Genomic DNA, 125,735 nt, shown 5'->3' on the forward strand with positions numbered 1-125,735 from the left:
CTTGGTGGCCACCTCACCCAGCAGGCCACTTCTGCTGCCCGGAGCCTGCAGTCCAGCTGACTCAGGCCCTGGGGCTGACGCAGGCAGGCAGGCGCCCGTCCCCTCACGCCAGGGCACAGCCACGCTGGGAGCATCTGTGCTCTGTCCTCACTGAGAGACACTGGGCCCATGTGGCCCAATATTAATGGCAGCGATTGGCCCAGTTGGTGCGGCTGGGTGAGAGAGATCTTTGGGCTATATTGTGGCTTTTTGCCTATTTTAACGTTCTTGAAAACAAGCTATCAGAATGGGGCAGGATGGACGCAGGGCCAAGAGCCCACAGGTGGGCTCCGGGCCCTGAAGGCACCAGCGCCCACAGGCCTGGAGGTCTCCCTGGTGTCTGTGTCCCCATGACCTCCTCGGAAATAAGGGGTATTTCCAGTTCCCTCTGTGGACACCTGTTTCCTGTGCTGTCTGGTCCAGGTGCCTGTGGGCCCAGGGCTGAGGGCAAGTCTGGCTGAACTGGGGAGGCTGGTGGGCGGCTCACAAGCAGGAGCTGGGCCGTCAGGCAGGCTGGGTTCGAATTCTCCATTCACAAGGGGCTCTGACCGCCCTTGCACAATGGGCCGGGATAGCAAGGCACTGCCTCTCTGACCTGGGGGACCCCCCCCAGTGGTGGGGCTGAGGCCCGTGTGCACCCATGGGTGGCCCTTTGGCCCCTCCGAGTGGACCCTTCTGATCTCATTTCCCCAGCTGTCAGAGGGGCTCCAGTGTCTGCCAGACACACTGCCACCTGCCTTCCAGATACGGAAACATGGGGAACAACGATTCAAGATCTAAACACAAAACTTCTTCACCAAAGAGCCTGGGGACAGGAATTAATCAAATGAGCCTGAAGTCTGGAAACTTGTGAGCAGAACAGAGGACCTGCTCTACCACTGGAGCTTTGGGTGCCTGTCTCCATGGCCTCTGTCCCCTTGGGTGCCTGTCCCTGTGGGCACCTGTCCCCACGGGTGCCTGTCTCCATGGGCGTCTGTCCTTATGGAGATGCCTGTCCCCGCGCCCATGGGTGCCTATCCCTGTGGGTGTCTGTCCCCATGGCCTCTGTCCCCTTGGGTGCCCGTTCCCACAGGTGCCTGTCCCCGTGGATGCCTGTCCCTGTCCCCATGGACACCTGTCCCCTCAGGCACCTGTCCATGTGGATGCCTGTCCCTGCCCCCCATGGGTGCCTATCCCTGTGGGTGCCTGTCCCCATGGCCTCTGTCCCCTTGGGTGTCTGTTCCCGTGGATGCCTGTCCCTGTCTCGTGGGCACCTGTCCCCTCAGGCACCTGTCCCTGTGGATGCCTGTCCCCGTCCCCCATGGGTGCCTGTCTCAGTGGGCACGGGGGCTGCCAGAGCGCAAACCCTTCCCTAGTGATGGGGGCTGCTGTCTCAAGCCCGTGGCCTCTGACCCCAGGTCTCCAGGTGCCGCTCCAGCCAGGATGCCATCTACACGAGGACCCACACCTGCAGCGGATGTGCCGAATCGGGAGCAGTCACTTCAGAAGTGGGAACCACTGAGTCACATGTGTTAGGGCTCACGAGCAGGTAGAATATCGCCAGCAGCTGGGAAGGGCGTGTGCGTGTACAGCGCTGAGCGCACCGTGCAGACCCCCGCTTGTACAGCTTCCAGGGGCGCTCGAGGGGCCCGGGGGGCACAACCCTGGCTGGGCACCAGGTCCTCTTGCTCTGCACCCACCAGCACACGTGGCGACAAGTCTCTAAGGCCGTGTGCGTGTTTCCTTTACAATAAACACGAAATCACAGATGCGTTCACCTCGTCACTTGTCACGGTTCTGTTTCTGTCAGTGCTTGTGTTTCTCTACAGCAGGACAGTGAGGTGGAGACAGTCCAGTGCTTCCTGTGACTGTTTATGTTTTATAATCCACCAGTAAGCAGACCCATTTCCTGATTCTCCAGGATGGATTCCTCCTAACGGAGACCAAGGAGCCCTCTTGGGGCCCGGCCGTGGCCCTGGCCTGGGACAGCACCCACCTACTTCTGCGGGGCCTGGGCTCCTGCAGGAGTGGGCTGGTCCACGCCCCCACCCCCCAGCTGGGGCCACCCTGTGTCTGGCTCTTCCCGCTGAAAAGCACCAGCAGCAGCAAAGGTTAGTTGTTATTCAGGAAGGCCTCCTTGTGAGCCGCCCACTGGAGGCCTTCGTGCAGACCTGAGAAGCGAGGGAGTGAGCCTGGGGGCTCCGGGGGCCACCGGCCTGCTCAGAGGTGGCCTTCCGTGGAAACAGCGCTGCCGCCGCGGGGCCGGCCCCAGCCTAGCCGCCAAAGCGCCGTGTTAAACACAAAATACCAACTGCTCTTTTATTCACACCAGATGCTCCTTGGAAAGGACCGTGTCCAAGGTTATTTTTAACCAGAGCGTGCTCTCTTATCCAAGACTCACAGACAGAGACGGCCCCGAGCCCTCAGCAGCAAGTCTGGGGGGCTCCCCTGCCCCCGGGACTTGGCTCAGACCACACAGAAGATGCGGGTGTCACACAAGAGCCCTTTATTTCCTGGTTTTCTGTCACTTGTTGCAGAAGGGTTTGGTTTTAAAGATCTAGTGTGATTAAAAACCGTTGGCCGTGAGGCGAAGTGCCGTGCTCTCTCTCGCTGCTTCACAAGACCCGGTGCCGGCGGCCCTGCCCTCGAGGCGGTGGCCGGGTCACGCGTCCGAGCACAGCTGTCGTGGTTAGTTGTGTGGGCGTGAGTGAGCGAGCAGCGTTAGTTTTGCACAGAGTGAAGCACGCTGATTGTCCCGGAGACTGTTTGTGCCACTGTGTGTGGAGGCTTGTGGATAGCAGACCCCGCAAGAGGCTCTGGGTCTGGGTTAGGGAAGGACAAACATTCTCAAAGGACAAACAGGGCATTTCATTCGGCAGTTAGGGCTCTGAAATCAGGAGGAAAGAGTTAAGAGTGTGATTATGGCTGATCAGGCGTGTCGCACGCTCAGGAGGGCCGTGGCCAGCACGTGGACCCCGGGGCGCCCAGAGCTGGACGCGGCTCCCTGAAGGGACGTGGTGGGAGAGCTTTACTTCTCCTGAGTGGACAGGCGGTAAAGGGCTTCGCCCAGGCGTGCCAGCTCCTCCTTGTGCTCCAGGTCCTGGTACAGGCCCGTGGGAACCGCGTCCAGGCCGTGCAGCAGCCCGAACAGGCAGCCCGCGATAGTCCCTGTGGCCCCGCTCTCGCCTGGAACGGAAACACAGGTCCTCAGGGGCCCCGGGACCTTGTGCTGCCGGAGCCTGTGGGTCTTTCCTGCGCACTGTCACCCCCAGACCCTCTTGCCAGGGGCCCGTCTCAGGGACCTCTCTGGGCAGCTCCCTCCCTCCTCGCACAGCCGGATGCACGTGAGCGTGTGCCGATGCCCGTGCTGTCCTGGGGCCTGGGCGCTCAGGGACCTCGTCTGTGGGGTGGTGCTGGCGTCTCTACCGCCTCAGCACCAGGAACTGAGGGGCTCCGATGTCCACGGATACTCCGTGCCCAGCACGGGGTGACGTCTGCCTGGGGTCCCCTTATTTTACATCTGCGGGGGACAGTGGGCACCAGGAGGGAGCAATCCTGCCCAGCCCTGGGACAGTCCTGGCTACCACCTGAGGGCTCGAACCTGGGGCCAGCGATCCAAAGTGCTGCAGAGCTCTCTTTGGCTACAGAGTCCGTGGGACTGTGCACGGCCCGTACCAGCAGGACCCAGTGGCCTTGAAGGAGAGGGGGCCCACACCCTGCTCCTCGGATGCCATTTCTCTCAAGCTCAGACTGGCACAGCCACCAGAGGCAGCACCACGCCCAGAGAAGGACCCACATCCTGGGGGGTCAGAATCCGGACATCCTGGGCAGGTGCTTCGGGGTGGGAAGGGGGTGCTGGTCGCACATCAAAGAAAGCAATCTCACCTCCATGACACATGGCCCGCTGGCAGAGCTCTGTCCAGTTGTCCCCAGCTCCTAAGAGAGCGTCGTAGGCAATCATGGGGGCATCATGGCCCCGCCGGCCCCCTCGGCCTTCAGAGCTCCATTTCCGGTAAGCCTAGAACAAAGAGCCAGGGGTCAGGGCATATGTGGTCACAGGAAAACCAGTGCTGCTTTGCACTGGAGCCCGTGCTCCCGGAGTTCACCTGTGTTGTAGGCACTGCCCCAGGGCTGGGGTGATGGTGCGCAGGAAAGACCCACTTCTTGAGGCTCCTATGGATGCAGACACTCCACAGAGAAAACCCGAGCCCATGTTAGGGTAGCCAAAAAGTCTGTGGGAGAGTCAGCACCCAGCAAGGGACGGAGAGCCAGTGCTGAGACTGTTAGGACACACGCCCCTGGTCTGTGCAGGGCACAGGGCGAGTGGGCGCCAAGGCTGGCTGGCGGTGCAGAATGACACCCTGCAGGTGCGCCACGAGCAGAAAGCCTGTGAGGTGGACGCTGGAAGGTCACCCCCCTGTGCCTTAGCAGCAGACTCAGAGTTGGTTTGGGGACAGCGGCACCTCCCTGTTAAGGATCACACGCCTGGGCCTTCCAGCACCAAGGGGAGGCGAGGGAGATACGTGGAGGTACACAGAGGGGCTGTGGGAAGCACCTGAGGAGGAAGGGTGGGCCCCTGCTCTCCCCCTGCACCTTCCCGACACCTGGAATGCAGACGTGCTGGCTGGAGCCAGAGCAGCCAGCGTGGATTACAAGCTGTGCACTCAGAATGGCAGAGCGGCCACACAGACGTGTCCTCAGCTCTCACTGCAAGCGACTTCCAGCTCAGCTCTGGGCTCCGGGGACATAAGCAAATAAGTTTCTATCAATGGCTAAGCCACAGCGACTCGGGGTTTTCTCTTGTGCTACCAAACCCGATGCCGACAACGTCAGTCAGCTCTCCCAACATGAGCAATGAGAGTGGTGTGCACGTGTGCACGACCTTACTCATCGGATACAACTTCATGCCCCGGTGCCTAGGAAACAACGAAGTGAAACCGAGTGTCTTCTAGCAATGCCGTACTTATAATGAGGTAATGAAAACATGAAGTACTCTGTTTCACACATGCTTCCTCCAGGAAGTATTCCAGGCCCCCTGCCGCTGCCGGGAGAGCCCCCAGCCCAGGCTCTAGAGGTGGCAGAAACAGCCCAGCTGCAGCGGCTTCTCAGTGGGGATCCCGGGCAGCAGGACCCTGCCATCTGCTGTCCCCACCACTTGGGCACAGCAAGACTTACCTTTTCTCTCTCCTCCGCGTCGTAGCGGTCAGGGAAGGTGGCTTTACTTCCTGTATCTTCGCTGATTTTTCTCTCCTCCAAGTAAAACTGCCATTTTGCCTCAAAGTAAAACCAGTGCTCCTGGTATTCTAAACACAAACAACAGGGTGGGCTGCACACGAGGGCCACCAGCCGGGGCGCAGGGACGGCGGGGCAGGGGCAGAGGCAGGAGACGGGGGCCAAGCCTGGTGAGGGGGCAGAGGATGGAGGCCGCTTTGGAACAAGAGTGAGGAAGCTGTGAGTGGGGGACAAAGCAACCGAGAAACTTGCTTCGCTGACTTAACAGGGACTATGGTCCTTAGAAGAGCATATTGTCTTGAAAGCTCTGACCCTGTATCTTCTCACCGAAGCGACACAGCCTGCAAAGGGGGGCGGAGGGCGTCTCCTTCTCGCTGCCTGTCACCTGGCGTGCCAGCCCCAGAGGAAGGACTTGCCCATGTCACGTGGGGTCTGAGCTGCAGCTCCTCGGACACAGATGTAGGAACGTGCTCTGCCCTCCAAGAACCCGGGAGGCACCAGCGCCTGCTCGGCCCTCCCGCCGTGGCGGCCTCCTTGCCAGCCTGGTCCTGAGGGGTGCCCAGTGTGCCCGTGGGAAAGCCCCGGTTCAGGAGGTCTGCTCGTGGGCAGGAGCAGAGGACAGAGCTCCAGGGGACCAGCCGGTGGCTGCAGGCAGGCCCCAGACAGGCCCTGGGACAAGGCTCCCGGTCCTGAGGGAACCACAGGCCCTTGGAAATGCTGGCCCGACTCTGCTTCACAAAACTAAAAGCAGAGCCTACCTAAGGTTGAGGCAAGATGACAGAAAGTGAGGGAAGCAGCGGGCAGGGACAGGGCTCTGCCAGTGCACTGTGGCCTGTCTCCCAAGCAGGTGGGCCACCAACATTGGAACGAGACGTCCAAGGGTGAAAACAGGGAACTAATTTGCCAGTTGTCCTTACTGACGATGGACATTGTCACCACTAAGCAGAAGGCCCTGCAGGAATAGAACACTGTTTTCTCGGGACGATTTGGGTTTCTGTTAAAAAGGGCATGTGTGCCTGGGTGGCTCAGTCGGTTAAGCATCCGACTTCAGCTCAGGTCACGATCTCGCGGTCCGTGAGTTCGAGCCCCGTGTCAGGCTCTGGGCTGATGGCTCAGAGCCTGGAGCCTGCTTTCGATTCTGTGTCTCCCTCTCTCTCTGTCCCTCCCCCGTTCATGCTCTGTCTCTCTGTGTCTCAAAAATAAATAAACGTTAAAAAAAAAATTAAAAAAAAAAAAGGGCATGTGTCTGGGGAAGCTGGGTGGCTCAGTCGGTTGAGCGTCTGACTCTTGATTTCAGCTCAGGTCATGATCTCGGGGTTTGTGAGTTCGAGCCCCATGTCAGGCTCTGCACTGACAGTGTGGATCCTGCTTGGGATTCTCTTTCTGTCTCTCTTTGCCCCTCCCCTGCTCTGCCTCTTTCAAAATAAATAAACTTTAAAAGAATCGGCATGTGTCATAGGTCATAAAACTCCAGGTTAAACACATTTAAAGTTAAACAGAAAAAATAAAGTCTCCAGTTTTCTGACCAATGCCTGTCCTCCCTGTCCTGTCCGAGGAGCATCCCCGACTCCGCGTAAGCACAATCACTGCATGGCCCACAGCAGCCACGCGTCCCCATCTCTCCCGCGGGAGGAGGTGACCCTCACAACCCAGTGACCGCAGGCAGCCCCAACCCCTCCAGAGCCCTGAGGCAGGAGTGACTTAAACCAGTCGAAAATACGGCCAGTGTGGCGCTATGTTCTATAATTAGTTTATAGAGGGACGTGTAAGCTCACTGTGGGCACAAGGCTCTCCGCTTCTCATGGGAGCCGGGCCCTGTGGATAAGAGTTTCCCAGCGCTATCTCCTTCTAAAGTTGTTCTAGAAGCTTCTTGAGAGGCACTTAGAATGAGTCCCTGCTTGTCAGATGGTGACAGGAAAGTGATTCACTGATTGGTTCCCCGTCTCAAGACTGCAGCCTCGGGCTGCCCAGAAAGCCCACGGCCCCATTACCTCACTCACACTCGTCTCCCTCTGCCTGTGACAAACGGCTTTACTCCAGACATGCCCCTGGGCTGTCCCTCCTAGGGGTGAAAGAACCTTCTGGAGCGTAGCTGCCTGAGGAGGAAGCCACGGGTCTCCCAGTCCCCCACCTGCCTCTCGCATTTGTCTGCTCCGGGCCGTGTGGGGGAGGAGCCTGCTGAGAAGCCACTGCTCACCTGGCCACCAGCAACATCGAGGTCCCCTAGGACCTCTGCCGGACCAGCTGATGGACACCTCGCCGGTGGCCAAAGAGGGTGCGAGCCGCTTGATGGGTTTGGGATAACCAGGAACAGACAGACGTTCCTGGACGCAGATGTCCCCAGGGGGCACAGACCCCTGTGTGGCCTTCATGGCAGCTGGCCACAGTGGGGAGCAGTGCAGACCCCGTGTGTCTGGGGAATGGATGACCAAGGACCACCCGGAACAGCGACCCGGCTGCCGTCAGAAAGTGGGAGGGTGGGGTCCCTGCAGAGGCCAGGGCGGGGGAGCAGCACTGGCATTGCGCCGGGTCTCCTGGCCAGGAGGCCCTCTGCCGGGGACGCCTTGGGCCTGCTTTGTGGGTCAGCCTGCTCACATGGGGATGCTCTAGGTTTCACCACGGGACCAACAGACCTCCAGCTCTCTGGGAATCGGGTCTAAGTGAATGACACCAGCCTTTCTGCTGTCAGCTCGGGCGTGATGGGAAGAGAGGTCGGGCTCACCTGCCAGGTGCCGGATGGTCTTCTTACAATACTCCTCTGCCAGCGGGACCGTCTGCATCATGTCTCTGCCCCACTGCTCCAGTGGCTTTCCTTGCGCGGCGTAAGATGCAAACAGAGCCGTGCACAGGGACCCGAGGAAGCCTGGAGGGCACAACAAGGGCATGTGTGTGCCAGATGCACCCTTGGCAGGTGCAGGGTCCTGGGCTGGCGCTTCCCGGGCTCTGCCTTCTGTTTCCTGCACACAGGCACATCACACCCCCCTAGCAAGGCTTGTTGTGGGGACAGACGGCTCTTTTTTTTTTTTTTTTTTTTTTTTTTTTTTTTAAGCAGGCTTCATGCCCAGTGCAGAGCCCAGCACGGGGCTTGAACTCACGACCCTGGGATCATGACCTGAGCTGACATCAAGAGCCGGACATGCAGCCAACTGAGCCCCCCAGGCGCCCCGGGGACAGATGGTTCTAAGCACAGGGGAGCGACCACCAGGCCAGCCTGAGGCACACAACCACACAAAGACCACGTCCACCCAGGAAGAGGCACGGCCATCTCGAGAGATGCTCTCAGTGGCTTCTGGCCACTGTAAGGCACCACTACAGGCGGAGTGAGTGTCCAGTTCTCAAACCCAGTGTCAAACGAGGGTGTCCCCGGGGGGGGGGTGGCACGGCATGGCCCTTGCAACCTCAGGGCCACGCCAGTAACAGTGGACACTGAAAGTGGCCTTGAAAGAGGGGAGCAGCTGTGAGAGAGCAGCTGGCAGCCTCTGGACTTGGGCTGGGGAGGGCGTGCGCCTGCCTTCCACCTATGGGAGTAAGACGTTCAAGCGATTCTTCTTATTTAAAATTAGAAGCTGACTGCCCTTCTAAGTCATGACTCTGAGTCAGGTGCTGGGGCCCCCGCCTGCCCTCCCTGTGTGAGGGACATACGGACACTCTCTCCTCACGCACCGCCATCCTGTTACGGGGGGGTGGGGGGGGGAGAGAGGCATGACGATTAGGTGTTCCAGCTCACACAGTCTGGCTCAGGCCCCCGCCGGGCACGGCACTGGGCGGCAAGCAGTGCCCAACACGTGTGATAGAAATTCGGGTTCCCATGGCTTTGCTCGGAGAGCTGGTGCTTTGCCTTTATTCTGACATGCCTGGCACCGAAACCAGGGAGAGTCTGTCCAAGCTCATCCCCAATCCTGCTTTTAGGGCAAAAACAGCATTTAAGCAGAACCGAAGACTGAAAAGCCCAAGTCCGCCCAACAAGTAAGGCAACAGAACAGCGGGTAGGATTTCCGCACAACCGCTGGGCGCGGGCGCCGCTGGCACAGCCTCACCTGTGGGGTGGTTGTGCGTCATCCTGCCGCACTCGATGCTCACTTCCACAAGGGTCTCCAGGCGCTCCGGCTTCCAGTACCGCATGCCGATGCACATGGCTTTGGTGGCAGCTCCAAACCCTGAGCCTGCAGGGAGCAGAGAACAGCGATCTAATGTTCACAAATGTCCTGAAAATGTACACAATGTCGTGCAGTCCCACGTTTATCGCAGCATCATTTAAATGAGTGAAAAACGAGCAGGCGACCCAGATGCCTGAAAAAGGAAAACAGATCAAACAAACTGCAAAGCACCCGCACTGGAAAGTTAGTTAGGCACTAACACAGAATTCTCGACGGCCGTGTGCTGCTGCTGGGAAAGCAGACGAGGTGTCTGTAATCGCACGTGCTCTCTTTTTAGAAACCGTTTCGTGGAGTTATAAGGGACACGTGATCAACTGCACACATCCAGGCGCGCAAGGCGGTGAGCGTGAACACATGGTGCGTGCACGAAGCCCTGAGCAGAGATGGTGAGCGTATCCAGCAGTCACTCCGAACGTCTTCTTGTGCCTCCCGGCCTCCCAGCGGCCACTGGCCTGACTCTGCAGGCCAGTTTGCATTTCCCAGGGTTTTATGTAAGTGGAATCATGCAGAATAGACTCGTTTTTACCTGGCTGCCTTCACTCAGAGTAACCCTCTTGACACTCCTCCGTGTTGGTGCAGCAAGACTGCTGTGTGGAGGGGCCACCGCCGGTCTGGCCACTGACCCGCTGCTGCACACCTGGGTTGTTTCCGGCCAGAGGCTATCACAGACGACTCCATGGACACTCATGACCAAGTCCTTGTTTGGACATATGCTTTCTTGGGCAGACACCTCAGAGTGGATCACTTCGCTCACGTTTAAGGAGCTGCCGAACTGGCTTTCAAAGTGGTCATCACGTTCTACGTCCCACTGGCGGCCCCTCTGTGTCCCGGGTGGCACTTCACGGTCCGCCTTTCAAATTCAGCCCATGCAGCGCTGTGTCTCCTTGGGGCTTCATTTTCCCAGTGACGGATGGTGTTGAGCAGGTGGCCACAGGCATCTTCCTTGGGGGATTGTTTGTTTAAATAGTTCTCTCGTGTTTGTACTGGTTGTTAGCTTTCTTTTAAGAGTTCTTTACACATTCGGGGTACTTATCAGATGTGTACTTTGCAAATATTTTCTCCCACTCTGTAATTCACCGCTTTATTCTTCTTAACTGCCTCCTGGAGAGCAGAGCGGGTTTGGGGAGTGTGTGTTCGCTTGGCTCCCTGGAGAGCTGTGTACACTCGGCATGTCTCTTCTTCAAAGGTGTGGTAGGGTCCCCAGGGAGGCCATCTGAACCTGGGCTTTCCTTTGTGTCTTGCTGTTTAGATGCTCTCCTTCCTCTGGAGCGACCTTTGGTAGTTTCCGTCCTGCAAGGAATTTGTCCATTTTATCTAAGTTGTGATATCTATTAGAACAAAATTTTTAATATATTCCCTTATTTTCTGTAGAGTCTGCGGGAGGTTGCCCGTCCGCTGCTGGTGCTGGTACTTTCCGCTCCTTTGTCCTGATCAGTCTGGCTTCAGCTTCATCAATTTCTTTATCTTCTCAAAGAATCAGCTCTTGGTTTTGTTAATTTTCTCTACTGTTTTCCTGTTTTCTGTGGGATTGACTTCCACTCTGACCTTCATTACTTCCTGTCTTTTGTTTCCCTTGGGCTTAATTTGCCCTTTGTTTTCTAGTTTCCTTAAAAAACATTTTTTTTAATGTTTACTTATATTTGAGAGAGAGACACAGAGTGTGAGCAGGGGAGGGGTAGAGAGAGAGGGAGACACAGAGTGTGAGCAGGGGAGAGGCAGAGAGAGAGGGAGACACAAAATCCGAAGCAGGCTACAGGCTCTGAGCTGTCAGCACAGAGCCTGACGTGGGGCTCGAACTCACGGGGTGTGAGATCATGACCTGAGCTGAAGTCAGATGCTTAACCGACTGAGCCACCCAGGCGCCCCCGGTTTTCTAGTTTTTTTTTTTTTAATTTATTTTTTTTAATGTTTTTATTTATTTTTGAGACAGAGAGAGACAGAGCATGAGCAGGGGAGGGGCAGAGAGAGAGGGAGACACAGAATCTGAAGCTGGCTCCAGGCTTTGAGCTGTTAGCACAGAGCCCGACACGGGGCTTGAACTCACGGAGTGTGAGATCATGACCCCTGAGCTGAAGTTGGATGCTTAACTGACTGAGTCACCCAGGCGCCCCTAGTTTTCTAGTTTTTTAATGTGAATATTGAGACCTTAATATGGAAATCTCTGCCCACAACTCTGGGTTTGTCAATTTCTCTTGCTGTTCTACTAGTTTTAGCTTCACATATTGTGAAGTCTTGTTGTCAGTACAGGAATGTTTGGGTTTGGTACGTCTTCCTGATGAATGGATGCATGTGTCATGATGAAATTGCCTTCTTTTCCCCTGGCAACATTCTTTGCTCCAAAACATACTTTTTGTGATGTTAATGGAGCCACGCTGGCTTTCTTCTGACTGGGGTTGGCATGGTGCACCTCTTCTCTCCCTAACCTACCTGTGCCTTCATATGTAAAGTGCACGTCCTGTGAACAACCTAGAGTTGGGACTCGTTTTTTTATCCCATTGGAGTCCCTGCCATCTATTTGGAGTCTTTAGACCATTTACATTTGATGTGATCAGGGTCAAGTCTTTTGTCCTGTTATTTGTCCCCTTTTCTGCCCATTTTGGGTTCAAGGTTATCCAACAGTGAGGGCAGCTGCCCATCCCATGTGAAGATTTCCACTGTGTGGAAGTTGGAAGGTGGAGGATGGCACCCACCACCACGAGAAGGAGCCCTCAGACCCTCAGACCTCGGCAGCTGCAACTTCTCCCGTCTGGAATTGCCCGGCGGGAGGTGGGGTGGGGGGGCACATAACACAGGGACGCAACACGGGGTAGCACTTCCTTCCAGGAAACAAAGCCTCGCAGGGAGACCTGCGTTGGTAGCTTGCTCTGGTCTCCCATGGCAGTGGCCCCTCCTGCAGCCGAGGTGGGGCAGGGATGCTGCACACACCCCCTCGTGCTGCAGGGGAGACGAGAGCCTGCAGCTCTCCTTGTAGGGTGGCTCCCCCTGAGGGGTTGGCTAGGGTCGTGTGGTGCTCATGCTTAAGCACTACAGGGAAGGTCACTGCATGCCTAGAAGACAGGGACGGTTTCTCCTGATGAGGGGGAAGAATCCAAGGCCAAGGGACAGCCTCGCACCTGGTCTCCCCCCGACGGGATGACGCAGCCTGGGGCATTGCTTCCCCAGCAAATATTTCTAAATGATTCCACTTCTCTTTTCTTCGCTTATTAGTTATAACTGTTTTGTTGTATTAGTGGTTGCTCTGGGGTTTTGAGTGTCTGCCTGGGACTTACACTTACCACAGCCCACCTCACACCGCCACCCTTCCCAACCGGCCTCCATAAGGTAGTGTCAGACACCTGCTCATAGCATTTTATAAACCCGCAGTACCTCATCATTTTCAAGTCAATTATCTTTCAAAGAGATTTCAATAGGAAGTTAAAAATTCTTCTGTATTTACCCACATAGTTAGGATTTCCATCCAAGTTCTTTGCACAGACCCGGATTTTTGTTCCATGTTGGTTTCTTGCTGCCTGAGGGACTGACTTCCGTTAGCCCTTCTCCATGTGGCTCTCCGGGTGACAAATCCTTTAGCTTTTGTTTGCCTGGAAAGGCTATTTGGTCACTGTTTCTCTAAGAAACTTTTTTGGAGGCAGCACTCCAGGGCGAAGTAGTTTTTCTTCTGTGCCTCAGTGACACTGCCCACGAGCTCTCCGTGCGTCACTTCTGACAAGAGCACCCTCCTCACTTTGGCAGTCAGCAACAGAACACACGTCTCTCTCCTGATTGTTAGTTTTGAGCAATCTGACTGCCAGCTGCCATACTGTAGTTTTCTCCGCGTTTCTTGTGCTTGGAAGTTCCTGACTTTCTTGGATCTGTGGGTTTACAGTTTCATCACATTTGGAGAGATGTGGGCCACTATTTCTTCAAATCTTTTTTTGTTCCCCTGCACGCTGTCAGGGAGCCTGTTACGGGCATGTTAGGATGCAGTAGTCGTCCATGGCTCTTTTCATGATTTTGGATTCTTTTTTCTACATGTGTCCCATTCTGGATTGTTCCTATTGTCGTGCCTTCAAACCCATTAAATTTTTCTTCTGAAATGTGCAATGTGCTGTTAATCTCAGCCAACACATTGAGAAACTCAGGGATCTATCCTCGGTATAAACTCAGGTTGGGGTGTGTCCATCCTCCTTATAAACCCTGGGGGGGGTGTCAATCCTCAGTATAAACCCAGGCAGGGGGTCCAGGACCCCAGGAGCAGGTGCCCTGGAGGCAGACTCTGGCTACGTAAATACATCAGCACATCAAAGCATCCTGGAGATAGACATTTATGCTAGTTGTGTAAGTTTTCCTGATTATTTGGCAGAAAATAGCCACTTAGAGGGAAAGCGGTTGAAAATATTCCTTAAAATGAACCCCAGATTGGTGTCACACCATCAGGGAGGCCGGCGTCCTCTATGTGGAAGCCCCGGCAAGTCCCTCTGTGTCACGCAGACCTGCAGGTTAGTGGGGTGACACGTGGGTTAGTGTCCAGGCCACGCTCCAGCATGCACTTTACAGGGAAAAGACAGCACCCCTGACCCTTCTCGTTGAAAGGCGTGTGCCAGGCGAGGAGATAGTTATCCGGCTTCAGCTGTGAGCAGCCTTCCAGGGTAGCTGGGTCAGCCCAATGTTCTGGAAGCTTCTCAAGGACTTCCACGTAGCGCCTCACCATCTCTCGGTAAAGGTCATCCAGGCACCAGTAGTCTGGGGAGGAAAAGGCAGGGTTAGACTGAGAAGGCAGGAGGGCTACTTGGTCAGCCCCCAACCCAGCAGGGACAACAGAGATGCAGGCGGTGGAGGAGAGGGGGCTCACAATCCCCCACAGTCTCATGGAGTCCCCCACAGGCTCCCACAGTTTCCCAGAGTCCCCCACATTATCCCACAGGGTCCCACAGGCCCCCATAGTCCCCCACAGTCTCCCAGAGTCCCCCACTGTCTCTCAGAGTCTCCCACAGGCTCTCACAGTCCCCCACAGGCTCCCACAGCCCCTCACAGTCCCCCACAGTCTCCCAGAGTCCCCCACATTCTCCCAGAGTCTCCCAGAGTTCTCCACAGGCTCCCACAGCCCCTCACAGGCTCTCGGAGTCCTCCACAATCTCCCAGAGTCTCCCACAGTCTCTCAGAGTCCCCCACAGGTTCCCACAGCCCCCCCACAGTCCCCCACATTATCCCACAGGCTCCCATAGTCCCCCACAGGCTCCCAGAGTCCCCCACCATCTCCCAGAGTCCCACACAGGCTCCTACAGTCCCCCACAGGCTGCCACAGTCCCCCACAGGCTCCTACAGTTCCCCATAGGCTCCCACAGTCCCCCACAGGCTCCCAGAGTCTCCCACAGTCCCCCACAGGCTCCCAAAGTCCCCCACATTATCCCAGAGTCTCTCACAGTCTCCCAGAGTCCCCCACAGGCTGCCACAGTCCCCCATAGTCTCCCACAGGCTCCCACAGTCCCCTACAGTCTCCTACAGGCTCCCATAGTCCCCTACAATCTCACAGAGTCCCCCACAGTCTGCCACAGTCTCCCACAGCCCCCCAAAGTCTCCCATAGTCTCCCAGAGTCCCCTATAGGCTCCCAGAGTTCCCCACAGGCTCCCACAGTCCCCCACAGTCCGCCACAGGCTCTCACAGTCCCCCACAGTCTCCCAGGTCCCCCACAGTCTTACAGAGTCCCCCAAAGTCCCCACATTCCCCCACAGTCTCCCACGGTCCCCCCATTGTCTCACAGAGTCCCCCACAGTCTCCCAGGTCCCCCACAGCCCCCCCACAATCCTGGCTCCTAGACCAGTGCAGAGTGCATACAATTCACTCTAGATTTTATTCAGAAGTCAGACATTAATTAGAGTTGGTGTATGTGCCTCATACTCTGGTTGCACAGGACAATCTAGAAAAACCCACAACCCTCATTCCCTGCTAAAGGTTCTGTCCATGTGACGACAAGCTGGCCTGAAATCTGCCTGGTCCTCGGGCTACTGGAGACCCACGCCTCCACGCGGCTGAGCCCCTCCCATTTCCACCCCCTCTCTCGCTCCTGGAAACCCCTTGCGCTGCCCCACCAGGCACTGATTGGTCCAAACCACACTGTGTGTGACAGCGTTTGGGGACAAGCATGTCTCAAGCCCCTTGAGGATCATAGGCATGGAGGGCAGAGGAGCTGACTCACTGGCCACCTGCAGTCTGGGGTGCCGCCCCCCGATACCGTCAGGCTCTTATCTGTCACGGTGGGTTTTACAGGGAAGGCTCCGGGGGTTAGGTTACGCAACTTGCCCAAGGCCGGAGATGGTAAACAGAGTCCGATGGCAGGCCTGAGCATTTCTATCATTAAAGTAATGCACAGCAAGAGCTAGAGGACACCTAACTCCAAATTTGGGGTCCAATCTGCCTCGTTCCATCAGAGAGCAGGGCTGGTGGCGACAGGGTCACTGTGCCAGGCTAGCTGGGCAGATACTGGGCGTTTCCAGTGTGCCTTTTTTGTTTTAGTGAGAGCACATGAGCAGGGCAGACAGAGAGGAAGACACAGATCTGAAACAGGCTCCATGATCAGCGCAGAGCCCAACACAGGGCTCAAAACCAAGACCCTGAGATCATGACCTGAGCTGAAATCAGTCTACCAACTGAACCACCCAGGCGCCCCACGATGTGACTCTTAACAGCCACCAACAGACTAATTCTGTACCCAATCTGCATTTCAGGCCTCAGGAGCTGGGACTGCCCCTGACTGCTCGGGGCACATACCCCAACTCTGGGGACTCTGGAGGAGGGGAGGAGGCCGGGAGGGGGCAGGGAGACCCCCTCTCAGGCCGCCGGAGCTATGAGCAGGCAGTAGAGGGGTCTTCTCATTAGGCGCCCAGGGTCGGGGTCCCACTGTGGAGGTGAGGGAGGTGCATTTGCCAAGTCTCTGCATCATCTGGGACGAAGGCCTCCGTCCCTGCAGCCGTTAGGGCAGGTGGGCCCTCATGCCCTGGAGGGTGGACTTGGTCCTCAGTCCTTCCGTCCCTGCTTCTATGCCCCGCATGGTTGGGTTCTGAGCAGAGGCAGAGAGTGCGCGGCCAGACCCGAGCGCAGGAGGCATGGGCTCTGCGAGCTGCGGGGCCCATGAGCCACTGGGATCCACTTAGCCCTGGGGCACCAGCAGCACCCGTTACAAAACCTTCTTGACTCAGTCCACGGTTAGTGAGCCTGGCCTTTCCAGACCCTCTCAAATAATTCATTTTATTCTGGAATCACATCCTTCTAAAGGGGGAAAAAACTCCTTAAAAACAAAATGTCAACATTCTTCTGTGGGTGTCCAGTTCGAATTCAAACGAGAAGCAGACTTTGCAAAGCTGCAGGGGCCAAGGAGCCTCTTGCCAAGGTTTTTCTGGTTGAAGACACGGCTCGTCAGCTCATTCTTCTCTGCCCTCACCACCCAGTCTCCTAAGAGACAGATCTGCTCACAAAAACCCTGTGTGTCTCCCAACCAATGTCACCATAAAGAAACGGCAGCATAGCAAGATCGAGTAGCTTTGTAGTAAAAAGTCAACTTTCCAAAATGCTGTTACCGCCAGCGAGCCAGTGATGGAGGAAGAGGGAGAGGTGAGTCTGGACAGGCCTGGTCTGCTCACGCGTGGGCTGGGCCCTGCACTCCCCTGTGGGTTATGGACCATGGCATCTGCCACCGCCCCGATGGGCTAATGCCCCCCTCCCTCCAGTGCTGCCGTAGAGACAGGGTACCCTGCCTGGTCCTCGGAGCAGGACATTTAGAAAGACAGACATTAACTATCGTGCCATGAGCCACCTTCCCTTAATAATTTATTAAGTGCAGGGGTGCCTGGGGCAGGGAGGCTCAGTCAATCTTAGCTCCTGATCTCAGCTCAGGTCCCGATCTCACAGTTTGTGGGTTCAAGCCCCGCGTCTGGCTCTGCGTCGACAGTGTGGAACTTGCTTGGGATTCTCTCTCTCCCTCTACCCCTCCCCCACTCGCACTCGCTCTGTCTCTCTCTCAAAATGAATCAAGAAACTTAAAAAAATAATTTACTAAGTGCCCATGCCGCCCCACTTGATCTCACTTAACCCTATGATGAAGGCGTCATCATCCTTAAGTACAGTGCAGGAGGGAAAGCAAGGTCAGCCGTTTTCAGGCCAGTGAGCCGTGGAGAACCAGGACTGCCAGGCTCTGGGGCCCCTGTGGCTGAGCCCCCTTCTCATCCTCGGGTGACGGGCACAGGGCCACACATGCAAGGGAGCCTCTGGTAGGTGTGCCCAGCGAGCTCATTGGGCAAGCTGCACAAACTGGATTGTCCCCCGCCCTGTGTGGTATTGGACACTGCTTCCTAAGCCAGTATCTGATCTCATTCCCAAAAGTAGGACATCCCACAGGCTGTCCCTGTCCTCGTATCACACACTAGCACAACTGCATAGCCACACGGTTGGTCGGCCTACGGCACCCAATAATGGGACTTCCTTGGAAATGCCACGCCACAGTTTCACTTTGAGAAAGTCTACCTGTCCTTGGAAAGCGTGTTGGAGAACCACCGTCCACTGGGACCCCCAAAATAGTTGTGTGGCCAGCGACTGCGGGTGGCTGGGGCAGGGCTTAAGAACTTACATGTTGGAACCCAGCTATCTGGGTTCCAGTCCCTGCTCAGAGTCTCGCTTGGCTATGTGGCATTGGACAAGTTACTTAACCTCTCTGTGTGTCTGTTCCTTTGTCTGTAAAACTGTAATAATGGTGTCAGCCGTCAGGGTATGCAAGGGCCAGGGGATGGTATACGTAGATTCAGAACAGCGCCTGGCCCCTGAATGGCACCACATCAGGGCTGTAGCCATTACCATTAATGCAGCTCAGAGGCCCCTTCTCTAGGCTACAATTTGCTATTTAGAGAAAAAAACTGGGCTGTTTGACAGCTAAATTTAAATAAAATTTCAACTTGTATTTTTAGTGACTTGAAAAACTATGCCTGCTTGTGCTTCTGGAGGCTAAAGTTAGGGACATCTTCATGAACGTCCCCTTGTGGATTGCGGACCAGAGGGTGCTGTGGTCCCCAGCACCCCACTTCCCACAGCCAGAGGCGCAGGGTCCCCTCCTTGGAAACAATGCCCCAAACACTCTCCGTGCTCCCATGTGAGGTACTCCCACAGGCAGTCCCCCCCACATGCACATTTCGCACTGGGGTAGATGATGTCCTATGTCTGTCAGGAGGGCTCAATCTAATCTCAGAGAGCATGACACGGTCAGGATTGCGTGACCCTGCTGGCGTCTGTCCTGGGCGCCTACACAGGCAGACACAGGCCGTGGATCCTGCCATTCACAAAAGAGACGAGGGCAAGGAGAGGACACGTGGATGGCATCAGACACACGTGGAAGGAGCGGTTGTGAGAGTGAAGGCCCGCTGCGTGCAGCTTCGGGAAGCCAGCAGGTTCTGCGTCCAGAGACAGGCCCTCGTGGGGGCGGCATCGCTGCTCTGGCTGCCAGGATGCGATTTCACACTGCTGGGTCTGCCTGGGAGCCCGGGAAACTGGGGATATTTGGACTCAAAGACACTTCGCCGCCTCATGCGCTGGGCGCTATCTTATCTGTGTCCTCACCCTCGCCAGAGCTATTTTGGAACGGGCTGCGGCGAGGACGGCATTCCTGCGGAATGAGCACAGAGCTAAGCTGAGAGAGCCCACGGCCGACTCGGACGGGCACAAGGGCCCAGACACGAGGCCTCGTCTACCCAGCCGTGGCCCCAGACTTTCATTTGGCAACGGCACACTAAAAACACCTACAGGTTTTCAGAGAGCGTGTACCTTGTAGGAAAGCTGTGCTACACGTATGTACACCCACGGCTTCTCTGAGAATCAGCTGGCATGTGAAGGATGGTCCTAGAAGCCCCCCGCCCCCACCCAGCCAATGCCACAGCATCGTCTCAAGACACATTCGTGTGTACACACACATCTGAATCCTACTTTGGTAGGTGGCATTCTGCCTGAGCTCATTGGGATTTAGAAGTAATCCTCAAACAATATTATCTTAATGGATCCAAATTTCAAAGGGCTTATTATTTTATGTTCTTTTGAAATAAAATCAGACGTCTTAATATCTGCAGTGAAAAGTTGAACCCTCACCCCAAACCACCAAGAGCAGATTTAACTGGTTTTAACCTTAGAGACACCAGGCTCAGCCTAGCAGACGTTTTACAAACACAAATGAAGAGTCACTATTCAGAGTAAAATAACCCAGACAGACCGTGAGAAGCGCCGTCTGACCAGGGAGGGGACGCTGGTGGGTGTGAAACCCCCTTCCTGCGGTGGCATGGGGGACAGGGCTGGGGGCTCACCCGCTGTGCGGGGCTCTGGGGACCGGGAGGGGGGTAAGAGGGGCAGGGTGGCCGGCTTACCTGTGGTCAGGGCCGCGGCCGTCGTCAGGTGCATGATGGTGTTGTCACTCACCGGCCACCTCTCCCGGGACGGCACCAGCTGGTCCTGGCCCCCGCTCGCCCGCGGCTCCTCCTGGACCTTCCTTCCGGAAGCGCTGCTGTCCTTGCGGGCGTTTCTGTGCCCGAGAGCGTCCCCCACCGCCCCCAGCAGCATGGCAGCCTTGAACTTCTCCATCTCGGGGTAGCGCCCAGCCCCTGGGCCCCGCGGAGCCGCCCTCCGTGCGCCCCGCGGACTCCGCGCCGACCCTGGCTGCTGGCAGGAGCTCCCCGAGCCGGGCGCGCCCGTGTCTCCGCAGGCGGCGCCCTCCCCTCCGCCCCCCTGTGCCCCGCCAGGAGCCACGTGGACGGCGACACCGGCTCCTCACCCGGGGAGCCCGCGGCCTGAGTCAGCGTCCGCAACAGCTGCGGACGCCTCCCCGCGGGGCGGCGACCTCTAAGCCTGAGCCCTTGGCTGTTCTGGAAGGCGCGCGCCTTTCTACCGCTCCTGCGCGGGTTCCAAGGCGCTCCGCCTGGCGGGGAGGGGGCGGGGAACCCTCGCTTCAGAAGAGCGCACAGCACGGTGGTCCCGCGGTCCCCTAGTCTCGTCTGCCGTGCCCCCACCCACACCCAGGACGCGCTCCTGCATCCTCTGCCCCAACAGCTCTTTTTCTCGTTTCAAGTCGACAGAATCGTAGCCTGTGACGCCTTCCCATATGGCTTCCCTCACTCAGCATAGCGTGCAGTTTCACCCATTACGTGCACGGTTTTAGTTTTTGGGAAACTTTTTGATGCCTGAACGTGTTTGGTAGAGAACTCAGAAAATGCACGGTGCACGGGAGAGAAGCCCCTCTAGCCTCAAGGAGGCGTGTCACCGACCCCTCTCACCTTGCTGTGCTCTCCCGTGGCCGGGCTCCAGATGGCAGCGGTATTCAGACCCCCCCCCCCCCCCCGCCTCGTTTCCGCATTTGGATCCGGATCCCGGAGAGGACGCTGAGGGGTAGGAGGAGGCTAGGGTGCGTGTGAATGTGCAAACTGGGCTCTGGGTTTGGAATCGGGAGTTAGGAAACTATCCCCCTCGTGGGCCTCGCTCCCCCCTTGGCCCCTGGGACCTAGTCACTCACCAGACCAGAGTGGGCCCCATCACACCTGGACTTAAAAAGCACATGTGACAAAAATAACATTTCTTTCAGTAATAACAAGATACTGAGCTGCCCTTAAGCACACAGAGCCAGCACAGAGGCCTGAGGGGCGAGGCACACCGGCTCCTTGTCCACACTGCAGCCCTCTATCCAGACAACTGCCCTTCATGGGTGGAAGAGTGTCCTTTGGCAGAAACAGCTACTGTTGAGGGCAGAGGAGGTTCCCGGCTCATTTCTCTTGCTGACCCTGAGGCCATGGAAACCTTTCCTGAGGTGGCCAGCCGCTCCCCCACACCGTCCCTGCCTTGTCCAGCAGCACTTACTGAGCCTGGGCCGAGCTCCTCCAACCACGGTGTGCCTCCCCCCATGTGGCCTGGACATGCACGAAGTTCAAGTGAAGCAGTGACGTGAATACATCCCCAAGATGGAGACGGGGTCATGTCTACTCCGGGAGACACAGGTAACACGTCTTTATTCAGCCTGTTCTATTTGGGGGACTCGTGTATTCTCTGTATATTCCTGGTTTGCATGTCCATGTGTCCTCCCACAGGATTCCCAGCAGCTCAGGGAGATTCTGCCGGTTACAAGAGAGCTACAACTCTTCACACACAACCATACTTATTTAATGCACTATGCGGTCACGGAAAGGAAACTAAATGGCCAAGCTTTGTGTATTGGGGTGCGGCCATCTACGTGAGCAGGCAGGCTGAACATGGGTGGGGTGTCCCCAGAGGGGCCGTTTTCCCGCTGGTCCCGTGGCATCCAGCAGCATCTGAGCAATCGAGAATAGAGTTACAAGTGTACCACCACTGCCACACCAGAGAACATATTTTATTTCAACGTTTCCAAAGCTCTTAGCACTTTTCATGGCACGCGTGCTTTAAATAAATAGAATAGAAGAAACCGCAATCTTGAAGAGCCTTTGTCCGGCCACTAATGTTCCGTTATTTACTGATGACCAAGTGCACAGAAGCCCCCCCGACTCCCACAACTTCGAATCTTAAGAACAAGGTGTCGCAGACCTACAGCCTCCTCCGTGAACACTTACACGGCAAGAATCTGTGAAGCCTCGAAGGATGCTTTAAAGCTGTTGAGGTTTTTATTACATAAAGTGCATGCTCTCTTAGAACCACAGGCTGGCAGGCAGAGACGGGCCTGTCGACCCTGTGGCATACGGGGAAGTACAGGCCCAGGAGACACCGCGGGACTCAGTCGTGCATCTGTGTAGGGGCCAACCCAGCCCAGACTCTGGCCTGCAGGCCTCAAGCCCCCTTTCCCACCCGGACAGCCTGTGGCCTCTCTGAACGACTCCTCTTTGGAAGTATAAACAGTTCACACATGGCAAGCACACGAACACCTCCCATGGGCACAGAAGCTTCCTGAAATGCTGAATCCCAATTTTGAAAGTCACATCAAACTACACATTTTAAGCACACTGCCCATTCACGGAAAGTCCACTGTGAACTTCCTCTCCTGTGAAGTGACCCCAGTTTATCTGTCTCATAAATGGGACTGCAGACAGGGTAGTAGGCACACTTGGGACGTGAAGATCTTTTCAAATATAATGCAGGGTCTGCACAGTGATTTTTAGAACACACAGGAGCTTTCCCAACAGGAGGAACAGGTAACATCACAGGCTCCACCATCAGACAACACGGCAGAGTCCATGCCTCGCCGGACGGCCTCTTCTCACAGACGGTAATACGACGGTCACACCCGTCTGGGCGTCTCGGGTAACGGTGTGCACTGTAGCTTCCGAATGTGCGCAACCATGCAGAGGGCCGGAGGGAACAAACTCACTCCATTTCTGAATCTATAATCCGTTGCTCATAAAAGAAATACTTTTCAGGGAAAAATGTCTTTTTAAACGTAATAAAATACTTTTTTTTTTTTCTAAAGCATACTTTACAGAACTTTTTCGGAAGTTCATTCAAATGACACTGGACAGGACAGACCAGCTGACTTGTAAATAGTACATGATAAAATGTTCCTGGAATCCCATGGTGACGGGTGCTGTCACCATGCAGACTGCAGCATGTCAGGAACCGTGAAAGCACGTTCACATGAACATCTACGGGAAATTAAAATAAAAACAGACCCAATAAATCCAGATGCTTGATAATTCAGAAAACAGAAGTCTTGATTTCCCGGCAGCAAGTTTAAAAAGTGTTAGGATCTGTGTCCAGATCCTACTAGCTTTGGCCTGCAGAGAAATACAGCGTCCCACCAAGGGCGCAGACCCTGTTTCACAGGTAGGATTACAACGTGGCTCAGCAGGATCTGTGCGAGCCGTGTGTTCATGCGCCTTCACAGGAGCCGCCGATTCAACCGCACACTCTGCAGATCTGCAAACAGGCTCTGGGTGACTTTTTCACAAATATGATAAAAATCATGCAGAAATTTCCTAAAGCAGCAGCCACAGGACCATCCCCAGACATCCTGAAGCAGCGTCTTCTGAGGAGCTCCTTACATGTCCACTCAGCCCTTTCTGTGTGCAGGGGGAGGTCATGCGGGCGCCAGGGCTCCTGGGAGGAGGCACTTGCTCTCGGTGTCCGTGCAGCTTCACTCTCTGCCTAGAAAGGGCGGCGCTTACCGCCCGTCACGACTGGCCGTGCATATTCTACAAAATCATCTATCAGAACAGGCCACGCTCCTACAGGAAAGCAAACACAGATCTTTAAAAACTCACCAGTCTAGAGCAGTATTTTTATATCCAGAGCATTCTTTCTGCAGTCAATATTTGTGTTTCAGGAGCTCAAGTGAGTCGTCTCACAGCCCATCTCTCTGGAGGGATTGCCAGTGAGATCCATTCCTCTTGCTGTAGCCAGACCCCAGGCCAGCACTGGTGCTCCCGTGCGGACGTGGCCTCTAGCGACCAGGCACTCGGGGCCGGCCGGCTGCAAGGCCCGGGCCCCTGTTCCAGGCAGTCGGGACCAGGCACAGGGCCTTCCACCTGCCCTGCAAAACACTGCACCCTTTTTTCCCTGGGCCGGTTCCCTCTCCAGGCCCAGCCTCCCCACTACCCCCAGGTAGCCCGGACCACCCCAACCCCGCTGGCCAGGAACACACTCACTGTAAGCTGCCGGCCCCTCCTCTGCAGACCAGCCACGTCTCGCCACCGCAGCCACACTCCCTGGGCTTCTGTCTATGGTCAACTATACACGTTTATTAAGTGCCCGCTCTGTGCTGAGTGCTGGGGACGCACACAGACATGCAACACCACAGGTGCCCCAGAGCGGTCGCCTCCAAGCTGGGCGCTGAGGGAGCATGCAGTGGGCAGGCTGAGACTGTGTCCTTCCCTAAAGCGGCACAGTGCCCATGGTGGCGGGCACATACATGCTCCCTGACCGGCTGTCCTCAAACATCTCAGGGTGGGGACCATGAATATGTGATCATGTTATACCAGCTGGAATCTTCACATGGTAGAATGCCTAGCCTGAGGCGCCACCCAGGATTACGTACCCGGAAGAGCGGCTTCCAAACCCGTTTGGTCCCACGGCTCTGCCGCAGGGCTCTCTGCACATCCACTTTTGAAATGCTTTAGTTTATTTAGGGGGTTGTCCTCCTAAATTAAACTAAATACGAAGCCCTATTTTTCTCGTGTGGTTGACAAGACATAAAAAGAGGGTAATACTGTCATCACCACCACCCCCACTGCACTGAGGGGCGGGGCCCAGAGGCAGCTGGAGCCGGTCACCACCGTCCTGCCCCCAGCAGTCTGCACATCAGCATTTCTGGACATCATCTGAAGCACTACAACTTCCCGTACCTTCTTCGTCATAGTTAGACATATCATCTGCAATCATATTTCCAAAATCTAGCAGAAGGTTCCAAGTGTCCCTTGGGATTGATCTTTTGTGATGTTCCTAATACATGAGAGAAAAAAACCCACCAGACTTAAGAAACAGACGTGACCCTTGGGCATCCCAGCGGCCTCGTTACTTCAGCACACACCGCGATGGGGAAGCGGCATCATCACACGTGGTCAGAAGTAATGACAGTGTTCTGGGTATGGTAGGAGCTACGTGATGCCAATGTGCAAATACACAAAAGCAGACTTGTTTAAAAGCAGAATAAACATTTAAAATAGAGATTATAATCTGTTTCACTCCAATATAAGGGCAGTGCTTTAAAGCGCCACCTAACGCCCAGCCGATTGGCATATGGTGCGGGACAGCCGGCCTGTGGCACCCAGATACATGTACTTTTCTGCACGCCAGGTGGGTCCTGCAGTGGGATGGGCCATTTTTCAGATTTCAGGTACGCCACCCGCGTGGACAACACGCATCTGTGCTGTGACTCTCAGCAGGCAGAGGGGCGCTGGCTCCGCCCCCTCCCCCCACCCCACCCCTCCCCTTTGGGCATAGAGCTCCACACCCACGCCCGCCCCTGCACGTGTGTGGCAGAGGCGAGTATATTCACAGATGACCCAGAAGCCACCCAACCACATGTGGACTTCTGCGGCCTTCCTTGCGTACCCCGCCTGTCATCCTGGCCTCAATTAACCTGTTTCCACTGTGCTCTGGGAGCCTTTGTCCACACTGACAGTCTTGGGCTTTTGTCCACTCTCAGGCCTAGGGCTCTGTGCTCGTCCCCAACGTGCTGCTGTCCCCACCGTGCTGCTGTCCCCACGGTGCCGTCTCTGGGCACGTGCGCAGGGTCCCTGGGGAATGCCTGCACTCGAGGGCACTGACCACAAAACTAGTGAGTGGTGGAAGCGGACTAAACGTGACATAGGCTGTGAACCTGCACATCGGCTTCCCCGTGCTGCTTTGAGGAGGACCCCACGCACGGCCCCCAGTGGGAAGACGGTCCTCAGCCAGGCCTCACACATTCGCAGAGGAGTCCATGCGGGAGATGTGGGCACATTGCCATCACGTGACTGTCTGCTCTGGAGGGGACCCTGGTGCTCCACACGCTTCAAACAGTGATGCCTGTCTCCCTTCCCCCAGGCCGGGGGCTGCCCCACCAAGGAGGCCCCTCCAGCTCGGAGACTCTCCTGAGGGAAGCCCAGCGAAACCCTCCTTTTTCCTGCTCAGTTAGCATCGTAAACCACATCTTAAAGTGTATCAGACTGTGGACAAGCTGGACAACGGGATATAACCTGCAGTCTGGAGCCCGTATGAGCTCACAGGACGTGTGTCGCTGCTGCTTCGGGAAGCCTAGAGCCAGGTAATTGGAGTTCTGCAGACAAGGGGAGGCCTGCGGGTCATCTGAAACCCCAGCCTGAGAGTTCCGCGGGGCTGCCGGGAGCCCTTCTGAATCTGGCCTTGGGTAGCCCTGCCCGTTCCTTGCAGTGGTGAAGCCCGCGGCTGCTCGCCAACTGCCTGGCAGCCACGGTACAGAACCCCCCAGTCAGATAACACGGGCGGCCACACAATGTGCTGACCCTTCACACTGGGCACACACAGCAAGAAGCAGAAGGACACTTACCAATAAAAAGCTGTTCCAAAGATCTAAAAATTTAAACCTTCCAGATAACACCAAATTCCAGTACGCAACAGCCATTTCTAAATCTGGCAAAAAGAGAGAAAGAGCAGTTAATAAATCCCAATTTCTTTTTCCACTGCACAAAATATGACCACTTCTTAGCGCACTGGTAATCACTTAGTAAAACTCAGCACTCTTACTGAAGAGTAAGACGAGGCCCACCCCTTACAGAACGTTCCTGATACTGTGAATGATCTAATCTTCTAACTTGGGGGAAATCTCTTTAAGCGGTCTGTGCCTTGTTATTCAGACACGTACACAAACTGTCCCTTAATTAACATCAGTCTGTAAGACACCCATTTCTGTATACACCAGGCTTTCTTCAAACCTCACTGATGCAACCTGGATACTGTTCTTGCACATCAGGTAGTGTCAGAACATGCTGAACTGCAAGTTAAACAACCAGTCTTGATGGAAGGGAGGCAGTGTTTTCCCAGTGGGCGGGAAGAGTCCAGCTCGGAGGGAAGCCACACGAGACGGCCGGGACCCCTCCAAATTTCTCAGGGTGCAGTCAGGACACAGCAGCCCAGGGAGGGTGCTTCCATTGACACGCAGACATTCCCCGCCTAGGCCGGCTGCTGATCACAGCCCGTGTCCTCCATTTTCCGGGCCCGGAAGGCAGCGGTTGTGTAGTCGTGTCCCGAAGCTTCTACACAGACCTACGTACTCTGCGGGGCTCGGGTGCAGGATGAGGTCTTACAGAACAGCACCACGGAGCTGTAGGACTGCATGAGAATACCATCCTAAGCCAGAATTTCTGAAATGAGGATTCATTCTTTGCTTGGTCTAAGTTTACTATCTATTTCTCCTTGCATGCTGGATCCAGCAAGTAAACTAAGAGGCTGAGCTGAGTTTCCTTGTTAAAATTGACAGCTTTTAATGGTGTACTTTAATCCCAAGTGCTCACCACTCAGAAAATAAAAGAACAGTTAGAATAGAACGATTTCCTAATTACACGTTTATATATGTATGTCAGGATAAACTCATGTGAAAGGCAGGCAAATAAATATTTAAGGTCACAGATTCTTTTAAATGTAAGATGCCCAAACAACCACTTTTCAGAAAATTTTCATCTAAATCTTAGTTGGTCCTACTTGGACAAAAGTGATTAAGGTAGAGCTGTAGGGGAGCCTGTCTGGCTCAGTCAGCAGAGCCTACGACTTCTGATCTCAAGGTCGTGAGATCTTAAATTACTTCAATGATTACGTAAATAAACAAAACTTTTTAAAAAGTAGTGCTGTGACTTGAGATTTCTAGGAAAGAGCATTACTAAAACTGGATAAGCAAAGCAAGGTACAAGTAGCACCAAATATAAATAAAACGCCTACATTCCCTGTGTTAACAGGCCGTTACAGACTTTCAGTCCTAAATACCCTGGAGTCTTACTCAGAGAGAGCCGGGCAGGAAGCTTCGAGGACTACCCACGTGGACGGCTCGCTAACCCTCGCAGCGCCTGCGCTCTAACACTGACACGAGCGGCCTGTCTCACTAAGTCTACATCCTTGTGACTTAGGAAGAGCGTTAACTGAGATCTGCCCTCAACTCAGCTCAAGGGTGAGACAAGTCCCACACTGAGAAATGGGGGTGAACCTGGGGAGGAAAGAGAAGTAACGTCGTATGGCAGACATTTAACTTGGGTCCTATCTTAGTCTGGTCCTGGAAACCTTTCTTAAAAGTTCCTGATGCGCACATTCGTGACCAAAAGTGAAGGAACACATATTCATATTCAGTGTTATGTATGTAAAAATGTTTACTGTCACCCTAATCGGATCCACTTGCAAAATAACAACACTAGAAAACCTCAAAATGACAGAACGTAGAGCTGGAAGCAAGGACAAGAGTGACCCCAGCAGCCATGAGAAGATTACAACAGCTACTGCTTCCCACTAACCTCTGAGAAGTCTTCTTTCCTGAGCAAGAAAATGTTTAGAGGAAATGGTTACTCTTTAAAATTTGTTTCTGATTTAGATTTACATAATGAAAATGTCCCTTCTGTCAAAGAAGGCTTTGGGTGCAGATATAAAAATTAGCTAATTATCGTGAAACTTTACTTCCTCAAAAATCAAGATTTCTCAAAGCCAACTGATTCCAGACTCTATCCTAAGCTTCTTACATGAAAACAAAAAGTCAAATAACTTTAATTACCTTCTTTATTAGAGTGACCATCAGGTAAGGACAGGCTAACAGAACATAAAACAACCCACACAATTCTAACACATACACATAAATAGACACACAAACTCGAAGAAAACGAAGAATAAATCTCTCTTTTCTTGATCAACCTTTTTGACTGGTATCCACACTTTTTCTCGAACTATAGAGCACCTCTATCAACCTCTTTGATTTATATTTAATCCTTCCGAAGACACAACACGTAAGACACTCTGGAAACTGCAACATCAATTGTTCCGCTTTGAGTACATAGGCATAAAATTATTCATCTGGCTTTATTATTTTTTAAGCCCTCAAAACCCTGGTAAAATGAGGGGACTGCACTGAATGGCCTGCACAGGCTCATGTCCTCATGAGGCTGTCACTGGGCCCTGCAGCAAACCTCCAGGAAGGACGGACACACACACACACACACACACACACACACACACACACACACACACGGGCTTCCTACTGCAAACAGCCTCCAAAACATGAATCTCTGGAATATTCATGGAGAAAGAAAGACCTTTTTAAACTTTAATCGGGGACTTAGACTCTAATTGACAACATCCTGGAAACCACTTGGAATTACAAGTGCACTTGGGTGTGGACTTCGGCGGAAGGAAGTGGGCTGGAGGAGAGCAGTGCCCCACCCCTGCCCCACCCCCATAGCACCCCTGCCCCACACTACGGCCAGGTACCCCCCAACCCAACGCAGGCAGCACCCCACCACCTCTGCGCCCCCACCCAGCTCCACTCCTGCGAAGGCAGGAAACAGGTCAAGCTGGAACAAAAGAGGGGCTGGCTGAGCCCTGCCTAAATCCCGGACACCAAGGATCATGAAGAATATACAATGACTGTTGCCCGAAGCCACTGAGTTTTAAGGTACTTTGCTATAAAGTGGGTCTGGGGAACAATCTGAGAATCCGCAGTCCTGACAAGCTCCCAAGTGACACCAAGTTGCTGGTCTGCAGACCGTGCATTGCAAGGACTTGAGGTCAAACCTAACTCAGTGCTAGAGGTGGACAGGGAAGGCAGCTCTTAGATCAAGAGGAGAATCACCTGGGACCTAAGTCCCCTTGGGCGGAGGAAGGGGGATCACAGGACGGGGCAGAGGCCATAGACGCTGATGAGCTCTTTCCCCCAAGACAGACTTGATTTGGGGAGAGCATGCCTGGAGCACTGGTCCCAGAGGCCAGCGCCCAGGCATCGCCAGTAACAATCACTGGGCTGTAGAGAAAGGAAAGGAATCTGGAGGGTGTCCGAGGCAGGACGATCCTCAGACATTGATTCAACAATTTGAGGCCAGAAGAAAGCGGGAGGGCACAGTTAAGACCTTCTGCCCAGAAGACCTGCTCACTCCAGCACACAGGGTGGGACCTCCCTGTGGACCCACGGGGAGGGAGGCCACCCTGCTTCCCATCCAGCGGCACCCAGTAGAGTGTTGGGCACACACGCAGGCTGCTGTTCCCACACAGCACAGAACCTTCCCAGAAATTCCCAGGACTCTTACTGCTGCCACAAGAGAGGAAACACCATTGTCTTCCAGAACACTGAAGATCTGTAGTCTGGAATTTGAGAGCCACTAGCATGAAGCTGTGTTTCTGAACAATCTAGAAACAGTGGCTGAATCGGTATGAATGAGCACTGCTACTGACTGGATCATGGTCCTGAAACGGCTTTCTCCAGGACCAGAAACCAGGGCTCCCTGGACGAGTGTCGGGTCCCAGGTCTGGGGCTGGTAACATGCGGCTTCCGGCAGCCTGTCCTGGCAGACAGGCAGGCAACAGCCAAACACTCCTGGGTCACATCAAAGGGATGTGGGTGCCGACACATCAAAGGGATGTGGGGTCCTGGCCACAGGCAGGACGATTATCACTGAGCTTCAAAAAGGGTCAGAACTGCAGTCCACTGGACCCTTCACATGTGATTCAACCCATGAGTTCACAATGATATGAAAGAAATAAACGCTAATGGGCCCTTTTCAAAGGATGGTAGGGGGACGGCGCGCTGTCCTGACATCTGATAAAGGCACAGAAACAAGTGTTCACCCCACCGGAGCTGGACCACACCGCTGGGTGCTGAGGCACCACCTCCTAGGATTATTCCACATAACACGTGGAACGAAATGATGGAGTTGGAGCGACACCCCACATCGCCGTCAGGTTGATGGAGGTGGGCAGTGAGCTGCAGGGACCGCAGCTGGCGTCCCAAACAGAGGACAGCCAGAGGCGCCGTCTGATCCAAGACAGCCCTCAACAGTGACGGTCTCCCTGAAGGCCGGGACCTTCACGTCACCATGTGCGGTCCAGCGGCTCTGTGTGCCGTGACGCACCTGACCTGCCACCTTACGGGGTGTCACGGAGCTAATGATGTTTTACACATTTTTCTTAGTTGTCTTAACAGAATTAAAGTAATAACACCACTTATACTGTGAAGTAAACGAGAGGCTGGCACCCTTGCCCTCCCACAGGCTTGTCCCCGAGGGTCACTGCACGCCTCAGAAGCCGCCCTTCTGCGCCACGCTGCCTCCCCTGGCAGCCACTAACCCCGCCGCAGGGGAAACCGCAGTTAGGGTGGCATTCCTCCAGGTATTTGTTATTCCTGAAACAAAAACGTCTGTGCGCTGCAATAGATCAGACAAAAATAGAGCCGAGGTTGAAAGTGTGGTCAGGTGCTAGGCCCACAGAGGGTGCGAGGCAGGGGGTGAGGAGGTGAACTCATCTACTGTGTCACAGAGAGAGCAAAATCCAAGGGCTGATGTCATCAAGACGGCACCACACACAAGGCAAGACGATGCTCTGATCCACCACCCGTTACAGTGACCTTTACCAAAGTCAGACCATGTCCCACCTAAGGTGACACTCAAGCCTGAGTCTGGTGGGCCTGACCACCAGGTCCCATATCTCCAGGGCACGCCATGGCAGCCTCCTGAGAGCAAGAGAGCTTTTCCTGTCCACGCACAGGAGCCACTGATGGGGCACGTCACTTGACATATGGCACCAACCAGATGAAGCAATCCTATGTGAGGAATCACCATGATTTTGGTCAACATTTGGTACTTTTAAAAAAGTGAGGTGAAGGGGGGCACCTGGGTGGCTCAGTCAGTTAAGCGTCTCTTTTTTTTTTTTTTTAATATATGAAATTTATTGTCAAATTGGTTTCCATACAACACCCAGTGCTCATCCCAAAAGGTGCCCTCCTCAATACCCATCACCCACCCTCCCCTCCCTCCCACCCCCCATCAACCCTCAGTTTGTTCTCAGTTTTTAACAGTCTCTTATGCTTTGGCTCTCTCCCACTCTAACCTCTTTTTTTTTTTTTCCTTCCCCTCCCCCATAGGTTTCTGTTAAGTTTCTCAGGATCCACATAAGAGTGAAACCATATGGTATCTGTCTTTCTCTGTATGGCTTATTTCACTTAGCATCACACTCTCCAGTTCCATCCACATTGCTACAAAGGGCCATATTTCATTTTTTCTCATTGCCACGTAGTATTCCATTGTGTATATAAACCACAATTTCTTTATCCATTCATCAGTTGATGGACATTTAGGCTCTTTCCATAATTTGGCTATTGTTGAGAGTGCTGCTATGAACATTGGGGTACAAGTGCCCCTATGCATCAGTACTCCTATATCCCTTGGATAAATTCCTAGCAGTGCTATTGCTGGGTCATAGGGTAGGTCTATTTTTAATTTTCTGAGGAACCTCCACACTGCTTTCCAGAGCGGCTGCGCCAATTTGCATTCCCACCAATAGTGCAAGAGGGTTCCCGTTTCTCCACATCCTCTCCAGCATCTATAGTCTCCTGATTTGTTCATTTTGGCCGCTCTGACTGGCGTGAGGTGATATCTGAGTGTGGTTTTGATTTGTATTTCCCTGATAAGGAAGCGTCTGACTCTTGACTTCAGCTCAGGTTATATATGATCTCATGGTTCGTGAGATCAAGCCCTATGTTGGGCGCTGAGCTGACAGTGTGGACCCTGCTTGGGATTCTGTCTCTCTCTGCCCCTCCCCTGCTCATGCTCGCTCTATCAAAATAAATAAACATAAAAATAAATAAATAAAACTGACACTGTAGTTCACAAATCTGAAAATAAATAAAAAATAAAAAACGAGGGGCGCCTGGGTGGCTCAGTTGGTTCAGCATCCAACTTCGGCTCAGGTCATGATCTCACAGTTAGTGAGTTTGAGCCCTGCATTGGGCTCTGTGCTGACAGCTCAGAGCCTGTAGCTTGCTTCCGATTCTGTGTCTCCCTCTCTCTCTGCCCCAACCCCACTTGCGCTCTCTCTCTCTCTCTCTCTCTCTCTCAAAAATGAATAAACATTAAAAAAAATTTTTTTAATTAAAAAAAACGAGGTGAGGGGTGCCTGGGTGGCGCAGTCGGTTAAGCGTCCGACTTCAGCCAGGTCACGATCTCGCGGTCCGGGAGTTCGAGCCCCGCGTCGGGCTCTGGGCTGATGGCTCAGAGCCTGGAGCCTGTTTCCGATTCTGTGTCTCCCTCTCTCTCTGCCCCTCCCCCGTTCATGCTCTGTCTCTCTCTGTCCCAAAAATAAATAAACGTTAAAAAAAAAAAAATTAAAAAAAAACGAGGTGAAAGCATTTGTGCAAAAACAGAACTGAATATTTTAGGAGTTTGCAAATTGTGATAGATTTTGCTCACAGAGCAAAATCTTGTTCATACAGTATGAAACAAGAATATTGAGACTGAACGACACAAACTTCATGATGTGGGTCCACTGGGGAGCTCCTGGGCCCAGGGCCCATGTGAAGGTGGGTCCCAAGTGTCCTGAGAGCATGCAGGTCACAGAACAGGGCAGGGCAGAGGCAAGCACGGCAACCAGGAGGGGACAGTGGAGCCAAGACGGACTTGATCCTTCGAGGCTTGTCCAACCTTCACCACTCGGGTCCCTGGGAGTGATCTCCACCCATGTCAGGCAGCCCGCCAGGATGTGTGAACGCAGGGCACAGGAGAGGAGGGGATCTAAACCTGCCATCGTGGCCTGTCTGCACACCTCTGACATGCACTCCATCCCTCAGCCTGTTTCCCTGTTTACAAAACGTGGGCAAGACTACACGTGGGCAGATGAAAGCACCTGTCTGCCACACGACAGGTGCTTAATAAACGCTAGTTTTCACCTTTCTTTCTGGTCATGAGATAAAACGTAAGAGCAGCCGCCTACGGCAGAAGCCACACTGGGTGAGGAGGCCGGGCTTGCACCTAGATGTCTGGATAGGGGGCAATGGGGGAGCAGGGGGAGGCACTGGAGTGTCCATGACCAGCTGTCCCAGCACTGCACTCTACCCCTCACCAGTCAGCAATGCTGTAAGCACTCTGATTTTCCCAGGAACAAAACACCACAAGCGCAGCTCTCCACTCTGCACCAACATGACCAGAATCACCCTAAATTCTAATGCAGCTGGGGTCCCACTGCCAGTATCTCAATCTCACCTCCTGGCACCCCTGTGGGGACACCTGGGAAGCTTGTCTCCAGGAGAGGCAGCACCCGGCCGGCAATCACAGCCTGATGTGCTCAAAATGCCCCCAACGCCCAGGGAGGTTCAGGTGGTAGTGGAGGCCACCCGGCTCCTCCTTCCCTCAGTCGGTTCACCAAGCACGGGCTGGTCCCTTCAAGGGGGTGAGGACAGACACAACCCAGCAGGCCTGGCGTCCACTCGCTCTTCTACTGCCCACGCTCCACTGTCCCTAACCAGCTCCTGCTTAGGCGGCAGGATCCCTCACCAATGGCAGGCCATCTTTCTTCCCATGGCCCCGGCTCTCCGACGCACGACAAGGTGGGGACCGCGCAAAGCCTCCACTGCCAGAGGTGGCTCGTTGCTGCCCCTTTACCCAACGGCAGGCCTGTCTGCTCATCCATTTCCCGGAACAGGAGAAAATACATCCTTAATTTTCCTGGTGGCTCTCCCACTGCCACCTTCCCAAAGTTTTGGCAGAACTGTTCAAGTGAGCTCCTGAACGGGGCTCACACGGAGGCCCTTTCTCAGCTCCCAGGGTGGCAGGAGCATGATCCTCGAGGTGGCACACAGGGTGAGAAAGCTGTTCACAAGGCCAACTAGCCTGGAGACAGAGGGAATCTGATGAGAGACTCATCACAGTGCAAGGTACCAAGAGTAAAAGTGAACAACCACAGCACTAGAGAAAAACAAGTAAAAAGAAGAAAACCATCTCTGCCATGGGAACAAGCATAGTGCTTATGAAAGATGGCCCCCACCCCCTGCTCTGAGATAGGAGGGCCCAGTCCCTGACATCCCCCCATGGGAGAACCCAGCCCCTGTACCCCCCTCCCATGGGAGGGGCCCAGCCCCCACACCCCCTCTGCTCTGGGACAGGAGGGCCCAGCCCCTGCACCCCCCATGGGAGAGCCCAGCCCCCGCAACCCCCTCTTCCAGGACAGAAAGGCCCAGCCCCCGCACCTCCCCTATGGGAGAGCCCAGTCCCTGCACCTCCCCTCCATGGGAGAGCCCAGCCCCCGCACCCCCCCCTCTCTGGGACAGGAGGGCCCAGCCCCAGACACCCTCCATGGTAGAGCCCAGCCTCCACACACCCCCCATGGGAAGGCCCAGCCCCTGACACCCCCTATGGGAGAGCCCGGTCCCTGCACCTCCCCCCACCATGGGAGAGACCAGCCCCTGCACCCTCCCCTCCTCGGGGACAGGAGGGCCCAGCCCCTGACACCCCCTATGGGAGAGCCCAGTCCCTGCACCTCTCCCCACCATGGGAGAGACCAGCCCCCACACACCCCTCTTCTGGGTCAGGAGGGCCCAGCCCCCACCCGCCCCCACCCCCACCCCCTGCCATGGGAGAGCCCAGCCCCTGAACCATCCCACCAGCGATGGGAGAGTCCAGCGCCTCAATCCACGCCTGCATTTGACCTGCCAACAGGAGTAAGAGACAGAGGGGAGAAGAATGTTCAGTGCTCACACACCTACAGACATGCACAGGTGAAATCAGGCCCCGAAATCAATTGTTTGCAGTGGATTTTTCTATCTGTGGATTTTCAAGCCCGTTTTGGTTTCCTTCCTAAAATTGGTTATTTTATAATATTGCTTTTTATGTGTAGGAACTCTTCTTCGAAACATATTATTGTTTAATCCCTAAAGACCATGTCAGTCCCCCTCTAAACTTGTAAAACATTTTACTGAACTAAACATGTCTGTTACATTAAACAAATAAATTATATAGCATTTAGGGGGAAAAAGAAATGAAAATAAGCAGAATAAAACCCTCAGAGAAACCAAACTCACACTAAAAAGTTAAGAATTTTCCAAACAAATTTATATTATAGCAAAACTATATAACTCTGAAATAAACACTAAGATGTAACCCAAGGCACGTCAGAATTGTTTTCAAGTAAGGTAACTTTAAATCTCCAGACCAGGACAGGATTAATGTCCCCTGGCCGGTCCCCACAATACCATCTGCTGGACCACACACCTGGCTGATACAAACATTCTGACTGTCGGTATCAATTGCTGACTTCTCTAACCCATTAGTTAACTGTTAATAGTATGACAGAATGCGGAGCATTTGCAAGTTACTTTACGTTTTGGAGTTTAAATATTTAAGGCCGGAAGTGGCGACTGACTAGGGGCTGAGCACAAGTGCAGGTGGTACCAGGTGGCTCGCGTGGCCGTGGCACGCCCAGTGGTCAGAAGGCACCAAGGCAGGAACAGGGACCCTGTCGCAGCAGGACTGTCACCTGGCAGGTCCTGCCCACTTTTAGTCTCACGAAGATGTGGCTTCTTACGAATCTGGATTTTATACTCACCTAAACCCTTCTGCCCGGGGTTCTTAGCAAAGGTGAAGGTAAACTGATAAAAATCCTTAAACTTCGCCGTGTCCTTCAGTTCCTGCTCCAGCCTTGGCAGAAGGGCCCTCAGCTTCTCCGTGCTGTCACACCTGCCGAGAGACAGTGCTGTTGTGGCGGGACAAGCGCCTGCCCAGCCTGGCCGCTCCCTGTGGCCTGCGGGCTCCCTTCTCTAGCTAAAAGGATTCCGGTGCTCCAGAACAGATGGTGGTGGTGGCCGCATGGTGCCGTGAAGACGCCAAAACCAGACTTGTGGACTTTGAGTGGGCGAATTCTGGCCCTGGGGTCACCTCCTTACAGCCAGGCTCGTCCACATAGGACAAAACATAACTCCACTGCTCGAGAGTCGGGCTTTCCGGGCGCGGGGTGGGGGTGGGGGGGAAGGGGCAAGTGGGTGAAGGGATGGCACACACTTACTGTGATGAGCACGGAGGAACGCACAGAACTGCTAAGTCTGTGCACTTAGCATAGCGCTACTACTGTGCACCTGACACTAGCATAGCGCTACATTAATTACGCTGGAATTTAAAACATACATTTGCTGAAAATGAATTAAAACATTGATCTTCCTCCAAAAAGTCAACCTCCTTTAAGAATATTAAAAAGCCTTAAAAGCAGAAATCTAGAATAGCAAAACATAAAATTTGTCTTTTTTATTTTGACAACCCAGCAAGAAGATCGTAACAGCCCTTGCTTCCCCAATGCCGCAGCAGAGCCCTAGGGCTTGGGACAAGCAGGGGAAGCCCTGCCTCAGTGGCCACCTGTGCGGTGACACAGAGGTGAGGCGTACAGCTCCAGGGACCCACACCAAGGCTGGCGTGCTCCCCACCTCAGGCTTCTTCTCTATGGGGCCACTCCGTGCCCTCCTGTGTGCCTGCAAAACTCCAAGCAAGCACTCCCTGATGGTCAGTTGCCCCATTTTTGAACTTTGTAAATGGGAGTGCATGTCTGGCTTTTGTGTCTGGCTTTCTGTGTTGACGCTGTGTCTGCAGGTTCACTTGTGCTGGCGTGTAGCTCACATTGAGTCATTTTCATTACCATGTAGCGTTCCACTGTATTCATACTTTATGATTTATATGTTCTGCCAATGAGAAATCCTCTGGCTATCTCTAGTTTTCTGGTAACAAAGGTTGTTAAGAACATTTCTATACATGTATCCAGGCACACAAGTAAATGTGTTAGGTTAGGCACAAGACCAAGTGGGCCAGCTGGGTCACTGAATCTCCAGTGTTGTGATATCAAATTGTTTCCTAAAGAGACTGCCCCATGTCAACCCCCTGCCAGCAGTATACGAGAGTTCCTGTTCCTCCCGTTTTCAGTGATACACACAACTGTGTCTTATTTTAGCCATTCCACAGATTAAGTTCATCGTAATTTAACCTGTACTTCCTCAGTGAACAACATTGCACACCTTGTATTTTGACTGGCTATTTGGAGATGCTTTTTTGTGAAGTGCCAGTTCAAGTCTCCTGCCCGTTTTCAATTAGGTATCTTTTTCTTATTGTTTTGCAGGCTTTCTTTATATATGAACGACATAAGCTTTGGTCAGCTAAGCAGTCTACCCCAGTGTGGACTGCATTTTCCCTTCTTGATGATCGGAATTCTTATTTTTAGTATAATACACTGCCAGTCTTCTTCATGGTGTTTTTTATAAAATTTTTTAAATGTTTATTTTTGAGAGAGAGAGAGAGACAGAGAGAGCATGTGAGTGGGGGAGGAGAGAGAGAGAGAGAGAGAGTGCGCACAAGCAGGGGAGGGGCAAAGAGAGAGAGGGAGACACAGAATCTGAAGCAGGCTCCAGGCTCCAAGCTGTCAGCACAGAGCCCAATGCAGGGCTCGAACTCAGGAACCATGAGATCATAACCTAAGCCAAAGTCAGAGGCCTAACTGACTGTCACCCAGGTGCCACAGGTTTGTGGTTTTTTGTTTTTTTTTTTAATGTGTTCAAACTTCCCCCACTGCATGGTCATAAAGATATTCTCCTACATGATTTTTCTACAGGCTTCTGGCTTTTGCCTTTAGCCTTTCACACTGACATCTACGATCCACTTGGAACTGATTCTTTATGTACGTTGTGAGGTAAGGATCAAGGTAAGTTCTTCTCCATGTACCAATTCTCCCAGAACCATTTACTGAAAAGATGTCCTTTCTTCACGTCTCTGAAGGCTGCCTTTGCCATAAATCAAATGTACCTTAACACATGGGTTTGTTTCTTGGCTCCCATTCTGTTCCACTGGTCTACTGATCTCAGTAGTAGTGCCAAGTAGTCTTAATTACTGTAGCTTGAAAAGTCCTAATTATCTGAGAGAACAGATCTTCCCCTTTTGTTTTTTAAGAACTTTTGCCTGTTCTTGACTGTGCATTTTCATATAAATTTTAAATCCATTTGTCAAACTACACATATATAAAAACTACTACTTACTGTGGTTTTGATTGAGATCACATTAAATATGTAAATTTAGGGACAAAATACTGACTGTTCCAACCTATAATGAGGTTTATGTCTCTACTCAGGCTTCTTGCCTCTTCTTAAGTTATTTTCTCTGTGGAGGTAGCACACATCTTTAATTAGATTTATCCTAGGTGTTTTTTATTACTGATACTATTGAAAATGACATATATTTTAAAAATTCACTTTGTTTTATTGAATTGTTGCATTCAGTATTCTAAAATAAGATTGATTTTTGTTTGTTGATCTTGGGTCCTACAATCTGGCTAAACTCACTTATTGACTCTAATATTTCACCTGTGGATCAGACTAGCTACCACCACCTGTTCAATGCTTAATAAAAGTAGGCATTCATGTTCCAGTTAAGTATAAGATTTCCTCTAGGATTTGGCAGAACGGGGGTGGAGGGGTCAGATTAAGTACTGTCCCTTCTATTCTTGGTTTGCTGTAAGTTCTTTTTCAAAACATTATGAACAGAATTGAATTTTTTTTAACGTTTACTTTTGAGAGAGAGAGACACAGACAGACAGAATCTGAAGCAGGTTCCAGGCTCTGAGCTGTCAGCACAGAGCCCTATGTGGGGCTTGAACTCATGAATTGTGAGATCATGACCTGAGCTGAAGTTGGATGCTTAACTGAGCCTCCCAAGCCACCCAGAATTGATTTTTTTTTTTAAATGCTTATTTATTTACTTTGAGAGAGAGTGTGAGCCAGAGAGAGAGCGCAAGCAGGGCAGAGTGAGAGGGAGACAGAGAATCCCAGGCAGGCTCCACACTATCAGCACAGCGCCTGACACAGGGGTCGAACTCACAAACTGTGAGATTGGGACATGAGCCTAAATCAAGAGTCGGACACTTAACCAACTGAGCCATCCAGGCGCCCCTGAATGAAATTGAATTTTATCAAACCCATTCTTTAAAATTATTTTTTAAAATGCTTATTCATTTATTTTGAAAGAAAGTGCATGCACAAGCTGGAAAGGGGCAGAGAGGGAGAGGGAATCCCAAGCAGGTTCTATGCTCAGTATGGAGCCTGACGTGGGGCTCAATCTCCCAACTGTGAGATCATTACCTGGGCTGAAATCAAGAGTTGGACATTTACAGACTGAGCCACATAGGTGCTCCTTATCAAAGTTATTTTATGCACTGAGATAATCCCCCCTTTTCTGTTGTTGTGATAAATTACATTGGCTTTGTAATGTTAAACAAATCTCACAATCCCAGACTATAACAAACTGTCATGATAAATAATCCTGGTTTTTTGGTTGATTTGTTTTGGGGGCTGGATTTAGTTTGCTAATAATTTGTCTAAGATTTTTGCGTGTTATGCATCTTTTGATTCCTATGACTGAGAGTGGACAATAATTTTTCATTCTCAAAATATCCTTTTGTGTTTGCTTCAGCAGCACTAAAATATCCTTTGCTATCCAGGTTGTGCTGGCCTCAAAACAAATTGGAAAGAGTTTCTTCCTGTACAATTCTCTAAAGAGGCTGTGTAGAGTTGGCACTGTTCTCTTTATTAAATGTTTTGTAAGATGTGCGCCAATCGAGGCCAAGAGTTTTTTCTCTTTGAGAAGATTTAAAATTATGAGTTCACATTCTTTAAAAGAGTTATGGAACTATTTATATGTCCATTTCAGTAAGTCACATTTTTAAGAGAATTTTTCTTTGGGATCCAGGTTTTCACGTTTACTAGCATAGAGTTGTTCATAATACACTCTTCACCTTTAACATCTGTAGGGTCTATAGTGATGTCTCTCTTTTCATGCCATATTGTTTATTTGTTCCTCACTACTTTTATAAGTCTTTTCAAACAGCAAGCTTCTGGCTTGTTTTCTGGCTTGATTCTTTCTATTGACAACTTCTTTTCTATTTCCTGAAATCACTGCCTGTTTAAAAAAGTAATTCCTTCTCTCTACATTCTTTGAGTTTAGTTTCCTGCTTTTCCTGCTTTTTGAGATACTTTGCTTACTGATTTTTAACTCTTCTTTCCAAAATATGCATTTAAGAAGCTGAATCCTGCAAGTTTTCATATGTAGTGTTGTCATCATTCAAAATACTTTCTAATTTCCATGGTAACTTCTTTCTAACCCAAAAGCTATATCCACATGTATTTCAACTGACTGAGTTATCCTTTTGTTATATTTCTACCTTAATTGTGTTATGGCCTAAAAATACACTCTATCACTTCAATCCTTTGAAATTTGTTGCAACTTCTTTTATGCCTCAGTTTGTGGTCAACACTTACAAATGGTCTACTTGTCTTCTAAAAAGAGTACATATTCTTCAACATCAAAGGGTATATTCTAAATATGTCCATCAGGTCACTTGTTGTGTTGCCCAAATGTCCTATTCCTTACTGATTTTTCATCTGCTCTTTTCATCTGGTAAGATGTGTGTGAGAATTCCCCATTGTGATTGTAGATTGATAGATTTCTCTTTTTAGTGTTTATTTTTGCTTTAAATAATCTATTGCCTTCCATGTGAAATAAACCCTTCCTCATTATGAAATGTCCTTCATTATCTCTAGAATTATTCTTTGCCTTAAAGCTTATTTTAACATTAACATACCCACACCAACTTGTTTTGGTTAATGTTTGCAAATTACATCAACCTCCACCCCTCAAATTGTTCTGTGCCCTTATGTTTTAATCATACCTATTGTAAACAGTGTACACAGTGGTTGAATTGATGTTCTACAACCCACCCAATACTTAGTTCACTTACACTAAATTAATTATGGAAATGCCGACACATTTTGCTTTCAATCCTCCATTTTATCACGCACTCGCTATTTGTCCTACATTAAGTAATTTTCCTTGTGTTCTTTTTTCCCCACATTCTTTTGGATTGAATTTATTACTTTCTTCTTGCTCCATTATTTAGGAATCACACATAAGTCACGTCCTCTACCATTTTTATCACGACTGTAACATACACAAAGAAAGTAAGTATTTCTCCCACTGTTTTGTCTTTTTAACACTTTCATTAAGCAGAGCTCTTACCTGTGACGAAGTCCAATTTATCAGTTTTTTTGCTTTGATGGCTAGTGCTTTTCACATCTTCTGTAAGACAATGTCCCTTAATCTGGGTCTTAACAAAGAGCTTCTTCCGTGATTTGTCTAGAATTCACAATTCTAAGTTTCCTGCATGGGCATGTAAGCCCCCGTCCACCTCAAGACACGGCCTGTGGCCTGATGTGGGCCCCAGGGAGACGTGGTCTCAGGCTGACCTGGCTATTTCAGCATCAGTCATGGAACACTCTTCTTTCCCTGCTGATGTAATAAAAATTGACCAACAATCTTGAGGCAGATGAAAAATAAGAAGACTTCACTAGTTCCTTTCAAGACTTACCTAATGCCACAATAATGAACACTATGTGCTTCAAGGTTAAGGATAAACAGACCCACAAAATATGACAGCGAGTCCAGAAATAGATCCACAGTATGGCCAATTTCTTGTTTTGACAAAGATGTCAAGGGATTTCATGACGTTCACAAAGCTCATTTACCAAGCCTCCAGCCCCCGATGAAAGGCTGTAGGGTTAACAGCTAGAGGCCAAGTGTTCCAGCCACCGGGAGAGTTAATAGCCAGGAAAAAGTGTGAAAAACAGTAATAGAGTGGATCAAAAACCCAAACCCAAAGTGCTTTTTAAAGCTTAGTGCTGCTCAGACTACAATAGCCTTTTACATCCCTAAAAGCACTGAGGTTATCTCTGCAGTACAGGTGGCTGTCACATCACTAATACTTCCATCTCGTAGACAGCACTTGAATGCTGAGTACTTTCCCTTGTAACCACTCTGTGAGATGTGACGAGTGGCGCCATCGGCCAGCACTGACTTATAACCTCAAGTCACCTGTATCCACCGCATAAGGAGGCATGAACTCATCTAACACTTTGGGAAGATTCACACTCAAAATCTTTAAAATAGGTTCTTTAAGATATAGCACGTATTAGGATAACAAACAGGAATTTTAAAAGTTCATCTAACACATTTCTAGATAATGCCTAAGAAATGCTAGCAAGTGTTTCTGTAAGAAGCACTTATTTCCAAAGTATCCTATTTGGGGGAGGTTTTAGCAGATGGATGAGTGTAGTACAGCGGCAAGAGAATGCTTCTTTAGTGTGGCTTTTCCATTTTCTTGAGTGCACAGAACATGGAGTGATATGCTGTCACAACTACTGTCCCAGTGATATCTTCTGCTGGCTTTTACACAACCGCCAGCAATAGGGTAAGTCCTGTAGAGTTTATCATCGAAACAGACCAGGCCGATAAATGTAACAGATTCGTCAGCTTAGTGGAAAACACAAATGTTCCATTTTCCCTGGGGCCCCGGGGTTAGCTGTAAGTATGCACCTTATGAACAAATGCTCTGTTTTTCCCCAGGGATGTGGGAAGTATGCACCTTCTGAACATATTCACCTTGGGCTGTCAAGCTCCTTCAGCAACTAAAAATAAGCCAGCTTAAGTTGTCAACACTACAATGTCACAGTATCAGCACGTCAAGCGAGTTAGCCTTCATACCAACCCATGAAATAGCTCAATAAGCCTAACGATTAAACGATATTTACGTTATGTGCTTTCATTTAATTGTCTGACTTATCTGATAAGTGAGAACCATCTTAAGTTATTAATGAATCCTTTATCCTAACCCTGGAGGTAGAACAGAGAAGTGTTATAAGCAAAAAACAAAATAATAATTTATTGATATTTACTATAGAAACACAAAATAAATTATACAATTAGTATACAATATTATGAAATAAATTCAATGGCTGAAAACAAACAAACAAAAACACCCTGATAGTTACTGTCAATTCAAAACTGGTAGGATAAAAATTAAAAAGAAAAAAGTAAGTTACAAAAGGGATTAATCTGAACAAAAATATTAAGTGAAACTTTATTTGAATTTAAAGGAAACTAAAGGCTTAATAGAGTACAGGTACAAGAAATATGTAAGATACACACAGAACGTAAATGAATTTGAAACTAATATTTACAAGCTGTTGAAAAATAACTAATGTTGAAGGCAGCTTCCTTTTTGCAAAAATTTAAACTGAGACCAACTTACTTACCCGAGCTCTGTCATGCCATCTACAAATTCCTTTTTGGTAAATTCACATTGCGTCGCTGCCCTGAATTTCCACGCAATGACCAAAACGCTGACGCTGGCAGGATCCAGGCTTAAGTCATCACAAAACTGTTGAATCCCGTCAATTCCAATTTTATTTTCATCTTGTGGGTCTACAGTTAAAATCAAGAGAGAGAGAGAGAAGTTATGCTATTTTGAAAAATAACAAAAATGGGTGGTAAGCATCATAGCTCTATGAGATGGCTCTACCAAGCATGTTTCAAATACATCAATCAATAGACCACAATTTTCTACTGTATACGAAATAGCAACAAATGGTAATTTATCCAGAAAAAAAAAATCCCTATTTAAAAAAATCTAGGTACTGGAGTTTAGGAGAAGAAAAGAAAGACCATTGCAACCTCTTTGAGAAGATGTCATCGTTAAGAAAAAATTTAATTTCCATAAAGAAAACAAAAACTCAAAGTTTACACAATTCTAGTTTGCCCAAAGACAAACTGCTACACAGAAATACTGCATTGTGGGTCGCCTGGCTGGCTGGCTCAGTAGGGGGAAGCATGTGACTCTCTGATCTCAGGGTCGTGAGTTTCACCTCCATGTTGGGTATGGAGATTACTTAAAAAAAAAAAAAAAATCTTGGGGCTCCTGGATGGCTCAGTTGGTTGAGAGTCTGACTTTGGCTTGGGTCATGATTTCATGGTTTGTGAGTTCAGGCCCCGCACCCATTGGGCTTGCTGCTGTCAGCACAGAGCCTGCTTCAGATCCTCTCTCCCTCTCCCACTCTCTCTCTGTGACCCTTCCCCGCTCTCTCTCCCAAAAATAAATAAACATTAAAAATAGATAAATATTCTTTAATTAAAAAAATACTGCATTGGCAAAGTGTTTACAATATTATGAGTTTTGGGGGAGCCTGGGTGGCTCAGTCAGTTGAGTATCTGACTCTTGATTTCAGTTCAGGTCATGGTCCTGTGGTAGGGTCCCCTCCCTAAGAAATGTGGTGAGAAAAAAGCCCTCAAGATAAGGGAAGGCAACCTGGCCATGTGCATACGTGACATCCCTAACGAACCTGTAATATGAGAGCACCCAATCAGACTGTATGTCTATACGTTACCCGTATTTGGGAGACAAGGAAGTAGAAAATGCATAAAAGGCTACATGGGTACAAGCCCAACTGAGCGGTCCCGGCAGGAATAAAGTTGCTTCCTGGAAAGAAAAGCCTTGGTGTCATGACTCTGTGAGACCCCTGCTACAATCCCAGGGTCATGGGATCGAGCCTCACATCTGGCTCTGCACTGAGCATGGGGCCTGCTTAAGATTCTCTCTCTCTTTCTCTCTCTCTTTCTCTCTCTCTCTCTTCCCCTGTCCCTCTCCCCTGTTCGTGCTCTCTCTCTAAAAAAAAATTTTTTTTAAATATTACATATTTTTATCTCAATCCTGCCAAAGCAATAGAGAAACTCATGTTTTTTTTAAGGTGATTTTGTTTGCTATAATTTTAATGCTACTATACAGTATTTAGTTTTCAAAATCGTTTAGTTCATGCATCCACATTTAACAGCTTAGAAATTCAGGCTTCCCTCTGTCCCTATTTCTGGTTTAGAAATGAAATTAAGGAACTTAGCATTTCTTCATCAGGAAATCTAATAAAATCTACTAGAAAAATCTCAGTAAGACCTCACCAAACCAGGTCTAGTAATTTCCAACAAAGTGCGTGTATACTAAGATGCCATCACAACGTGTGTGTTAATTCTGTTGGTTTAGGAGGCACAACTAGAAAATTTGTAGCCTCTTTGCTCCAATGAAGATTAAGCGTGATAAAATTCTTCCATGACACAAAATCCAACTTTGGTCACTTCAGTACTATATACTATATTTTCATAGACATCTTGTTATTGAATCGAAATGAAAATTTAAAAAAAAGAAAAGAAAACAAGTACATAAAATAAAACGAATGCCGTAATCAAACAAGCGGAGGCCCAGGCTTCCTCCCGGCCTGCTCTCCCATATTAATGAGGGAGCAGCTGTCCCGAGGGCTCCTGGTTCTCACCCCCCTCCTGTCAACGCTCCCAGTGCTATACAGATCCCCAGGGTGAGAGCACAGTGGGCCTGCACTTCCCTCACCTACAGGAACACTGACTATTTTAAAGTCACTCTGCAAGGACTCACTCATATGTATACATTAGTCCTAACAAGGTTGTGTCTGTCAGGGCCTTGGAACAGCACGTCTCTGCAGAGCCCACAGGGATCCCACAACGTGTCTACTTGAAAGGCCCAGAACTGCACGAGTAAAGGACGTGAGGGTTAGGTCTCCACTACAGAACGACCCTCACAGGGAGGAACTCTCTCACAGGTGGCTGGACATGTCTGAACACCTCCAGCCACCTGCACAGTGTGTGACCTCCGAGACAGGCCCCATGACAACCTCAGCCAGAGTAACTTGGAGCGCATTACAGCTTATTCAAAATGATGACTTTTCACTTTCAAAACCACTGTTTGTTTTCCAAATACAAACCTGGTTTTTCTACTACAGAGTATGTTTCTGTGCCATGATTAAAAAAAAAATGCAGTTTTAAATCTGTTTTCAGATCTAAATAGATTAAAATACACATACAGTATTTTCAAAAGTGAAACATGAAAATAATACGTCAACAAGAATTTAAAGCCAAGCGAGTTATTCTGTTTAGGTTAATACTTGGTTAAATGAGTGCTTTGTGTATTTTTTTTTTTTTTTAGGTTTTGGAAATACAAGATTAGCCTTAGAAACTGCTAGAAAGGAAAAGTAAGTCAACTCTTGACTAGTGGCTGCCTCTGTGATGACAGCACAGACCTGACACCCGATATGAAATCTGAAAGGCTGTTGAAATCTGAGCCGTCTGGATGTGTACAGACTTGTCACCAGACTTGGGCAGCGTGACCGAATCTGCACAGGGAGAGTGCCGCTCTAAGCGCTGGTGTTCCTAACAAACCACCATTCCCAACCTGTAACACGAAAGTCTCTTCGCCAGGAGCGGCCCCTGAAGCCGCCCCAACGGCCAGGTGGCTCCGGGGCCACCGCACAGCCACGCTGTGTGAGCACAAGAGGACGTGTACCCACAGATCCGACTTTCTTCTAGGAGCTGGTCCTGTTCTTCAACAGCCCTCTCGCCACCAGGGTGCCAGCTTACCCGGCAGCGCTGGGGGGAAACCGGGGTCACAGCCCGGCCCGCCACCCCCCACCCCGGCCCGGGTTGGCTACCGGGTGAGGTTCCCCGGAAGCGCAGGGGCCTCTGCGGCTCAGCATCAGCAGCTCAGGAGGCAGAAGGGTCCCGGGCGCCCCAGAGACAGAGGCGGGCTGCCCGTGGCCGCTCTTACCTCTATGCTTGTCGCTCTTACCTCTGTACCTGTCGTACAGCTGCTCCAGCTTCCTCCTGTCCACTGCGCTTCTCATGGGGCCCGTGGCAGGAGCGACGGCACGCGGGGAGTCGGCGTGGTCACCTCTGGCGTCTACCTGGCCTGTGCTCCGCAGCACATGGCACCACTCCGGCCAGCCTGACAAAATGCCACAGGCTCAGGACCTTGTCCCTCGGAGACGGCTTACGTGTACGCTCTGGGACGTGAGAGCACGAGGAAGGCCAGGCGGCTGGGACGCAGCTCCGCTTCAGTTTCCCACCGCCACTGCCGGTATTTGCACCGGACCTCGTGCTTCCTCGCTGGCTCCCCTTCTTCGTGGGGCCCCGGGCCACAGCATCACATGGCTCCGTAGTCAGGAAGACCGCCCCGTCCTCTGAAAACCGGGATGACGGCATCTATCTGGTGATAAACATGCCAACGACTGTGAGAATCAAGCTTTTACACAAAATACGCTGTAATCTCTAATCACTTCAATTTGCATAAAACCCTTTATTCCCTGTCCCCTTCCCCCCCCCCCCCCCCCCCCGGCCCTAGTCTCAGGAAAATCCCTCTTTTACACACTGTAGCTCTCTGATGCAGTGAGGCTGGGTGTCTGACCCCAGGCATGACCACATCACCACGGCCTGTGGCAGGGGAGGGGGGGGTCCTCTTTAGCCCCAGTTAAGTTCAGGATCTAATGAGGGCTGTACAGTTTGGAAACATCATTTAGATTTTTCCCAGTTTAAAATCAGCAGAGTCACACTGATGAAAACATATACAGGTAACTAAGAATAGTGTTAAGCATAACTTACTAAAGTTCCAAAAGCAGCCACAAAAAGCCCGTTATGACTAAATGAATCACAAACAGATCTGTGTACCTGAGCCAGAAATTAAAAATGGGAACACAGGGCAGAGGCTGGGGCAGGCAGAAAATAGCAAACCGGCCAGTAACCACGCTATATATAGTATGTAAGGAAACAAAATAGCATTCTAGCGCTTCCAGGCAGGGGTCGGCTAAATTTCTACTTATCTAAGGTAACTTGATGAAGAGGGCACCAGAAATGAAAGTGAATCACCACCTTCAGTGAATCACCACTTTCTGTAAATCAACACAGACTCTACAATCTACTGGATGCTAATGCTTTACACAAATGCTTTACAAAATAACAGAAGGGGAAGTTTCACGTAAAAGGAGGGATTCTTGATCTTGTGCTAAAAAGGATGAGACAGCTTATAAAAACACACAGAATAAGTTCTACCTTCCGGAACCCTGTAGTGGAATACAACATGGAGCCAGGGAAACTGAGGAGGAAAAAAGGAGAGTCAGGGACGAGATTCAGACATGCGCACCAGACACAAGAGCTGGAAGCGGGCTGAAATTCGGCTCAGCCTCCCGGCCGCCAAACCACAAAAGAAAACAGGATTAGTTAGGAAATCTGTTTTCGTAAGATTTAAAAACCTACCAGTGGCCCAGCAGTGGCCTGGCTCCTCCTGGCACGGAACCGCGAAAGAGCAGCCTCTGTGCGGCTCACAAAAGGGTAACTGCAGCGTGTGTCTCTGTCCCAGACCGACTCCTCCCCCCAACGCCAAGGGTAAACAGCACTGTGGCCAGAGCTGCTTAGCTTCCTCCGGCCTCCCTCACAGCGTGCTGAAGCCAAAACAGCAGAGTGCAGTTCAGCAGAATGACGGATCAAACACACGGCTCTCCAGGTACAGTCTGGGCACCCCAGGCTCCCGAGACTGCACAAGGGTTCCACCAAGGACAAAACTATCTTCGCAACAACCCCAAGTCATTATCTGCTTCTCTCACTCTCACTGGGGTGAAGCAGAGGCCACATGACTTGCTGATGTGGGTTTCAAACTCATGAACCATCATGACCTGGGCCAAAGTCGGACGCTCAACCGACTGAACCACCCAGGCGCCCCAATTTTTTAAAGCGCATAGGGGACTAGAACTAATTAAGTCTGAGAACTGCTGATCTAGTGTAACATGGGGCACTGGCTTTTTGGCTACTTAGAACAATGACTGTTGATGATTTGGGGTCTTGGGTCCCTTCTGGAATCTGGTGAAAATCACAGATCGTCTCTCCAGTAAAGCATGTGGTTTTGCATAAAATTTGGGGGTTTTCACACATCATTGGAGCCCATTAGTTCCTCAGACGGTAAGGGAAGGTGAAACTCAGGTTACAAGGCCCAGGGAGCTACATCAGGGGTCACTGGTCTCTGTTGCAGCTACTCAGCTCTACAGTGTGGATGATGGACATGCTCTGCACCAATAAAACTTTACTGACACACAGGCAATGTGCCTGTGGGCTGTGGCTTCCAGTCCTAATCTAGACTCTAGGGGGAATATACAGAATGTATACCCTGTATGCTATTTCCTGAAATTGAGCCACTTAAAAAACTAGACAAAGAGCCTGGGGTTATATCTTCTGGTTAAGATAAAATTTAGCTAAATTAGGGCAGCCCCCATATGCTTTGACAGTGAGCTGACAAAAGGTAAAACATCTTTTTTGAAGGTGATGGGCTCCCCAGGGGAGGGTGGACAAAGCCAAGGGCTCCCTCAGAAACTAAACTGGAGACAGATGTCTGTCCCCCACCTGGCGCATCACTAGAAATGCTCGTGACATCTGTATCATGTAAATTGCCACCAGTGCAACATTTTAAAATTCTGTCATGGTTGTAAAATAAAATAAAATAACATACAACGAACTCTTGACCATGCTACGACAGGGATGAACCTCGGAAACATCACAACAAGTAAAATAAGTCAGACATGAAAGGCCACATGTTGTATGTTGTGTGATTTCACTTATATGAAATATCCAGATGGGCAAATCCATAGAAAGCAGACAGGTGGTTCCCAGGGACTGGGGTGAGTGGGGACTGACTATTCAATGGCACAGGGTTTTTCTTTGAGGGTGATGATGCGTTTTGGAACTAGATGCAGGTAGAGACAGCACAACACTGATTCTACTCAATGCCACTGAATTGTACATTTGAAAATAGCTAATCTTATGTGGATTTTACTTCAAAACAAAATTTGAACATAGTACTCTTAGAACCTCCAAGATTATTCAACACAGTAACGTACTGTAAGGTAACTGAATTAGTTAACTAGCATTATATGTTGACAGATCCGTGCCAAGTAAATGTTGTCAGACGTCTGGAAGATGTGCTGTCTGGTCTTGAGGTATTTTGATAATCACGTCTTAAAGCTTCTCCTAACATGTGACAAAAGAGTTATATCAACAGCGTAAAGGAAAATACTCTCTGAAAACTCTAGAAAAAGAGGTACAGGAGTATATGGACCCAAGCCAGGCAAAGTGACTCGAATTGTTCCTATGTCAGTTACCAAACGGGGAGACCAGCAGATAGAGAAACAAACAGATCCCTCCTCAATCTACTCCAGGTGCCTTAAAGGTCAGATCCCACAATGCTGAGTCTCAGAGTGGTACTAAGGTGTTGGCTTTTTTTTTTTTAATGTTTATTTATTATTGAGAAACAGAGGGCATGAGCATGGGAAGGAGAGACAGAGAGAGAGGGAGACACAGAATCTGAAGCAGGCTCCAGGTTCCGAGATATCAGTACAGAGCCCGACATGGGGCTCAAACTCACGAACCACAAGATCATGACCTGAGCCGAAGTCAGACGCTCAACCAACTAAGCCACCCAGGCGCCCCATAGCGTGTTGGTTTTGAATGAGCAACAGCAGCCTCAGGTCTAAGCTTAACCCCTAAGTCTGTGGCCGGAAGGAAACGGAAGAGGACCGTCAGCAAATATGCAACAATTTGATGTGACCCCTTACATAAAAACTATGCATGCTTCATGTCAAAAAAGAACGAAGAGACTTAAGTTGGAATCTGTAGAAAAAGGAATAAAGCTTTCTAGAAAAAAAAAGCCTCATAAACTGAAAAATTACAGGGGAAAGAAGCAAACTCTGGATCCATTAAAACAGACTAAATCCATGTAAAATTAATAAAGGCCTATAAATTGGCAGGGCCTGTCCTTCACGCTCTGGTGGCCCTCACTGAGGCTTTACTACAGCAAAGAAATTAAGTGTGTGTGGTGGGGGGGAGGTGTAAGTTCAATTGTCATACTTTGTTAAAATACACAAACTTCTTTTTTTAAGTTTATTTATTTTGAGAGAGTGCACACACGTGTGCAAGTGTGGGAGGGGCAAAGAGAGGGCGAGACAGAATTCCAAGTAGGCTCTGCGCTGTCTGTGCAGAGCCCAACGTGGGGCTTGAACTCATGAACCATGAGATCATGACCTGAGCTGAGATCAAGAGTCAGATGCTTAACCGATTGAGCCCCCAGGTGCCCCAAAACACACAAAATTCTTGAAATCAAAGTATGGACAATCCAGTAGAAAATCAAATAAAGTCTCGGGGCGCCTGGGTGGCGCAGTCGGTTAAGCGTCCGACTTCAGCCAGGTCACGATCTCGCGGTCCGGGAGTTCGAGCCCCGCTTCGGGCTCTGTGCTGACTGCTCAGAGCCTGGAGCCTGTTTCCGATTCTGTGTCTCTCTCTCTCTCTGCCCCTCCCCCGTTCATGCTCTGTCTCTCTCTGTCCCAAAAATAAATAAATGTTGAAAAAAAAAATTAAAAAAAAAAAAAAAGAAAATCAAATAAAGTCTCTAAACTACAGATAAAGTCTAAAACATTTTAACTGTGACCTTGAAAAAAAATCACTTACATAATTTGGGCACCAAGACTGCCCATATACAAAATGAAAAAAAGTTCTTGCAATGCCTTCGGTAGAGACTTAACACGACAGAATCCTCAGTTAGGGCCAAATTCCAAGGGGCGGTCAGCACAACCACATGGGTCAAATACATAAACTTGCTCCAGTTTTCCTCTTTGGTATCCAGCAGGCCGGGGGTGAGGTTAAAATCCACTCTCGGACCTCCCCCCTGTGCACTAACCACGAGGTCCTCTTCCGCTGGTTAATAACCCTTCCCTCCCCTCCTGTGGTGGGTGCATCCTGCCTGGGCAGCACGCTGAGCCACCAGGGTCATCCAGAAACTTCCGGCCGCACTGCCCACTGAGCTCCCTCTTGGGTTTCCGAGCCAACTCTCTCAGTCTTCTTGTCTCTCTGGGCAGCCCTTCTCGGTCTCCGTCTTTGCTGCTTTTACCCCCCCCCCCCGAGTTCTGCCCTCAAGCCTCTGCTCTTTGCCCTACACACTCCCCCCAAACCATCTCTCTCCTGTTGGAAACCTGCTCACCAGCCTCCCACTACCATGAGGACAAAAGCGAGCATGTTCTTCCTGAGCCCCAGAAGACCCTGCACAACCTGACTCCAGTTCCCTCAGCAGCCTCCCACGGGCCACGTTCCCCTGACTCTGCACTTTCCGTAGGCAGACGCATCTGCCATTTCTGGGGACTTATCACCGAGCTTGTTCCTGCTGCCCAGAGGACCGCAGCTGTCTGGCTGCCCTCCCCACCTCACTCGGTCTGGAGAATTCAGCCCACACAGCATCAGTTCCCGTTACTGTGGCTTTGCCATCACTGCCCCAGCATCCGGCGCCACTCACCCACCCCATACGTTCCCAGAACCTGTGCCTCTCCCCAGCCCTTATCCCAACTGTAATAAAACGGTCGTGCTTGTCTCACTGCTAGGACATCGGCTCCGTGAACACCAAACCCACACGTGTCTGCTCACCATCAACCCCCAGCACCGTGTACACTACCTTCATTGCACAGAGAAACCTCTGAATTTATTGAATAAACGATGAAACCCACCGGCTACCATGGTTTCCACTACATTTCAAAACAGGCGTGTGCTTCCCGAAGCCCCTCTTCTGAGCTGCGGATCCATATGTCCGACCAGCCAGGAGATTCCTCTCTCCTCTCATCCCTACTGCTTGTTTTCCCACGTGAACCTGCTCTTCCTTCTACAGTTCCTAATTTGGTCAATGATACCACCACCTGCTCAGGTACCCGAGCCGCGTCTGAATAGTTCAGTGAAGGTCCTCCCTCTGCCTCCTCTCATCCTTCTCATTCCGACAGAAAATCTTTGATGCAAGTCTTCACCTCTTCCCACCTAGATTATTACAACAGCTTTCTAATTGGTCTCCCCTGCAGCCCTGACCGCTCTGATCCAAATCCTCCTCTCCTCTTGACAAAACACAAACGTGGTCACATCACACACACACCTCGCCTTCTCAAAAACTTTTTATGGCTCCCATCAGCTCCTGGATAAACCCTACAGTCCTCAGCACGGAATACAAAGCTGCTTGTGCAGTGTTCCCTTCCTTGACTCTCAATTCCACCTGCTAGCCACAACGGATTCGTGCTCATGCTCAAAAGCGCTACCTTCCCCGCTTCATCGACAAGTTGCTAGTTTGCCCAAAACGTCCTTCGCTCCTCGTTCACTGGCTGCTCGCGTTTCCGCGGAGGCACGGTTCACTCCACTGTTCGCTCAGTGCCTCCATTTCGTCAGACACCCGTCAGGTTCCCACCTGCGTGCCTCCCTGCAGGGCCCCCAGGGCCGGAGGCCCGGCGGAGCCCCCGCCGCCCGCGTGACCTTTGCGCCCAGCGCCCCCCTACCCCCGCCTCCCAGCGCCCCCCGGCCCCCAGGTACGCAGAAGGGACTCGGCGGCAGGCGACACCGCAGGCCACCTACCATTCTCCCCGGCGCTCCCCAGCTTCTCGCCGACTCCGGTCGTCTGCGCAGGGGCCCCGGCTCGGCCGCGCTGTCCTCGTCCTCGGCGTTCGCTCCCGGGACACCTGCCGGGGAAGGGCCGCAGGGGCAGAGAGGCAGGTCCCGCCAGGGAAACTCCATCACCCGGCGTGCACAGGGCCACCCAGAGGCCCACGACACCCCTCAGGCCCCGCCCCTCTCCAGCGAGCACCGCGTCGCCCGGGGGCCCATGGGACCCCACCTCCCTCGCTCCCTCCTCACTGCTGCGTGCACAGCGCCGCCCGGCGACAATGTGACTCGCGGGCATCGCTCCCGCCTCCGACCCGGCACTGCGCTGCCCGGGGTCCGACGGCACCCAGGCCGGCCCCGTCCTACAAATCCCGACGCGCACTGCGCCGCCAGGGGGCCGACGGAACCGGGGTCTGCCCCGTCCTACAAATCCCGATGCGCACTGCGCCACCGGGGGCCGACGGGACCTAGGCTCCGCCCCTTTCAGGGGGACGCGTTTCGGTGTGGGCAGCGTCCGCCGCGGCGGCCCTCCTGAGAGGGCGACGGACAGCCAAGACCCTCCCCGCGCCCGACCGCGTCCTCGTCCTCGTCCCCTCCCGGTCCCCGCCCTGGGGGCGGGCCTGCCGCCTGGAGAGGGATGCGGGTAAGGTGCGTCCCGGTCCGCTCCTTGGCTCGCAGCGCCGGAGAACCAGACGCATCGCTGTCGGGCCTCGTCCAGGTGAGCGCTGCTCGAGGTTCGGGCGAAAGGCGCCGGGCCTCGAGGCTCCCTCCGGGGGGTCTCCCCTTCCGGGGGTCCCCTTTCCTGGTCTCCTCCTCGGTCTCTGTCCCCGGGGTCTTCCTCCCCTGATCTCGCACCCGGGGTACCCACCCGCCCCCGGCCTCCCCTTCCCGGGTCTCCCTCCTCGGTCTCCGTCGCCGGGGTCTCCCACCCGGGTGCTCCCTCCCCGGTCCCTTTCTCCTCCCTTCCCGAGGGTATCCCCTCTCCCGGACTTCCTCACCCGTTTCTCCTCTCTCGTGGCGGGGGCTGCCCTCGGAGTCTCCCTTCCTTCCCTTCCGAGGCCTCACGCAGACCGAGCCTCTCGGTTCGAGTCCCGCTCTCCATTTCTACTCCTGCGTGGAGCGTGGAGGAAGACTGCTTCTAAAGACAGGGGTCCTGGCAGTGGTTCTGGAGGGCTGTGAGCGGGACAGCGGTGGGGTGTCCGGCCTCTTGCACCGCCACGACTTAAAGTTTATGGGTAAAACTGGGGAAGCTGCCAAACTAAACGGTTGGCATGTCGGTTCATAGGTTCCCCAAGCAGAGGCTCTACAGTTCGCACCGGTGTGGTGGCTACTCTAGTTAACGGGAGGCACACGGAAGATCCAACGCGGCCTGCCACCGCTGTGCCTCCCCGCCAGGCCTCCACCTCCTGGAAGAGGGAGGGGAGACCCGCTGAGGGCTGGATTTCAGAGGCCAGCTCACCTTCCCAGCAGCATAAGCTGGGAGGTGCCATCCCCAGTGGTGTGAGGGTGCCAGCCAGTGGTCTCCTTCACTGGTCCCCTTTTAGCCTGGGCCTGCCTTCGTGGTTCCAGAGAAAGAGGGAGCGCAGGTAGCTGATCTCTGACCTTCTTTTCAGGCTCTGCCTCTGGGTCCTTTTTGGATCTTGCTTGGTAGCACCTGAGTAAACATAAGTAATGGTTGAACACTTTTTGGGAACGCGGTTAGGCTTTGATCACATTTGTTAGTTTACATAATTACCTAGGTATAAGGTAGTTCTGCTTTTTCCTGTTTAAACGTTTTTCTGATCATTCTTTGGATCAGAGTGTCTTACTGGTTCGTTTTTTTCTTTTAATACCAACTTTTTAAAACGTAGTACATCAGTGGTTGGATTACTTAATGGAATAATGGTTTTGTAGTTCAGTTAACATCAAGTACTTTAAAGCTTCTTAATATCTGTAAAATTTTTTCTTTCTCTTTCCTTCCTCTCTCCCTTTTGTAACTTATTCTCTAATTCTTTTTCTAATTAGATATGAATCTGGAAGTTGTATTTATAAGATTATAAGTATTTTATCTTTTAAGAATTATGCTTTTATCATTCAATTTGTTCACATTTAAAATACGGTTTTTGTGGTCCCTGTCAAAATAACTCCAGCATTCTTCACAGAGCTAAAACAAACAATCCTAAAATTTGTATGGAACCGGAAAAGACCCCGAAGGGCCAAAGCAATCTTGAAAAAGAAAACCAAAGCAGGAGGCATCACAATCCCAGACTTCAAGCTATACTACAAAGCTCTAATCATCAAGACAGTATGGTACTGGCACAAGAACAGACACTCAGATCAATGGAACAGAATAGAGAACCCAGAAATGGACCCACAAACAATGGTCAACTGATCTTTGACAAAGCAGGAAAGAATATCCAATAGATTAAAGACAGTCTCTTCACCAAGTGGTGCTGGGAAAAGTGGACAGCGACATGCAGAAGAATGAACCTGGACCACTTTCTTACACCAGACACAAAAATAAACTCAAAATGGATGAAAGACCTCAATGTAAGACAGGAAGCCATCAAAATCCTCGAGGAGAAAGCAGGCAAAAACCTGTTTAATCTTGGCTGCAGCAACTTCTTATTCAACACATCTCTCTACAAGCAAGAGAAACAGAAGCAAAAACGAACTATTGAGACCTCATCAAAATAAAAAGCTTCTGCACAGTGAAGGAAACAATCAGCAAAACTAAAAGGCAACCGACAGAATGGGAGAAGATATTTGCAAATGAAAAAGCAGATAAAGGGTTAGTTCCAAAATTTATAAAGAACTTACCAAACTCAACACCCCCCCGAAAAATATAAATAATCCAATGAAGAAATGGGCAAAAGACATGAATAAACACTTTTCCAAAGAAGACATCCTGTTGGCCAACTGACACATGAGAAGATGCTCAACATCACTCATCATCAGAGAAATACAAATCAAAACCACCATGAGATACCACCTCACACCTGTCAGAATGGCTAACAGTAACAACTCAGGCAACAACAGATGTTGGCAAGAATGTGGAGAAAGAGGATCTCTTTTGCATTGTTGGTGGCAATGTAAGCTGGTGCAGGCACTCTGGAAAACAGTATGGAGGTTCCTCAAAAAAGTAAAAATAGAACTACCCTATGACCCAGCAATTGCACTACTAGGAATGTACCCAGGGGATACAGGAGTGCTGTTTCGAAGGGGCATATGCACTCCAATGTCTATAGCAGCGCTATTAACAAGAGAGTATGGAAAGAGCCCAAATGTCCATCGATGGATGAATGGATATAGAAGATGTGGTATCCATATACAATGGAGTATTACTTGGCAATCAAAAAGAATGAAATCTTGCCATTTGCAAGGATGTGGATAGAACTAGAGAGTATTATGTTAAGCGAAATGAGTCAGAGAAAGACAAATATTATATGACTTCACTCATACGAGGGCCTTAAGATACAAAAAAGTTGAAGGGGTGCCTAGGTGGCTCAGTTGGTCGGGCGTCCGACTTCGGCTCAGGTCACGATCTCACTATTTGTGGGTTCGAGCCCCACGTCGTGCTCTGTGCTGACAATGTGGAGCCTGCTTGGGATTCTCTGTCCCTCCATATCTCTGCCCTTCCCTCTCTCTCTGTCTCTCTCTTTCTCAACAATAAACATTAAAAATATTTTTAAATAAAAAAGTAAATGGGGTGCCTGGGTGGCTCACTAGGTTAAGCATCCAACTTCAGCTCAGGTCATGATCTCACGGTTCATGAGTTCGAGCCCCACTTCAGGCTCTGTGCTGTCAGTTCAGAGCCTGGAGCCTGCTTCAGATTCTGTGTCTCCCTCTCTCTCTGCCCCTCCCCCATTCACGCTCTGTCTCTATCAAAAAATGAATAAACATTAAAAAAAATTTTTTTTAAAGATACAAAAAAGATGAACATAAGGGAAGGGAAGGAAAAATAATATGAAAACGGGGACAAAACATAAGAGACTCTTAAATATAGAGAACAAACAGAGGGTTGCTGGAGGGATTGTGGGAGGGGGTATGAGCTAAATGGGTAAGGGGCATTAAGGAATCTACTCCTGAAATCATTATTGCACTGTATGCTAACAACTTCGATGTAAATTAAAAAATTAAGATGTTATTTAAAAAATAAAATACAAGTTTTAAGTTAAATTCTTCACAAATTAGATTGAAGTAGGTTATTTCCATTGGGGAGTTTGCTTCCTAAGACCTTTCCACGAGCACCACTTTTGTTTCCTGTTCATTTCCTGTGTTGTATTGAATCTGGAAGTGTTGCTGGTATCACAAAGAAATTCTAACTTGATGCCATTTCCTACAACTCACCCGTATATTTTTCTTTTTCAGAACAAGGTAAATAACCAGTTTGGGCTGGTTAACGTTGCTCCTGCCACACCCCTGCTGCTTGCTCGGAATCTTCCGCACACAGCGCCAGGCACTGCATTGGGTACCAGGTCAGTACCGCATATGGAGGGCCCCGGTTCACTGAGTGCATGGGGGCGGGGGTCCTTCCAAAGAGCTGGGTTGGAGCCTGGCTGGGCTGGCCTCTGCCCCACAGACAGTGGCTGCTGTCCTGGTGGGTTGAATAAACTTGATTCTTTCTCAGCAGTTTGATTGAGAAAATTGGAGACACTGGGTCTGGAAGGTCCAGAGGAAGAGAGGGCATGGGGGACCCATGCTGCATGTGAGGAGAAGGCTGTGAGGCAGAGCCAGGAGATTTTCAAATTGTGGCCATTGTAGAAAATTGGGCAAAGTAGAGGAGTCGCCCCTCCCTCTGCTTTTCCTCCTCTCCGCTGAGCTCCCTGCAGGGACTTCAGCGACCCCAGTGCTCTAGGGTTCTGTGGGTCCTAATAGCAGATGTCTAAGGAGACAGTCCCTTTGCATACCCTGCGGTGCTCATAGCACTCAGAGATAGAGGCCTGTGGGAGAGAGCTTTACTTGGGTGCCTTAGCTCTGAGAAAGGCCAGTCTTAGACTGTGTTATTGTGCTTTGCTCGTGAGTTTTTATCCACTAAATGACATGTGACACTTATGAATTACTAAGCACTTTTAATAGAGTAAAAGTATGTGATTTCTATATAATATGACGAGTTAAAAGCATTGGAAATTTTTTGGGGCGCCTGGGTGGCTCAGTTGATTAAGCTTCCGACTCTTGATTTTGGCTCAGTTCATGAATTGAGCCCTTGTGTTGGGCACTGGGCATGAAACCTGCTTAAGATTCTCTCTCCCTCTGTGGTCCCTGTTCACGTTCTCTCTAAAAAAAAAAAAAAAAAGAAAGAAAAAGAAAAAAATTGGGCAAAGCTGTGGAGATATATTTTATTTTTTTGTGTAAGTGTTCATTGTTGCAGGGGCAGAGGGGCAGAGAGAGAAGGAGACAGAGGACCTGAAGCAGGCTCTGGGCTGTCAGCACAAAGCCTGATATGGGGCTCACACTCACGAACCCGGAGATCATGGCCTGAGCCAAAGTCGGACATTTAACCGACTGAGCCACCCAAGTGCCCCATGACATATTTTAAGTAATGTTGAAATATGTGTAAGTAGAAACTTTGGGGACTAGTTGTATTCCAAGTACTGATTTTGTCGTTGCTCTAAATGAAAAGTGACATTGGGTTTTCATGTAGCAGAGACATCTTGAAGACCTTCGGCTCTGGTTGAGGGCATTTCCTAGTTTAAATAGAAGAAGTGTCAGGTTAGTGGAAAACAGTAAGCATTTGTGTTGAATTTTTAAAACTGTATTTTGAGATGCTTATAGATTCATATACCGTTATAAGAAATAATACAGAGAAATCCTATAGATCCTTCACCCAGATTTCCCCAGTGGTAGCTCCTGATTAAAAATAGAGTCTAAGCAGAAGATTGCATCTATTTGACCCACTCACCTTACTCACATGGCATGTTTTACGATCTGCCATTTCTGTCACGTGTTGATTCGTGTGGCCACCAGCGCCATCAAGACACAGACCATTTCTATCCCACGGGGTCCCTCCTCCCTCTTCCCTGACAGCCACTCCATCTCTACAGTTAGTCCCTGAACAGTGCTGTACGTGGAATTGTAGGGTGTGTGGGATCAGCCCTCCTTGCAGCCTTGGGGTCCACCCAGGTTGTATCAGTGACTCAAGGTATAGAAAGTCTAGGAATTTGTTGTAAAAATATAATAAATCAAAAGTGTCATTTTTATAATTAAAAACAATAATAACAAAATAGCACTAGAGCTAAAAAAGTTTATTATTTACTCAAGAAAAAACATGCTATAATTTAGTAGTTTACAGGATTTGGTAGCCAAGTTTAAAGGTAAGATGAAATGAATTTATGAAAAAGTGATTGATGTTTTCAGAGTCTGTAAATAATTTCAGTGTCATGTCTACATGTCCATGACTTGAGCTTATTCGAGTGGAAATATTAGTATGACCACAATTAAAGTTCTCAATAATTTCTCATAAAAATTAATAGTCCTTTATGTGTCATAGGGTAGAGTTATAACTATTTAATTTCAAGAATTTGTTTGAGGAAGGAACCAGAAATGAATGAAGGGGTGTTTGTTGTTCACACACAGACTGTGTGGCAGGTTATTTGTCTGAAGTTTGAAATCCATAAAAGAATCATTTTTTGAGATCTTTTAGGGAAAATGGGAAACATTAGCAAAGCATCAGAAATGTCTGTCTTGGTTCTGAAAATACTAGAAAAGCATGTATTTATCAACATTGAATTCTTTCTCTCTCCTGGAACAATAGAAGTTCAGCAGTGAAATGAGTTATTAAAATAACAGATTAACTATCTTGCTAGGCACTACTGAGATTGGGTAATCATTTATTTATTTTTAAGGTGGTAACGCTTACTTAAGTTGTATTAAAGCTGTAACAAAGGGGCACTTGGGCGGAGCATCCATCAGACTCTTGATTTCGACTCAGGTCATGACCTTGAGATTTGTGGTATCAAGTCCCCGCCTCTGCACTGGCCTCTGCACTGACCAGGAGTACCCTGCTTGGGATTGTCTCCCTCCCTCTCTCTCTGCCCCTCCCCCCCCACCTCATGCGCATGCGCGCGTGCACTCTCACGCTCTAAATAAACATTAAAAAAAATTCTAATATAAAGTTGGGTAATTTAGATAGCACATTGTCACTTATCCTAACAAGTTAGGGGAAAAAGTGAAACATTGTAGGTAAATAAATTCTCTGTGATGTTACAAACTGATGTATTGAAAAATGTATTGAAATTGAACAGTTTCCTGACTTTATAACCAGAATATTGAGGTAGAATATAGTTTTTTCTTGGTGACTTTTGATGGGTAGGTTTCCCTGCTGTCCTCCAATAGTGGTATTTTTGGTGTCTACGGAAAGGTGTAGTTCAGTCCTCACCAGACTCCCTGGGCTGCTAGTCTTTGCAAGGTTCTTGTGCTGGTTTTTCAGAAGCTCTGTTTTATCTTCACTTTCTATTGGCTGTCATTTTTGGTTTGGAATTTTCTGCCTAGATAAGCCACACTCTCATTTTTTCTGCATCTGATCTGCTTTGCCTGGGAAACCAGAATAAACTTGTTACAATTGGGATTACTAGTAAAACTGAGGTATAGATACTTGTTTTAGTAAACACTTTAATGATTAGTTTATATTAATATTTTGTTTTCTTTAATTTTTTTAATGTTTATGTCTGAGAGAAAGAGAGAGAGCACAAGCAGGGAAGGGGCAGAAGGAGAGGGAGACACAGAATCCAAAGCAGGCCCCAGGCTCTGAGCTGTCAGCAAAGAGCCCGACACGGGATTTGAACCCACAAACTGAGATCGTGACCTGAGCCCAAGTTGGACGCTCAACTGACTGAGCCACCCAGGCACCCCTGATATTTTGTTTTCTTTAAACTGTAAGTCTTGTGTAAATGGTAGGTTTGGTTTTTTTCTTTTTTTTTTTTTTTCTTAAATGTTTATTTTGGAGAAAGCACACAGGAGAGCATGTGGGGGAGGGGTGGAGAGAATCCCAAGCAGGCTCAGCACTGTCAGCGCAGAGCCCAGCTCAGGGGCTCAAACGCATGGACCGGGAGATAATGGCCTGAGCTGAAATCAAGTGTCAGATGCTTAACTGACTGAGCCACCCCGTGTTTTTTTCTTTTTTGACGTAACTACTGGTGCCCAGAGATCTAGTTGCCAGGTTCAGTGGTGTTTTTAGGGTGTGTCTCTCTTGCCTGTCTTGTGTTTTATTACCTCTTCCTTCTTTGCTCTGTATTTCCTACCTTTGGAGTCATTGCTTCGTTGTGACCTTGCTAACACCTGTAGCAGCTTGTACCTGCTCCTTGATGACTCTGTCCACTGGAAGATGCAGTCCTGTCCTTCGAGTGTGATCTGGGCACCGCAGCCGCAGCACCCCCTGCTGCCTGCACCAAAGCCTTCACCTCATCACGGCCAGGGTCCTGTGTGTGCTTCACTTGCTGGGGTAGTCATACAGGTGCTTGGGCTCTTCCTGAAGAGAGGAAGAGAAGGAGGCTGGAATTGGGAGAAAGAAAGTGTTTGAACATTTAGTAAAACCCTAGTGATCCAGACATGGTTGTGTTTTGTGATTTTCTTTTTCTGTGTTTGACATCTTGTTAGCATTAAACTGTGACTTTGGAAATTTGGTAGAATTCCAAATGATTTTGGAAAGAAAACAGTACAGTAAGCTAGTAGCAGCTCAGACAGTTTTATTTCAGAAATGACGTGGAGCGTGTTTCCTCTAGGCAGTTCACTGAACTGTGATAGGGGAGTTGATGGTGTTTTCTGGCCTTAAATACTTGGATCCTCTTTTTTTTTTTTTTTTTTTTTTTTTTTTTTTTTTTTTTTTTTTTTTTTTTTTTTTGTTAAGAGAGAGAGCATGAGCAGGGGAGAGGAGCAGAGAGAGAGAGTCTTAAGCAGGCTCCACACTCAGCATGGAGCCCATTGCAGGGCTCGATCTCTTGACTCTGGGATCATAACCTGAGCCAAATTCAAGAGTTGGTTGCTTAACCGACTAGCCACCCAGGTGCCCCAATACATGGATCTCCTTAAGTAGAATTGGTTTTTGTTTTTGGCACATGGTAGATTTAATAGATAAACGAAGCTGATTTTTCTTTAAAAAAATTGCCTTTAATTTCAATGTAACCTTTAGTCTCAAGTCTTTACCAGGCCTTATACTTTAACATTTAGTATTCGATTTTAATCCAGGTGTGATGAATAGTTCAGGTATTAATATTTATCTAGGAAAAATAACATCTTTAAAAAAGTGATAGTTTTTTGGATGTAATTATTTAATACTTTAACTCTGATCTCAATAGTAACGAATCATTGTTCAACTATATGTAGCAATAAATCTCTTTTTCAGCTGAAGATGTGTGTCTAAAATGCAAGCTCAGCTGAGCAGGAACCTTAGGACGGCCTTGCCCTGCCCTCTAAAACTGGATCATGAAGGTGCTGGGAAGAAATTACTTCTGGGTGTTGCTTCCACTGCTTCGCTTGATGGCAGATGCTGCGGAACATGAAGAGGTGGCAAAACATGCCATCAAATTGCACCGAGGGAAAGGGGCGGCCATCACTCAGAGGAAGCAGTGGGTCCTCGATGGTTGCAGGAAGCTCTCCGGGCTTCTTCGCCAAAAGACTGTGGTTCTTAACAAACTGAAAAGTGCAATCAGAGCAGTAGAAAAAGACGTTAGCCTGTCAGATGAAGAGAAGCTGTTTCAGGTGCATACGTTTGAAATTTTCCAAAAAGAGCTGAATGAAAGTGAAAATTCAGTGTTCCAGGCCATCTATGGACTGCAGAGAGCCCTGCAAGGAGATTACAGAGATGTTGTGAACATGAAGGAGAGCAGCAGGCAGCGCCTGGAGGCACTGAGAGAGGCTGCGATTAAGGTCAGTCCTGTCCCACCCTGAGCCAAGGAGCAGGTCAAGTAGAGGTCAAGGGAGAAGGCAGCTGGTGCTGATGCTTCAGCAGGTGTAGTCTGGCAGGGGCATCCATTCTCAGCAGTGCACACGTGGATTTCCCCTCCTTGTGCACCGTATCTTAGCACAGTTGCATTTCACCACTTCTGGGAGTGCCAGTGCTTTTCTGTGTTGAGATCACAAGGTAATTATACTACTCAAGTTATCCCAATAAGCTGATGTGTATGAAGTATGTGGTAAATATACTTGTAACTGCAGTCAACATTTTGAGTTTCTGACAAGAATGCCTTTTGGTGTGAAGGTTGGCTGTCTTTAATGCCCATCTACTGAAAACAAAAATACTAAAATTAGTTTTAATATATGCTTTTGAAATAAGGATCGTGATGAAATACACTTTTAAAATGAGATAAAACTATTACTATACCAGATGTGATATTATTTATATATATATTTTTTAATGTTTATTTTTAGAGACAGAGACAGAACACAAGCAGGGGAGGGCAGAGAGAGAGGGAGACAGAATCTGAAGCAGGCTCCAGGCTCCGAGCTGTCAGCACAGAGCCCGACACGGGGCTCTAACTCACGAACCATGAGATCATGACCTGAGCCAAAGTCGGATGCTTAACCGACTGAGCCACCCAGGCGTCCCTAAACACCTTTGTTTTAAAGAATAGTGGTATTGATTTGAGGTAGTTTTACGATAAAATAGAGAACTAACATGCATTGAGTGATGTTGATCCAAATATGTATGCTTTCTACATGCAGTTTCTGCCTCACATCTCAGGCTAGGTTCTGGGAGGTCACAGCTACGAGAGAGGGGTTGGGTGGTGTTGCCTAGAGAGAGGTCTGTCAAACAGCTACACTTCTCCTTGGGACTGCCTTGCTGCTTCTCTGTTCTAGCTATGCCCCACCCCTTTAAAGTATGAACATATACTTTAATAGTAAGGATGTTGATTTGATTGATAGCTTGAGTTTAAATATGATGGTATAAAACGCAGTGGTATTATTGACACCATCCATCAGTTTTCCAACTAATGCTGTCAGATTCTTCTGGAACAGTTTTTCCTCTGTAACTTGGAATTTGTGTGTATCCTACTTAGAAATTTTTAGCTCAAGAATCAAGTATCACAGGTGTTTTTAGAGTACAGCTGGACCTCCATACACAGTAGGCATGATGTCTGGAATAAAATCTGTTCAGTGAGGATTGTGTATGAATAGTTGACCTTCAGAATTTATCAACAGTAGTAGATTACGTTTGATGACACGTGCGTACAAATAGGCTTCCCTAAACATTTTGCTAAGCTCCATCATGTTTGGGTGATACAGGACACCTGACCTTCTCTCCTTGACTGGAGCTAGCATTACACGTTTATAAATGTATTTGACAGTGAGAGCATGTTGGCTTGCATGGTTCGGCCAGGCCAGGCACCTGAATGAAGTCCTGGTGTGGCCTATTTCTTAGTAAACCCCACACTTCATTTCTCACCAATAAACAGGAAGAGACAGAATATGTAGAACTTCTGGCAGCAGAAAAACACCAAGTTGAAGCCCTCAAAAATATGCAACATCAAAACAAAAGTTTATCCATGCTCGATGAAATTCTTGAAGATGTGAGAAAGGCAGCCGATCGCCTAGAGGAAGAGATGGAAGAACATGCTTTTGATGACAATAAATCAGTAAGTAGCATTCCAGAACAATCTCCTCTTTGCTCGGGCTGCTTGCCGAGAGAAAGTATGGTGGAATTTATCGGCTGTTTTCCGTGTGGGCTGACGAGGGAGATAAAACCAAACACTTTCGTATCCCAGAGAACGATTTGGTTCGGTTACACAGAAGTACACTATACACCTGTCGTTTTGCCTTATGTTTTTGTCAGTGCCCCCCAGGGGCTCATGTCTGTGCCCTGCTTCCGTGTTCAGGTGGATTGAGACTCTGGGCTCCAGAAAGCGTGCCCTGGGATAGTCAGGTGTTGGTGCTGTTCTGCCTGGGGAGCCATATGCTCCTGAGAGGAATCGTGTCTGAGGCAGGCATTTGGACTCCCCACTTGCTGTGACGTGTTTAGATTCTCTGGGAAGGACGAGATGAGTGCCGAAAACGGACTGTGAGTCCTGAGGACTCAGAAAAGGATGTGGCAATTAGAGCAAAGGCGAGTGCAGTTCGGGGCGGATGAGCACTGAGCGAGGCTGTCCTGAGCGTGTCCGTGGTGCCAGGGGAGGACACGGGGCTGTCTTTTGAAGGTGGTGCTCTTTCTTCACTGCTCACCGAGTGCTCATGCGTCAGGGCGTCAGGCTGTCGCCGCCGCAGCTTTTCCAGTGCAGCTCCACCGCTGTTGGCTCAGGGTCCCCGCGGGTCCCAGGGCGAGGGCTTGGCCCAGCACTGCACCCTCCGCTCCAGGCACTGATAATGGGCTCTGGGTTTTCACCTCGGAGGGTCCCACGACCCCTCCTCAGGCTCTCAGAACCCAGGAAGACCATCTGTTCGCCAGGTTACCAGGTCGCTGCAAAGGGTACAGTCAGAAACAGCCGGGTAGAAGAGGTGAAAGTATGTGCGCAGGGCACTGCGTCCTGTCCGGGCCCGCTGCCCTCCTGGCGGGGCGCGTCCGTGTGTCGGGCACCCGGAAGCTCCCCGAACCCCGTGCTCCAAGTATGTCCTGGAGCTGCCTTGTGCAGGCTCGCGATTCGCTTCACCTCCGGCCCCTCCCCGCCCCGAGGTCACGTGGCTGCTGTTCCTGGTGGCCAGCCTCATCCTGCAGTCATCTAGTGGCTTTCTGAACGTCACCTTGCTGGCACAAACTCAGGAGAGGCCGCGAAGGGCTTGTCGGGTGTACCCGTTGCTCCTTATGCTTGGGGAGGCCACGCTGGTTGTGGGGCTGCGGGCCAGGAAGGGGGGTGAAGACCAAACGTATGTTTCTTGTTACAGATCGTACCCTAAATCGTTAAAGTGGGTGTCTGGATGTAATAGAAATCCTAAACGCCTTCATTCTCAGATGGCCCTTGTAACTGAAGCAGCTTTCCTGATTTGTGCTAATGAACATCTGTGGACCTTTCGTCATACCTGACAGAGTGCTAGAAATACTTCTATCGCTCTTCTGTACAGAATTTACGCTCTAAAAATTGAACTTGAAAACATTTCATGGGTTTAATTACATGATGTTGGTTATTTTTACAGGTGAAAGGGGTCAATTTTGAGGCAGTTCTCAGAGTGGAGGAAGAAGACGCCAATTCCAAACAAAACCTCACAAAGCGGGAAGCAGAGGATGATTTGGGTCTTAGCATGCTGATTGACTCCCAGAACAACCGCTATATCTTGACCAAGCCCAGAGACGCGACAATTCCACGTGCAGATCGCCACTTCCTAAAGGTAGTCTGTCTGCTTGCTCCCCTCTTGAAGTCCCCTCTCCCACCTTCCCACTTCCAGGTACTAATGTAAAGTAAGCTTTATTTTCTGAGCCTCATATTAGGATGCATGACCTTCCTCCTAACAGAGAGATTCTACTAGAATTTCCTATATTTTCCATGATTTGAAACACTTTCTCTTAATTTTTAATTTTTTCCGAACAGAACGAGGCATTTTAATACTTAGAATGAAAATTAACGTTGCTTTTGAGACTTTGGAAGCCTTTTTGAAGTCAGGAGTCCCTACAGTGGGCTCAAGCTTTGTCACTAACACGGAACATCTGATGAGGTGGAGAAGCTTTGGCTAAGGTATCATCTGTGTAGACACGAGTACAGGATGAGATCCGGCTCCTCCAGAGGTGACTGACATTCCAGACCGAGTTAGCCACGCATCTGCTCCCTCTGAGGCAGCAAGTCTAATAAGAGGATGTGGAGTTAATGTAAAGATTCGCAATCGACTGTGTTCTGGTTGGAGATCACTGTTTGGGTTTGGACCAGAGTGGGTAACAGCTGTAGAAGTGGCCAGTGTGGCCTGCTCGGAAGGCTAGAGCACCCTGTCGGGGCTCCAGCAGCATTCCCGAAGCCACAGCTTGTGCTGGTCTTAAAGAGGGGGGCAGCGCAGGCCGAGAGGAAGGATGCTCCCAGTGGCTGATTACTGTACCAATAAACTCAAAGCAGGAAGATCAGCCCAGGGATAGCCTTCCTTTTTTACCACCAAAGTGGAAACCGGGAGGGGCCTAGTCTGCAGAATGTCTGCTTTCTCCAGTAATCAACCCTTTTCTTGCCAACTGTTACCTTAAATTTTTGTGTTTATTTCTGGTTTATTCTCCATTAGGACATTGTTACCATAGGAATGCTGTCTTTACCTTGTGGCTGGCTGTGCACGACGATAGGGTTGCCCACAATGTTTGGTTATATTGTTTGTGGTGTACTTCTGGGGCCTTCAGGACTGAACAGTATTAAGGTAAGAGCAACTGTTTTAGTATCTGTTTAACAAAATACTAAAGAAATGCTCATGAAGACCTAAAAGTTTTGAACTTGAATTAATAAAGATAGCATTTCCTTATAAACCATATTAAAGAAGATGCTCTTTAGAGTTTCATAAGAAATTCCTAAATCATAAGAAAGTAATTTTGTTAGTGAATGGATGACTTAACTAGAGAAGAAATCCCGTTTATGTCTTTATTTTTTTAATTAAAAAAAAGTTTTTTAAATGTTTATTTTTTTGAGAGAGACAGAGAGCATGAGCAGGGGAGGGGCAGAGAGAGAGAGGGAGACACAGAATCTGAAGCAGACTCCAGGCTCCGAGCTGTCAGCACAGATCCTGACACGGGGATTAAACTTGTGAACTGTGAGATCATGACCTGAGGGGAAGCTGGCCGCTTAACCGACTGAGCCACCCAGGGTGTGACAACCCCCCACTCTGTTCATGTCTTTAAACTGTTAGTTTTAAAAATTCTGTTTCCAGTAATAATGATGGATTATGTTATTCAGACACTGAAAGCAACAAAAAATGCTGGGTTAAATGTATAATTTAAAATTTTTTAAAACGTTGCAAAGCTAGTAAAGTAGTGGGGATTTTCAAGCCTAAATGTAGGATAATGTGAAAACCCCAGGACGTAGTGAGTGCTGAGGCTGTTGGCTGAACAGAGTGAAGTGACTTTCATCCTATATCGATGGCACTTGTTGGCAGTGAGGAGCAGTTCCAAAGCTTTTGTGGGCTCCAAGATGTGTCCTGTAAATACGCACAATTCAGACGAAATGAAGAGATTGGCAAGAATAGGTGTTGTGTCATATATCCAACACAGAAGCAGTGGTGCAGGTACTGGGAAACACACACGGGAGTCCTGGCACTTCCTAGTTGGGTACGACAGGAGCAGACGGATGGGGGGAGGTGTGGGCATCTGCTCGTAGCCTCACCCTCCTGCTGACGGGCACACCTTGTACCGGGCAGGAAACATCATCATCTCTACAACTCAACAACACGTTCAACTGGCAGGGGCTACCGGCTGAAAGCCCAGGACCTTAGTGAGCAGGTGACCACTGACTGACATGGGGTGGGGGGTGCTCTTGTGGGCTGGGCTCAACCTGGTGGGGTGGTCTCTGGGAAACACTGTTTTAATTCAATTTTCTGAATTCGTAATCTCCATACAGTTGAGAACAAAATGGTGTAAGTACAAAAAATTTTAAGTTGTAGGTGGAGAATCTCTGTCTTGTCCTGTCCCATCCCTCCCTTTCCAGAGTATTTATGAACAATAGCAAATACAAACGTATTTTCCTTTTTTCTTCAGAGCAAAGGTTGCTTATAAGCCAAGAATTCAGGCTGAATAATAATAGAGGCTGAGTAAGGTAATAAATACAACTGGAGGCTACCAATATTATAGTTCCTAACAAATTTGCTGTATCTTGGTAAATAACATAATTACAGTAAACCAGGATGAAGACCCAAGAGCATATTAGCCAAAACGGGAGGTGGTTAATGGAAGAAGTGTGACTGTATCAAAATATTTACCTTTTCCTAGTAGGAAGTTAATAGGCTTCTGTGTTACGTTGAGAAGTGCAGATTTAGGTATGTGACTTTTAAGTCATGAGTTTCAGCCTCATTTTAAAAAGGGAAGAAAAATAAAAGCAGTGAGGAAGTATAAAAACCAGGAGACAAAGGAGTAAGAGAAATCTTCTGTTATCACAATGAATATAAGTGGAATAAACTTGCCTGTGGAAAGATACAGGTTTGCAGATGATGTTAGGAAAAAGATGTACAATAAGCAAGGTTCAAAGAGAACAAAATGAGTAAGTGAGGAGGCAGATGCCAGCAAATGGAGGGCAGGGCCTGTCCTCTCGGTGGCTGACAGGGTGTGTGTGCGTCCCTGCACAGCAGCTTGGTGCCTGGACATGTGGAGATCTGCTTGCTCTCTTCTTTCAGACGCTGAGTTCGTGGCTCAGTGGAAACCATGAATGTAGATGATCTAGGGAGTACCAAATATAACCGTGTAAACAGCATTCTCTGCCATAACATAAAAGCATAAAAACAAACAGCAAATAAAGGACCAGAACCAACACAGCGCACAAGAACGCTGTATACCAGAACCTGTGGGATGTGGCCAATTCGGTTCTCAGGAAAGAAGTTTGTACACATAGTCATGCACAGGCCCGTGCTGGCAGGCCAAAGGAAAGTGGGGCATCTTGATTAAAATGTCCAGCTCAGGTTCAGGTTCAGAGCCTCCCCATCCTCCAGAGAAAGTGAAGGAAGGAGGTAATGAAGAGCGCAGCCTGGAAACAGGTGAATTCGTGAGCTAGTTCTCAGAAAAAGAGATAAAAACAGTCCTTCAGCTAATCAAGAAAAAGGAAAAAAAAAAACCGTATAATCAGGAAGTTCAAGCTATGTCAGGGATAGAGGACATTCAGAGAACTAGTTTTAAAAAAAATACTGTGTTTTTTGTTTTTTTTGTTTTTTTTTTTTAGGATAGTTCCACTGAGTATGTTAGTACAAGATTGTTCCTTGAAGTATGCTTCATTTGTTAGATACATTAAATTGTGTGGTTTTAAAATTTTGTTCCCAGTCTGTTGTGCAGGTGGAAACCTTAGGAGAGGTTGGCGTGTTCTTTACTCTGTTTCTTGTTGGCCTAGAGTTCTCTCCAGAAAGGCTGAGAAAGGTAAGGGCCTCACCAAGCTGTGTTATCGCCCCCAATTTAAACATCATATGGTTTTAATTTATTTACTTTGTGTTTGTTCATGATTGGACTATCAAGTTAAGTATTTTAGAACAGAATATTCTTTTTATTTTTGGAATATAAATTCTAAAAGATAAAAAATACTAGAAAATGCAAATTCAATGAATGAGTAAAATTAGCTTTCATGTAGCTAATTCCAGAAGAGGTCTGAGAAATGATATGTTTGAAATTTAACATGTGGGGGTCCCTCCAAAAAGGTCCAAAACCGTTAGAGGCTGAACTATCTCAGGGATTGAATGTTTGTGTAAAATGAAAATATGTAAAAGACTTGTAGCAGTTAGGACCACGTGTACAAAGAAGTGTGAAACTAAGGGAAGCAACAGTTGCCTTCTAAATTTGTTTGCTTCTAGAACTATTACTTGGAATACTGGAGTATTGCAGAAATGAAAATAGCTGGAGTAAGTTGGAAGTGAGTTAATTAAAAGCTGTGTTTTTGGACGGACACCTCACAAAAGAGGATAGTTGGTCACAAAGCCGGTGGGAGGGAGGGGACAGAAGGGCAGGGAGGGTGACAGCAGTGCTGGTGGACCCCAGGCCACGCCGGCAGGTGGCTCTGGAGTCAGTGTGAGGGCTGGTCGGACAGCAGAGCGGCCTCGCACAGCTGACGACCCTTCCCTTGGTGGAGCTGCCCTGGGTCTCCATCCCTAGGAAAGAATGAAGTACAAGGTTTTTCATTAACCCTTGAATAGTCTTCAGCTTCTCGTTGTAGCATTTTTATGAAAGCGGAGGGGCAGCCTGGGTGTCTGACGGTTACACTGTCACAGCTCTTGAAAGGTATGCAGCCATAAAAGACGTGACAAGATCCGAGATAGCAAAGAGAAGTACATTGAGGCGCTGGCCTTAGTTCACCTTGTTACTCTTTGACCTCTCTTTTCTTGCTTCTCTTTTTTTCTGTTGGAAGCTCTGTTTGTCCACCTCCCGGTTACCATCACTTCCTTTAAACACTTCTCCAGATGCGCCTCCTCACGAAGCGTTCTGAGTCCCTTTAGTGTTTTCTCAGGCACTTTTGTGTCTTTTTATGTGCTTCTGGCCTGACCTCCATGTGTTAAGTTCCAGACCCAGAGTTTAAAGGACCCTGCTCTCCTCCGCGAGCTGCGCTTGGGGCTGTGCCATGCCGGCAGCATGGCCAGGACCTGCAGCCGTGCGAGGAGCCGGGACCTGTGGACGGGAAGGTCATCGTCCGCGGCCGTCCCCGCTCCTTGCTCTGCTCAGGCTCCTCTGGGCTTCCATGTGTGTTTAGTTGAGCGAGGCTGGCAGCCGATAGTGGCAGTTACCTGTGGTTTGGGACAGAGAGGGGCAGAGTTCGGGTTCTGCATTGACCAGCCTTGTGGTCTCAGCAGAGTGTCTCACGCCTTGGACGTTGGGGTCCTCGTCTACATGGCCGGGTTTGTTCTGGCCTAAACTGCTGTAATTTATATTTTTCACCACTCTAGCATTCACTGTTCAATGAGAACTTCATCCAGAGTCATGTGAACAGAGTTTTAACCTGTATGAAACTGCACGCTATTGCTGGTGTGGTGCTGACTTGTAGGGCTTTGGGGTTTTATGCTGACGGGGGCTTACATTTGTGCCTGGCGATGCAGCCTTAGGAGGGCTTGGCAAGGAGGGGGTGTGTGCGTGTCAGGGAGAAAGTGTGCTGTGGTCTGAGAAGTGGAAGGAACCTTCCTGGGGACCCAGCACCTGTTTAGTGACTTTGGGGTGAGCTGGGGCCCCTCTGACATGAATCCCTCACTTGTCAGCTCCCTGTGACAGGCTTGCAGGAGGACGGCAGCCTCGCCCTTTTTAGGCCCCTGGGCTCAGACTGCAGATTTAACCATGCCTAATAAACTACGCTAGCAAGTGACAAATTTGTGTTTCTCCAGCATAAATAGCGAGCAGGGCGTCAGAGCAGCCTGAAGTGACCGGTGCCATCGTGGACTTCCGTGTGCCCCTCATGACGGAAAGTCATTCAGTGGGTTTTGAAATAATAATTGCTGGAAGGCCCTCTTGGATCCTCTGGGAAATCCCCAAAAGTCTGAGTGGAAACGGTTCAGAACACCAAGGTCTAGGAACTACTTAATTGTTGGCGCTGAGAACAGCCACAGTCATTTCTTCTGATGGTGCGTCCTGTTGGGTGTTTGCACCCCTGCCTCGCTGTGCTCTAGCTCCCCTTATGCTGCCGGCTCAGCTTTCATGTGCTAGCTCCCCATTTCTGTCTCTCTGCCTGGGAGTTGTGTTTTCTCCTCTTTTTCTCCTTTTTTCTTTTTAACATTTGCTCTTTTGAGAGAGAGCTCGAGTGAGAGGGGGAGGGAAGGGAGAGAGAGAATCCCAAGCAGGCTCCACACTGTCAGCAGGGAGCCTAACTCGGGGCTCAATCCCGTGAACCATGAGCTGAGATCAAGAGTCAGAGAAACTCAACTGACTGAGCCGCCCAGGCACCCCCTCTTCCCCTTTTCTCCTTATTTGTTCCCTCAGTAAACCCTTGCTCCAGACGCTGGTGGCTACTGACTATGAGGTGGTATACACAGCCCTGTGGCCCTCCCTTGTGGGACTGCAGGTCTGGGATTTCAGAGGGATGTGTAGGGTTGTGGACAGAAGTCCTGGGACAAGAGCTGAGGAAAATGGAGTTCGGGAGGGGATGCAGCTGTGGTGCAGATGCGTGGGGACCAGGCTGCTGTGAATTCCGACACGGGGAGTTGCCTGGGACCCTGCTGAGCAGCAGGATCTGATATGTGTGGCTGGAGAGCCCGTGTTTCTGGGAGCCCCAGGTGGTCCAGATGCCCCATGCGGAGCAAAGATCTGTGGGCACTGCCCGCATTTCCCACCCTCGTTTGCTGCACACTGTGCTTCTTGGGCTAATAGATCCCAGCCCTCCTGACCAAGGTTTGGTAGCGACCTCAGAAATCTTTAGTCTGGCCTTTGAAAGTCTACAGATGTAGAAGGCAGAGTAGAGAGACGGTTACTTCCCCAAGGTGCTCAACCAATAATGGGGTCAGTCGCGAGCTCCGGGATCCCTTGTGGGCAGAAAAACCCATAATGCTGCTTATAGGAGTGGCTACCCTAAAACCTGGGAATCTTAAAATTCAGCATGCTGGCCTCCCCAGGAGCTGTGCCTAGGTCTGCAGGTGCACCCTGGCCCTCCCGCTGCTCCTGGCTATGACACAGGAAGAGGGGGAGCCATTGGAAGGCCATTAAACCACAACAGCCATCGCCACTCCCAGGTACCAGAAGCAGGGATCAGGGAATCTGAACCTTGGAGAAGCAGCCTTGGGGGCTAACCTCTCTCTGGAAGGCGAGCACAGAGCCTGGGTTGGCCAGAGACACGTGGCAGAGGACAGAGTGGCTCTGTGTGGAAGGCTGAGTCTTCAGTTCGTTTGCCTCTGTCAGCATCCCACCATTTGACTCGGGACTTGGTGGTGTCTGGAGGATCTTGTAACTCGTTCCTGAAGTTGGAAGCTTCTGTTATGGACAAGCAGGCTGGCAGCTGGTTATGGCTGTGGGCGGCCAGGGTGTGTGTGTGCCCATTTGGCCACAGTAGGAAGTCGGTGCCCAGCCTTAGGAACAGCCTCCCGGCTGCCCTGATTCCTAAAGACAGTGTTGTGATTTTGAAAGAGGTGTTCCTTTTTATCAGGAAGGAGAGCAGGGGAGGAAAAAGATCACATCCTTCAGAGCACCCGAAGACACAGATGAGGCTTGCCAGCCAGTGGGGCCCACAACGTTTGCCTCTGAGCTTCTGTGCCAAGCCCTGCACCCCTTGCCCCCCTCTGGGCCCCCTTGCGCTCTTGCCAGAGGGCCTGGCTGCGCAAGTTGGTTTTGTCCAAGAGGGTGTAAGGTGAGAAGAAAATGAGTAAGTGCTTTCCAGTAGGATAGGATGAGTTTCGGTTAATTTCTTTTGTCACTATGTACCATTCACATTTGTATAAACGTCAGGTAGTTTTTAGTATCCCGTCTGTTCAACTCAGTTAAAAACCTTGGAGCGTTAAAATCAACCCTGATTTCTTCCACATTTTCCATTATGTCTAACCCAGCACTGAGAGCTCACTGAGGTGCCTCATCAATATTTGATTATTGAGCCGTGCTGCCTGGGTCTGTGTCCTGACACTGACTTCCATGTGACCGTGGACAAGTTAGTGGGCTTTGTGTTTTCATCTAGAAGAGGTAGAGGTCGTGCTGTCTACCTTTGCGATGTGTTCTGAGGATTAGATTATATGTGCACAGACATGTATTACACGGAGAGGCATGCGTGTTTAGTCCCAGTAACAATACTTAGCACTCAGTAAGCTGACGGAAGTGTTACTGTTTTTACTGTGTTCAGATTACGACTTTGGGTGTTGTGCTGATGTGTTTACCGCAGAGCTACTTCCTGAACAATTTAGGCCCGTGACCAGGCAGTATATGTGTATGCACTCTGCATGGAGCCAGTCAAGAGCTGACCGTTGTCACTAAAACCTGTGTAAACGAATGTGTTCTCTTCAAGGTCTGGAAGATAGCCTTACAAGGACCGTGTTACATGACACTATTAATGATCGCATTTGGCTTGTTATGGGGACACCTTTTACAGATCAGACCCACTCAGAGCGTCTTTATTTCTACGTGCCTGTCCTTATCAAGCACACCCTTAGTGTCCAGATTCCTCGTGGGCAGTGCCCGGGGTGAAAAAGAAGGTAGGTGATAACATGTTCTAAGTATGTGTTGAAGTATTAGGTATTCAACTGGCTTGAATTCACTCCAAAGGCCTCTTAGAAAAAATTGCAACTCTCTCTCTCTCCCTGGGCTTTACTAACAGTCACGGGCCCTCGTGCTGTGTTCACTCAGGAACTGACACCCTCATCAGTTCAATTGTTCCACATTTCCACTCGATTAAGAAAACAGCTTTTACATGCTCATTAATTTAGGATAGTTGGAGGACCACATTTAAATAAAGAAGAAAATCCACGTTGGAAAGTGCACCGTGGAATTGGTGGTTTAAGGGACAAACGCCGCACCGACCTGAAATCACCAGTTGTCCTCACGGGAGATGACATGGCGTGTGTTGCCTGCGGTGCCGCGAACGGGTGTGTGTTATGTGCAGCCTGAAGTAGAGTGACAAGTGCACTCTGTTCACTGCTTTAACTCTGGCTGTGGTTGGAAACTTACAGACTTTTGGTACCTTTTTTCTATAAACTACGTGACGGGTACTTTGGTGGTTGGGAGTATTTTCACCTCTTTGGGCCTAGTTTCATGTCTGTACTGGCAACGCCAGCCTCTGATCGTTACTGGACCTAGCGAAGCCAGCCTGGGTCAGCAGCTTAGGGACGAACGTCCTGGGCTGACTCAACGCTGGCAGCTTCCAGCTTCGACAGTACTGCTGGTTTATATCCTGTGAACTTGTAGTGACTTTCACTGTCTTGCTCTTGTTTTGTGAAAGTCAGTAAAAAATGGTGAAAACGTCATAGCAGCTTCATACTGGTATTTGCCCTGCACCAAACACACCACAATGAGAGAAAAATAGGAAAAAGGAAAGCAGAGTGGTGTGGCTGGCTTCTCTGATAAAGCTGACCTTGCTGTACTTGGGGCTGGTCCTGGGGCTGCAGGCTCCTGGCATTGGTGGTGGCCACACGCAGCCCACCCACTGACTGACTGTGTGCCAATGGGCCACGGAAGTAGCCTCCTCGCTTGGAACTGTACTAACTAGTGGTCTCGTCCGTGGGGCCCAGTGTCCCTGTGGCCTGGTGCTTAGGACCACCCCTCACAAAGCCCTAGTGACAGAAGGAGGTGAGGCACCGGCAGTGGTGTAGGAGGATGAAAACAACTGCTTCTGTAAGGACCTGCATACTGGAGTCCAGCATGTGTGAGGAGTGAGGACGTCAGTGGCTGGGAGAGTTCTGTAACAACCCCAACTGTCAGGATGTGAATTCTCCTTGCTTATGGAAAAGTCTAATAACCACAGTGAAATAAGCATGCTTGAAGCACTCAACATAAGTGAAGAATTCATGCCTATTGGATTAGGCACAAGGATAGGACACAGTACACACAGAAAACATGGGAAAGAATGCCAAGAAACAAAGGAATAGTTAAGAGGCTCAGCATATATACAGCAGAAGTCCTGGAAGAATAGAGTGCAGAACATAGCTGCTGACTTTCAGACTTGGAGGAAAATGTGAGCCCTTAGCCTGAACGTTCCACCCCAAAACCGAGCAGGAAAAAGGACAAGAATAAATGTACCCTCAGCACATCCCGGTACAACAGCAGAGCTTCAGGGACGAAGGGGAAGGCTTGACAGCTGTCAGAGAACACAGGTGATCTGTACGCCTCCACCACACCGGGGGCAGACGGGGCCTGTGGAGCCGCGTCTCTGGCGTGCACGCCCAGCAGAGCTGCCAAGAGCAGGCACAGGTGGAGGCGTCGTCAGACACACGTAGGCTTGGCAGCGTGGCTGCCCGTCTGGAACACGGGAGGACCAAGCACCACAGGTTTAATTAACCTTGCACACAAAGTGCCTCATGTATCTTGTGCATGGACTGCTGGAAAAGGAGGGCTTTTTCCACTTTGTAGAGGCCAGGAGGTGCCAAGATGGCCGAGCAGCATGGAAGCTTTGTGCGTTTCTCACCCCTGAAGTGCAGCCAGAGCAACACCAGACCGTCTTGCACGCCTAGAAAATCGATCTCAGGATTGTCTCGACAATCGGCACAACTTGAACCGCAGAACTTGTCAGGTATGCGGTGCAGAGAGGTGAACTAGGGGGAGGGGAGAAGCCGTTGGGGGGGTAGGAAGCTGTTTTTGCTTGTGGAGAGAGAACAGAGACAGCGGGCGTAGGTGGGAGAGAGTACAGGGAAAGCACTTTGTAGAAGGCCAGCTGAGAACTTGGGCCTAAGAAGGTAGGGGTGTCTACAGGGTTGCCGGTGGGGAGGCAATGCTCATGTTGAGAGACTTGGGCTTTGTAGAAACTGATAATCACAGATGTGCTAAAGTGTGGCACCTGAAGGACCGTTAGAAAATGTACTTTGGGAGAAAAAGGCTTTGACTTATAATGGCCATGACAAATAACGTGGGAATAAATCTTTGAAGAGATATGTGTGACCTTGGAGGACAGAAGTACAAAATGTTATCGAAGAGAGAGCCTGTGTTCATGATGAAGAGACTCAATACATAAAGATGCGGTTTCTCCTGAGTCTATAAACTCCCAACTATCCCAGTAAAAAATCTGGCAGGGTTTTTCATGAAATTTGGCAAACTGCTCCTGAAGTTTATTTTAAGAACAAAGGCCAAGAATAGCCAGTGTCAGTTTGAAGTGAGGTGCTTCCACATCAGACGGCAGGCCCTGCGGTCCTGTCCCTGTGCTTGGGTGGTGCGGTGTGTCTGGGCCAGATGGGGCAGGAGACGATGGACAGGCGGACACGAGCAGGACGCGTGTGGCTGGGGGTGGGTGGGAGTTAGTCCTTGGAGTCCTCCCTTGAGCCGCACACAGAAACCAGCCCCACACAGATTGAACAGCTCAGTGTGTTGGGCAGAACTTCAGAGCCTGCTAGGGAGAAATATGGGTGACCTAGGGCAGAGAGGATTTCTGGAAGCGAGATGCAGAATCCAAAGGAAAAAGTGTTGATAAACCCGAACACGTGGAACTTTAACTTTTACTTAAAAGGTATCTTTAGAAGTTGCAAACTAGAAGACATGTGCTATGTATATAAAATGTGCAAGAAGTAGTACACATTAGAATGCATCAAGAGTTTTAAGAAGAATCAAAACGGAAGGAAACCCCGCTGGAAAATAGAACTTCTTCCCAATGGAGAACTTACGGAAGAGGAGGCGTGCACGCTACGTGAACATGGAGAAATGCTGGCCTCGCTAGCGAATTGGGACGTGCAGGTGCAGACCTGTCCTCCCATGAGCCAGCCAGGTGTCTCGCCGGACCTGCCCCATGTCGGCATGAGTGCAAGCGCTCACGGGTGCTCAGTGGGAGCGTGAGCTGGTTTGGTCACTTTGGGGAACAGTTCCACAAACAGAGATGTCCATTTCTAGAGACATGTCCTAGAAAACTTCAAATGTGAAAGAATACTCAAAATACTTATTTTTGATAGCAAAAAATTTTAAGTAATCTGAGCATTTAGTAATCCAACGAATAATTAAATTATGGTGTGTCCATATACTGGAATACTGCAGAGATAAAAATGAATTAATCTTATACTATGGAGGGAGAAATAGAAGATACAGAGGACATCTGGTCCGATATAATTTACGTAAACTTTGAAACTGTGCAAAGCTGCGTCCTCACAAACCTGCACACTGAGAGCATTTGGAAGTGCCTGAAGATGACACCCCTGCCCCTCTTCATATGTGGGTTTATTATTGCCCCAATTCTCCTTTTCTGTTCCTCAGGGTTCCGGCCAGTACATTGGATAGTGGGGCCCAGACCCTCAAAGGGGTCAGTAAATAGCTCCAGCCTTCCATGGCCATGCTCAGAACCCATATAGCCATGAAGGGGACAGGCGGCTGGAGGTCATGGTAGCAACTTGATTATGATGAAAGATGACAATGGAAGATGTGGCAGTGGTGGCCTTCAGTACCTATCCCCCATGCAACATGGACCCACAGAAGCCTCCTCTAGAAAACACAGGCCTGCAAGAGACTGCCATGCTGTGACCTCACCATCCCCTTGCCCAGGTGGAGACTCTCATCTGTAGAGTAGGGTGGGCAGGGTGGGGCACGGGGCCAGGGCGGAGGCCATGAGTGGTGAGGGGGAGTCTCTCCTGGTGAGAACACAAGCAAGGGAAGGGGGTGTGTCCAGCAAATGTGCTAGAATGTTCATTATAGCATGCTTGTAGTAGTGGAAAGATTGAAAACCTAAGTGCCCATCATCAGGGAATGGGTAAATTGCTGTATTCTACAGCAGTTTTATTTATTTATTTATTTATTTTTTAACATTTATTTATTTTTGGGACAGAGAGAGACAGAGCATGAACGAGGGAGGGGCAGAGAGAGAGGGAGACACAGAATCGGAAACAGGCTCCAGGCTCTGAGCCATCAGCCCAGAGCCTGACGCGGGGCTCGAACTCACGGACCGTGAGATCGTGACCTGGCTGAAGTCGGACGCTTAACCGACTGCGCCACCCAGGCGCCCCTCTACAGCAGTTTTAAAAAGAGATCTTTGTGCATCAACACAGATAATTTTCAGACATAATGGTAAGCAAAAACAAAAGCAAGTTGCAGAAATATGGATTAAGTTATAAAAAGTTTATAATTACAAAATAACAAACTCCGTGTTGTTCCTGGATACATAGCTGTTATTTTGTTAAAAGTAGAAAACCACTCAAGAGAATAAAAAACATGGAACCTAAGGCAGTGATTGGGGGTGTGGCGGGGGGTCCAGCCGCAGGTGGCGGGCTCATGGTACCTGCATTGTCCAGTATCTTCCTTCCCCAAAATCTGAAGTCAGGGTCTCAAAGGTTTAAGATTTAGCAAAACACAATAGTGGGTATGTGGGTATTTGTTACATTTTTTATTTTCCATATGTTTAAGGTATTTAATAAAACAGATGGAAAACAAAAAATTTTAAATGCTTATAGTAGTGGTAAGCACAAAGATTAAACTTAGTGTAAAATGCAGATGAAAAATATTAAAAGTTCTATCTTTAATTTTTAACAGTTCAGTCTAATTCTTAATTTTTTTTAATGTTCATTTATTTTTGAGAGAGAGAGAGAGAGAGAGAGAGAACGAGTGGGGGAGGGGCAGAGAGAGAGGGAGAGAATCCCAAGCAGGCTCCCGGCTGTCAGCATAAAGCCTGACGTGGGGCTCGAACCCACGAGCCATGAGGTCATGACCTGAGCCACAGTCAGCTGCTTAACTGACTGAGCCACCCAGGCTCCTCAGGCAAAGTAATTCTTTCGCCTCTGTGTTCACTGTACTGTTTCCTTTTACATCAGTTGCTGTGGTTAGTCTTTCCCCTCCAGCCTCAGTGAGCTGCTGCTCTGCACTTGCTCCCTGAGTGCTCCCTGTGGACTGGGCCATGCTGGGGGCGCCCCCCTCTGTTCGTGCTACCTGCCATCTGCTGGTAGATAGTTGATGCCCGCCCAGTTAAGACCGCTGTGATCTGGTGAAAGGCAAAGAGCAGGATTTTAAAAACATTTACAAAATGCTGGCAGTGTATCAGTAAATGCTTTTTTGAAAAAGTAAGGTGTGACTGGAATTATGCGTCTCCTCTAAGTCCGGAAGAGGCACCATCATGGGCGCAGGGCTCAAGTGTGTTCACCTCGCGTGAGGACTTGGGGAGGAAGACTGCGGTGTGACTGCGAGCACAGGACCTGGCACGCTTCCTGGGATCAGGACAGGAGAATCATAGTCAGGAACCCATGGAGGGGTTTGTTGAAAATGATGGGTTTTTGAAGTGTCCCACTCACCCATTATTAGTGTGGGGAATTCTTCTTCACTTTTAAGTTGTAAAGCTTTAGCCGCAGCAACCTCATGGCGCTATCCACTTAGAATGTTTTAAAATTCTAAGCCAAAAACAAATAAATAAATCACGTTCTAAAGCCTGGATACTTTATTCACCAAAAATTTAACTTTGAATGGTAAGTAAGACAAGCTTCCTAGAAGGAGTACCTAAACTTCTAACAATTGTGATTTTTGCTGGTGATGAAAGATTTTAATTTTATTTAATTAGCTTATTCTTTTTCTTTTCTGTAAGATTACTCTTATCAGATTAGCCTTTAAATATCTGTTACTGTCAGTTGCTTTTTTTTTTTTTTTTTTAAGAAAACAAAAATAGCTTATTTTATGGGGGAACATGACAGTTAAAAGTTTGGTCCAAAGCCAGAACTGTTGGTTGGAAATGGAGACACCGAACACCTGTGTGACGTGTGGAGTTCGGGAAAATGGTACCCGTTTCCGGTCGCCTTTGTGGATGAGCCACATGGTCCCTTCGGGCAGCCCTGGCTACTGCCTTCTGTCCTGTCCACCTGATGAGCCTCTCTGCATTTGTGTCGGTGACAGACGCTTACTGTGGCCATGATGGTGGGCTGGAGGGAAGGCGGCCTGTCAGCCGGGTCAGCCAGCAGGTGCGACCAGAAGGGGGGTAGGGTTAGGTCTCCTGAAGCGCTTAGGGGAGAGAGAAAGACTGGCGTGAAGGCTGTTTCCTGTATTCTGGGGACACACAGTGACATTGACCTGCTTATCCAGGCTCACCATACTCTTGTGCCCCGTGCCATCTTTCCACGATGGCGTTTTTTCTTTAAGTGTGTTAGTAACAAGTGCTGGAAATATCCTGGAAGTTTTCTTTACAAAAAGTTTTTCATGTTGAAGATGTTTTAGTGTTTGCCCTCGAAGAGATTCTAAAGTCTGTATTCTCTTTAAGTGGCAGAATTTGAATTATTTCGGAAATGTGCCTGATGACCGTATTTTGACGTGGGACACTTTAAATTACTGTAAACGTGTGCCATTGACACATTCTTCCTCAAGCAGGTGACGTCGACTACAGCGCGGTGCTGCTTGGGATGCTCGTAGTGCAGGACGTGCAGCTGGGCCTGTTCATAGCCGGCCTGCCCACCCTCATCCAGGCTGGGACCGGCGCCTACTCCAGGTAACCACGCTGCTCCTTCCTCCCCGCTCGGTTTCCAGCTTCCCGCCGTCCTCTGACGAAAATGCGGTGTAATACCGTCTCCCGAAGAGATGCTTAGAGCTTGTCTGGCGCAGGCAGAGAGCGTGGTCTCTGGGGTCATGCCGCCTGGGCTCAGGCTCCAGCTCTGTCAACCTCGGGCAAATTCCTTAACCTCACTCTGCCTCGGTGTTGTCATCTAGAAAGTGGGGATGGTGTTACTCCCTAACAGGTTAGTTAGGATTAAATGGGCTAAAATCTAAAAGTGCTCAGAATGGTGCCTGGAACATACTGTGTGTGAGTGTGTGTGAAGTCGTGTGAGATTGAGTGTCTGACCACGTGCGTGATTGTGTGCGTGCATGCCATCATCGTGGGGACCATTGTTGTGAGTGTCTTCGTTACCATTTCCTCTTTTCCTTATCTCAATGAAACAATCCCCCAAACCCGAACTGCACTTGCTACGTTCGTGTGGAGGGAAGTCAAATTGAAAAGTGGAAGAATAAGTTCGCCCAGAAAGTCCTAGGTTATGCTGTACACACTGTTACCAGAATGCCAGCCCGAAAGTAAATCCCTTGGAAAATGTAAGGAGCCCCATAAAATTTAAAGGTAAATTGCATGCGAGTTAGGACTGTAAGCTTGAGTTTATTTTAATAAGCAAATAGGCAATATGTTGTGCTTTAAGTATTTCCAGACGCTGCATTTACTTCACGTCTCACAGTGATGATGCTATAACTTAAAAATTAGTAGACTTTTTTGAAATTTCTTTGGGAACCACTTTGAAATTCTGAGATCTGTCGCTTATTTCTTCTTTCTCTATATGCCTTTTATCTGTTCTTCTGGCCTTGTTGAACTGGCTAGAATTTCCAGTACTTCAATGAGTGAGATTATGTGCATAGATGTTCCTGCCTTCTTCCTCATCTGAAACAGAAAGCATCCATTCTTTCACCGTCAAATGCAGTGTTAACTGTTGGGTTTTTATTACTTTTAGGAAGTTACCTTCTAATCTCAGTTTGCTAAGAGTTTTTATTGTGAGTACACATTGGGTTTTAACTGCTTTTTCTGCATCTCTTGGTATGATTGTGTGGTGTTTCTTCTTTAGCTGTTTGACGTGGCAGATTACGTTGATTGATTTTTGGAAGTCAAGCCAGCCTTACATAGGTAGAATGAATCCTACTTGGTTGCGGTATATAATTCTTTTTATACATTGTTGCCTCCAATTAGCTAATGTTTTGTTGAGAAGTTTTGGGTCTGAGTTCATGAGAGAGAATGGTGTGTAGCTTTCTTTTATGGTATTCTCAATTTCTGGTTTTGGTGTTAGGGTAATACTAGGTTCATAACATGATTTGGGAAGTGTTTCTCCTTTTTCTTTTTCTGGAAAACATTGCATCAAACTGCCGTTAATTCTTCCTTAAATATTTGGTAGAATTCTCCAGTGAAACTATCTGGGCCTTGAGATTTCTTTGGGGGGATTTTTGCTAAGTTACAAATTCAGTTTGCTTAATGGTTATGAGGCTATTCAAATTATCTACAAATTATCTGCATATTGTTGAGTTGTGGTAGCTTGGTTTTTCAAAGAATGGGTCCATCCCATTTCACATGTGGAGGTTACATGTGCAGACTTGGTTATAGTATATCCCATCATCTTTTGATGTCTGTAGGGTCTGCAGTAATGTTCCCTGTGTTGCTCCTGATGTTGGTAACTTGTGCTTTCTCCTCTGTCAATCTTTCTAGAGGGTTGGCAATTATTTTAATTTCTTCAAAGACCAGCTTTTGTTTCACTGGCTTTTTTCTTTTTTTATATATGTATAACAAATTTAATGTTTGTTTATATTTGAGAGAGAGAACGAGCAGGGCAGGGGCAGGGAGAGAGAAACACAGAATCTGAAACAGGCTCCAGGCTCTGAGCTGTCAGCACAGAGCCCGACGCGGGGCTCCAACTCGCAGACTGCGAGATCATGACCCAAGTCGAAGTCGGACGCTCAATCGATTGAGCCGCCCGGACGCCCCGTCTTTGTTTTTCTGTTTTTAATTTCTTTGGTTTCTATCCTTCTGGCTTTTTCTCCTGTTTGTTTTGGCTGTTATTTTTCTAGGTTCTTGTGCTGTGAATGTAGCTTATTGACTTGAAACCTTTCTTCTTTTCTAGTGTGTTTAGTGCCACACGTTTCCCTTGCAGCACTGTCTTAGCTGCATCTTGTTTCTTTTGGTATGTTGTATTTTTATCTTCATTTAGTTCAGTTAATTTAAAACATTTCCTTTGAAGCTTCCTCTTTGATCTATGGATCGTTTAGAAGTCTGTTGCTCAGTTTCCAAGTGTTTGTGGAGATTTACCTGTTGTCTTTCTGTCATTGATTTCTGGTTTGATTCCACTCTGGTCACAGAACAAGCACACTTTGTTTTTGTCTTTTGTTTTTAATTTTAATTTTTATTTATTTTTGGGAGAGAGAGAGATCGGGAGGGGCAGAGAGAGAGAATCTCAAGCAGGCTCCACACTGTTAGCGCAGAGCCTGATGTGGGGCTCAAACTCACGAACCGTGAGATCATGACCTGAGCTGAAGATGTTTAACTGACTGAGCCACCCAGAACAAACACATTTTGTATGATTTTAGTTTTATTAAGTTTGTTGAGGTTTGTCTTGTGGCCTCAGGTACGGTCTGTGTAAGTGCTCCAAAGGCCCTTATTCTGATGTCAAGTGGAGTGTTTTATGTCAGACCCTGTTTGTTCATGGCATTGTTCAGTTTTCCTGTGTTCTTGCTGGAGAAGGTGGTTATTGACATCCCTAATTATAATTGCTAATTTGCCGATTTCTCCTTCTAGCTCTGTCAGTTCTTGATTTATATATTTTGGTGCTCTCTTATGTGGTGCATACACATTTAGGAACATTTTGTTTTCCTGGTGGATTGACCTGGTTATCATTACGTAATAGCTCTTTTGTTTCTAGTAATTGTCCTTATTCTGGAATTTATTTTATCTGCTGTTAATATAGTCTTTCCTACTTGTTTTTTTTTTTCAATATATGAAATTTATTGTCAAATTGGTTTCCATACAACACCCAGTGCTCATCCCAAAAGGTGCCCTCCTCAATACCCATCACCCACCCTCCCCTCCCTCCCACCTCCCATCAACCCTCAGTTTGTTCTCAGTTTTTAAGAGTTTCTTATGCTTTGGCTCTCTCCCACTCTAACCTCTTTTTTTTTTTCCTTCCCCTCCCCCATGGGTTTCTGTTAAGTTTCTCAGGATCCACATAAGAGTGAAAACATATGGTATCTGTCTTTCTCTGTATGGCTTATTTCACTTAGCATCACACTCTCCAGTTCCATCCACGTTGCTACAAAGGGCCATATTTCATTCTTTCTCATTGCCATGTAGTACTCCATTGTGTATATAAACCACAATTTATCCATTCATCAGTTGATGGACTTAGGCTCTTTCCATAATTTGGCTACTGTTGAGAGTGCTGCTATAAACATTGGGGTACAAGTGCCCCTATGCATCAGTACTCCTGTATCCCTTGGGTAAATTCCTAGTAGTGCTATTGCTGGGTCATAGGGTAGGTCTATTTTTAATTTTCTGAGGAACCTCCACACTGTTTTCCAGAGTGGCTGCACCAGTTTGCATTCCCACCAACAGTGCAAGAGGGTTCCCGTTTCTCCACATCCTCTCCAGCATCTATAGTCTCCTGATTTGTTCATTTTGGCCGCTCTGACTGGTGTGAGGTGATATCTGAGTGTGGTTTTTATTTGTATTTCCCTGATAAGGAGCGACGTTGAGCATCTTTTCATGTGCCTGTTGGCCATCCGGATGTCTTCTTTAGAGAAGTGTCTATTCATGTTTTCTGCCCATTTCTTCACTGGGTTATTTGTTTTTCGGGTGTGGAGTTTGGTGAGCTCTTTATAGATTTTGGATACTAGCCCTTTGTCCGACCTACTTGTTTTTTATTAATGTCTAAAATGGTCTGTCTTTTCCATATTTTAAAACTTTCAGTCTGTTTATTCCATTGTATTTGAAATGAGTTTCTCAATAGATAAGGTATTGTTGGATTGTTGGATGATTTTTTTTAATGTTTATTTTGAGAGTGAGGGCACATGAGTGTGGGATGGGGGGGTGGCAGAGAGTGAGAGACAGAGAATCCCAAACAGGCTCCATGGGGTCAGCATAGAGCCCGACGTGGGGCTCGATCCCACAAACTAGGAGATCATGACTTGAGCCGAAATCAAGAGTCAGACACTCAACTGACTGAGCCACCTAGGCACCCTGGATGCTGTTTTTTTAATCCATTCGGTCAATATGTCTTAATTAGCGTTGAGACCATTTACATTTATGGTAAATGTTGATATGTCAGGACCTAAGTCTCTCATTTTGTTATTTTCTCTGTTTCTTGTTTCTCTATTACATTTTTCTTACCCCCTGATGGGTCACTTGCATAATTTTGAGGACCCGGTGTAGTTATCTCAGCAGCTACTCCAGGCTCTGCAGTGCATGCGGTGCTGAGGTTAGCTCCCAGCTGTCAGTGCTTGACTGCTTGTGACACATAGGAGCCTTACTTCCCTTTAGTTCCCTTGCCTCTCCCTTCTTTTTAAGTATAATTGTTGTATGTTCTCTATTTATCTGAGCACCAGATCAATGTGTTTATTAACTTTGCTTCTGATCACATAGGATTTTTTTAATTCATCAGGGTTACCTATTTTATTTTTATCCATTCCGTTGTTCTTACTTGCTTTCTCAAGATTTCTTCTCTTATAATTTCCTTTCTGCGGGGGGCTTTCTTTGCTCATTCTTCCTTTTTTAATTTTTTTTAAATGTTTATTTATTTTTGAGAGAGACAGAGACAGAGTGTGAGCAGGGCAGGGGCAGAGAGAAAGGGAGGCAGAATCCGGAGCAGGCTCCAGGCTCTGAGCTGTCAGCACAGAGCCCGACGCGGGGCTTGAACCCACAAACCGCGAGATCACGCCCTGAACCAAAGTTGGACGCTTAATCAGCTGAGCCACCCAGGTGCCCCTACTCATTCTTGCATAGTTAGTCTGCTGCTGGTGACAAATTCTCATCATTTTTCTTCCTCCAAGAAAACGTTATCTTCCCTCCTTCCTGGAGGATATTCTCCAGGATATGGATTGTACGGGTGACAGTCCTTCTCTTCCAGCACTTGAAGGATGCACTGCTTCTCTCTGGCCTCTCACGGCTTCAATGAGAAATTGGCTGCCATTTCTCTAAACACAAGTTACGGATAATTACTTATATGAGTGGTTTCTCTTTGTCTGCTCTTAAGATTCGTTCTTTGTTTCTAGTTTTCAGAAACTGAGCTCCGGTGTGTCTTGGTGTCTTCATCGGTTCAGGCTGCTGTAACAACATCACAGACCAGGGCTTAAGCAACAGACTTTTATCTCTCGGTCTGAGATCAGGTGGTGGCAGGTTCGGTTCTTGACGAAAGCTCACTTTCAGACAGCCGTCTTCTTGCCATGTCCTCATGTGGCAGGGGGAGCACAGACAGCACAGAGGGTCTCTGGTCTCCTCTGACGATGAGGGCACTGACCCCACCACAGGTCCCCACCTTGGTGACCTCCCGGAGGCCCCTCCTCCTAACACCATCATGTTGGGGCTTCATATAGGGATTTGGGGGACACAAACGTTCAGTCCATGACAGTCTTTGGGCATATCCTGTTGGGAGTTGGCTCGACTTCTTGGGTCTGTAGGTTTATGTCTTCTGCCTACTTTAGGATTTTCAGCCATTGTTTCCTCAAATAGTGTTTCAGTCCCACGTGCTCCCTCCTGCTTGGACTCAAGGGATACAAACATTTGTTCTTTTGTTATTATCCCACGGGCCTCTGAGACTCCTTCTTCCTCTTCTTCTTCCTCTCCTTTTTTTTTTTTTTTTTTTCTATTTTCTGTTTGTCAGACCAGGTAAATTGTGTTCATCCGTCCTCAAGTTCATGGATTCTCTCCTCTGTCTTCACTTTATTTAGCCCATCCAGCAAGATTTTTATTTTTGTTATTACAGTTGACCCTTGAACAATGCTGCTCTGAACTATGTGGGTCCACGGATATGTGGAGTTTTTTCAGGACAGTGCTGTAAATGTGTAAGAATACAGTATATAATTTATGTAACCTACACAGCATGTACTAATCGACTGTTTATGTCATCAGTCAGTCTTCTTGGGAAATCGAAAGTCGTATGCAGATCTTTACTGTGCAGGCAGCTGGTGCCCCAGACCCTGTATTGTTCAAAGGTCAACTGTACATCGTTGTAGAATTTCCATTTGGTATGCCTTTTTATGACTTCTATTTCTTTGCTGAAATTTTCTGTTTTTTCATTTCTTTAAAAAGAGTTTTTAATTGCTGTTGAATCACGTTTTTGATAGCGGCTTAAAATCTTTGTCAGATAATTCTAATAATGATTCACCTTGACGTTGGAGTCTGTTGGTTTTGTATTTTTTAATATTTACCTTTTGCCAGAAGTTATATTAAGTTTCAGTAATCCGAAAATGATTAAGATGTCTTCTCTTCTGTCCGATAGCTCAGCCTGTTGGAAAATAGAGACAGCTTTTTAACTGGGATGCCCAGAAGGTTAGGCCCCGGAGCTCCCTCCAGCTCTGCCGCTTCCTGGTCTCACGGTCTCTGGGCTTCAGTTTTCTCCCTGATGGTGGGGGCGGCGCGGGGGTGCCTGGCTGGCTCAGTTGGCAGAGCGTGCGGCTCTTCATCTGAGGTTGTGGGTTTGAACCCCACGTTAGCTGTAGGGATTACTTAAAAATGAAATCTTTAAAAAAAAAAATGGGGATGGTATGGAAATAGTACCTGCTCGTGGACTGTGTGAGGGTTGCAGGAGAGAACCGTATGGAGTGCCTGCTTAGGCTGCTACCTGGCGGGTGTGACTGTTAAGGTCAGTTTGTTGACAGGGTCCTCTTGTCCTTTTCCTCTGATTCAGGGTTTTTTAACTATCAGAAAAGTAACACGTCTAGTCACAGCCTATAAATAAGAGCCAGTTCCTAGTCCTTCTGGCTACAGATTTGCAAGATAAGTAACTGAGCAAAATTTGTATAGCTGAAAGGAAGATTTACAACTTTAGCTGAAAATCTTTTTTTTTTTTTAATGTTTATTTATTTTTGACATCAAGAGCACCAGTGGGGGAGGGGCAGAGAGGGAGACCAAGGATCCACATCACGGGCTCCATGCCAACAGCAGGGAGCCTGACGCGGGGCTCCAACTCACAAACCATGAGGTCATGATGTGAGCTGAATTCAGACACTAACCGACTGAGCCACCCAGGCGCCCCAGCTGAAAATCATGTGCTTTCTATTTAAGAAGCATCCAATAAATTAGGACCTGTAGAGGTCACAATCTCCTTACCAAACAGAAAGCAGAACCGCCACAAAGAGTGCAGGTGCTCAGAAAGGACAAATGGGACCCCTCATCGCATGAAACTTCCCTGCTGCTTACAAGTAAAATGGTCACCATAGGGCGTTATCTCCTCAGAAAGCTTTAGGAACTTTTCTTCAGTGTTTTTCCCAATGAAAGTCCGGTACACATATGGGTCCCATTGACATTGTTCAAACTTAGTTGTGAAACATCATGTTCACCAAGAGTTTGACGGTGTGGAAAAGATGTTCTATGTTGTGTTAAGCTGTAAAACAGAGAGTCAGGTCATAGGACAGTGTTTCCTCAAAAGGGTTAAACAGAGTTGCTGTAAGACTCAGCTGTTCCACTCCAGGGCATTGACCCAAGAGACATGAAGATGTCTGTCCACACAAAACCTGTGTCAGAGGTGATGAGAGCACACAGTGTTCATGTCCTTAATGCCACAAATTATACACTCGAAAGTGGTTAAAGTGGTAATTTTATGAATAATTTACCACAGAAAAAAAAAAACTTGCACATGAATGTTCATAGCGGCATTATTCATAATTGCTAAAAAGTGGAAACAACTCAAATGTCCATTAGCTAATGGATGGACATAGTGTACTGTGACCACACAGTGGAATGTTGTATGGAGCCCTGACACAGGCCATGACAGGGTCAACCTTGAGGACATCACACTCGTGGAGGAAGCCGGACACACAGGCTCATGTTATGTGATTCCGTTTATGTGAAATGTCCAGAATAGACAAATCCATAGACAATAAGTCGGTCAGGGGCTGGTGGGGGAGCGGAAATAAGCACTGATGGGTGTACATCTGCTCTAAAATGGGTGGCGTGGGTGCACCTCTGCAAGTGTACTAAGAACCACTGAACTGTGTGCTTTAGAGGGGTGGATTGTATGGATGAGAATCCTGTTTCAGTAAAGCTGTTAGAAGCTATATACAGTATCACTTCAACTAAAGAAGAAAACGACTAGAAATATGTCTATTCATGTATATAATGTATATATATATATGTATGTATATATATATATATATATATATGTACACACACATGTATGAATAAGGGGTTAATAATGATTTTCTCCTAGTAGAGTGATAGGTTAGGATAATTTTATTGTCTGCTATTGTATACTTTTCTCTATAATTTGGGAAAACCCCTTCTAATTTTGATTACCAGGAAAAATTTACAGTAAACAAACTAAAGAAATAAAATCCGGGATGATGTTAATACCAACGTTGCCTTTTTATTAAACTCTGGTCAGAATCGATCTTTTCTAAAAGAAAGAATTAACTTATTCCTCTTGCCCCGACAAGTATTTCACAGTTAAGTAACAGAACACAGAGGCTATGATAATATTTTTTAAAAATAGTGATTTGGGGGCGCCTGGGTGGCACAGTCGGTTAAGCGTCCGACTTCAGCCAGGTCACGATCTCGCGGTCCGTGAGTTCGAGCCCCGCGTCAGGCTCTGGGCTGATGGCTCAGAGCCTGGAGCCTGCTTCCGATTCTGTGTCTCCCTCTCTCTCTGCGCCTCCCCCGTTCATGCTCTGTCTCTCTCTGTCCCAAAAATAAATAAACGTTGAAAAAAAAAATAGTGATTTGAATTATTAACATCTTGCCAAGATCATGAAAATTCTAGAAGGTAGTATGGATGGATTTGTTTATAATATTGAAGACAGGGGTCCTCAGCTCTAAGCAAAGCAGAAATTCCAGAAGCCATAAAAGATAGGAGAAGTGATCAGTGTTACTGCATTGAAGTTTTGTACCGTGAGTGTGTAAATATGCCTGCGCGCATGCACATGTCCCTGTGCTTGTAAACACACATACATGCACACCTATGCGTGCATGTGCTCTGGAACTTGTACCTGTGCACATGGTAAGCAGGCCAAAGACAAATGGGAAAAATATTTGTAAACATGTTAAAGCCAGTCAAGTTACTTATTTCCTAAAGATCTACAAGTGAAAGTTGGAGGAACCCAGCTGTGTGGGCAGCTGGTGCAGAGATGAGGAAGTGCTCACCCTGGCCTGGAGGAAAGGCAGAAGGCACCTGTACCTGTCACACTGTAGACCTGTAGGAGCAGGGTCCCCTCTGGGGTGCGATCGGGAGCAGCGTCTGCCTCAGCTGGGCTGCCACACACACATGTTCTTGGAGCGGTCCATCCAGCACGTCAGAGCCTGTGGCAGCGGAGTGTCTGCCTGAGGAAGGGGTGGCGATGCCTGCTTCACAGGGCGAGGCTGGCACTCACGTAAGAACTTTGCCCAAACCTGGCGGATGGAGACATTGAGATGCAGAGTGGTGTCGTCTTCACCGTGGGCGTGAACAGGAAGTGTGTGCGGGCGCACAGATGTCCCTGGGGTCAGGTTGTCTTCACAGAGATCTGGGCTGTCCATGGCTTCCACTTTTCACGTGGACCTTTGTCAGCTGTCTGCACCTTCCCTTCCTCATGGCGTATTTGGTTTGCAGTTGGGGGGGGGGGGCGGGGTGTGACGCCCTGGGCAGGGGGTGGCAGGGGGTGTGTGTGGTGGCTGGGAGCGCGGACCCCGGAGCCAGGTGCCAGCACGTGGCCTGGAGCCACAGCTTCGCCTCTGCTCCACGTTCTCATCTGTGGATGGGATGCTTCCTGCACTTGTCAGGAGAAACGCACCGAGACTGGAAGTCGTGTGTGCAGCCAAGTGCGGCCCAGTGCTCTGGGCATGGAGGAGAGCAGGGTGTTTGGGGAGGACAGTGCTGAATACGTGAGTGGTCACCCGGAAGGTGTCTGGTCAGATAAATGCACGCACAGGGTGGGAGTGGGGTGAGGAGCAGCGAGCAGCAGGTGGCCACGCCAGGTTGGCAGGGCCTCTGGGTCGCAGACCTTGAGGCCCAAACATGAAGGACGCCATGAGGGACGTGGAAATGTGACTTCAGGGAGCGGAGGCTGGTAGAGGCGGCTCTGTGGGTGAGGGACGGGGGAGGCTGCGGCCAGGTGGGGGAACCTGGACTCATCTGATGCTGCCAGTGTCGTTCTGGCTTCTGTGGTGCATCAGAGACCAGTTAGGAGGCCAGTGGAGCCATGCGGGGAGGCGGTGGCACCCAGGAAAGGGGTGACAGGCGCAGGCCAGGCTCCGGATGACTGTGCTAGTGTGTGAGCGAGCTGTTAGTTCCCCAGGGTGGGAAGACCGGCCGGGAACTGAGGTACACCCAGCCTGCTTTGTTCAGCGCCCCGGGCACGTGCCTGTCCCTGCCTGGTGACCCCGCGTGGAGCCCTCTACCACAACTGCCCTTCGAGCCCAGCTTGTTCTGAAGCCCCCATGGAACCACTCGTGTGACTTGACATCCATGTCCACTGTTGCCTGACTGCAGTGATGAGTCCTCTGCCAGTAATCAGATCTGTATTCTCCCATCGAGAACTTTTAAGCCAGAATTTTGGACTAAATTGTTTCCTTAATGTGATGGAGAACTAAGTTTCTAAAGACTAAACTGAAATAAGTAAAAAGTACATACAAACAGTGCCTTTCTTCTGAAAGTCTTTTGGCTGGGGTCTTAAGAATACGTTCTGAGATGTAAACAGTGTATTCTAAAAAGAGTTTAGCACAGAATTCTGTTCTCCGTTAGACACGAAATGCGGTCATGTCCGATAGACATGAAATGCGGAGTTCTGGCTTGGGTGACAGACTGTTTTGCCGCAGGTCACTGGAGTTCTGTGGCCATTGCTGAGCTGCAGGGTGATGATTGCCTCATGAATTTCAAAGGGGTCAGCTTAGATCCTGGCGAGGAATGTTATTATCAGCCACTGAGTGAGATGTATAAGCTACAGTCAGGAGTCGTCATAACCTATGTGTAAGGTGTATTGCTTTAAAGTATCCATTGCAGAACAACCCAGTTTCCATATTTGATTCAAATAACTTAATTTGAACCAAGTTATTTAGAACTAATGTGATTTTTAGGTTTTATTTTAGTATCTGTAAAAATGTATGTGATTTGGGAAACTTATTTTGTAACATGTCAAAGATCAAGTTGGAAGCCCATTTTGTTGGGTTTCAGGGAAATGTGGAGGTGAAATAATGTCCCTTTTTTCTCTCCTTTTCTCCTAGCATTGTCATGGAGACTCTGCGGATACTGGCTTTGGTGGGTCAGATTCTTTTCTCGCTGGCCGCGGCTTTTCTCCTGTGTCTCGTTATAAAGACTTACCTCATTGGACCGTATTATCGAAAACTGCATATGGAGAGCAAAGGGAACAAAGAAATCCTTATCGTAGGAATCTCTGCTTTCATCTTTTTAATGTTAACGGTAATCCTCAAAATGCCTGTTATTTACATACTCTGACCTGTAATCTGTTCACTGAGAGCTTATGATCCGTCAGTTCTTTATCTTGTCACTTCAATGGTAGTTAAAATAATTCGAAACGCATGGCATTTTTATCTTATGCACGGTTACTACACTGCCCATGAATACATACCCAGTAGACTAAACCCATTCACTCCCAGCCTCTTGAGCCCTTTGCTGAAACGGTACCTCAAGCGTCGCACACAGGCAAGTCTAGGTGGCCTTGAAAACCACGTAGTCTCCAGTGTCACCAATGTTATGCGGTCTTAAACTTAAAAACAGCTTTGTACCTGAAACCAGATTAACAGTTTAAGACAATTTTTACTTCTATTTGGTGACAACAAAGCCGGTCAGCAGTATAACTTCTTTCGCCACAATGTGAGAAGTTGAAGATGAAAATAAAAGGTTCGTTTTGGAAGCAGCCTTCTCCTTTAAAGGATGTGCTTCTGAGGGATGGGGGGGTATGCTGTTAGACCCCCACAGACAGCTGCGCTGCTCACCACGTGCCCCTGAGGAGGGAAGGCGGGTTCACACAGAAGCTCCCACGTGAGTGTTGCTAGCAGCCAAACGCCACCCAGATGTACTTCAGCAGGTGCCTCCTTCTGCCGGCCTCGGTCCGTCCACACCAGGGACGGCCACCCAGGTTGGAAACGATTGTACGTGAGTCTCCAGAGAGTTCTGCTCTGCTGAGCAAGAAAAGCCAGTTCCAGAGGTTGCATACTGTGTATTTCCATTTGTGTGACATTTACGATGAAAAATCTCAAAAATGGAGGGAAGGTTGCCAGATGCCAGGTGTTAAGGGGTGGGGGTGGGGGGAGGGTCCTTGTGACAGAAGGTTGTGTGTGTCTTCACTGTGTTGCGTCTGTATCCTGGCCGTGATCTCGTGCTCTGATGTAGCAAGATGCTGCCACTGAGGGAGCTGAGCAAGGGTACGTGAGGTGTCTGTGGTTCTTAGAACTGCAAGGGGTCAGCTCTTACCTCAAAACCGGAAAGGCACAGAAGCTACTTCTTGTGTAGGATTTAACTACTGACTAGTGTTTTGTAATCTTGGGAGACTAGGATTTGCTTCTGCTCAACGCTGCCCGTGTGTGTGACTTATTTAATTTTTTTACATCGCTTTCTCCATTCTGGACTATTTTTCTCTTTAAAAATGACATCCAGCAAAATTCTTCTCTGGATGACTTCCATGTTGTCTTCCCAGTGGCTACACAAGTTAAAATAGTTCTCTATTTGTTTGTTCTGTTTTCTTTCTTTGACACTGTTTCCTGAGCAGCAGCTGGGACCACCCGGCATGCTAGGTGCTGGCATCCTGCACAACAGAGAGTCTAACAGCTCAGGCTCCGCTGTTGCAGTGCGTTACCTGCCCCCCCCCCCCCGGGTTAGCTCTGTTTTTAACGTAGGTTTGTTTGTTTGTTTGTTTATTTAAAATGTTTTTATTTATTTTTGAGAGAGAGAGCATGAGCAGGGGAGGGGCAGAGAGAGAGAGAGGGAGACACAGAATCCAAAGCAGGCTCTGGGCTCTGAGCTGTCAGCACAGAGCCCAACGTGGGGCTCGGACCCACAAATGGTGAGATCATGACCTGAGCCAATGTCAGATGCTTAACTGACTGAGTCGCCCAGGCGCCCCAGCCATTTTAACCCTTTTGAAGTGTACAATTCCGTGGTTTTCAGCATATTCACAGCACTGTGCAACCATCACCACTGTCCAATTCCAGAACATTTCTGCCCCCCCCAAATCCACATCTCCAAATCTTGCCTGCCCTCCCCCATCCCATAGTAACCACTAACCTGCTTCCTGTTCCCATGGATCTGCCAGGGTGCCGGCCCCTCTGATGTGGCATGACCTAAAGGGTTTGTGCTGCGATGTGTTTCAGGATTTTGCTCCTCTCCTGGCTGAAATCCCATGTCACAGAGATCTCAGTAATATCTGCCAGCCTGTAACTTGCCCTTTGATTATCTCAGTGGCATTTTTTGATGAATGGAAGTTCTTCCTTTTAATGTACTCGCTAGTTTCAAATTTTGTGCAGATAGCACTTTTTATATCCTGTGTAGATCTTTGCCTCCCCCGGTCCAGAGGCGCCCGTGTTGCTCTCCAGCACTTCCTACTCTGCTCTTCTCACCAGATCTGCGTCCATCTGGAGGCATGTGGACAAGGGTCCGTGTTGCCATTACGTGTTTCCACATCACATGGCGGTACAGGGTCACCTCGTCAGAAGCCACAAGCGTGAGCATGTGTGTATGTGTGTTTGTGTGAGTGTGCATGCATGCGTGTATGAGCACAAGTGAGTGCATGAATGTGAGCATGTGTACCCGAGTGTGTGCGTGGGCGTGTGCACTAGTTTGCATATGAGTGCACGAATGTGAGCTTGTGCACGTGAGTGGGCAAGTGTTAGTACAAGTGTGCATGTGAGTGCATGGGCACGAGTGTGAGTGCATGTCTGCATGCATGAGTGTGGTGCGAGTGTACATGTGGGTGCATGAGCATGAGTGTGCATGAGTGTGTGAATGTTAGCATGCATGTGCGCATGTGCAAAAGTGTGTGGATGTTAGCACAAATGTGAGTGTAAGCAAAAGCACATGAGTGTGTGTGTGAGTGCATGAGTGTGCCTGTGAGTGTCTGAGTGCCCACTCTCGCCTTTGCTGCCCGCCTGCTCTTACCAATAGTGCTGTGCCCGGCAGCCTTCTCCAGATTGTCCGGCTGCATTCGTGTGTCCAGCACCCATGCGAGTTTTTGGATCGGGCTTGTCAGTTTGCACCCGCGGCTGCAGGGACTCTGGGCCCTTCGAGGGAGAGCTCGCGCGTTGGCGGCTGCGAGCCGCTGGCCTGTGGGCATGTGCTGTGCACGTCTCAGCCCTCGTGCGTGCTTCACAGCAGAGCTTTGTGGTGTGACAGTTGTGTGTTCTCCTGGGGGACTTGTCCCCATTGCTGGGTGTGGTTGGTGCTATTGTGAACCATGTTTCTTTGACGGTTCTTTCTGTTGGCTGCTCTCTTCTGTGTGTGGTTTTACTTTCTCAGAGTGAAAAACGTCTACTTCTTTCCGGTTGTTTTGTGTCACTAACACCTGAAGCTTTGCGTTTAACAGAACTGTCATTAGAAGCCTGAGTGTTAGCTCGGACCGTGTCCGGCTGGCACGGATGCGCTGGCACATCCCTCTGGGGCCCTGTGTTCTCAGGGCCTCCCTCCCTCACTGGAGTGTCCTTCTCTAAGTGCTTTCAGTTGGAGACGGGAAGAGTTTTTACATTAACACATGACTTAATGCCATAGTTGGGCTGTTCACTGAGTCCAGGTAAAGAAAATCTATCACAAATATTTAAAATAAATTTTAAAAACTATTGTTGTTCAAAAATTTGAATGATTGTTTCAGATATTTAAATTTTTTTCTCCCTGAATGGCAGGTTCAACTAATGTTAGCTTCCTTGTGTGCATCTCGGCTCGTCCCCACAGAGGCCCTTCTGGAGACGTGGAGATGGGCCTTCGCTGTGATAGTACAGCTGCCTTTGGGTATGAACCCGCCCTGAGCGGAGCTGTCGCTGGTGCGCTGGAGAGTGATGTGCGGCCCTTCCCTTCCGCCTAGGTCACGGAGCTGTTGGATGTGTCCATGGAGCTGGGCTGCTTCCTGGCCGGAGCGCTTATCTCTTCCCAGGGCCACATGGTCACCGAGGAGATCGTGTCTTACATCGAGCCCATCCGTGACTTCCTGGTTATCATTTTCTTCGCCTCCATAGGTAACCTTCCTTGTTTACGTCAGGATGTTTGCAGGGTGTTAGACACCCGCATGGGACTTCTGCAACCTGTTTATGTACATATTTCTATTTATGCAGCAAGAAGTTGCCATAAAAATTGGGGTCTGTGGAGAAATCTTATTAAAAAGAGGGAAAGTTTGCACTTGGGGACATTGATTTGCTGACTGGCTGCCATGGTCTGGGGGCGCTCAAATGCCCTCGGGGGAGGGTGAACCCCACTTTGACTCCACGGGAAAGGCACAGGTGCCCAGCAGGTTAGCGAACTTAAAGGCAACACCCAAATGAGACATTTGGGAAGAAAGGTTACTGTTGATACCAAAACCTCGAACTGCCGTGTCGCGGTGCGCTGCTCTGGAAATGCCCCTTGGTCGAGGAGTGTCTCCATCGGGCACGTCCAGCACAGCACTGCCTTCTGCCCAGAAAGCTCTAGCACTGCATCTATACCCGCCACCGGCTCCGTGCGACCCCAGCAAGGCTGAGCGCGTCAAGAAGCATATCACAAAGTCTGCAGGGAAACTGAGAGTGGAGCACAGAGAGCGGGGGCCGCACATCACTGCATAGCTGCTTTAGTGACAGTGCCCTCGCTGTCCCAAGAGAGGGCCCACTCAGCCTCCTTTCCCGTCCACCCCCCCCCCCTCCCTGGCCATCTGTCCTGTGTCTGGTCTGTCTGTCCCTGTCCCTGTTTCTCTGTGTTTCTGTCCCTCTTGCCCACCCCCTTCACCGCAGCCCCTTCTAGTGCCAGGTGGGCTCCGCTGTGCTGAGTGCTGGGTGATTACCTCCACCCATCGTTCCCCCAGAGGAGTGCTCGTGAGGTCGACAGGCACGAGCTCCCCTGATCAAGTTCCAGGCCACATTGTCCCGGGAGGACCCATCTCGCTGACACGTGTGTCACTTGTGTCCTGCCTGCAGGGCTCCATGCAGTGTGTCCTGGCTAGAAATGAAAATCCTGCAGGCGTGTTATCTAATAGACAAGCTTGCTCTACCCTTCCTCGGGTTAGGGCTCTTGACCTGCTGAGGACTGAGCTATCGAACCAGGCGACAGCCGCACGTGTTTTGCTTTGGTTCTTCACACCCAGTGTTGTCAAGGGGGTTCAGGCGACTGTCCTGCCCCCGAGAGGCCTGTGCACACGCAGGACCTTGCTTTTCCACTGCTCAGGACTGTCTGTCTGTCTGTCTCGGGCTCTAAGCAACACAGAAGTGGACTGTTTGAGACTATGTCTTTCCTTTTCTGCATTTTTGTACCTCAGTGATGTTCACGTGGACTGGGTCCCTGACCCCCTGCCCTATGGCAGGCCCTGTGGAGTCATGAGACCCCGTGGAGGGCCTGCTGGCTGCAGTCAGTCCCGGGCAGGGGGAGCGACCCTGGGATCCCAGCAGCACCAGCAGAAGTGCCAAGGGCCCCGGCCCAGCTCTGAGAAGAGACCGTGTGTGAGCAGCGTGAGCAGAGAGGGGCAGCTTGGGTCCCAGAGTGAAGGAGGGCCCCCCGGCCTGGGTGCAGAGGTGGCATCCAGCATGGGCGCCCTAGAGGGGCAAGACCTCCGGCCGGAGACCCCAGGGGCGGAGACCGGCCTCTTCTCAGCAGTGTGGGTGCCCACCCTCGCAGGACAGGAAGGCCCTAGGCCCACGCACGGCTGGCAGGCAGGTAGGCTGTTAGCCTCTGTGTCCTCCTATGAAGCCTGCTCCTCACCCCCATCCATCAGGCACCCAAATCACGCGTCCCTGAAATACCGCTGCACCCATTCCTTTGTATTAACGAGGCATTGGAGCCGTGACTCAGGCTGCCAAAATGGATGCCAGTGTCTGTGCGGCCCGAGGGAGCCTCTTTATGGCCTGCAGACAGCTGCCTGCTTGCTGGGTCCCCATGTGGCCTTCCCTGGTGTGCAGTGTGCTTGGGGACAGAGACAGAAGCGGAGACCAAGATGGAAAGACAGAGGAATGGAGGCCGGCGGGGACTCCCGTGTCCTCCTCTTCTTCCCGGCACAGTCCTGCTGGGTCAGGCGTCCGCCCTGTGACCTCACGTCATCCCCTGCACCCCCTGGATGCCGTCTCTGGGCGCGCTCACGTGAGGTTATAGCCTCAGCATGTGAATTGGGGGTGGCTCGGCCGTTCAAGCTCCAGAGGCAGAGTCAAGTAGGGCCGGTGAGCCTGCGTGGCCACCATGCCGTCCTGCACGACCACCTCAACGGCTAATTCCCAGGCCCTTCTCACTTTACAAACGAAGCCAGTGACCTGAGTTTTCTTGTTACACACTTTTCAGCAAGGATTTCATTCTCTCCTTGGGTTCCCCTCCCTGGGACGCAGAGAGGAATTCAGAAGTGGGTACTGCCCGTTCCTCATTCTTGGAGGTGCCCTGGAGGCCATGGGCACATGTGGGGTGTGATGGCTCATGTGCGAGGTGACCACGTGCCACGTTCTCATTCATCCCCCAAATGCACATCTGCAGATAGAGGCCGGGAGGTGTGTGATGGGTGTGCAGAGCCTGTCCCGCTGTGCCATCCCAGGGACACCCTCAGCACTTGGTGGAAATGCAAATGATGAGTGGCCGTAAGCAGAAAAGCTACAGGGCGACTGGTGTGCCCTTTTGTCACCAGTGCACACGGCAGTTGCGCCAACATGGATTGGGTCTCTGTCCCTGAGCATCGTGCGGTCCTGTGATGATCCGTGTCTCCACCCTCAGAGTAGAACACCTCTGCTGTCTGGTTTGCGTGCCTGGGCTGGGTGCTCCCGGTGCAGCCGGGGCCCGCAGGGTCCGCAGCGCTGCACCATGTGCCTGGCATGGGACCCCACTTATCCTCGGGAGAGGGGAGGCCCCTGAGCTTTGAGGCAGGGCAGTGACACAACCACATCCTGGGGGCGGGGGATGCAGGTGAGCAGGGACCACCGCTCCCTGGTCACATCCATGTGACGGGCTTGGTCAGGTGTGTCCCTCCGCGTTGTGGGCTTGTTTCCATCGGGGGTGTGTGGGTGGCAGCGTGGCGAGTACGAGGAACACAGGTACAGCCAGAGGTGGTCTTGGACTCACGGTGTAGGAGGGCTGGGGGTCGAGGACTCGGGAGACAGCTCGGTAGGAGAGAGGCCAGGTGTGCCCTAGGCAGTCGTCGGGGCTCGGGGAGCACTGTGGGTCTGGGAGGTGGAGGCTGGGCAGAGCCAGGAAGTGGGGGAGGAGGCTGGGGCTCCAGGCAGGTGCTCGACAGCAGTCCCCAGCACTGTGCTAGGGGTGGCCTGGGTGGTTGCTGCTGAATTTGGAGAAAGAGGAAACCGTTCTTGGAGCAAATGGGTCCTTACTTATATCTGTATCTCTGAGTAAAACAAGTAGACACATGAAGGGGCCACATGTGTCATGACATGGGGTCCATGTGCTCGTGAGGAGAAGGCCCAGTCAGCCCTGAGCTCCTCAGGGATGGGGGGCCGGGTACACACCGGTCCTGCCCGGCCGCTGAATAAAGAAGGGCCCACCAGCACCCGTCCCTCGTCTCGGTACTGCAGGCACTGACGGCAGCAGGAGGAACATGTACGGCAGGGCAGCCGGCGGCCATGTGGCCAGGATTCCTCTCCTGTGGCTTCCCCCCGCCCACCCCCAGTTTCTAGGCCCCGGGGGTGTCTGCATCTTGGACAGAACGTTTTCACAGAGGAAAGCAGACTTCACGGCTGCTTGCTGTCACTTTTTGCCGAGTCCTGGGAGACAAGTCTGGTAGAGGGAGGCACTGGCGCCCGGGCCGCTTTCCCCACGGTGAACGCTGGCATAAGCCATAAACACAGGGCGCCGTAGGGTTGCGCTCACAGGTGCCCTCGTCCGTGGAGAGGACATGAGGAAGCCTGAGGGTCATGGGCTCCGCTGAGGACTGGCCGTGTAGTCCTCCGAGAATGACCGTGTCCCTCCTTCCCTGCACAGGCCTCCACGTGTTCCCCACTTTCGTGGCGTACGAGCTCACTGTCCTGATGGTCCTCACGCTGTCGGTGGTGATCATGAAGGTACTGATTCTTCTTTGCGGTAAAATTTCTGTCATGTTGGTTGTATGTGACCCTGAGTCTGCAAAGCGCATCACGGCCACTTACCCGGAGCCCCTCCCCTCGCCCAGCAGTCTGTGGACTGGGTGAGTTAGGACCAGGCCGTCGGGTTTGTTTTCCTACACCTGTCTCAGAACTGGGCATATTGGGAATTGGGAGTCACAAAAGCTGGACCAGGAGAAGGCACTCTGGGCAGCCCGTCTCCACAGGACCCTTGCTCCTGGCCTTTTCTCCCGCATGAGTCCAAAGACCCACAGGCCAGTGAGTAGCACGTACACATGTACATCTTGCGTTCGTGTGTTTTGAAAGTATCGTTGTGTTTGTACTCACTGAGTGGGCTATCAGGAGAAGACAGGACTCAGGAACACCAGGTGGGAGAGACACACAGGGCAGGGAGTGCAGGACGGGGCTCAGAGCCCCCTACCTGTGCCAGCCCCTTGCAGACCACAGTTCCCTCACAACCACAGATGATTGAGTTGTGTTAGCATTTATTTCAGGGTCCGATTACCTGTTCAGTAGCTGCCTGGCTCTGCGGATGATAAAAGTTGATTTCAAATATTTCTACTGGAAGGAGTCAGAATCCCTGCTGGGCCTCCAGCCCCAGCTGCTCCCCTCTAGCTTTGCTTACAAGAGAGAGACCATGCTCTCATTGGAAAGTAAAATTCTTTCTTGAATGCTGCTGACTGGTGTGGGGGGAAAGCCTAGTTAGCTGCCCGTGAACCCCTACCCTTGATTGCGCATTTTTCAGCCTGGTCTCATTTCAGACACTCTGTGTTCATTGGGTGCCTCTGCACATGTCCCCTCAGTGTCAGGAGGGCCCCCCTCTGTTTTCTGCATGGCAGTCAGTAATGCGGATGCTCTTGCAGTTTGCCCTGGCCGCCCTGGTCTTGTCTGTCCTCCTGCCGAAGAGCAGCCAGTACATCAAGTGGATTGTGGCTGCGGGGCTGGCACAGGTCAGCGAGTTCTCTTTTGTCCTGGGGAGCAGAGCACGCAGAGCTGGGATCATTTCTCGGGAGGTGAGTCCGCACACACCCTCTGTGCGTGTTTAGGGTGCCCCGTCCTTCACACCCCCCACGCTGGCATTGGAGCACCTTCCCTGCAGCTGCCTGCAGCTGGCATGGGTCTGGGGGGTCTGCCTCTGGGCGGCTGCGGAGGTGGGGTCCTGCTGCCTCTCACACAGGTGTGCAGGTTTGGGGTCAAAGTCTCCAGAACCGTCAGCATGCCCTCTGCAGCAGAGACTGTGAAGTCTCTGTCATATCTCTGGCAAAAAGAAGAAAACTAAATCTTAAAGCGCCATCGCCAGTTTGCGTATTAGTAATGGCCTTGGTGCACGGCTATCAGCCAGGCTGACGGCCGTATCCTTCCTGATGCACGCGTGAGGGGCATCACCGCATCTTGGGTTGCACGCAGAAACCACGTAAAAGGCACAACTGGAACGTTGTTTGTGAAGGTACCCGGTTGGTTTAGGGGTTTTTCTTGCAAAGTACATGGCAGCATTTGCCCACTTGTAAAAGGGAGTGAGAGTCGCTGTCAGAAGTGCTTCTGATGAGGTCCCTCCTCCCCCTACCACACTTTTTTTTTTTTTCAACGTTTTTATTTATTTTTGGGACAGAGAGAGACAGAGCATGAATTGGGGAGGGGCAGAGAGAGAGGGAGACACAGAATCGGAAACAGGCTCCAGGCTCTGAGCCATCAGCCCAGAGCCTGATGCGGGGCTCGAACTCACGGACCGCGAGATCGTGACCTGGCTGAAGTCGGACGCTTAACCGACTGCGCCACCCAGGCGCCCCTTCCCCTACCACACTTTTAAGCGCATGCAGGCCTGGGCCTTCTGTGCAGCTCCTGAAGGTGAGCCCCCCACTTCCCATTGGCCTTCTTTGCCTCTGCCTCTGGTCCGTTCATCCTGGGCCTGGCTCTCTCGTGTGCCCTGTGCTGGCTGTGCGCACGCCTGTGTGCGTGAGTTCCTGTGCACACCCACCTGATCCTGTGTGCTTTCCTTACTTTCTGTCCAGTTTTGTCATGTGCTCTTTTCAAACTGGCCGTGAATTAGAACTTGAGGAGTATCATCTGATGACCCGTGCTTGTCACTTTAAATTTGGCAAGCAGGACGTTTGTGTTTGGCTGTGGTCTGTGGGTGGTGGCCCCCCACCCCAGGTGTAAATAGGCCACGGTCTGTTGTCTACCACGGCAGGAGTTAGTGTCCTTCAGGACAGGGCCAGGTGACTAATTCAGTGTTAGCTCCAAGTGATCTGAGGACAGGTGACGTGCTAACTAGGAACGTTTCACAATTAAAGTAGAGCGTCACTGTTTGAGTAAAAGCCGGGTGGATGTTACAGGAACTTTGTTGTTGATGCAGGGATAAATGTCGGGTGACAGCGTAGAGGGAGCCTGGACCCCCTGCTCTGAACGGGTGGCTCTCTGAGAGATAGCCTGTGTGCTGTGGCCGGAAGACCATACACCTTTCACACACTCGCAGCCGTGGGGACCAGCTCACATCTGTAGTTCTCAGCTTAGAAACACTGTGGTTTGTACACATACAAGTTCATGAATGGTAGTTCCTACTTAAACTTGATTTGACCCTTTACCCTTCTGCACCTGTTTTCATTTTGCCCTTTCTGATGCCTGTGCGAGCACGTGTGAACGTGTGGGGCTGTTCTTGAAGCCAAGACAGGAGTCTGCCTCCTGCCCTCAGTCTGCTGCCCCCCTTAACAGGGAGCATCCCTCCCTGGGGAATTCTGTTGCCAGTAAGGCTCGCCTCACCACGTGATGCCCCCAGTATTCGCTTCTGCACACCTGCTCCCTAAATTGGGCCGAATGAATGTGGAAGTTCCTCTTAGTACCTGTGACCTGCTAGTAACTCTCAGGATTAAAGTTGTCTCCTTGTGTCTGTGAGTGTGAGGAAGACAGGATGAGTCTAGATACTGACACCGCTGCAGAAGAACGAACTCTGCACAGGCTCTGTCCGAGACCTGTCCTGAGGCTGTGTGCTCCCCATGAGAGCCCCCAGGGGGTCAGCCCGAGGGTGACCCAGTGTGCACCATGATGCATCATCTCAGGGCACCTCACATCCAAATCTACCTGTGCCTGTGGCCATACGGGGTGTGCAGGTGCACCTTGGTCCTGAGTGTGACCACCCCAGCCTTACCTGTTGCAAGTGTACTTCCTAGTCCTGAGTGTGACAGTCTTACTTGTTGCAGGTGTACCTCCTAATCCTGAGTGTGACCACCCTCAGTCTTTTACTGGCCCCAGTTCTGTGGAAAGCCGCAATCACAAGGTGTGTGCCTCGGCCAGAGAGACGGTCAAGTCTTTGAGGCACCAAGAGGGTACACAGCTTCGGGAGCTGACCCCCGTGTGGAACCGGACATTTGGGACACGTCCAGGACCGCATGTCCCTGTGAGCCCCTTGCCTCGGGGACAGAGCGCTCCATTGGAGGGGGCTTCCAGTCTGCCCAGTGTGACAACTATTACTGCTATGGTTTTGAGACTTCCAGACTAATTTGTTACATTCAGTTGATCATGCACAGTATATAATAACACGCTGCACCTTACGGATCACCTTGACTGTTCTGCCTGGATGTGCCTTTTTTCCTGAAGTTAATGTTAACTTTCTATTGTCAATTCATCAGTTCATGATTTTTTGGTAAAAAAAAAAAAAAAAAAAAAAAAAAATCAGAAGGGTTTTTATTTATTTAGCTTTTGTGTCATAATCTCTTGGTCATTATTCATGATTAAACATTTCTGTGATGTGCAATTTTAATTCTAGCAGTGAGTTTGGAAAGTAAGTTTAATCCTTACTGCCTGTGTTTTCTAAAATGACAAATACCTTTTAAATGTCTATTTGTTTTTATTACAATAATTTTAAATAAAACACTCATGTCATTTTTTAAATTAGGTATATCATTCTTTTAAAATAATTGTTTTGAAAAAAGTATTTGTTTTGAATCACAAGAATATGCATGCTTTAATAAAGATTATTTATGATCAGAGTAATTAATTGAAATTTTTTGGAATTTTTTTAGATTTCTGTGTTAGATTAATCTTTGCCAATTCTTAAAAATTTGGATGATTTGTATTTTGCCACATTATTCTCTAAGAGACCAAATTAATACAGTGCTATTTGCAAAACCTAAGTTGTACCTTTGAATTTTAAAGTGTATTTGGTGATTGTATGCCCCGTTTCAGCAAACCCATGGCTGAAGACCTGATTCTTACAGATCTCCCTGAGGGGAGCTCAGAGTGGAGTGTTCCTAGAACTATTGGCTTTAAGAGCCTCACAATTTGACCAAAACCCTTGGAGTACAGGGACAGACCCCTTAGGTACAATTCTGTGTCGCAGGTACAATTATGGAGTGCGGTGACATAAATTCAAACACTTGAAGGTGAAGTGAAGTGTATCTAGTCGGAAGTGAGTCAGTGGAGAAATGGTGTAAACATCTGCCTTGAAAACAGCATTGGTTTTATTTATTTCTGTGTTGTAGTAGGTGAGTGCCACTCCCTCCGGACCACTGGTGTGGACACAGCACAGCAGGCTCATCTGACGGTCTGTGAGGCTTTATCTCACCTGTCCGCGTGCCTCTGGCCCAGCAATCTGGAATCCACCGAGGGCTGGTCTCTGGGGTGCGTTTTATTCCATTTGATATCTCCAGCACCGAAGAGCAGAGCCAGGAGCTCACCACATCTTGTTGACAGTTTGGCCCCAGAACGTGGCGTGTGGCGCTAATGTCACAGCGTGAGAATGGCTCATAAAGATGCCAAGAGGGCATGCCTCCTGAAGACCTCTGCCTGCAGGACACTCTCCTTGGAGGGTCCCAGAGCCCCTCCCTTCCCCCACCGGATTGGGTCCCATGCTCACTCTCCCTTCCTCATCCGGACTTGCAGGGCACAGAGCTCTTGGTCTCCGTGCCTTCACACGCACCCCTGCAGACCGCCTGTGTGCGTGGGCGTGGCTAGAAAGTGTGGGGCAAGTCCTGCCGTAGAGCTCTGTAGAGCCACAAAGAACGAAAGCCACCAGCTGAAAGCAAGTGCCTCGTTGGGTTCCCCGCATGCTCACCTGGGTGGTCAGCGGGCACACCCTGAGCTGTAGCCCGACACTGCTGACCCCCTGTGTTCCAACCTGCTGGCACCCGGAGGCCTTCCTCCCTGTGGGCCTGAGCGCCGCCCCCTAAACTTCCGTGACAGGGCGAGGTAGACCCCTCCCTCGGTCTGCAGGGCCCAGAGCCCCACACGAAGAATTCCTCTCAGCCTGAAGGAACCCACGGGATGGTGTGCAGCACCGGCACCGTGTGCCCTCATGGAGGAAGGTGAAGACCGCGCACCTCTCGTGGGAGGTCAGTGGGGAGAGGAGCTTGCATTGATTTGCTCACACGACAGACACAGGCGAGCCTTCGTGAAGCACGGCCCATGCACACAGCAGGCAGAGAGGTTGCAGGTGGAGGCAGAGCCTGGCCCATGCAGGAGACACGCCAAGGAATAGCCAACGACACCCAGGAAGTGGGCGGGTCGGAGCGTCTGGGGGAGGCGCAGGGGCGCGGGGCTAGCAGGTGCTCAGTGGACAGAGGTCAGCGTGCGGGGCGCCTCCTCCACAGCCCCTGACCACAGGCCCTGGACGTGGTGCAGCAGAGTGCCCCTGGCGTCGCCCTCGGAGCATGAATCCGTGGTTGGAGTGGCCAAGCGCCAGACCCCAGGCAGCGAGGCAGCGAGGCAGCGAGGCTTTGCGGCTTCACGTCCTGTGTGAGGGCACAGAGGCGACCGGCATCTGCTAAGGACACAATGTCTCCTGGGCCCCAAATGGTCCTGATGTGCTGGAGCCGAGGGTGGGGAAGGTGAGGCAGGCTCAGGAGCAGCTGCAGGGCACGTATGGCAGCCCTGGTGCCGGGAACCCATGGGGCACAGGCACGGTAGAGCTGTGGCCTGGGGTGAGGCCAGGGCCCCCCATCGGGCATGTGCAGGTGGTGGTTCCTCTGGGAGACCGGCAGGGACAGGCGTTCGAGGACACTCGTGACGGTGAAGAAGGAGAGGCCAGGGCAAGCGGGCTCTGTGGGGTGGGCGACTGCTCTGGTGTCCAACTCTGGAGCTCTTGCTGGCTCCCCGGCACCCCTGGGGCATTGCTGCTGCCCGGCCTTGGCCTGAGGCCTGAATGTCGGGAGGCCCTTCCACTCCGCCCAGTCCAGATCCCGTACATCTGTCAGCCGAGACCCCAGAGCCCCGTGCTCCTCCTCTGTGATCGCAGCCCCGGCCCCGCCATACGTCCTCAGCCATCTGGGAAATTGCTAGCACCCCGCCCACCCGGGGCCACGGCTTCAGGACGCCTTGTGCAGCTGCACCTGCGCCAACACTTGGCTCCAAGACTGGCGGTGGAAAGTCTGTGCCCCTGTGCTCGCAAGATGGATGGAGAAATCAGCTGGGTCCGTTTCCATCATCTCATCCAGGAAGAGCGAGGCCTGCCTTTCCCTGAGAGCAAGCAGGGCCTGGTGTCCTCACTGCTGTCCCACTGGTGTCCTTGCTGACGTCCCTCGCCTGGTGAGAGGAGCCCTTTGCTTTGCTGGGTTTAGGGATGGACGGTGCACATGAGGGATGTGCTGAAGGGTCGAGCGGCTGTCGGCCGATGGCAGGACCCCGGCCCCATCACCCCAGGGGCTCGTGAGGGCGCCAACTGAACCCTGACCCTGACCCTGCTGCCTGCAGAGCCTGCCCACACCTGCCTTTGCAGCATGAAGAATCAAGAAACACTGCATGTTGTTTAGGAATTTGGGGGAAACACGCCTGGGGAAGGCTGGTGGCAGGCCCTTCTAGAGGAGCCAGCTTCACCCACATCCTCTGTGCTTGCAGTGAGGACACTTGCTGCCTTTACAACCTCCCGTTAGGGCCACTGGGCGGCTCAGGTCACAATCTCAAGGTTCATGGGCTCAAGTCCTGCCTTGGGCTCTGTGCTGACAGCGCGGAGTTGGGATTCTCTCTCTTTCCCTCTCTCTCAGCCCCTCCCCTGCTGGCTCGCTCTCGAAATACGAAAATAAACATTAAAAATAATAAAAAATATATAAAACTCCTGTCAGAAGCTGTTCCTCACATTCAGGCCATGTCCGTGTCGTCTGCGTAGGCGTGGTCGCCACAGGAAACTATGAGGCTGCCGAGGCGCCCCTGCCTCCCGGGCCCTGCAGAGTTCACCACGTGCTCGCTTCCTTCCCTGAGGCGCGAATGCTCTCGCAGAATCGCTACTTGCTGTGGTCTTTTTCTCGACCACGTTTCTGACTCATCCTGATGCGGAGTTTGATGCAGACATTCTCACTGCCCTGACTGTCCCTGCCGAGAAGACAATGCAAGTGTCACCTCCAGTTTCCCAACATTGTCCCGTGGAATAGTTTGGGAAATGCTTAGCCAGGGAGGAGGCAGGGGTTCCTCATGCAAGGTGTCGGGGATCCTTGACTTTGGCAAGCAGACACGGAATTGCAGCTGTGCGTGCAGGTGCGTGCCCAGGTGTGTGCACACGTGTACATGCAGGTGTGCGCCCAGGTGTGTGCATGCAGGCGTGTGCCCAGGTGTGGGCTCAGGTGTGCATGCAGGTGCTTCTCAAGCAGCCATGTCAGTGTTTACCTGGAGGCGGTCAGTCTTCATGAGTCACCTCCTCCACAGGAAGCCCCCAAACCACAGAAGATTCTCTGACAGCTTATCTGAGATACTAGTTCTGAGGCAGGGGTAAAGTGGCCTAAGGAGCGACCTGAAAGCACGTGACCTCGGAAGGGGGTCCTTGAGCCAAATCTGCGGTGTGTGTGGCTGCAGTGCAAACCCGGCAAGACATTACGCAGGGGCCTGTGTTGCCCAGTGGCTTCCGCGAGTTTAGAACTGAGGACCGTGCAGCGTGGCCCTGTCCAGACCGAGTCCAGACCCAGTCCAGATCGGTTGGGGATGGGGCCCAATGGCTAGTGTCTCTAACAAGCTGTCAGGTCATGTAGCAGCTGCTGCTGGTCTGGGAGCATGCGTGAGAGACAGCAGTCCAGCCCACGGTGCCCTCGCTGGGCCTTCGCTCACTGCACATGTAACCCCAGATGGCGAAGATAGAAGTCTCTGAGCCAGGAATAGAGTTGGGAACAGCTATTGCTGCTGTACTGGGCTCCAAGGACCACTGAACAGCGTCTCCAAAAGAGACCTCTGGTGTAGAAGGCAGCCCCCGGGGCAGATTGCAGCCACGGGGGTGTGCACACCCAGCCAAGAAGGTGCTGTCGTGGGACCTTTGGTTCCATTTTATACATGAGTGTCATGCGTGTGTTGGCCAGAGAGTTTGAAGCTACTGGTGTAAGGAAGAGGGTTCAGGAGGGCAGAAAGTGGGTGCTTCCTGGGGCAGGGGGTGGCCATGGGGCCCCGGGAGCAGCTGGGGGAGCTCAGGAGACCCTGGCTTCCAGCACCTTCTGCCCCGACTGGACACCAGGTGGTCACCATGGTGACTGTCCAGAGCAGAGAGGGAGGCTGGGTGCTTTTCAGGGAGTGCCCGCATGTCCCGTCTGGACTAGGGTGCCAGGGTGCAATCTGCACACTGGGGGAAACACCAGGTGCCAATGCGAAGCCATGGAACTGGAGTCTGTTTTGAGTACCCAGGTTACTTCATGATTTATGAATAAAATAAAGTGAGATCTGGAGAAGTAACCCAAGAACTTAGCGTCCTACACTGGGGAGGTGCGGTGGGCATGGGGAGAGAAGAGAGCGTTTACGAACAAAGGGCTGCCTTACTTGAAAATGAGGTGTTTGAAAGGGGGGCGGTCACTTCAAGCGATGCGCAGAGACCTGACGTGCCCGTGGGAGTGTCCCGTGGGAGGCGCTTCTACGGCCGTGCGCTGCTAGCCCAAACCCGCTTTCAGGGTGCCAGAGTTGCCTCAGCACGTCTCCCTCACATGGGGAGCTGGACAGTGTTTTCAGATGTGTTTCCTCACCTAGATTCCTTTCCTTCCCTCGAAATGGACTCCAGCGTCTCAGGATGGATCACAGTAGCCCAGAGGACAGAATCGGCCTGCGCGTCTTTCTGATGTACAAAAGCCAGGGCCCTTATGAGAATTCTTTTTGCCAAGAAGGGAAAAGGAAGGCACATTTGCAAAATGAGGCAGAAGTGAGAGAGCAAGCGAGAAGGAGGCAGCTGGTGGGCCGGGGGACAGTGCGTGGCACCCTCACAAAGGACCCCACGTCCCCGTGGAGTAATGACTCAGGACACTGGCCGTGACCTGCACACCGGGCGGAGAGGAGAAAACCCCAGGAACAAGAACACTCCCAGGAGTCTGGTGGATGGAAACGGCCTGAAGATAGGCCCGCTGCAGGCAATGGACGCCCGGTCTCAGCCCCCGGCCCGTGGGCCAGGGTTCCTGCCATTCTCAGGGACCGCGGGGTGCTGCCTGGAGAGCAGGGCGGTGCCGGCAGTCCCTTCCCGGGGCCAGGCTCGCCTCCGAGTTCTTTTGGTAATTGCCGTTTTCCCGCCAAACCTTTACCTGAAATGTGAAAACTAGACATGCGTCATAGAGAAAGGAATACGCGACGTCAACGGACAAAGATGGACACAACCTGGTAGGATCAGAGTGGGGCGCAATCAGAAATGAACGTTGGGTGACAGTTGGCAAGATGTCGGGCCTCACTCATGGTTTGAGGTGGTGAAGCCTGAGCCGGCCAGCTCTTACGTTGCTCTAACGGAGCTGTGCCTTCAGCGAGGCCATGCGCCCTCCATCAGCGAAGCTGGGACCCTGTCAGCCTTGGCACCAGCACTGGGAGCCAGAGCGAGGCAGCGGGGGGAGTGGGCCGGGCATGCTCCGCTGGGGTCGTCACCTCCATCTGTGCCGCAGACTTAGTCCTGACCGCGCTCTGCATTGCCACCCGACCCCACAGACCTCCAGAAGTTTCCTGCCGCAGCACCACAAGAGTGAAATTTCATGGCTGCACGAAGGAGAGTGGACGACGCCCTTTTTCAGATTTCCAAGTCCACGCCTCTTCCACAGTCTTTTCCAGAATCAGAAGAAATGAGAGGGCCATCCGTGCGAGCTGACATTCTCCCTCCTCTCACAAAAGGAAAGCAGCAGGTGTGTGGAACATGACTGTCTCTTCGGGTTTTGATCTCACACGCTCCCATGACGTTTTGTGGGACCACAAACAACTCCGTGGCATTGCCATGCGTCTTGAGTGGCAGGCACCGAAAACCCACAGCTCCACTTCTTCTCCTGGGTATCTTTGACCCACTTAGCAGTTCCGAACTACCTGCATTTGCCATTTATGGCAGAGTCTAATTTCACGTCGCTTAATGCTGGTCGTTTTTGATTGTCTTCTGTACATATTCTGGTCCGACCCCCACAGCTGGACCAAATCCCCAAGAATTGAAACCCCCAGAGGGGGAGACAAGGCTAAGGGTGCCGCTCTTTGCCAGGCCACTGAGGTGACCAAGTATGCCTGTCCCTGTCCTAGGTTGAGGAATAGCATGGCAACTTCATTAGGCCCGGACCCTCGCTTCTCCCATCTGGTCGGCTCCAGCCTCGGCGCACTGCCCGGTGAACCTGCTGGGCTCGGCCCACGTCAGCTCAGTTCATGCCCAGAGGCTACGTGCTGTGTCCGTTCCTGCCCCTGTCCTGCCACACCCTCCCATTGCAACAGGGGTTTTAAAAAATATAAGCCAGGGGCTCCTGGGTGGTTCAGTCGGTTGGGCGTCCGACTTCGGCTCAGGTCATGATCTCACGGTTTGTGAGTTCGAGCCCCGCGTCAGGCTCTGTGCTGACAGCTCAGAGCCTGGACCCTGTTTCGGATTCTGTCTCCCCCTCTCTGTGCCCCTCCCCTGCTCCTGCTGTGTCTCTGTCTCTCTCAAAAAATAAATAAACATTAAAAAATTAAAAAAAAAATAAGCCATTTAACCTAAAGGCACTGCCAGTGGCCACAGAAGGGACCCTGGCAGCAGCCACACGCGTGGTGACATAGTAGAGAACACTTGTGCCCACACTCGTGCCAAGGAATAAATACGTGAGCACCTCCTCTTCCAGGAGGACCTCCACCAGCAGGTAGTGGGGGCGGGAAAGAGAAAGCCGCCACTGTTGGACACTAAACCAGAGGGGATAGTGTGAGCATATGGCAGCATAGCCAACCCTGAGTCGTCTGGCCAGACAGACTCCCATTTCTCCTGGGAGAAATGTTTTCACCTTGCTGAGGGAGCCCACGCAGCAAGTGTCCTGCGCAGTCTGGCACCAACCATACTCGGAGGCTGGTGGGCATTCCAGCTCCTGGGTACCGGCTGGTTTGCAGCCCTAATGTCGCCTCCTCCATGCTGCTCATCCACATCTTCCGATTTACTTAAAGTCAGCAAACTCTTTCTCTTGCATGGGACAGTCTGTGTGGACGTGCAGACCAACCGCTAGGGCACAGCCTGAGAACGGCCCTCTGTAGAGAAGTGTGCACGCCAGAGAGCATTGGGCTGTTCCCAGAGACATGCAACAGAACCCGTGGAGGGAACAGAGGAGCAGAAGCAGCTGGCTGGAGACCCAGATAGTGCCCTGTGTGACGGGGAACCCAGAGGTGTCTGCGCTGGAACATCAGAGCGGAGGCTGCCTGCTGGAGGGCAGGATGATGCCCCAAAGGTTTTGTGGGAAGGACTGTGTCCCCAGCTGGTCTAATCCAGTGACTGGTGTCCTATAAGAAGAGGGACATTTGAACAGAGACAGCGGGACCTACAAAGGGAAGAAGGCAAGTAGCAGAGAGGGGGTGATGGGACACCACGGCCCACCGTCAGCCCGGGGGAGGCTGGAAGAGGCAGGAAGAACTCTCCCCTAGAGCTTGCAGAGGGATAGCTGGCCAGGGACGCCTCCATCTGGCACCCTGGCTGGCCTCTAGCCCTGGGAGGAACTAGATTTCTGTTGTTCTACGCCGCCTGGTTTGTGGTGCCTTGCTTCCGTGGTCCGGGGACACTGACACAGGTTTCTTGTGCCGGCTCAGGAATGAGGACTCGCTCTGGTGTGGCTGCAGGGCTTCGTGAGACACTGTGTAGCACGACCAGGGACAGCCCTTGGGCCGGTCATCTGCAGGCCCAGCTGGAGAAGCCCCGCCCACCCCATGTGGGTCTGAGGCTGTGGACCTGGCACCTGTGCTGCCCTGGGTGGGGCGGGGCTTCGGGCGGGGCGGGCCTTCCCGGTGAGGAGAGGGCCTCGGCCGGGGCGGGGCTTGGAAAGGGGGTGGGGCTTGGCCTGGAGTGGGAGGGGCTTCGCGGGGCGGAGCGAGGCCCCAGTAGGGGCCGGGCTTAGGGCTGAGCGGGACCTGGGATGAGGGAGGGACAGTGGCGGGGCCTCTAGAGGCGCGGGGCTTGGGACGGGGCTTCGGGTGAACGTGGCAGGGCTCGGATGGGGTCTGGGCCTCGAGCAGAGGCGGGGCCAGGGTGGGGTGGGGCGGGCCGGATCCCGGCTGGGGGCGGGGCCGGGGTCAGGAGACTGGGGGACCCCAGGTCCCGGGGCCGGTGGGCCGGGCCTCCTTGGGGCCGCTCCGCGCGCCAGGCCCCCCCAGACCAGAGCCCGTGGCAGCCGACCCGCAGGTGAGCGCAGGCGGGCGGACGGTGAGCGCGGTCGGCGCGCTGGTTCACCGGGTCCCCCCACTTGGCCAGCACGCCCCTATGCTTCTGCCGCCTTCCCCCCCTACCACCCCAGGCAGGCGGTTTAGGAAAAGTTAGACCCAGTGACAGAGCCCAAAGTTGTGCGTTTCTGCGGGTCGAAGTGTGTGCGCGGGGAGGTAGGTACATGGGCGGTGGCGGACAAATGAGCAGGGAGACGATGAACGTGAGTAGAAGGTCAGAGGTGGACAGAGGACGGTGCGCACCCGCGGATGGACTGGGATGGGTGACAGGTGGACGGCAGACGGCGGCCTGCCAGCACGCGGCCTGCGTACGTACGCCCAGCCGCTGACCTCTGGGCCCCTGCGCACCACTCACCGCGCGCACAGCACGCTCGCGGTTGATCCGGGGCTGGCTTGGGCTCGGACAGCCAGCACTGCGCCCAGGAACTCGCATTAGAGATTCTCACGTTCCTCGTTTTAGAGTGGGCCGTGTTGCGGCTGGTGGTCAGCGGCAGAGCCGGGGGGGGGGGGGGGGGGGGGGCGGGGCGTCTGGGAGGCCGGGTCCTGGACTGTAGTGGGGTGTAGCTGGGTCTCCGTCGATCCGCTCGGAGGCCTGAGGCCGCAGGGGTGGGGCCGCAGGAGCAGGAGGCCGGCTTGCGCCTCCGGTGCAAAGTTGTGATTCCTGCTGTATATAGACTGTCCCTTGCGGCGTGAATTAAACCTCTTGGAATTAAAAATGAAAATCATTAAACACTGGTTAGAAGCGAACGCGGCATGTGGCTTCACCAGAGTGGGTGTGGGAGTCAGGAAACAAGGCCAGCGCTCGCTCAGCGCAGGCGGAGACTCCCACAGTTCTCTTCTAGTGAGAACACATGACTAATAGCATCTTACTTTATTATTGTATTTGTGGATTTAAAAAGGCACCTCTATTTCCCTCAGTGGCTTAATGCTCAGAGCACTTTTGGAAATCCCTGGGAGTTCTCTAAAGGAACTTCAGTGATCTCTGCTCTAGGCCCATGCCAGGCAAGGAATTTTCATTTTGTTCCACAAGGTTTGTGATAAAATGTGAGAGTTAAAAAGAAGAGGGAGGAGGAGCAAGGGGAGAGAGAAAAGCTATTACGAAATAGCAACACTCTGGACCATCACGTTTCCACCTCAGCTTCAGTGATGTTGGACATTTGCTCCTCCTTTAGCCAATGTGCTAGTGTAGGCTGCTGTGCAGGGTTCAGATACCTGCTGCTCGAATTCTGGTCCCTGGTCAGGGTTCAGGTTGGTCTAGAATTGAGGTCAGGGCTCTCGGCCCTCTCCAACACACGTCACGATCTCTTACCTGCCACAGAAACAGCCACCATCAGTCACGTGTGGGAGGGTGGAAACACCAGTTGGGTCTGGGTCTGTAGCCAGGTCTGAAGGGACAGTTGCTGACGAGAGAGAGGGGCCTCCTGCTCACAGCCTGGGGCTCCAAGACCATTGTCAGCAGGCCTGGTTGGGGGGGGCACCCCCACTCACCAGCCCTGCTGGGTCCAGGGACTCTAGTGGCATAATCTACCACCTGCGATGTGGACAGAGTGACACAGGGCAGATGAGTTAGAGGTTCCCTGAGAAACCGTTTTGCATCCTTACTGTCCTGCTGGGGGTTAGGTGGGTTAGCATTCACCTTGTTGTTGCCGCCTGGACCATTGCAAATCGGAGAAAGGGAGAGAACACTGGGCTCTGCTTGGTTATGGGAGGTACCACCCCTCCCCCCAGCCCCACCTGACCTTGACCTGGTGCCCCAGCTCCACTCCCCAGCACAGCATCTCTCAGCACCAGCTGGAGTGGCCCCCGAAACGGGTCTGCTCTCCACTGGTTTCCAGTTTGGCTCCATTGTGGCCTTCTCTTCCTGCGTCCCCAGCAGGACAGGTCTCAGCTCTTTGAGCCAACAGCCCCCGTGACACCCACACAGGCCCCCAGGTTCTGGGCTGCTCCACGGCGCAGCCCAGGGCTGGCCTGCAGAGGGCATTTCCTTTCTCCACTGCAGATTCCTCATCAGCCAAAGGAGCTCGTTAGAGGGGACAGTTCGCCGCCGCTGTGGGGAGTCTTCCCTCCTGTAAGGACACCAAAGAGGAACGGATCACACGCTGGAGGCAGGCAGTGTCGGCAGAGAGGAGTCTCACACCCACGCGGGGCAGCAGCGGCTGGGCAGCAGGTGGGCCTGGGGGCTGCTACCCCTCTGAGGTCAGAGCCTTGGATTCCTGCAAGCAAGCTCTGGATGCAGGCCTGTGGGTTTTGAACGTTGGCAACGTTCTTTGCTTTTTGTTTTGTTTTTCCTTCTTAATCTTGGATAGGGCCAACCGTCAGTTTCCAGCCTTCATACTAGGAGACGTTTTCTGGATTTTTAAAACTAAGATTTTGTTTTATATGTTTATATGGAAATATAGAAAATACCAAAAAAGGGAGACCGTTATTAAGGGAGTCACTGCTTAATAAAACCATATAAAGTAAGAAGGGAAACAGTCCCAAGGTCTCCTTCGAGTCTCTGGTCTGACGGAAGGATGGGGACCGAGGAAGAGAGCAGGGCCAACTTAGGCTGAAATGGTCCCAGAGGCCAGAGTGTGCAGGGCCGAGCAGGCGGAGGTCGGGTTAAAGTAGCAGAGATCTCTTGGGCGTTGGCCCTCAGGTGAGAGCCCAGGTTAGTCACGACCTTTGTCTCCGCAGCAGCCGCGCTGAGCTCTGCTTGACTCGTTCCATTTGTCCACGGAACATAATTACTAGTGTGACCTCACCCCATCGAGGACAGACATCTCCCCAAGTAGCTGCTCCCCCATTGGTTGGTGCTTACCGCCCTCTTTACCCTTTCCCTTTTGTTTCCTCCCATACATCCTATGTACACGTGTGCTTTTAGTCTTTTCTTGTTCTAAACTGCGTGAGCAGCATACGGTGTCATGTGTGTGCGTGAGGGACACTCGACTTCACTCATTTTCACAGGTGTTTCTTACTCTGTGGTGGGGTACGCCTGTTTATTGGGACTCCTGACGCTGGACATTTGAACCGTGTTTGGCTGTCAGTGTAAACACTGGTGCTGAGCATGCCCCCCGGGACACACTGGGAAGTGGCATGGCTGGGCAGTAGCGTGTGGAGACGCTTCACCTAAGAAAATAACGCCAAATTATCCTCAAAAGTGATGGCATCAATTTACACCCTACTTGCTGGTCCACAGACTTTCCAATACTTGCTCTCGTCAGACTTCATAAGATTTGCACATCAAGTGAGAATACACTGATTTCTGTCTGTGGCTGGCCTTCATTGGCGTTTCCCTGACAGTTAACGAGACTGAGAATCAAATCCCATGTGCACGTACTGGCAAACCTATGATACTGTCTCTGCCAAACCGTGAGCAGAGCAGACCCTTCCCTTTACTTAATTCTTCTTTACTTTTTGTCGACTCGTGTGAAGAAGTCTTATGTATTTTTTTCGTTAGATTTATTCCTAGGTAGTTCACATTTTTTGATCTCTTGCTAAATGGCATTTTGAAAACCTTTTTATTGTAGTATCACATACGTACATAAAGGGTGAAAAGACCAGGAGTTCACAGCTTAATGAATTTTCACTGAACCTACACCCAGATCAGGAAGCACAACCTTATCAGCACCCAGAGCCCCCCTTCTGTCCCCCCACCCCCCGTGTCCTCTTGCCCACAAGTAACCACAGGCGACCTGGGTTCATTTGCTCGCTTGGTACTTTATAATAATGGACTCATACAAGATGCAGTCATTTGTGTCAGCTGACTTTTGATCAAAGCAGCGTGAAGGATTGGACCCAACTCTCGCCTGTGGCCACAGACCTTCCTGCCAAGTGTGACTCCATCACAGCTTTCCTTTCCTTTCTACCGCAGGGGCGCCCAGCAGGTGCCACCGGGGCCATCACCCACACTGCTCCTGTGAGCGTCGCATAAGATGCCTCCTGATGGACATGCACCCTCACCTTTCTCGGGTACATTCTGGGACTGCAGTTGCCGGATCACAGCACTTGAACGCTTGACTTCATTAGAAAATGCCGATCAGTTTTCCAAAGAGAGTTTAACATTTCCTGCAGCAGGTATGTCAGTTCCAGCTGGACCACATTTTGGCCAACAGTTCTTATTATCAATCCCTTGGTTTTGGGTGTGAAATGGTACCCTACTGTGGTTTAATTTGCATCTTCCTCATTGCTAAAGAAGTTGTGAACATTTCACATGCTTCTTAGCCGTTTGGATTTCTTCTTTAACACAGTTAAACATAGTTCAAGTCTTTTGACAATTTTAACAGAGTTCTTTTGGTTTTACCTATTGATTTGGCATTGTTCTTTGTATATTCTGGATATGAGTTTTTTATTAGATCTACTGTTGGGGTTTCTGGGTGGCCTCGGTCATTTAAGTGGCCAACTCTTAATTTCAGCTCAGGTCATGATCCCACGGTTCATGGTGTTGAGCCCTGTGTCGGGCTCTGCACTGGCAGCTGGCAGCGCAGAACCTGCTTAGGATTCTCTCTTTCTCTCTCTGCCCCTACCCCCATCAGGATAAATAAACTTAAAAAGAAAGATATATCTACTGTGAATATTTTCCCCAGTCTATAGATGTCTTTTAAACTTGCTTTTGATGAGTGAGAGTTTTAAATTTTGATAAAGAAAGAGAGAAAGAAAACAAAACAAGAAAGAAAGAAAGAAAGAAAGAAAGAAAGAAAGAAAGAAAGAAAGAAAAAGAAACGAAGGAAGGAAGGTATAAAGATTGGTAAGAAAGAAATGAAGCTTTCTTTGTTTGCAGATTACATGATTGCCTATGTAGCAAATCTGAAATAGTTGCCAAAAAATTCTGGATTTAATAAGCAATTATAACAAGATTACAGGATACAAGGTCAGTATACAAAAGTCAATCACTTACCTCTATACCAGCAATGAACAAGTGGAGTTTGAAATAAAAAAACATAATATCAGTTACATTAGAACCCCAAAATGAAATACTTAGGTATACACTTAACAAAGTTCATGTGTAAGATCTGCATGAGAAAAACTATAAAACTCTGACGCAAGGTAATCAAAGAACTAAATAAATGGGGAGATAGTCCATGTTGATGAAACGGAATTCACAACGTCAGCATGTCGGTTTTCCCCAGCTGTCTCTATAGATTGAATGCAATCCCGATCAAAGTTCCAGCAAGTTTTTGTGCAGATATTGGCAAGCTGATTCTAACATTTATATGTACAGGCAAAAGACCCCATAGCCAATACACTATTAAGGGAGAAGAACAAAGTTTGAGGACTGGCAGTGTCCAACGTCAAGACCTACTGTAAAGCTACAGTAATCAAGACTGTGTGTATTAGCAGAAGAATGGACAAATAGATCAATGGGACAGAATACAGAGCCCAGAAATAGACCCCATAAATATGTGCAGCAGATTAGCATAATGAAAAGATGCTCCACATCACATGTCATTAGGGAATTATAAATTAAAACAAAGAAAAACAACAGTGAGATTCCAGGGCACACCTGTTGGAACAGCCAGAGCCTGACGCTGACAACGGCCGTGCTGATGAGGACACAGGACTGTCATTCACTGCTGGCGGGAAAGGTGCAGCCGCTTTGGAGGACGGTTTGGCAGTCACAACACTAAACATACTCTCACCATACGCCCCAGCAACCATGCTCCTTGATATCGACCCAAATGGGCTGAAAACATGTCCGCACAATAATCTGCATGCGCATGTTTATAGCAGCTTTATTCATAATTGCAAAACCCTGGAAACAACTAAGACATCCTTCAGTAGATGAATGGATAAACAGATTGTGGTACACTGGAGGAAACTTACTTATTGCTAAGTGAAAGAAACCAGTCTGAAAGGCTATGTAGTATATAATTTCAAGTATGTGACATTCTAGAAAAGGCAAAACTGTAGACAATAAAAAGGCCGATGGTTGCTGAGAGTTAGTGGGCAGGAAAGACAGAAGCTGTTTAGGGCAGTATCAGTATGATTCTATAATGGTGGACACATGCCATACATTTACCAAAACCATAGAATGTCCAACACCAAGAGTGAACCCCAACATAAACCATGGACGTTGGGCGATCATGCTGTCAATGTAGGTTCACTCACTGATTATATCAAAGGTACCACTCTGGTGCAGAATTTGGATAGTGGGAGGCTGTGTGCAGGTGCAGGGCAGAGGGTATCTGAGAACTTTCTGTACTTTGTGCTCAGTTTTGCTATGAACCTAAAACTGCTCTGAAAGTGAAATCTCCCCCCATCAAGTTTTTAATTTCTTCCAAAATAATGCTGAAATTTTGACTGAGATGACATTGAATCCATAGATTAGTTTGGAGAACACGGACAGCTTAACAATATTGAGTCGCCCAATCCCAGAATATAATGTATACCCAAAGTGTTGGGTCTACTTTATTTATTTTGTAATTTTTTTAATGTTTACTTATTTTTGACAGAGCATGCCTGTGGGGGGAGGGGCAGAGAGAGAGGGAGACACAGGATCAGAAGCAGGCTCCAGGCTCTGAGCGGTCAGCACAGAGCCCAATGCGGGGCTCAAACTCACGGACTGTGAGATCATGACCTGAGCCGAAGTCAGTCACTCAACCGACTGAGCCACCCAGGCGCCCCCTGCTGGGTCTACTTTAGATTTTTTAAAGCAGTGTTTATATATTTTTTTCCTATAGGACTTTGCACATCTAAATTAACTCCCAATAAATTGATGTTTTTCATGCTATTTTAAACAATATTAAAAAAATTTTTTTCCAATAGTTTGTTATATAGAAACATTGATTTTATTGCATACATAGAGAGAATTGATTTTATTGCATATAGAGAGAATCTGCCACACTAACTAGTTAGTTCTAGTAGATTCCTGTGATGTTCCACATATGCAATCACATCTAAGAATAAAGACAGCTTAAGTTCTTCCTATTCAATATTTATGCCTCGTAATTTCTTTTTCTTGCCTTATTGCATTGGTTAGAACCTTCTGATTAATGTTGAATAGAATGGGATTTTCTCGCAACTATTTTGAAAGTTTCAAAATACAGTGAGGCTGTAAAATATACACCCATATCTTAACAGTGTTTACCATTTTGCCATATTTATCCCCCCTCCTTTATCTCTCTCCTGCTCCTGCCCCTCCTCTGCCATCTGAAAGACACACACACATTTTTTTCCTGAACCATTCAAAAGGAAAGTACTGGCATGATCATGCTTAGTAACTCAGTTTACCACCATGCCTCTCCTAAGAAAAAAGATAAACCCCTCCACTATCACAATACCATTGTCATACCTAGCAAAATAACAATGTCTTCTCTAATCTAATATTTGGAACATATATAATCTTCCCCAATTGTGGCCCAAATTGTCTTCATAGCTTTTTCAAAGAAAATAGTTTTATTGAGATTATAATTCATGTGCCATCAATTCATCCATTGAAAATGTACAAGTCAATGGCTTTTGGTATATTACTAATTTCTAAAGTTGTGGTAAAATATACATCATAAAATTTGCCATTTTACCTTTTTTAAGTGTACAATTCAATGGTGTTAATTAAACTCATATGTTGTGCATCAATCACCACTACCTATTTCTAAACTTTTGCATCACCCAAAACAGAAACTCTGTAACTATTAAACAGTTAACTCCCCATTCTCTCCTACCTTCAGATACTGGTAATCACTAATCTACCTTATGTCTTTATTAGTTTGCCCATTCTACACGTTTCATGTAAGGAGAATCATACACTATTTGTCCTGTTGTGTCTTATTTCATTTACCATAATATTTTCAAGGTTCATCGGTGTAGTAGCATGTGTCAGAATTTAATTCCTTTATATGGCTGAATAATATTCCATTTTGTATATATATACACCACATTTTATTTATGCATTCAGATGGACACCTAGGTTGTTTCCACCTTTTGACTATTGTGAATAATACTGCAATGAACACTGACATCTAACAGATATCCGTGTGTGTGTGTGTGTGTGTGTGTGTGTGTGTGTGTGTGTGTTGTTCTATTAATGTGATGTGTTACATTGATTCTCTTATGTTGAAAATTTTTTTGCATCCCTGGATAAATCCCACTTGGTCATGGTGTATAATTTGATTAAAGATATGAGTATAAATCCAAGAAGCTTAATTAACTCAAAGCAGGATAAGCTCAAAGAGACCCACACTAAAACACATTATAATCAAATTCAAAGACAAAGACAGAGAATCCCAAAGCTATGAGATGTGACTCATCACTTACAAGGGATTCTTAGTGAAACTAAGAGCCAATTTGCCATCAGAAGTCATGGAGGCCAGAAGGCAGTCGGGGACATACTTGAAGTGCTGAGAGAAACAACAACAAACAACCTGCCAATCAAGAATTCTGTATCCAGGGGCGCCTGGGTGGCTCAGTCGGTTGAGCGTCCGACTTCAGCTCAGGTCATGGTCTTGCAGTTCATGAGTTCAAGCCCCGCGTCAGGCTCTGTGCTAACAAACAGCTCAGAGCTTGGAGCTTGCTTCAGATCTGTATCTCTCTCTCTCTCTCTCTCTCTCTCTCCCCATCCCCTGCTCATGCTCTGCCTCTCTCTGTCTCTCAAAAATAAATAAAATGTTAAAAACAATTAAAAAAAAAAAGAATTCTGTATCCAGAAAAACTGTGCTTAAAATATAAGGGAGAAAGTGACATATTTCCAGAGAGACAAAGCAGAAAGTTTATTTGCACTAGAGCTGTCCTCCAAGAGATGCTATAGAGAGAGGTGGGATAGAAGGAGCCTAGACACAGCCAGAGGCCCCAAAGACCCAGGGTGAGGGGGAACACACGGGCGAATTATTGTGTTCTTGGTTTGTAACTTCACCTGTTATTTCCTACCTGATTTAAAAGACAAATGCACAAAAATAATTATAAACCTACCTATTGAGCAAATCATGTATTCTTATATAATGGATTAAACTCACCCATCAAAAGACACAGATTGGCAGAGTGGACCACAAGCAGGGTCCAACTACATACTGTCTTCAATCTCAGGACACACACATGTTGGAAGTGAAAGAATACAAAAGGGTCTTACTTGTAATTAGTAACCAAAAGAGAATGGGGTCACTACACTAATTTCAGACAAGACAGATTTTAAGTAAAAGTTGTTACAAGAGACAAAGCACATTATATAATGATGATAGTAATAATATGCTGCCCTTGTCTCCTGTAACAGTGATAAAAGGGTGAGTTCACAAGAGGACATAACAATTATAAGCACATAGATATACACACTAGGGGCACCTGGCTCAGTCAGAAGAACGTTCAACTCTGGATCTTGGGGTCTGTAGTTGGAGCCCCACATGGGTATAGAGATTCCTTAAATAAATAAAACTTTAAAAATACATATACTGTATATGCACACTAAACATTTGTGCTTCTAAATAAACAAAGCAAGCATTGACAGACTTGAAGGGAGAGATAGGCAGTTCTACAATAACATAGGGGCATCCATATCCTGCCTCCAAAAATGGGCAGAACCAACAAGAACACAGAGGTCCTGCACCAGCCTATAGACCAACTGGACCTAGCTGACATGCAGAAAACTCAACCCCAAAACAGCAGAGCACACATTGGTCTCAGGTGCATCTGGATCCCTCTCTGGGGTGAGTTCCCTGTAGACTGTCTACACCACGGGGGACAGCAGTGCCCGGAGAGTGTCAGGTGAGCCTGGGTCCCTCTCCAGGGTGAGGTCCCCGCAGACTGTCTACACCGCAGGGGACAGCAGTGCACAGAGACTGTCAGGTGCACCTGGGTCCCTCTCCAGGGTGAGGTCCCCGCAGACTGTCTACACCACGGGGGACAGCAGTGCACTGAGAGTGTCAGGTGAGCCTAGGTCCCTCTCCAGGGTGAGGTCCCCGCAGACTGTCTACACCAGGGGTGGGGTGGGGACAGCAGGGCCCCAGGCTCACGTAAGACTCTTCACTCCACTGCTGTCCCACACTCTGGTTCTTGGACAGATGGGAGATTTGAGCGGGACGAGACTGGAGGAAGGAAAAAGAGGTGAGTTACTTTCCAGCCGTCAGGGAAGAGGATGGTAGGGTGGCAGCGGGGTGGCAGAGGAGACGGAAAAAAGTGGAAGAAGTCAAGATATTTTGAATTGGTGACCTGTTTTAGTTACTGAGGGCAAGTGAGGTATTTGACTTCTACCTAGGTTTCGAGTGCGTATAAGCAGGTGGACATCGTCCATTTCCTGCACTGGCGGATGCTCAGCGGAGGAACGGTTTGCTGAAGTCAGGAGTTGGTGATTGTTTGTCTCAAATGACATTTGCCTCACCGCGAAGCTGTGTGCCTCCGGCCTCCCCTTGGTGGCCCACCAGGGTGTCCACGAAGCCAAGGCTTTAAACGGCTTTCCCCAAGGGAAGCTGTGTTGTAGAGGGCAGCCATCCTAGACGGAGGAAGTTCAGGTGTGAGCTGTGCCAGACCCTTGCAGGAGTGTAGGGAGGAGAGAAAGCACTCTCAAGGGCCTAGTGACGTCCCGCTTTCTGCTGCCTGACCTGGAGGGCTCTTGGGGGACCAAGGAGGGCTCTTGGGGGACCAAAACTGCCCTGTGTGGCCCTCCTGCCCCAGCTGCCCACACGCCCTCGTCCCGGCCCACTGCTCTGCATTTGGGCTCTTGGGTCAGACTTTGCTCCTCCGTATCCCTAAGGACCCTCAGCATCCCCTGGAAAGCTCTGTGCAGCACACACTTGCACTCTGGAAACTGGTATCTGAACGCCTCACATCTAGGAAATATGGTCTCATTAATATCGGCAGGAGACAGGTGCTACCCTCCTCCACCCCCAGGGAAGCCCGAGAGTCACCGCCGCTGGGAAGAAGCTGAGAATTGGAGGAAGCCCTCCCGTTCCGAGGCCCCTACACACGACTTTGGCTCCAGAACAGCAATTCCACGCAGGCCTGGTTTTGAGTGCTCTGGTCTCCGAAGCACAGTCTGCACGTTGGTGCTGTGGTCCCAGCAATTCCACGCGGGCCTGGTTTCAAGCGCTCTGGTCTCCAAGGCATCGTCTGCACGTTGGTGCTGTGGCCCCAACCAGGCCGAGGGGGGCAGCCCCACTTCCTTGGCCCCTGCGTGGTGCTTCTGAGCCCAGACTGTGTGAATCTGCCTCTCATTTAGCAATCCTCTATCTTGTTCGTCTGTACAATATCGGCACTCAGAGTGTGGGGAGTGAGCGATGCAGGAAAGAAAACTTTTGAAACTGTGGTCTGTCTTCTTACCGAAGACCTATATTTCTATCTACTTATT

The 125,735-nt window shown here is 49.9% G+C and overlaps 3 protein-coding genes and 1 long non-coding RNA gene across 9 annotated transcripts; 2 read left to right on the forward strand and 2 right to left on the reverse strand.

Annotated features, from left to right (window-relative positions):
* Window positions 1–3,046: 3,046 nt before the first annotated feature.
* ADPRHL1 (ADP-ribosylhydrolase like 1) lies at window positions 3,047–19,995 on the reverse strand. Its single transcript, XM_047086805.1, has 7 exons — window positions 19,782–19,995; window positions 13,965–14,129; window positions 9,288–9,413; window positions 7,973–8,113; window positions 5,194–5,321; window positions 3,904–4,036; window positions 3,047–3,204 (listed from the first exon to the last, which is right to left on the reverse strand). The coding sequence occupies exons 1-7, from the start codon at window positions 19,993–19,995 to the stop codon at window positions 3,047–3,049; spliced, it is 1,065 nt and encodes a 354-aa protein (XP_046942761.1).
* A 1,754-nt stretch (window positions 19,996–21,749) lies between these two features.
* On the reverse strand, window positions 21,750–54,117 carry DCUN1D2 (defective in cullin neddylation 1 domain containing 2). 2 transcript variants are annotated; one of them, XM_047082023.1, is made up of 7 exons: window positions 53,949–54,117; window positions 47,326–47,742; window positions 43,940–44,108; window positions 36,376–36,506; window positions 26,372–26,454; window positions 24,708–24,804; window positions 21,750–23,591 (listed from the first exon to the last, which is right to left on the reverse strand). In XM_047082023.1, exons 2-7 carry the CDS (start codon window positions 47,378–47,380, stop codon window positions 23,512–23,514), a joined length of 615 nt encoding a protein of 204 aa, XP_046937979.1. In that variant the 5' UTR covers window positions 47,381–47,742; window positions 53,949–54,117; the 3' UTR covers window positions 21,750–23,511. The 2 variants fall into 2 exon arrangements, with proteins under 2 accessions (XP_046937979.1, XP_046937987.1); XM_047082031.1 differs by lacking the exon at window positions 24,708–24,804.
* A 344-nt stretch (window positions 54,118–54,461) lies between these two features.
* TMCO3 (transmembrane and coiled-coil domains 3) lies at window positions 54,462–105,787 on the forward strand. Of its 5 annotated transcripts, none has more exons than XM_047082046.1 (14): window positions 54,463–54,693; window positions 58,326–58,432; window positions 63,295–63,818; window positions 65,345–65,524; window positions 67,014–67,205; window positions 68,076–68,204; window positions 70,801–70,893; window positions 75,428–75,614; window positions 82,381–82,501; window positions 93,938–94,133; window positions 97,744–97,894; window positions 101,805–101,884; window positions 102,787–102,936; window positions 105,118–105,787. In XM_047082046.1, the coding sequence occupies exons 3-14, from the start codon at window positions 63,375–63,377 to the stop codon at window positions 105,229–105,231; spliced, it is 2,037 nt and encodes a 678-aa protein (XP_046938002.1). In that variant the 5' UTR covers window positions 54,463–54,693; window positions 58,326–58,432; window positions 63,295–63,374; the 3' UTR covers window positions 105,232–105,787. The 5 variants fall into 5 exon arrangements, with proteins under 5 accessions (XP_046938030.1, XP_046938022.1, XP_046938002.1 ...); XM_047082059.1 differs by having other exon boundaries at window positions 54,464–54,693; window positions 82,384–82,501; XM_047082074.1 differs by lacking the exon at window positions 102,787–102,936 and having other exon boundaries at window positions 54,462–54,693.
* Window positions 105,788–114,369: 8,582 nt separating this feature from the next.
* On the forward strand, window positions 114,370–118,895 carry LOC124517441 (uncharacterized). Its single transcript, XR_006963491.1, has 3 exons — window positions 114,370–114,449; window positions 116,487–116,654; window positions 118,341–118,895. It is a non-coding gene; the product is annotated as an uncharacterized LOC124517441 (long non-coding RNA).
* The last annotated feature ends 6,840 nt before the right edge of the window (window positions 118,896–125,735 follow it).

This window comes from Lynx rufus, unplaced genomic scaffold (genome assembly GCF_022079265.1).
Source record: "Lynx rufus isolate CCGP_SWC_20201006 ecotype Redwood Valley unplaced genomic scaffold, mLynRuf1.p SCAF_1, whole genome shotgun sequence".
In the NCBI taxonomy this organism is placed as follows: domain Eukaryota; kingdom Metazoa; phylum Chordata; class Mammalia; order Carnivora; family Felidae; genus Lynx; species Lynx rufus.

Coding starts and splice junctions, on each gene's coding strand:
- TMCO3 (XM_047082046.1), top strand. CDS start 63,375: ATGAAGGTGCTGGGAAGAAATTACTTCTGGGTGTTGCTTCCACTGCTT. Junction 65,525..67,013: donor CTTTTGATGACAATAAATCA/GTAAGTAGCATT, acceptor TTATTTTTACAG/GTGAAAGGGGTCAATTTTGA. Junction 75,615..82,380: donor TGCCCGGGGTGAAAAAGAAG/GTAGGTGATAAC, acceptor TTCTTCCTCAAG/CAGGTGACGTCGACTACAGC.
- ADPRHL1 (XM_047086805.1), bottom strand. CDS start 19,995: ATGGAGAAGTTCAAGGCTGCCATGCTGCTGGGGGCGGTGGGGGACGCT. Junction 8,114..9,287: donor GACGCACAACCACCCCACAG/GTGAGGCTGTGC, acceptor TGTGCCCTCCAG/GCTTCCTCGGGTCCCTGTGC. Junction 4,037..5,193: donor ACGCGGAGGAGAGAGAAAAG/GTAAGTCTTGCT, acceptor TCTTTGTTCTAG/GCTTACCGGAAATGGAGCTC.
- DCUN1D2 (XM_047082023.1), bottom strand. CDS start 47,380: ATGAGAAGCGCAGTGGACAGGAGGAAGCTGGAGCAGCTGTACGACAGG. Junction 44,109..47,325: donor GCTGTACGACAGGTACAGAG/GTAAGAGCGACA, acceptor TTTTAACTGTAG/ACCCACAAGATGAAAATAAA. Junction 23,592..24,707: donor GTCTAACTATGACGAAGAAG/GTACGGGAAGTT, acceptor GCTTTCCTGTAG/GAGCGTGGCCTGTTCTGATA.